Source organism: Elgaria multicarinata, chromosome 9 (genome assembly GCF_023053635.1).
Source record: "Elgaria multicarinata webbii isolate HBS135686 ecotype San Diego chromosome 9, rElgMul1.1.pri, whole genome shotgun sequence".
NCBI classification, from domain to species: domain Eukaryota; kingdom Metazoa; phylum Chordata; class Lepidosauria; order Squamata; family Anguidae; genus Elgaria; species Elgaria multicarinata.
Genome location: NC_086179.1, coordinates 70,186,711 through 70,330,889, shown reverse-complemented (window position 1 = coordinate 70,330,889; position 144,179 = coordinate 70,186,711). Strand labels below are relative to the sequence as shown.

The following is a 144,179-nucleotide window of genomic DNA, read 5'->3' as shown; positions in this document are numbered from 1 at the left end:
GAGCTGCGCCGTGCTGAAAAAGGAAAATGTCAGCGATGGTGGCACAAGTCAAAATGGCTGAAATAACATTTGCACAGCAGTAACAAGAGAAAAAGGATTTCATGTGACATTTGGGCTTCCTGACACATAATTGACACAGTAATGCCAAGCATGCTGGTTAATGCTCTGGCACTTGGGCAGAAGCAATTGTTTCCAAAATTGCAAGTCACATTTCCAGCCTTTACAGCACCACAAATCCTTCAAGAACAGTGTTGATTTTTATGGCTATCAAATGACCTTTCTCTATGGACCTGTTTAGGAGCTTGCAAGCTTACACTTCAGCTAATAACTGAATGAAAGTAGCTATGTGTGAAAAGGGCCTTTCTGTTTTTAGTGAGAAGTTAGCTAATTAGATCTGACTTTGAAAGCCCATAAAGATGACAAAAGTCAAACTGAAGTACTTCTACCTTCACATCAAAACAGAAGGTCTTTCCATACTTTTGGAAACTGTGGGTTGGATTCAGACCTAATCATGCTTTGAGTAGGCCCATTAAAATCAATGAGACCTAATTAAATCACAACAAACATAAGTCCCATTGATTTCAGTGGGTTAAGTCCTATTGACCTACTTGAAGTCTGGATGCAACCCTACATCAATGAATGTGTGGAAGGGGAGTACGATCAGGCCTGCTACCCCTGCCCCTAATTGCAACGTGAGGGACAAACAGCCACATACACTTAGTTCCTGAAGTTTTTGTCCTTTACAGTTCTGGAGACCACAAAGTAAAGCAGTAGACCAGCAACAGAGGGGTATCCTTCACTTTTTCCTTGTGGGTCAAAAATGCAGCTAGGGGTTGTATTTTTTATTTTTTTTTACCATATATAAAACACAAGGTTTTCAATATTGCTGATCACAAGCTACATGTGACCAGCACAACAGCAAGAACTATAGTTTTATGTCAGTGCTCACACAAGTCTCATTTGGCAGGGATGCAAGACAGGGCCTTCTCTATAGCCTCTCCCATACTCTGAAACCCCCTGATGAGGAAGGCTAAGTTGGCACCTGTCTGTTGTCCTTCTGCTAGCAGGAAAATATATTTTTATTCAGGCAAGGCTTTAACATGTAAATTGGTCAGTTGCTGAAGGGGTTTTCAATTGGCTGGGTGCTGTTTATTTCTGTTATTATTGTGTTTTTAACTTATAAGATGTTATGTTATCTTTTAATTAAGATTTTGTTTTTAATCTGTATTTTATTGTTAGCCACCATGAGTGCCTTTTTGGGCGGGGGGCAGAAAGGAGAAATAAGAAAGAAAGAAAGCTGTTCAGAACTTCCCTTGACTTTCTTGGAGATGGTTAACTAGCACAGAAACAGGCTTAGAAAATAAATCCCAGTGTCACAATGCAACCTTTCACAAAAATGGAAACCAGTACAGATCTTAAATTTCACACCACTCAGACCCAAATTTGGTTCTGTAAAACTCCATTGAAATTGAAACACGTTTTGTGGGGTTTCTAGAAAGATTGCACGAGGAAAAATTCACACTTTGATACACCAAACCTTGTTTTTCCATACATATCACTTTGTGGGATTTCAAGGTATTCACCGCCTTTCATTTTGAAGGAGGGAAAGTCACTGAACTTTGAAATTGTGTGATATTTTGTTTTAGCACTGTCATCAAATCTTCCGGTGTGGCATTTTTAAACATGGGAATGATTTGCAGGAGCACTCCTATGTCATAGAAAAACAATGCGGTAAGTGACCCCCATGTTCTTTCAGTGATCATGGCATCAGCTCAAACTGGCAATTTAGCTTCATTTTTAGCAGGAGTCAAGGCACCTTGGCCCCAAACTGTGACACCAGAAACCATCCTTTGAAATACCAGTTTTTTAACTTGTCAAGGAATGTCAAATCTGTTACAACAGCTCTTTAAACAGAAGGCTGTGAAATATATCTTTGTCTCCCTCCATAGTTAGTTCTCTTCATTCGGAAAAAAAAGCAGTGCATTTTTGGAGGAGAGAGGGGGAGCTGAGTGAATCTTCCCGGCATCTCCTGTAATGGATTAATGAGGCAGTCCTTAAAGCACAAAGCCGTGGGAGAACCCATTTATAAAGCTAATAGCAGCTACAGTAAGTTCCATAAAAGACTATGTCTTCCTTCTATTGAATTCTTTTTGCACAGAAGGACAGAACTTTAAAGACACAACATTAATCCCATTTCTGTGGATTGAGAACTCCTTTCACGTGTATCATGAAGGAGGTCCATCCAAACAATCTGGCAACAGGACCACACTGCTTGCCCTAACCCTGGCATCATGCAGCTTCCCCTACTCTCATCCATGAGTTAGTGTGTTTATCGGCAGGAGGGAAGCCTATCTGCTTAGATCTCTACACACACAGATTTCCCTGGGAGCTGAAGTCCTGATCCAACAGTTGCTGGGGAACATGGGTGGGAGGGTGCTGTTGCACTGTGTACTGCTTTGTTGGTCCCTGGCTGAAGGCTGGTTGGCTACTGTGAACAGTGCTGGACTAGATGGACCCTTGGTTTGATCCACCATGTTCTTAACAGTGTTTCAGAAACCCTGGAAGCCCATGTGCACAGGCTTCCCCCTGATGTCATGTTAGGGGCAAGGTTGAAGAAAGTCATGTCTTATGGGAATGGGACCAATGGTGCAGCCTTGCTGCCGCTTAATTACATGGCTACCCTTCACATGGAATAGGCACAAATGGCTGATGAAGCCAGAGAAATCTGTATTTTTTAAAAAATAAACAAATCACTCTCATAATAAATAATCTGAACAGAAAGTAACAATGATACATTGAAAATTAGGAGAAGGGTGATAAAAGTGATGAAAAAACAGTATAGCAAGAATCAAACTGAGCACATAGCGGGATGTCCACATATCGACATAGTGGAACATGTTTTAACGTGTTGTGTTTCTAAATTCTATTTTAATGGCTTTGTTTTACTATTGTTTTAACCAAGTTTTTATTTTTAAAAATTGGTTATTATTTTTAGTCATCTTGAGGGCCAATTTCTTGGTGGAAAGGAGGGGAATAGATCAAATCAAAGAAAGAAAGAAATGGCCAGATGGAGGGCTTCCATAAGCACACCAGTTCAACACCTAAATTATGGGGGGAACATGGGGACGTAATGATACCCACAACCCCTACTTTCTGACCGAACTCCCAATTTGAGCCAATCATGACTTCCCAGTGGCCTTCTAAAAGCAGTAGCGGACCCAAAGGTAAGGGGGGATGTCTTTCCTCTACCCTCTAAGACTGCAGCAGGGCCTTCCATTAAAAGAGACAGAATCTTCTGTGTGGTTGCTGATGGCCATTTGACCTGGACTCCCTTCAGTACTTGAACTGTTTCAGGCATGGTTCTTTGGTAGTTCCATTTGGCTGGAAAGTTCCCTCAGCCAGTGTCCTTGGACTCTAAGGAAAGAGTGGGCATAAAGTACATCTCAAGATGTTTTGGACTTCAACTCCCAACACTACTGACCATTGATCATGTTGGCAGGGGCATCTGGGAGTTGAGGACCAAAGCATCTGGAGATCTATCTTCTGCCCACCCCTGCTCAAGGCACTGGGATCCTTGGGGTGTGGTATTTATTTATTTATTTATTTATTACATTTTTATACCGCCCAATAGCCAAAGCTCTCTGGGCGGTTCACAAAAATTAAAACCATAATAAAACAATCAACGTGTTAAAAGCACTATTACAAAATACAGTATAAAAAGCACAACCAGGATAAAACCAAGCAGCAAAATTGATATAAGATTAAAATACAGAGTTAGAACAGTAAAATTTAAATTTATGTTAAAATTAAGTGTTAAAATACTGAGAGAATAAAAAGGTTTTCAGCTGGCGACAAAAGGAGTACAGTGTAGGTGTCAGGCAGACCTCTCTAGGGATCTCATTCCACAACTGGGGTGCCACAGCAGAGAAAGTCCTCCTTCTAGTAGCCACCTGCCTCACTTCCTTTGGCAGGGGCTCGCGGAGAAGGGCCCCTGTAGATGATCTTAAGGTCCGGGCAGGTACATATGGGAGGAGGCATTCCTTCAAATAACCTGGCCCCAAACCGTTTAGGGCTTTAAATGTTAATACCAGCTCTTTGAATCGGGCCCGGACCTGGACTGGCAGCCAATGAAGTTGTAAAAGGACTGGCGTAATGTGATCTCACCGGCCAGTCCCTGTTAGTAAACGGGCTGCCCTGTTTTGTACCAGCTGAAGCTTCCGGACCGTTTTCAAAGGCAGCCCCACGTATAACGCATTGCAGTAATCCAAACGAGAGGTTATCAGAGCATGGATAACTGTAGCTAGGCTATCTCTGTCCAGATAAGGGCGTAGTTGGTATATCAACCTAAGCTGATAAAAGGTGCTCTTTGCCACTGAGTTCACCTGTGCCTCAAGTGACAGTTCTGGATCCAAGAGCATCCCCCAAACTACAGACCCAATCCTTTAGGGAGAGTGCAACCCTGTCCAGGACAGGGCAAACATCACCTCACCGGACAGATGAACCACCCGCTAACAGTACCTCCGTCTTGTCTGGATTGAGTCTCAGTTTGTTAGCCTTCATGCAGTCCATTACTGTGCCCAGGCACTGGTTCAGAACAGTCACTGCCTCACCTGGTTTTGATGAAAAGGAAAGGCAGAGCTGGGTATCATCCGCATATTGATGACACCTCAGTCCACGTCTCCGGATAACCTCCCCCAGTGGCTTCATGTATATGTTAAACAACATAGGGGATAAGATAAGCCCTGTGGAACCCCATGGCTTAGAACCCATGGCACAGAGCAATAATCCCCCAGCACCACCTTCTGGAATCGGCCATCCAAGTAGGAGCAGAACCACTGCAACGCAGTACCTCCAACTCCCAGCTCAGACAACCTATCCAGAAGGATACCATGGTCGATGGTATCGAAGGCCACTGAGAGGTCCAGGAGAACCAACAGGGTCGCACTCCCCCTGTCTCTCTCCCGACAGAGGTCATCCCACAGGGCGACCAAGGCAGTTTCTGTTCCAAAACCAGGTCTGAAACCCGATTGAAATGGATAATCCGTTTCATTCAAGAGTGCCTGGAGTTGTCCTGCAACCACCCGCTCAAGCACCTTGCCCAGGAAAGGGATATTAGCCACCGGCCTTTAGTTGTTAACGTCCTCCGGGTCCAGATTAGGCTTCTTCAGGAGTGGTCTAATTACCGCCTCTTTTAAAGAGGCTGGCACCACTCCCTCTATCAAGGAGGCATTTACAACCTCCTGGAACCAGCCGGTGATCCCCTCCTTACTTGATGTAATGAGCCACGAAGGGCAAGGGTCAAGCACACAGGTGGTTGACCGGACTTGGCCAAGCACCTTGTCCACATCCTCAGGCCTCAATAACTGAAACTCATCCAATAAAACTGAACCGGACGGCTCTCTGAACGCCTCCACTAGTGGAGCTGCATTAAGTGTGGTGTCCAATTCATGACGAATCTGGAGACTCTGATTGTCTGGAGGGAGTATCTGACAAAACCAAGGGCATTTGGAGATTGGGATAGTCAGGCAGCCGGCTAGCTAAAGAGAGATCCTGCCTTAGAGTGGTCACATCACTAAAAAAAAAAGAGAGAGAGAGAGAGAGAGAGAGAGAGGAAATGTTTCAAAAAAAGAGGACAAAAGAGGGTACAATCTTTGAAATATTTGCACATGCTAATTTATATGTATAAGTGCAAATTTAGAAATAACTATAATTGGAATAGAAATGCAAGGCATCCAGCCATAATAGGGAAAACTGTCCAGGTGACCTGTGTGTGTGTTCATTCTATTGTCCAGGTACTAATTGTTGATGAATTGTTGCTTTCCTTCCTTATGGTTCTTTCTGGTTAAACGGACTTGGACTGGACAGACTTTAAAATAGAGGAGACCTTCAAATAAGGGACTGTCATCTGGCAGCTCTTCAAATAGAGGACTGTCCTCTGTAAATTGGAACACCTGCCTGGAGGAAAAAAATATGGATCTAGATAGGCAGCCTAGGTAAACAAAGCAACGCAATGCTGCAGGCCAGACTGCCCTCTTCAGGCAGGCACGTAGCCACAGAGAACCATAGTCAAGATATATAGGCCATGGGGCCATAGGAGACCATTGAATAGAGGGAGGGGACCAAAGCAGCTCAGCTACTAGTTTTCTAAAATAGTAGCTAAGGTTAAGCCATCACACACACGGGAACTTGCTCCCTTCTCCTGTAATTCAAACACTGTACCAGTTGTCACTATAGACAATATACTTCTCTGTGTCTTAAGAGGCTCCTGTTGGTTCCTCCTATCACTGTCTTACAGTGATCAGGTTTTATAGGCTAAAGCATGCATGTTCAATACTCAACTCAAATCAAGAGTAAGTTACCACACTTAAGAGAAACTGTTCCAAAGTACTTAACCAGGGTTTTTGTAACAAGTAAATTTATTTGTAATGCCATTTAATATAACGAAATCTCTATGCAGTTCACATTAAAAATGCATATAATGTTTTTACAATATAAAAACAATAATAATAAATAATAATTTAAAACGTTAGACAACAAAGACAACAAATAACACAGGGCAGTGTCATAGTCCCATACAGGTCAGGGAAAGCCTGCGTAAACAAAATGTGTTTTCAAGAGGCGTTTGAGCCTTGTCACAATTTCTGCGCCTTGAACCACATGTGGGAGAGTGCTCCAGAGGGTGGGTGGCAGTACTGAGAAGTTCACTCATCTGTCATTACCTGGCGACACTCTGTTGCTCATGAAACGATCAATAAACCTTCCAATTACCTGCCTGAAATTTATTTGTTGCCTTCAAAAATATTTCTATCATATTTTTGTTGTCATATAATATATATTATTATACTTTTCAATATATATACTTTTTAATTTTCTAAAGCTAAAAATAGCCAAAGCTATTGCTTTGATTCTGCGCTCTCCATAGGGCTAGCTTTGTGTCTAGTCCGGAAACTTCAACTAGTTCAAAATATGGCAGCCAGGCTGGTCACCGGTACACCTAGGGGTGACCACATTACACCAGTCTTAAAATCTCTTCATTGGCTGCCAATTAGTTTCTGGGTGAAGTATAAAGTATTGATTATCACCTTTAAAGCCCTACATGGTTTGGGTCCAGGTTACCTGCGGGATTGTCTTCTCCCGTACAATCCACCCCACACACTCAGGCCCTCTGGGAAGAATTTACTCCAGCCAACAAAAACAAGGCTGACAACTATTACCCAGAGGACCTTTTCTTCTGCCATTCCCAGTTTGTGGAATGGTTTTCCGGGAGAGATTCATCAACTTAATAGTCTTCTAGAATTTAAGAAAGCCATAAAGACTGATCTCTTCCGGCAGGCCTACCCACTTGAATTTTAAATTTGCCTTTTAATGATGTGCTGCTTTTAGTGATGTATTGGTTTTAAATATTTTAATTAGTTGTATGATGTTACATTTGTGTTGTGCCCCGCCTCGATCCAAAGGGAGAGCTGGGTAACAAATAAATGTATTATTATTATTATTATTATTATTATTATTATTATTATTATTAAAGATATTTTAACTGTCTGAAGTGGTTTTAACCACAATAGATAAATATTTGCATTCTATTAATTGGTGAAGTATTTGCTTTCAATCCTGACGGTTAATCAGGCAGATCTCCTGATGTTATAAAATTTGTCAAGCATATGAATATAGCCACTGCCAGAGACATAACACTGGGTGGAATGGCCCGTTGGTCTGACAGCAGTTGTGATCATTTTTGGAAACACAGCTTTTATTTGCCATCAGTATTCTGCCTCCTAAATAGCACATCAGGGCATGATTTAATATTGATTTACCGGTACCTTCTACTGATTTCTTCAATACTAATTCTCTGAAGCACTAATCTTTCCTTTAGGAACAAGGCGTGCCTAAAAGGACATCTTCATATACTATTTTCAAGCCCTCTAGTGGTTGTTGAATCTATGATCAGCAGATGGGCCTATTTGCTTCTTAAGGTTGGAGGCAGTTGCCCTGTATTTCTAAATCAGCTGTAAATGCTACCACCACCAGGGGTTTCCTTAGGGCCTTCCAAAGTGTAGCTGCTCCTGCGGAATGCCACTTATTTGATGGACTATGAACACACAGGAGAAACTGCCACATTTATCAAAGCCGAACTGGCACATAAAGTCAGAAGGTTTGACAAAAGAAGTCATGTGAAAGCCATTTCAGGGAAACATTTGACAAGCTGACAGAACTTTCTTTGTAGATGTACCAGGCAACGTTATTCAAGGATAAAATGGTGGCTGTGTTTTTAAGAACTCCCGTCAACTTTGTTCTCTAAATGCTGCTTCCAAAACTGCTGCTGGATGCAATTCTTCCTTTTCTGAAAATCCAGCAGATCTAAGGCAAAAATCACGCTTGCTGTAATGTTGGTTTTATATAGGGAGACCATATGGAAAGGAGGACAGGGCTCCTGTATCTTTAACAGTTGCATTGAAAAGGAAATTTCAGCATGTGTCATTTGTATGCATACAACACCTGGTAAATTCCCTCTTCATCACAACAGTTAAAGCTGCAGGAACCCTGCCCTCTTTTGTATCTTGCAGGGCAGGGCTCCTGCAGCTTTAACTGTTATGATAAAGACTGAATTTCACCAGGTGCTGCATGCATACAAATGACACCTGCTGAAATTCCCTTTTCTATACAATTCTTAAAGATACAGGAGCCCTGTCCTCCTTCCCATATGGTCCCACTATTTTATAAGCAATACTGCATGTTTGGTTTATCTATTCCATCAAAAGAGTTCAGAAATTCTGTCAGCCTGAGGGCCAAATTCCACTCTGGAGAAGCTTTCAGGGACCACGTTCAAGTGGCGGGTGGTGCAACAATGTGAAAGAACTGCTGGATTTAGCCTGAGGGGGTTGTCCTTCCTGGGAGGAACCAGGATGTGGTTGAGTGCAACATGCACAGCTTCTGGCCAGAGGAAGGATTGGCCACAGTCTGAGAGAGCTCTGTGGAAAAAGCTTTGCTTATATAAAACTTAGGTTTGTTTGGAAGGCAGAGTCTGTGGAGTGAAGTCCACCAACTTTGAAACAGGTGGGGCCAGGACAGGAGGCAAAAGAAGACTGGACCAAAGGCAGATGGGGAAGAGGAAAAACAACAACCCCGCAGCGTATTTTAACTTAAAGTTCTTACTGCTAGTCAAAAAGCCTCAGAAGAGGCATTTCAACCATTAGAATGGAAAGAAAACTGCACAAAAGCCTGGAAACCATTCAGCAATTGATGTCTGGCGGGGGGGAGGTGGGACCAGAGGAAAGGGCGTGGCTATCTGAAGAATGCTGAAGGGCCAGATTTGGACCGTAAGAGAGCCAAATTTGGTCCCTGGAGCTGAGGATTTTCACGCCTGCCTTGAGGTATATCATGGAAAAGGACAATAGCTTTAAGGATTTGACACTCATTTGACATAATACAGAATTGACCCAATTATGCAAACAAATAGCATTAACAGCTACTTATGGAAACCTTTGGAATGCTTCATCAGACTACTGGAAGTGATTTCAGGGATGCTGACCACCACTACGAAGATTTCAGTAACACGTTAACCATGAGCACAAAAACGGCACTCGTCCTCTTCAGATAGCACTGACAACTGAAGCAAAGATGAGATTTTCTCTCTCTTTCTCTGGCAGGATCTACACTACTGCTTATAATGGTTTATAATGGTTATGACAACTGTTCAGGCCCAGGACACATTACATATACAGTTTTCATACCGTTTTAAAAGTGCTTGGTGTAGATCGGCCCTACGTCACACTTATACACACACAGAGAGAAAATGTTTTTACAGCACCCTCGTCTGACAGGCAACACTGATCAGCTATAGCCACCAGAAATAACAGAGATATGTCACTCAGAAGTGCTGTAGGACATATTGAGTTATAGTCTTATATATCTCAGCAATACACTGCAGGTACACAGAAGGCCTGCCAGAGAGAAGCCAGTAGGCAGCTCTTATACTGGCCAAGGGACCAACTTCATAGATTTCTTAGTATGAGGATGGAGCTCTTTCTTACGAGTATTTTTGTTAGTTGAATCAACAGAGATGCCAAAATTTAAATTAATTATGGAGAAGACTACAGAAAATGGATGAAGTCATGGCTCCATTAAGCTCTAGAAGGCTATATAAACCTTTTATTTTATTCTTACTATAAAGGGCTACAGTTCTTTTAATATACTACATGTTTTTAGGATGTTTTAATAATGTATACTATGTTTTTAATTCAGTTTTATGTATTTTATACTTATTGTTGCCTCGATCCAAATGGAGAGGCGGGTAAGAAATAAAATAATAATTATTATTATTATTATTATTATTATTACTACTACTACTACTACTACTACTATTATATCTTTTCTTTTATGTATTCACTATTGTTCTGTGACAAGTTCATATTATAGCCATTTTACAGATGGGTACTGGAGAATTATTTCACATGTTACAAACTTCCTACATGGAAGTTTCTTCCATGTAGAAAATTACATGATTGCTGTATGTACTTTTTTCAGGAGTGTAAATTTCTGTAGATGTGGTTAAAAATTGGTGGTGACTTGTGTGTAGGAACTTGTTAATGGCCTTGCACTCATGACGTCTCCTGTGGTCTTGAACATAACTATACATGGATTTAAACCTAAATCTTGCTGGAATCCTAGCCCAACAACTAACTTCAGAAATTCAGTGCATCTTTATGCTCATTCCTAGAAGTATCTTGCAATTCTAGGGCATGGTAAAAGTTTAAATAACTATTACCAAATATACTTATGCAATAATAAACTTCTTATTCCTAGCATCTTACCAGAGGAAGACTGGACCATGTAATTAAGGTAGACCAGTGCGCTATCTTATCAGCTTGCTTGGAGCTGGGGCAGATGTGATCTTCCTTCTCTGAATCTTGGTGGTTTTTTAAATGTAGTTACGGAGAATATAATTACTTTTACATTGATTTAAAGGAAAGGTATTATCTCAGTCAGACTTTTAGTCCAGCTCTGATGTCTCACAAGGCCCACCAGCTGTTAACAACTTTTAGCTTTCATGCCAGCTTTATAAAATATTAAAGCTTACTATAGGGATTCTGCTTCTTAAATGATCAATACTCCTAACTCCTTATTGTTAATCTCTCTTTCCGTGAAGAATTTAATCAACCTAATTTATTCCTTTGTACAAGGGTGGTATGGTTTCCCTTCCCCTATTTTCAATAATGTCTGTCTGTCTATCTATCTATCTCAGTCTTCTCCAACCAGGAACCCTCCAAATGTTTTGGACTAAAAGTCCCAGCCTTCTGGCTGGAGTTGATGGGAGTTGATGTCCAGAACATCTGAACAGCACAAGGTCAGGGAAGGCTTAACTTTTCTAGGCACACACCCACACATAAGCAAAAAGAAAAAGATTTTTTTTAAAAAAAAAAAAAATCCACTTTAATCACATCCCACTCATGTCAACTAGAAGATAATTGGATTTTTTCAAAAGTCATTCACTACTTCCAGAAGATGCTCAGATGCAAGCTTTGGAAAGTCTCCAGTTAACAAGGGGCATGTCTACACCACGGAGGTGGAGGGGGAGGATCTCACGATATGGTGATAGCAAGATCCTCCCCCTCAGTCTACATGTGGCGTGCTGGGACAACAGAGGATGTTGTGGCCGCCATTTTTTTTAATTGAGGACAAGCGCAGGAGCTCTCCTTCGAAAAGGTATTTTTTTAAAAAACAAACCTTTGCGCTCCATCCCCCCACCCCCGATGGGCACGAAGCTCCTGAAGAGCTCTGTGACCCATGCACGGCTCCTTGCGTCTACTAGTGAAGAGCTGGGAACAAACCAGGATGGCTGCCCACACGTTCCGTGGTCTCGGGACGATTCCGAGACTGTGGGAAAAGCTGGGATTAAAGCTATCCCAGGGCAAGGGAGGGATCATCCCTCCTTGCCCCCGAGATCCCCTGTGTGTCATGTGGATGCACAGCGATGATCCCGGGGCGATCCCCGGGATCTCGCCCCATCTAGTCATGCCCAAGGAGACCCTGGACAGCCACTGCCAGTCATAGTAAACAATACTGGACTAAATGGATCAACGGTCTGATTCATTTTCATGTGCTGATTCAGGCCAGGTCTACCCCAAGCAAGATATAGCATTATGAAAGTGGTATATAAGAGGCAGGAGTCACACCAAGCAGAATAGAGCACTATGAAATAGGTATGGTATGTGTCATGGGCCCCAACAGTTGTCAGTGGACTTCAATACTGCTATAAACAGTAGTGTGGCTTCTGCCTCTTATATACTGCTTTCATAGCACATTCATAGTGCTGTATACTGCTTGGTGTAGATCTGCCCTCAGTTTCAATGTTCTGCTGTGACAAAATTTCATGTACTCCGACTGGGCTGCCACTGAAAAACACAGCCCCATGTTGAGTTGCATTCTCTCCCCCCCCCCCCCCCGTAAAGTGAAGTACACACGAGGTCATCATGCTGTGTTTTTGCTCATTTCACCAATGGCAGCCAATGATGTTGAACGGGCAGGGAACTGAAAGCATAAGGATATAAGTGATATTGTGCTAGATGTTATAGAGCAGAGCCATGGAGCAACTGGGCTACCATTTTGGTGACAACTCCACCTTTCTTGTAACTTTTAGTTCTGTCCTTGTATTTACTTGTATTATGATTGTTTTTGCAGGGAACTATATTGTTCGAAGACTAGAAACTATACTTTGTAAAATTCACAACAATGTTGTTTTTTAATAGACAGTCTCTGCCTTTAATAGTAGCAGGATCATCTCCCCTCATGGAGATATGATTATGATGACGAAGGTATCATCCAATGCTTTTTGCCTGTTATGTAGCTAGTAAAGTCAGAGATATCCTTGTCCTAGCAAAGGAGCCAGTCCTACTCATACCTAAGCAACACAGTGCACTCAGAAGCATGCAGAGTTCTCACAGATGAGGCCATCAAGTCACCAGGAATGGCCCCTTGACCCCTGCCCCAGCATACCTTTCAAGTGAATTCTGCTTTGAAGAACTCTACAACCTTTTGCAGCTTCATCAGATTCCCAGCTGGCTGCTTTCAAGGACGTTGCTAAAGCCAGAATTTTTAAAAAGCTAGCTGAGAAGCACAGCTTTTTAAGGTATTCTGTTTGCTGAAATAAATCTCACCCCAGTGAGCACCCCCTGAGTAAGAGGACTACATATGTTTGACACGTTGGGGACAGAAAATCCATAGACGCAGAACCTAAATATCCTTACGTGGCGTTAAGTTAGGTGACTAATTCTCCCTTATAAGAAGATAGTAAATTTCTTGAACGCTGCCACTCAAACATTTGTCCAAATTGAGCAAGACTGCAACATGTGAAAATATGCCCAATTTGGATTCCTTTGGAGTTTACTTCAAGTAAATAAACTTGTATGGAAGGCTGCTGAAAAACATGTAATCATGCTGGTTTCACTTTAAAAAAAATTATTTGCTGCTGAAAAGCTTCGCCATGATGGCTTTTGCAAATGGTTTTGCTAGCATCACCAAAGCATCTTCTCTGCTTTTGCTCTGAGAAAGACTGCATAAATGTGTGAATGAGGATACATATATCCTGTATACTACTCCATATACATGCAACATCTGCAGGATAGATGGAGGACTTTCACACTTTTGAACCAGGAGTCAGTAATTCAAATTTTGCACTTCTTTTAATCTTGCAAGAAGTTCACCAATTTTTTTTAAAAAGGCCAGAAACATGTGTATATTATTGAAATATGCACACAAATATGTGTATATTAGGTGAAATAACATTAAAATGCATTATATTAGTAAAATTCCTTACAAAAATGTGTATACTAAACAAAATTGCATACAAGAATGAATCTTTAGGATAAATGCGCATTAAAAAGGAGTACAAGTTTTCATAATTTTTTCTTTTCAATTCTCAAAGTTTTTGATGAACTAAACTAAAGAATGAGAAAATTCTCAAAGTTTGGAATGAACTATAGTTAAGATTTAAAAAAACAAGAAATGGAGGGAAACTGAAACTTACAGATTTATCCATCCCTAATCAGCAAAATAGTGGAGAAATTGCCTAGGATCTACAATGCTGTATGTGTTTGGGTTGGTGTAATGGTAAGAGAGCCTTTGAAATGGCACCAAGGGAAAATCACTTTTTGGAAGCTTGCAGGTTAGGGCTGTTGTATTTAAATGATATACTCGATAAGTAATAAATAACAATTTTTAAAAATCAGCTCAGTGTGTGGGCAGCATGGAGTTCAACAGTTAGCTGCAAACCCCAGGCTGCACCATCATGGCTCATCTTTGATAACACTGCATGCTGAATAAGTATATATGCTAACTGGCCTTTCTAGTCGGCTTGTTGATACTTCAGAATGTGCTGTACAGTTTGAAAACTGGACAACTGAAAGCTTTGAGGTGGATTCCTGCATTAAGCAGGGGGTTTGACTTGATGGCGTTATAGGCCCCTTCCAACTCTACTATTCTATGATTCTATGAAAATAATGGGTTGGATGCAGGTTTATGCCGAATCCAACTGCACTGACAGAAGTGGACTTCCTCACACACTCCATTCTGTAGCAGCCCCCCCGCCCCGCCCAGCTCCTTGAAAATGCTACACAGAGAGCAAGGAGATCCTGCTGAATGGGGTGAGTTGTGAAGGAGAAGGGGATCCTCAAAAATCAGGAGGAGGGGGCTTCCGTGAACAGAGACATTCCTCTCACAGAAGGCAAATGCTGGATTCAACCCAATTAAACAACTTCAGTTCAACATGAAGCAGTGTAAGTAGATAAGTGGACATAAAGTAGTAGCAAGGATGGTCTTAACAATCATGTATATAGGGAGTCGGTGTCATTTTTACAACATATTTTTGATGGTTAATCAAACATCTAAATGTCTTGAATATATATATAATGATCAGAAAGTATTTTGTTCAGCGTCAGCTTGGATTTAGTGATCACCAATTTTTAAACTGTGTAATACATTTAATTTTTAGATTGTGTGTAATGTTTTCAGTGTGGAACAAATTTGCGTGGTGTAAATCGCCAGAAAATGGCATGGTTCCTGTGCTGCAATGCCACATCAACATAGTAGTGAAATATAAAACATGATTCAATGTAACAACTCCCCTAGCCTCAATAAGAAAAGAAAAAACACTTACTACAGGAAACAATATCAAGTCATGCTTTGTGCTCTACATGTAGATAATATGCAACAAACTAGAAAATACAACTGAATCCCCCATTATTCATTATTCAAACCAAAATCAATTATTATATTTTCTTTCCTTCTAACCCACTCTAGGCATGCAAAAAGCAACTTCTCACTGATCTTAAGTTAACAGCAGAAGTCCCCCCACCCCAGAAGTCATCCACCCCTGCTTCAAATATATAGTAGCACCTTAGTAAATTTACTCATCATATTCTGGGGCTTTAATACTTCACTTTACAACCTGGACGTACTTGCTAAATATCTCATCCCATAAGTATCTCTCATAATAGTGAATCTACCACTGTCCTAAACAAGCATTTTAAATCTCAAATATATTCCATAATAACATTTTGATTTTAATTAACAGATATATAGTTGAGCAACATTTGTTCCTGAGTTTGCAAGGAAATAAAGAATCGATTGCTTCTAAACTATTTTCTGCATTCTGTTACTGTAATGCCAAGTTATGTGTCACACTGTAACATTTGCTCAATAGGAAATGATCCAAAATAGGTATGTATGGTTTTTTGGCAGTGGTTTCAGTACCCAATTTAAGAACACATCCTGCTTCATCAGTGAAGAAACCAGGAACTACTGTCACTATTGAGACACCTGATGTTTTAGTACAAAGAACTATGTAGAAATATGTTCGTAGCAAGAGAATTTTACAACAGAATGCAGAACAGTTATTATACCCAAAGATAGATGCAAACAAATACCAGGCTATTGTTCACTTTAGCAGAGGGCTATTGGGAGGACAAGATAAGATTAATTGAATCATTTGCAAGTTTGACAATAGGATGACACAGCTAAACTAATTAGGCAAGTACAGAACAGCAACTAGAGGATAATTAGCAAGTGTATTAATTTAGCAAAGGAGATATCTCATTTTAAACAAAGACATTGATATTGCCATAGTGTACAATGGGGAAAGCATTTTCAAATTTAAAATGACTGTTTCCTAATCCTTGTGAAGGACTTGATCCCAAATCTAATGAACTCAATAGAGAGAATGCCTTCTGACTTTGTATCCAAAAAATATTTCACATGATCCAACCCAAGTTAATCACTTTCAAACCCCACTGGTTTCAACAGAAGAGTTTTAAGCACATGCTTAACTCTCCCATTGAATTAAATGGAACTTGAAAGTACTTGACTTGGTTGGATGGTGGCTGTTTTGAGCTGGTTGGCTGGAGCTACTTTGTATCCCAACTCCAGAGATTCCTGGATGAGACGGATTATCTAGATCCATTTCAATCTGGCTTCAGGCCTGGTTATGGAACAGAAACAGCTTTGGTCGTCTTGGTGGATGATCTTCGCCGGGAACTGGACAGGGGGAGTGTGTCCCTGCTGGTTCTGCTGGACCTCTCAGCGGCGTTCGATACCATCAACCATGGTATCCTTCTGGGCCGCCTTGCTGGGATGGGTCTTGGAGGCACTGTTTTACAGTGGCTCCATTCCTTCCTGGATGGACAGACCCAGAAGGTGGTACTGGGGGACTCCTGTTCGACTCCTTGGCCATTGGCCTGTGGAGTCCCTCGGGGCTCTGTTTTGTCCCCCATGCTATTTAACATATACATGAAACCGTTGGGAGAGGTTATCCGGAGTTGTGGGATGCGGTGCCACCAGTACGCTGATGACACCCAACTCTACTACTCCTTTCCACCCAATTCCAAGGAAGCCGTTTCTGTGCTAAATCGGTGTTTGTTGGCAGTAATGGATTGGATGAGGGTGAACAGATTGAAGCTTAATCCAGATAAGACAGAGGTGCTCCTGGTCAGTCGAAAGGCAGATCAGGGAATAGGGATTCAGCTTGTGTTGGATGGGGTTACACTCCCCCTGAAGACACAGGTCCGCAGCTTGGGTGTACTTCTGGATTCAGCCCTGAGCCTGGATGCCCAGGTTTTGGCGGTGGCCAGGAGTTCATTTGCACAGTTAAAGCTAGTGCGCCAGCTACGCCCGTTCCTAGAGATGTCGGACCTGGCGATGGTGACACATGCCTTAGTTACATCCCGATTGGATTACTGTAACGCGCTCTACGTGGGGCTGCCTTTGAAGAGTGTTCGGAAACTCCAGCTGGTTCAAAGAGCTGCAGCCAGAGTGTTGACCGGGGCTGGTTACAGGGAGCATACAACTCCCCTGTTAAAACAGTTCCACTGGCTTCCAGTCTGTTTCCAGGCACAATTCAAAGTGCTGATTATGACCTATAAAGCTCTATATGGTTCGGGTCCAGGTTATTTGAAAGAACGTATTCTCCCTTATGAGCCTGCCCATGCTTTGAGATCTTCTGGAGAAGCCCTTCTTTCAGTCCCACCTTCTTCACAGGCACGCTTGGTGGGAACATGGGAGAGGGCCTTCTCGGTGGCTGCTCCGGTGCTCTGGAACTCTCTTCCCGGGGAAGCTAGGCTGGCTCCCTCCTTGATGGGCTTTCGGAAGCAGGCTAAAACTTTTTTGTTCAAGCAGGCCTTTGGAGAGTAATCCAGCCCTCCATCTATGTTAATGTCTTATAATTTTGTTGTGTATTTTTTAATTGTTTATGGTTTTGTTTCCCTCTCCCCCCCCCCCATGTATATTTTAAACTTTGTAAGGCTGCCTTGAGGCCCAGCATTGGGCAAAAAGAGGGATACAAATAAATATAATAATAATAATAATAATAATAATAATAATAAATGCTATGCATCTAGTTAGCATAATTTGAAAACTGTTTTGTAAACTGGGCAAATGCCAACCTATAGCAAATGGCTATGGGACACTTATCCTATGAAAAAAGGTATATTTATATTGGATGACTGAAATATTCCATGGTGATATTTTCACAGGATATTAACACTCTCATCAGATAACAATAGTTTTGGCTCTTGAATATATATGCTTTTATTTATTAGTTTTTTGAAATTTATACACCACCTTCTCTGCTAAAAAAGCCATCAAGGGGGAGGGCACAATTTAAACAACAAAACCTTACAACTATAACTGCAAGCACATTAAAACAGTAAAAATATTAGAACTACACATATGTGAGACTAGATGTCATCTCAGAAGCAAGCAGGGGAAATACAGAGAAGACTAGTTTTTTTTCCCCTAGACTCCTGGTTCTGTGTCTTTAAGGACACAGCAATAACCAACACATCCAACAGAAGTTTTGCAAAGATGTGAAAAGCCTTCCTTTCTCCTACTGCTATTTACAATGAATCGGATGCACAGTATTGAATGTGACGGTTTATAAGCACCGCATAATCACCTACGTTCTTATTTATTAATTATGCATGCAATATATTACAGGGACATTTTTCGTGGGAGTATGTTTGGGAAACATCTAGAAATGATTAAACGCTTGCCCTGCAATCATTTCCCTCATTCTTATAAATTTGCTTTTGGCTTTTGTGAAATGTACTGAATCAAATGGGCAACAGATCATAGCAAATTTAGGGGAATTGATCTTTGCCTTGCCATAATGGAAGAAAATTGGACTATGCACAGAAATTTGGAGAGCAAAATGCTGCCATTAATAATAGAAGCTGGGTAGATGAGTACTGGCTCTAACTGAGGTAAGTATTTGCAAAACCAAATCATTTTCTACTTTCACTTTCTTCTAGCAAGCCTTAACTAAATTAAATACACTGTGTTTAACATGCCGTGTTATTTAAGAGGGTATTATTCCCTGAAAGGCAAATGAGGGGAGACATGATATGCATGGTGTGGAGAAAGTAGACGGAGACACCAAAACATAATAGGGTCATCCCATGAAGCTGAATGTTGGAAGATTCAGGACAGATAAAAAGACTTTTTACACAGCATATAAACTACAGAATTCACTTCCACAAGATATGGGCCACAGCTAGACCTAAGGTTTATCCTGGGATTTTCCAGGGTTCACCCCTGCCTGAGCACTGGATGCCCTGTGTGTCACCTAGATGAACAGGTTTGACCCCTGGACGATCCAGGGATAAATCTTAGGTCTAGCTATGGCCATAGTGACGAAAACCAATGTGGGCAGCTGTAAAAAGGGATTGGACAAACTTCTGGGCCAGATCTACACCAAGCAGGATATGACATGTTGAAAATGGTTTGAAAACTGTATATGGAGTGTGTCCTGGGCCCCAACAGTTGTCACTATTGTAATAAACTGTTTTAAAGCAGTAGTGCAGATCCTGCCCTGGAGAAAATGACTATCAGTGGCTTCTAGACCCACAGGCAGCTGGTTGGCCAGTGTGTGAGTACAATGCCGGACAGGCTGGATCTTAGTTTGGTCCAGCACAGCTCTTCACATGTTCTTATGTAAAAGTTACATGTGTGGGTTAAAGAGATGGTCTACACCCAATAGGGGAGACCTATAATATTTACTGTGCTGACTTAGCAGGGCTAGATCACTGCTAAGTTAGGTTGGTCACAGCTCAAGGCCACACTACACAGTATGAACACACTATGCAGAATGAGTGAACTAGTTGCTACAAATGGGGAAGACATGACAAGGTGAGCTATTCATGTCCAAGACATGGCACCACTGGGAAAGTATAGGACTTAACATCAGGAGTTTAAAAAAGAAATGAGGCTGCCTAGTTCAACTGAAGGAGACTTTTGAATAAGGACTCAAGTTCCACCCCCTAAAGGCAGCATGGGAATATTAGTAGTATGGTTGCTGAGCATACTATGTGTTGGTATCAGCTCCTTGGGCCTCTCTCTTCATGAAAACAGCTCATTTATTTAGGATTGGGTCGGCTACAACTGCAACCGAGTAGGGCATGATAGTGGATTAAATAAATTAATAGATTAAAAAAAAAACAGCTGCGGAAAATCAACCAGCCCACAAAGGGCTTCCTATTTCATCTGTTTGTAGTTGCAGAGCAAGAAATACCTCTTCGGCATGGATTTTCGGGCATGGCATCATATACTGGCTATGATAAACACTTTAAGGAATGGATAGGTCTCGAACTGAGCTCCTGAGAGTCACGTTTGGAGGTGGCTAATGAGCCAAACAGTTGAGGTTGCCAGATGGAAAGTGAGTAAGAGCACACAGTACCTTGTGCAAGGCAAGAGTAGGCAAAAGGCATCAATATCTGGTTGTAAGACAGCCGACAGTGTAATGAATTGGCTGCAAACTAAATAGGTGTGGTGGCTAGGCAGGGTTGGTAAGGCACACAACCTCCCCCACCTCTTGTGGCATGATAGGCTTTGGGCTAGATCCAGCAGTGAGGGGAAGCGGGATTGGGCTTCCTGCTTTCCCATGGTGAGGATTCCCATACGGGATCTTGAGGAAGTGGCACCAAGACCAGACTAGCATGGCGACTGCGAGCTGACCATGTCCGGGGTGGTGGAAAGGGGTTCACATTAGAGGTCCATGCCATGATGTGCCCCTGGCCCTGCCATCCACCACCAGTGCCCTAGGCATGTGGGCCAAGAAGGGGAATTGGTCAGCAGGTGGGTGGGCCAATTGCAGGAACCACACCTTATGCTGCTGCCAAGACTATTCAAGGAGTCAATAAAGTTGTGGCCAATTTATTATCCAGCTATGCCTTTGTCTAATTTGTTCTCATCACTTTGCCAACCAGACACACATAAGCGCTGTCCACACAATCTGATTTGCTCAAAGAGACAAAGTACCACTGAATACCATTTGCTGAAGAGTGGGAAAACAGAGAGGGAGGAGAGATTAACTTGCGGCCCTGCTTATAGATTTCCTGGAGGCAGCTGGCTGGCCATTGAGAGAGACAGAATCCTAACTAGATGAACCTTTGGTCTGATCCAGCAGGGCTTTTATATTGACATTATTCCCTGAAATTCAGTCAATGTTATTTTGGATAGGACAGACAGAATGGTAGCCTTTCTCAGCTACTCCAGTTGTTAATCATTAAACTGTTCACACAGTGTATTTGCCTTCACAATAAATCCATGGCTATAGGGATTTTGTTACAGAGAAGCCAGATGATGTGGGGGTCATTCTGTAGAAATCTCACTTTTATAAACATTGAATTCTCATAAGCCCCACTTGTCAAAATCTTGTCCAGATTTAGACTCCTAAATCCATACTATGTTATGTATGGTGTGCCTCTGAAAATCTGATTTTGAGTGATGCTGATGAATGGGTAATGCATATTCAACTCAGCAAAGCAGAGTTTACTGTCCAGGTGTCTGCATAAGAATTTGTGCACCTGCCTTTCTGATATGTGTCACTCAAGATCATAGAACAAAACAACATCAGGATCAAAGCAGCACTGTAGCTTTCCTCTTCTGTTAAAACACACACACAAACAATCCCAGGAATGCTGTTACACTGTTTCCACTTGTTTTTCTAGAATATTTAAAATAGCATGGAAACATATTTCTGTGCACAAAAGAAAGAATACAGGCAAATGGCTTTGTGCCCACAGAAAACCAATGCAGAGGACTGAGGCAAAATAGTCTATAACTTTATGAAATGTCCAAACATCCAAGCGGCTTGGCATCAAGAAGGCAGACCGTGTTCTGAGCAATGTCCAACCCATCTGCTGGGTTGTTAAAGGGAAGAGTTCCTGATTGACTGTCCTGGGTTGTTGTGGAAATTAACAGTCATGACAGTGATACTAGCATATGAACATCATAAGCATATGAACATCATAAGATACGAAGTGCCCTGCTGGATCCAATCAAAGTTCTATCTAGTTCAACATCCTGTTTCCCAGAGTAGCCAGCCAGAAACTTGCAATCCCCCTTTTGCACTGTGGTTCCCCAACAATGGGTATTCAGAGCCACACTGTCTGTGATCCTGGAGGTAGCACCATAACTATTTATTTATTTATTCAATCATTTATAAGGCACCTAACAAGGGCCTCCAAGGTGTCTTATAATTTAAAACTTGAAAACATTATAACATAGCAAATGAAGAACAGGAAAAAACCAATCATTTAAAAGTAGAGGTCTTAGTGAATACATTTAAAATCGTTCAACACTTTAGCCTCTCTTGGTGGTAGAAAGGGCCTCTAAAGCATATCTTAAAAGTTTAAAATGATGGGCAGGTTCATACTGGAGGGGGCGGTCTATTAGTTATCCTGAAATGTCTTTCAGGTAGCCATTATCATCTTAACCTTCTTTCATTTGTCCAATCTCCTTTTAAAGACACCTAAGTTGGTATATCCACTGCTACGTCTTGTGTTAACAAATTCCATTGTAGAACCGAGTGCCTGGGATCTCTATGAGAAATGCAAAATGCCTTGAACTCCAGGGCCAATCAACCATGCCCACAAAAAATCCTCCCTGATCCTGTCACCTGGCAGCCAGCCTGGGTCCACAGCTGTTTCTATGCATTACAACCAATGAACCCTTGAAGCTGGTGAGCAGGAAGATGGTGTCTGCCTGTTGTGGATTTGGGGTTCTTTCCCTTCAGGCCCTCCCTCTTGCCCTGATGTGCTTCAGCCCTGCCAGAGGGATCTTTGCTCATATTTGGGGCATGCCTAGGTGTGACTTCCCAGGCTGACTATGCAGACCTAGCCGTTCTTTGCTTCTTTTCAATGCAGAACTTCACCTGTGCTTAATTGCACAACCGTATTCTCATCTGCCAGAATTAGGGTGAGTATTCTCTGAACAAGAGAATTACTAGCTAAGAATTACTAACATTGTCTGGCTGCTCAAGTCACCATTCTGCAATCCTCCTTGGTACAAAATGGTATCTGGAAAGGCTTTTGCAGACAAGTTAAGGTGCTCTCTCATGCCCATCTCTTTCACTCATGCTATTTTCCTATATCATTCCTCTCTGCCGCTATGTAATCTGGGGAAAGATCATGGATATGTTTTGGATGCTCTTAACATATCCTTGAATCAAATCTGTTAGCACACTTGACTTTCATCAATCAATTTAGAGTTCTTTTTATTTTGTTTCTGAACTATTGGGACAGCCTTCGCAGACCTGATATCCTCCAGATGTATTAGGTCATAACTCCCAGCATGCCCCAGCCAGACATGATTGGGGAAGGTTGTATTATTAGGGCAATATAGGATTGCTACCTTCCCAGAACAAACTATTTCAACTTTTATGTCTTAAGGCCTTCTGTGGAGGCACTTCTCCAAGTACTCTCTTTAGCAGGTGTGATGTATTTAGAAAAGAAAGGGCCTTTTCAGTATTGGCGCCTTTATTTTGGAATTTATTTATTTATTGCATTTTTATACTGCCCAGTAGCCGAAGCTCCCTGGGCACTTCAAAAAAATTAAAACCATTCAAAGTATAAAACAAACAATTCCATCCTCAGACGGTTTAACTTGGCACCAACACAACCATCTTCCAGTTCATTGAGGTATTTTAGACAAAAATTTGTTGTTTGTTTTTATACTTTTATTTATTTATTGCATTTTTATACCGCCCAATAGCCGAAGCTCCCTGGGCAGTTCACAAAAACTAAAACCATTCAAAATATAAAACAAACAGTATAAAAACATGATATAAAATACACGTTAAAAAGTGATTAAAAACATACCACACATGTTTAAACCATCTTTAAAGCATCCTTAAAACATTTAGTTTGCTTTTACTCTGGTTAATTGTTACATTGTATTCTGTTATGGTTATTGTAGTTTTTATTTTATTGTATTTTATTTATATGTTTGTTTGAATAGACTTATTGACACCTTTGTGCACTGTCCTTCTGGATAAATAAATGAAATGAAATAATGACTGTATTCAAATTATTGCATGGGGGGGAGCCATCATGGCTTCTCCCCCCTGCACTGTGTGTGTGGGGTGCACAACCGTCATTTACATAATTCCCTGTGATGCAGTATGGGGTGGCATGTCATCTGAGCCTGGTGTGCGGTGTGACGGGGTGGCTTCATACCCACCTTACATCCCCTACTGTTGGTTTTAGAGGGTACGAATGGGGGGCCATGCATGCAGCACACTTGGGGCCGGGGCGAGAAGCCACAATGACTTCTTCCTATGTGATCATCCAAACCCAGTCAGTGTGAGCACACTAAAACTTGCATGATTTAATTGAATTAATTTGGATAGCTGAAAAATACATCTGTCTCTCTGTGTGTTTTTAAATGGTTTTTGAATGGTCTATATTTGCAGCCACGAGTGACAGATTCCTTTTAAAAAAATAAAGATGAAATGTATCAATTTTCTTTCATTACAGGAAGGAAACTTTTGCAAGAATGAGATTTATTGTGAACCGCCCAGAGAGCTCCGACTATTGGGCAGTATAGAAATGTAATAAATAAAATAAATTTCTAATAGACTTCTGTGGAGTGGTTATCTATGCTACTGGGTCGGTGTTCCAAATATGAAACTTAAAAGGACATTTTCTCCACTGACTTTCCCTGTCAATCACGTGTTTCACAGTTGTTGATGATCTCCAAGACTTCTGGAACAATGTTCTCTGGACAGATGAGTCAAAAGTCAAACTTAACTAACACTAAGTTCGTACAGAAGAACCTCATCCCAACTGTCAAGCATGGTGGTGAGAATGTGATGGTTTGCGCCTCCTTTGCTGCCTCAGGACCAGGATGACTTGCCGTCATTGACACAACCATGAATTCTGCAGTGTATCAGAAGATTCTAGAGGAAAATGTCAGGCCATCTGTCTGTGAGCCGAACCTGAACCAAAAGTGGCTCATGCAACAAGACAAACATACAACCAGATCTACAAAAGAACGGCTGCGGAAGAAGAAATTCTGTGTTTTAGAATGCCTAGTCAAAATCTGGACCTAAACCCCATCAAAATGTTGTGGCAGGACCTGAAACAAGCTGTCCATGCAAGGAAGCCCTCAAATGTCACATGGATATTAAATGTTGAATCAGTTAAGGATTGTGGAATGATCTCCCCGATGAGGCTCGCCTGGCGCCAACATTGTTATCTTTTCGGCGCCAGGTCAAGACTTTTCTCTTCTCCCAGGCATTTTTAACAGCATTTTAACAGCATTTAACAACGTTAAGTTTGTTTTTAATGGACCCCACAATTGTTGTTTTTAAATGGATACTGTTGTTTTTATACTGTTTTTTTTTTGTGTGTGTGTGTGTGTGTGTGTGTTTAAATTGTATACTTTTAATGTTTACTATTTTTAAATGTTGTAAACCGCCCAGAGAGCTTCAGCTGTGGGGCGGTATATAAATGTAAATAAATAAATAAATAAATAAATAATAAATAAATAAATGTTGGAAAAGCATGATGTTTGTGTGTAATTTGTTTAATCAGGTTATCTATTGTACTTTATCTATGATTTTGTGGTTAGATTAAGATCTAATAACATTTTAGATTGGAAATATGTGATACTCCTAAGAGATTCACAAACTTTTTCTCACCACTGTATATAATAGTATTCCATTTAATCACAGCAGTCCTGTGAAATAGGTTTGACTCAGAGGTGGTTGTCCAAAGATTCTTAATATCCTTTATCATTCATGCTGTTGAAATATTCATCTGAAAACATGAATGTTTCATCTGAAAACATGAATTCTTCTTTGAAATTTCTGTCTTAAATGTTATGTGGCATTTGCTTTAACATTCCTGCACTATTTGAGTATCTTGATGCGACATTAAGCTATAGTTTAATAGTAATGGTATATGGTCAAAGATGGTAAATATTAATTCAAAGGCCATTTCCTCACTGACTAAAATTCACAACTAAAGATTTACCAGGTTCGTAGCCCACTGTGGCTTAGTACATAGTCTGTTTCAGGGTTATTTGAAGATTGTTTACCTCTCAAACAATTCCTGCCACCCAGGTTTGGAAGACACAATAAAACATGGTAACACCACTACCATTCCTGCTGGGGTTTGAATATTCAAAATGGCTGCTGACATGCACTAGCTGTGGTGATCGTGCAAGCCGGCCCTATGTAAAATGGATGCATTTATGCAGCAGCCTTTTTCCTCAATACAGATATATACCAACTCCCAAGTTTTTGGTAGTAGTAGGGGAATGGTTTCTCCTCTATTTCTCCATTTTAACAGCACTTTGCCAATACAATTCTGGAAAGCTGAAGCTAAAAGTTGAAGTGAGTAGTAGAAGCCAACGTTGGTTGTTTCCATATGTCTTGAGCATATTACCACTTTTTCTGAATGGTCAAAGAACACCTAATTTCCTTGAATGAGTTCAAATCTCCAGGGCCCGATGAACTGCATCCTAGAGTAATGAAGGAGCTAGCAGAAGAACTCTCAGAACCTTTGTCTATCATCTTAACAAAATCATGGAAGATGGGTGAGGTGCCGGACGACTGGAGGAGGGCTAACGAGCCTATCTTCAAAAAGGGCAAAAAGGAGGAACCTGGGAACTACAGACCAGTCAGTCTGACATCCATCCCTGGGAAAATCCTGGAGCAGAGTATAAAGAAGTCAATCTGTAAACACCTTGAAATCAATGCAGTGATCACCAGAAGACAACATGGATTTGTCAAGAACAAGTCCTGTCAGACAAATTTGATTTCATTTTTTGATAAGGTAACCTCCCTTGTGGACCATGGGAATGCTGTGGACGTCATATATCTTGACTTCAGCAAAGCTTTTGACAAAGTGCCCCATGATATTCTGATTAACAAACTAGCTAAAAGTGGGCTAGATGGAACAACTATTAGGTGGATTCACAGTTGGCTACAGAATCGGACTCAAAGAGTACTTATCAATGGAACCTTCTCAAACTGGGAAGAGGCAATGAGTGGGGTACCACAGGGCTCAGTCCTGGGCCCAGTGCTCTTCAACATTTTTATTAATGATTTGGACGAGGAGGTGCATGGAACGCTTATCAAATTTGCAGATGACACAAAATTGGGTGGGATAGCTAATACCCTGGAAGACAGAAACAAACTTCAAAGTGATCTTGATAGGCTGGAGTGCTGGGCATAGGCATAGAGTGCTCTCTATGAAGAGAGACTGAAAGAACTGGGCATGTTTAGCCTGGAGAAGAGAAGATTGAGGGGAGACATGATAGCACTCTTCAAATACTTAAAAGGTTGTCACACAGAGGAGGGCCAGGATCTCTTCTCGATCCTCCCAGAGTGCAGGACACAGAATAACGGGCTCAAGTTAAAAGAAGCCAGATTCCAGCTGGACATCAGGAAAAACTTCCTGTTAGAGCAGTACGACAATGGAATCAGTTACCTAGGGAGGTTGTGGACTCTCCCACACTAGAGGCCTTCAAGAGGCAGCTGGACAACCATCTGTCAGGGATGCTTTAGGGTGGATTCCTGCATTGAGCTGGGGGTTGGACTCGATGGCCTTGTAGGCCCCTTCCAACTCTGCTATTCTATGATTCTATGATTCTATGAGGTTAAAATTATCTACCTGTTTGAAACCTGGCCAGCCGATTGCTTTCAATAAGTCACGTAACCAAACATTTGTCTAGAATCTCACCCTGATTATAAACACATTGAGTTGGATCCAGACTTAAGTCCCATTGATTTCAATGGGTCTACTCTTTGCATGACTATCACACCAACGTTATACTGTGCAATTACTGCAAATTGTGTGCAAAGGACTCCGACGTTTTCCAGCTTATAATCTTCTTTTATTGTGAAGTACTCTGAAGTTTTCCCGTTTATAATCTGCTTTGACTGTGAAGTACTCCCAGACATCCTGCTTTAATTGTGCTATAAAGTCAAAAGTCCCAACCTTTTTTGCTACTAGTTTTGGAGCGAATCATTTGTTGTTTTCTGAGCGGCCACTGGGGGTGCAGGAGCAGGATTTGATACTTTTAAGCTTCAAATTAAACAAATGCTTATATCTGCGTAAGTTTTAAAGATAAAGACATCAAAATTGGCACAGTAATAGATATTAAGGAGAGCTTTAAGCATACCAAATTTGAATCGGATTGGGTCATCCATTGATTTTTTTATGATTTTTTTTTAACATTTCCCCCCTTATACCCTTTCCTGATATGCAAAGGATCTTAGGAGCCCTGCCACCTGGGGTGTGATTTAGCTAGCAACAACAACAACAACAACAGCTTAGCGCTGTAGGGGATAATTCAAGGGAAACAGGTACATGGGATGAAGCTATAAGTCTGGATCTAACTAATGAGCTTTAAGTGACTGCAGTAGAAATTAAAAACTTTAAAAAAAATTGCTGGTAGTACAGTTCTTTCCTGATCTTTTACAATCACACTGCAAGAATGAAAAACAAAAGTCAATATCTTACTCCAAACATTACTATTTTTTTAGTATTAGGGTACAAGTCTATTATATTGCCAGAACTAAAACTATATGGCTAGTTAGGAAACGATACAGTGATGTCATAGGAAGTGTTACAGTGATATCAACCCCCAAATCTAAATGGTAAATTCACTTAAACTAATCTTAGTACAGAATGAAATTTAATAAAGGGTGATCAAAATATGGTCTATTACTCAAAATACCAAGGATCTCAGTTCTCTGTAAAGGGGATGTTTCTCTGATTCTCCATCTGTCCTTCTCATAATCATTTTTAACAGGTCTCTTTCTTTATGAACAGCACCATCTACTGTTATTCCAGAGTTGCGCAAGGAACAGAATTGAATTGGTAACCTTTTTCCTTCCCCAGTTCTGAACAGCAACATCAAATTTGGCAGATGGTCCATTTCCATTGAAGTTTGGTTTGACAGGAACGAGGGAAGGGGCTTCCTGCTTGCAGTAGGAGTGCAAAACTTTCTAATTTTGAAAGGAAATTCTTTTGAATGATGCACTGGATTACTGGATGTGCTGCCTGTTCCTTGATCCTATACATGTTTACTTAGCTGTGTTTAATGAAGCTTACTCCCAGGTAAATGTACACAGTACTTCGTCCTTACAACACAATCCTATGTATATATTCAGACGTAAATTGGGTTTAATGAGATTTACTCCCAAGTAAGTTCATATATGCTTGCCGGCTTAGATATTCCAGTTCTAGCTTCAAATACCCACTGATCCAGGCCACACACTGTTATTATTATTATTATTTATTTATTTATATAGCACCATCAATGTACATGGTGCTGTACAGAGTAAAACAGTAAATAGCAAGACCCTGCCGCATAGGCTTACATTCTAATAAAATCATAATAAAACAATAAGGAGGGGAAGAGAATGCAAACAGGCACAGGGTAGGGTAAACAGGCACTGGGTAGGGTAAAACTAACAGTATAAAGTCAGAACAAAATCAAGCCTAACCTACTTTTCAGGGTTGTTGTGAGAAGTGAGTCTTGTTTTAATACATACACAATGAAATAAATATGCTATTTAGCAGTGTTTGCCAAAAAGAAAGGCTGATATGCATCACTTGTGGTAAATTAATTTTGAAGAAACATTTGTCCAACGTTGCTGGTAAATGGAAAAGAATAGATTTACATAACCTGTTTGCTAAGTCTGTCCATATTGGAAGAAAGTTGTCCCAAGCTGGTTGTACAAAGAGTCTTATGCCCTGGACAAAATAACTAAAGCAATATTACATAATGTCCAGATCTGTCTCAGACAAAGAACATCTTCAGACGAGTGTTTTATAGCACGCTCGTGACGGACCACTCACAGATCTTCACGGGTTATTTTGATGATGCAGCGATCCTTCTGCGTGTGTCCCACTCCTTCTGTTGTTTTTCCTGCTACAAAATCCAATCCAGAAAATCCGATTCTTCTTGGCTATAATGATAATTGGCGCTATTTCCTGCCAGGTGCAGGAGAGGTTGCACTATAAAAATGCCCACTGAATGGGCCACATGGTCACTGCTTACTTCCTCTTTCTTCCCCTGTGATTCTGCCCACCCCTATTATGGAAAAAAGCAGGAAGCAAAACGATGGTAAGGAAATGCGATTCCCCCCCCCATCCCATCTGAAAACGCTCAAAACGTGTGCATAGTATATCAATATACTGAGCATACCTGATCAAGAATGTCTCAACTGCCCCAATTTATTAGGCCTGGGTTGTTGAACCTGAAGCCCATGGATCAAATCTGGTCTACCTGGAGTCCCAGTCTGGCCCTCCAGGGCTCCCCAAATTACCATGTCCCCTCCCTTTCCACTTACCACCAGATGGTGATTTCCTGCCTTTAGCGCAATCTTTTCCCTTTCCTAAAAGGCTGAAATGGACATCGTTACTGGTAGTAACAGCTTGAAGCTAAAGTACGCTGGTATTTTGGTCCTGCCCCCTTTACCTTTTGTTCCACCTCCTTTTGCCTTTGCCCCGCCCACCACTGGAACTTCTTTGAAACTGAATTTGGTCCTCAGGCTGAAAGAGATTCAGCACCTCTGTACTTTGCAATTTCCCACCTAACAGAGATCTTATAAATGGTATTTTGTAGACACGGCTAAGAAGATGTTATCATTTGGATCATTAACTCCTGAAAGTACAGACTTTCACAATTAAAACACAATTAAAACCACAAGAATAAAAGAAATAGAAAGTTCTCAACCAATGTTTAAAAACAAAATAAAACAAAAACCTTAGACAGCAACAGATCAGCTTACATGTGAAAGGCTTAGCTGAATAAAAATGTTTTTGCCTACTGGCAGAAAAACAGCAGAGAAGGAGCCAACTTAGCCTCCTTCAGCAGGAACTTCCAGAGCCTTGAAGCCACCACTGAGAAAGCATTTTGTAGGTCCTCACCAAATGTGCCTCCGATGGTAATGGGACTGAGAGATATTAAAACCCAAGCAGGTTCAAATGAGAGAAAACAGTATTTCAGGTTACCTTGTCCAAAGTCAATATGCCAGAACATCAATATAGTTGACTCATATTTAGTAATAGATGAGTTAGCATTGAATACCCCTGGTAGACCAAGGGCTCATCTACACCAAGCATGATATTCCACTATGAAAGTGGTATGAAAACGGTATATAAAAGGCAGGAGCCACACTACTGCTTTATAGTGGTATTGTAGTGCACTGGCAACTGTTGGGGCCCATGACACATATCATATACTGCTTTTATACCACTATCATAGTGTTATATCCTGCTTGGTGTAGATGTGTAATGGGCCCCAACAGTTGTCAGTGCACTTCAGTACGACTATAAAGCAGTAGTATAGATCCTGCAGTGCACTTCAGTACCACTATAAAGCAGTAGTATGGCTCCTGCCTTTCAAATACAGCTTCCATACCACTTTCATAGTGGAATATCCTGCTTGGTGTAGATGAGCCCCAAGTTGTCTTTATTAGATCATTGTCACTCTGCCTCAACATCTTTACACCCAAATTGCTGGCTGATGGTGAATCCTGGCTCACATGCTTTAGCTAGGCAACTTAATATGGACGAGACCAGCAGCCTCATCCTAATTTGAACTGGTAACAGCAAATCTTAATTTCATTCAATAAAGTTAATATTCAGTTAATGTACATCTTTACTACAGCTCTGATGAAATGAAAATTCCTGATCAATCAGCACCTAGTATATTTTAGTATATTTAAAATGAAGTGGATTGGGGTGGTTCGGACCCTTCCAAACCGGATCCAAGGTGGTTCAGGCGAAGGCCGAGGCGGTCCGAAACCAAAGCCAATTGGCCCTGCTGCCGCCACCATCTTTCTCATGCGGCTTCCAGTGCCATCACCAGAAAAAAGATGACGGCAGCGATGGAAGCAGCTGGTAAGCCCACCTCCCCCCTTACCTGTGTCCACTGCCGCCGGGCGCAAGCCAGCGACAATGGCAGACCCAGGTAAGCCGCCCTCCCCTCTTCTCTACGTCCGCTGCCGCCGGCTTACATCTGGCGGCTTCAACTCAAGGACACTGAAGGCTGGAAGCAGGCCGCAGCCTGCTTCTGGCCTTCAGCATCCTTGAATTGAAGCTGCTGGACGCAAGCCAGCAGCAGCGGTGGACGCAGGTAAGGGGGGGAGGGGGGCTTACCTGGGTCCGCCTCCGAGGTGGATCGGGGGTGTGTGTCCCTGCACAGCCCTAATTTAGTTAATGCTTTGTGACTCTATTATTTATTTATTGCATTTATTTATTGCATTTCTATACCACACAAATAGCCGCTCTCTGGTCGGTTCACAAAAATTAAAACCATGGAGACAATTCAAAGTATATTGAACTCTAATTCAATAGATCTGGACAAAATTACTTTGACTAAGATGTGGTGAGCTGAGCATTTCAAGTAAGAACAAGGGTCAAACATTTCAACATAATTTTGAATTATTTTTGATCTACCAATTTCTGTTGTTCTTGTAAGACTACTAAGCTTTGCATTTGAAGAGCAAGCTCTTATGACTTGAATATATTTCCCTTTGTTGAAAACTTAAGATGATATGGCTATTGAACTTTGTTATTTCAGATGTGAGCCTCAAATCGTTCAAGGCTTTAAAGGTAAGGGCCAGTCATTTAAATTGAACTCAGAAGTGAATAAGCAGCCATGAAGACTGATGAGAGATTCCAGACTAATTGAAGCTTCAGAATAGTTTTCAGAGGAAAGTGCAGCCCTATGTATAACACTTTGCAGTAATGAACTTACTCTCAAGAAAAGGGTAGTGAAAAATCAGAAGGAAAAACTATCCATAGTTCTGCATCTTGCAGCTTTAGAGAAGCAGCAACATTTAGACACAGAGGCAAAGTCTATTTACCATCCCTTCCTCTCTGTAGCTTATTTTGTGAAGAGGGCAGGAGCAAAGGGCTTACTACTTCTTCTGAGCAGGAGGGAGATGTCTTTCTTTGTTAATATTGTTTTCCAAATATAGGAAAACCTTTTGTGCGAGTTCTAAGCCACTAAGGAAATCTAAAGGAACAAGAGTGCAATACTGTCAAACAGCAGCATAGTGACAGCACTCATTATTTACACTGTAATAATGGTTAATCACATGGTGCAGTAATGCTGACTTGAACAGCTAGTATGGATTTTTGCTAATAATGATATTCTGCTGAAAAGTTTGATGAAATAGACTGAGGAAAGATTAATATAGCTGATTTGTCTGAACAATATTACTAAGTATTTATCAATTGCCTACAATAGCTAGGAGCAGTAGTCAGTATGAGTTTTGCCCACAGACTAACGACCTTAAAATGTGAGCTTAAAATTCACTTTCTTGGGAATAGGCTCCATTGAACTCAGTGGTTCTTACTTCTGTGAAAACATGTATAAGATAAGTCTGTCAGGTAGACATGACATATGAGAACAGATGCAGGATAAAACATTGGGAACAGGAAATGTCAAACTGAAGGGGCAGGATGCATGTTAAGGGGGGGGGGAATTCAGCTAAATTAACATTTTCCAATGGCTTTTGCTGTGTAATGATATTTATTTTTATTATGAAAACTATATCTCCCTGCCTTAGTATTCAGGCCTTTTTTTCTTTTCTTTTCCCCTTGCATTTAGAGTGGTTGTAGAAAATAATAACTTAAAACAATACCGTTGACATCTCAATGAAGTTATGTGATGCAGCCACAGTTTTCCAGAGCTAGGCATATTTACTGGTCTCTGGGGTTAGAAAATTAACCTCAATTTATTTTATAAAAAGCTTAGGTACTAAGCTCATTTGTTCAGCTGTACTCATGTCAGATTTAGCAATAATGATCCACAGTAGCTTTGCTGTAATATTTCGTTTGAAAAGAAGTCATCTTAATTCTAAGTACCAATAGTGGATAATGTGAAAACATTGGGTATTTGCATGAGGAAGACACATTCATTTCCCCAATACTTTTGCAAGCGTGTTCACCTACATCTTTTCACATAGCAGTAGGTTATTCTGCTATTAACAATACTTAGTATTTATAGACACTTTTCCTGAGTGTCCAAAGAGATTCACATACATTATCTAAGAAATCCATGCAACAACTAGTTAAGGTAGGCCAATATTGTTGTCCCAATATTACAAGTGGAGATGAAGCACTGCATCCCCAAATAAAGCATGTTTGTATTTGCAAATTGTAATTCCTCATTACTCTTACGTTTCTCTATTTCCAGCTTAGCCCCCTGCTTTTGTTGTGTCATCTACCCACTATCAAAGAATGGATTATAATCATCCAAGGGCAGAAGCACTCTGTAAATGAATATTAATGATTATGGTAATGTGGTACTATGATCGAAATATAGTGCTTTGCCTATATTTAGTTTGTTGAATGAGTTATTGGTGAAAGCAAGATCTGAAGCAGGGACTACTCAGTTCACGCTTCACAACTACCCTGATCTTCTTAGGTCTTGCTATCATACAAACAAACATAGTCACAATTAGCCCATATTCCCATGAAGCGCATTATATGCTACCTTTCATTATAAACATTTCTGAGACAGCTTGAAAATTGGAAACACTTTACTACTGACCAGTTGAACCCCTCAGCATTGGAAGACGTTTTTGTCAGCTCTGTAGCAGTAAAGCTGCAGAAAATTGCACCCACACCCAAATTTTTTTTTCTGTAATAAAAAAATAATAGAGAACTACCACATAATTCAGAGGAAATAAACTTCTTCCAAAAGCAGAGCTGTAAAGGTACATGGCTTCATATTGCTGTGAACATGTACACATTTTTCTCAGAACAGATGCCACCTCACCCTTCTCGGTTCTATTGTAAAACTTCAATAGTAATGCATCTAATGACAGTTCCTTCAGGGGAAAAACTGAAATTAAGATCCAAGAAATAGAACTACTCTATAGTATTTATTTATAAACAGTATATTTCCACACAAATGTTCTCAAAGCACATTACACAGAAAACATTAAAACATCATAAAACCATAAAAGCTAAAAAAAAGAAAGAGGTATAACCAATAAAAAAGCAGCAATGGCACAGTGGAAGTTTTCTGCTCATTTAAATGAAAAGGGTCATTGAGGCATTGGGACTCTTCTTGTAATTCACTTTTTGACTTGGGACAGCGCAGCTATAAATTATTATATGTGTTTATAATGCTTATAATTATTATATGTGTGTTTATAATCTTAGAAGTGGCAATATTCAAGTAGCCTCATGCTTAATTAAACTCCCAGCCTTGGGAGATTAGTTTTGCAGCCTTGAACAGGAGACTGAAAATAAGGGCACAATCCTATGTATGTTTAGACAGAAGTCCTACAACTCCCAGCATGGCTGGCTGGGAAATGCTGGGATTTGAGGGACTTCTTTTTCTCTCTCTAAATATGAATAGGATTGCACCCTAAGTGAATTACAGCACAATCCTATGCATGTTTACTCAAATGTACCCTAAATACTATCTGAGGCTTACAATGCAATCCCATACATCTTAACTCAGAAGTCCCACTATTCTCAGTAGGAATTACTTCCAACTAAGTGTACAGGATTGTGGCAAACTTAGTCCCCTATATGAAGTATTTTAGGATTGAGCCTCAACCTGCAATTCTATGCACGGTTGCTTGGGAATAAGCCCCACTGAAGACAGCAGAGGAACTTGTTTTCCAGTAAACATGCATAGAGTGAAGACCCACGAGTCTTTTTCATCTCTCTGTGTGTGTCTCAAACGACTTTGAGAACAAACTACCGCAGAGCAAAGCAGGCCGAGGCAACCGCTATCAAACTTCAAAATCTGGCTCGTCTAACTAAGAGAAAAAGGAAGACGTCTAACCGTCGAATAACCGGTTGAACATTTTTCCCGCCAAAAAACATACAGCATCCCTACGCGAGGAGGAGCTCACCGAGCTTCAGTCAGCAAAAGGCGCATGCGCTTAGGTACGGCGCGGTAACTTCCGGGTTGCGGAGCCATAGAGAAGGGGGGAGGGAACGAGCTAGAGCGTCTGTGCGGGTGGAAGCCCAGCGAAGTTAACCGTCGTGCGTCCAATACGGCATTCTTTTGCAAGCTTCCGTAATTACTTAAGCGAGTAAACTTCTTCCAGTAAACTCTGAGCTGCTGTGGGTGCTGTTCATTTCTTAAAAGCCTGCTATTTGGGGCAGGAGCCATGCCCCTCCAAATGTTGAAAGGATCCGCCAGGGTGCAAAAGAATTCCCTGCCAAGCGACCTGCAAAAAGTTGATTTCGAGCATTTGCAACTGGGGAGCGACTACGCCAGCAAATACTTGCAGGTAAATTGAATCCTCTTTTTAAAAACTGATTCCCCAGAGAGATCGCCTTCGCTATTTTGTTTCTCTCTCGTCATTTGCCATTTGTGCCAGAGGGATGGGATTGTTACTTGGTTTAGGGATATGCATGTTTTGGAGTGGAGTAAATCTGCATCCCTATATATTGCCAGAGGGTAGCTGCGTTCATCTGTTGCAGCGAAAGCAACGAGGAGACTTGTGGCACGTTAAAAACTAAAACGTTTATTCTAGGGTAGGTTTTCAAGTTTATGCCAGAATAAATGTGTTAGTCCCTAAAGTGCCACAACATTTTTGTTGCTTTTAATCCCATATATATCTACTTTGAAGTCAGTCCCATTGAATCCAGTGGGATGTGTTCCCAGGTAAGTTTGTATAAGAAGTTAGTTCCATTGAACACAGGGGAGTAAACATATACAGGATTGTACTGTTAGAATGTTTCTATGGACTTACTGCATAGTTGTGAATTGATTTGCCATTCTATTCTTCCTTGTCAGGTTTCTGAAAGTTCACATAGTCTTATGTCAATAGGCAATTGGTTCAGTAAAATCACCCATTCCTAGGGATTCCTAAATACATGTCAACCCTCCCAGTCCTTCAGGGGAAGTTCCATTTGTAGGCTTTTAAGCACAAGCTATCTTAATGCTCAGTTAACATTTGTACAAGTTTTAAGTTACTTATAATTAAGAAATTGGTCATGTTTTGTTTGTTATTTCTTTTTTGGAAACACAAGCTGACTGTTTACAGCCTGATCCTAAACAAGTTTACTAGGAAGTCTTACTGAGTTTATCCATCATCATCCTGTTCACTTATGTGACTTAGGCTGTTTCTACACCAGCCTGAAAATCCAGATTGTTCATGGCCGAGTCCCTGTGAGTTCAAATGACACATAGGGATCCTGGGAGGAAGGAGGGATGAGAACGGGTTTTCCCAGGGATAAGAACTCCCTGGGAAAACCAGATTCTTCCCACGGTTTCAGAATCATCCCGAGACCGCGGGCCTGGAGGAATCAGGGTGGGGGAGAGCGGGGTTGGGGCATATGTTGGTGCGCATGTGTGCTTATCTCCTTTTTAAAAAAATGGCGGCGTGGCACCCTCTTTCTTCCCGGGATGTCGCGCCCGCATGTGGACTAAGGGGAGGATCTCGCAATCAGCGTATCGTGAGATCCTCCCTCCCTCCCTCTACACCAGTATGGTGTAGAAAGGGCCTTATAGAGAGAGAGAGAGTTATAGAGAGAAAGTTATAGTTGAACTTTTTAACATTGCGTTTTTATTATTTACACCCTCAGTAAACTAGAAAACTTATTGATGGCATAGGAGTTTTTCATTTAGGACATAAACTTAAATGGCATTGTAATAAAAAAAAACTCTAGTCTGGTGACTTAATGTTTTTTTCTTTTTCTTTTAATGAGACTTGTAGAAAACTGATTCTTTTTTAATTTCGGGGATTTCCTCAACATAAAATTGGCTCAATTTCTAACAGTAGTTTCCTGCAATCTAGTAGCGATACCAAACAAAAAATACACATTGAGTTGCCCTATCTATGATTAGGAGCATATTCTCAGCTTAAATGCTTAGTGCTAGTACCTGCAATATGTTAGGCCCAGTGTATGAACTTTTTAATATGCAGACTAGAATGTAGAGATCAGTCTTTCCCAATATGTTTGCTTTTATTTGATGTTGATGAACTTAATTTTAAAATCCTTTAGAGAGCAGCCCTATGCTCTCTAGCAGCATCTGAGGGACATAGAATATTTTGAGCTTGGAGCCAGGAAACCATGCTCCCCACACCCTCACAACCAGTGGGAGATAACCATGCTAGGTGCTGTTACAACCTTGCAAACACTTGGGGTGAAAGGTGGCATTCCCAGGGAAGAAGGCTGGGGACATGGGAATATGAGGTATCCCTAACTTCATTCCCTTCCCTGAAACCTCTACTAGGCAGGTGAAATTGCCCATGTAGCTAAAATGCAGAACGGGTTTGGCTTTATTGAACTTGCTGGGAAGAATACAGAGAAAATGCTATCGTGCCTCTGATAAAACAGGATGTCTTATTATGAAATGTGAATGTCAAATGTTAATGATGAATAATTAAGAATTTGAAAATGTAAATAAGTAAAACGTATTAAAGGAAAGATGCACAGTGACCCAAGCAAGTTCACAATGAATTCTGGGTAACTGGCATAAAAAATAATTGTCAAGATGAGCTGGATGGTTTCCAAAGAAAAAATGCTTAAAGCCCTATCACTTAGGTCAAAGAGTTATTTAAGTAATGAACAGGTGTAAGACTGTATTATTCCAAGCCAGAAGTGTACTTAAGCAAAAACTTTGATCAATTAATGAGCAAAAAATACTGCATAAGGTGTTCACATCAAAAAGCTTGATACATAGATGCTTAGGGGGGAAATTCAATTTTTAATTGGCAAATTTTAAGTAAGAAGTTGTCATCTTAAAGATATATTTCAAAATAGATTTTATCTATCCTAAAAGGCACAAGTGTAAGCCTTTTTTAAATGTTCTATTTTTTTAATAATGTTTACTAATAATAAGATAATTTAGACTGTTAGCCCTAACTTATAGATAATATTTATGAGGTAATTTCTACACAAAATAGTATAAATGTATGCTATTTTAGAATGTAGGAGTTTCTTATTAGATGTTTTTAAGATATTAAGACTTCAAGTCGAAGCACAAGAAACGTTCAGGAAATTCTATTTTCTATGAAGCTATTCAAATCTAAGAATCTTTAGTAAAGCTCTAAAATGTTTTTGTCATTTTGTGCAAGTTACACTTTGATGTGATGTTACAAGTATATTCCTAATAAAAAGATTTTGCGTATACTAATTCCTGTTAGTACAAAACCAAAACTGAATCCACCTAAAGCAAACTTTAGTGCAGTGGTTCTCAACCTTCCTAATGCCGCGACCCTTTAATACAGTTCCTCATGTTGTGGTGACCCTCAACCATAAAATTATTTTCATTGCTACTTCATAACTGTAATTTTGCTACTGTTATGAATCGTAATGTAAATATCTGATATGCAGGATGTATTTACATTGTTACAAATTGAACATAAAGCATAGTGATTAATCACAAAAACAATATGTAATTATATATTGTGAAATATTTATTTCTAATTACAAATAAAATTTTGTCTTGAAGCATGGTGTAGCATGGGTAACACTCTTTATATAACAACAGTAAACTACAGAGTAGCTGCTTGTACGGGGTGTATGTGATAGGGTTGGCGCGATGATGTCATCATGCCGGGCACTTGTATGTGGGCGTATCTGCATGTGGGCGGACCCTCCTGGAGACGGATAGAGGAGCAGTGTCTCGGTTCCTAAGACCATCGGAAATATGTGTTTTCCGATGGTCTTAGGCGACCCCTGTGAAAGGGTCGTTCGACCCCCAAAGGGGTCGCGACCCACAGGTTGAGAACCGCTGCTTTAGTGTATACTGATCAGCTATGGGTACTTAACTGACAACCAAAGGCTTCCTAAAGGTTGGAACTATAATTTGAAAATGAATGCTAAATTCATAACAATAGAAAGAATATTATATGGGAGATTTAAAAAAATCTACTTTGGCCTTGCAAAAGTTACAAATCATTTTTAAAAGGTCTTACAGCACATGTCCACTCAGCAGTAAGCCCCACTGAATTAAATAGGGCTTACTCCCAGGTAAGTGATTGCAGCTGAAATCATCATATACGCTGGTCCTTCTATAGCTAAACAACACCATCCTGGGATGGGAAGGGATTATCCTGAACAGGATTCAGACCCACTTGTTTAGTCTAATAGACACAATTAATTGTTTCCCCCCCAAATTGAACATGACATACTGACACCACTGAGTAAAGCTCAAGTATGCTGTGAAAGCATTCTGGAAACACATCACTACTTTTGAGTTTTTCCATGAAGTAAATTGAAGGTTGAAAATTGTTGTTAACCTCTAACAATATCAAGTGTTCTTGATTTATGCCCTCTCTTCCTGAGATACATTTTTATCTCCAGCCCATGAAGATTGTAGTGGTCGTCTGAGAATGACCCGGGATGTTTAGTGATGTTGTGGGGCCTGTTATATGTATGCAGGAGGTACTATTTCTATGACAAAATACCTTTATTTATTTTTATTTATTGCATTTCTATATTGTCCAATAGGTGAAGGTCTCTGATGTTTGAACTCTGGTTTTACTAAACAAACCCTGAAGTGCTCTCATGACTGTACATCTTCAGTTTTACCTGTGTATGCACCAGAAACAGCACCCTAGTCCCAAAATGTGAATGTCTCCTCTCTTGCTTTTTTCTACTGTGATAACTGTATCCGAAGCTCCCAATAACTTGCCATGCAATCGTTTATGTCTCCAATAAGTCACTTCTGTTGAGTTAAGTAGGGCTTACTCTCAAGTAAGTTGGCATAGGATTATATCCTTAATTAAGAGGGCTTTATAATGGTCTTTCTTTCCCCACCCCTCCAAATTTAAAGAAACAGACTCTGACCCATCCTCCCTTTAGTGCTTTCTCTCAGTATCTGTACTGTTAAGCCATTTGGGTACAGGAATTTAATCTGCCACATATTCCTCCAATAAAATAAATATGGAGGTGGAAAGGAGGGAAAATGCAATTTAAGCTGGTAAAAATCACTGCCATAATTTGTTCATATAAAAAAGAATGTTTCACATGTTATGGTGTCAGTGTAAAATATATGTTCAATATTCCATTTGATTGTGATGGATAATTTCCTTAGAGGAAACTTGCCTTGTGGTGAGGAGAGAATGTAATGCAGCTTAAACCTGCTGCCTGAAGAAATAAACAAACCAGGTAACTGTGAAAGACTGGCACAGAAACATTGTTAACAAGAAAACTAGTTCTTGTTAATTTGACAGAAGCATTTACTGGGGCATTTGCTAATGTGCCAGAGATTGCTCTGGAGAATCTAAATCTGTTTTCTTCCTAGAAGCAGATTTGAAATATATTATTATGATCACAGTGGTTGCACTGCATATTTATTGTTCAAGTGCTGTTGCTGTAATGCATAGGCTCAAAACAGGCAAATATGTACTTGGTGTATAAGCAGTAATACCAAAGAAGAACAGGCAAAGTGTAATTGAGGCAGTTTAACACACAAGGCTGTTACTATACCTGAAGCCTCCTGCTGTGCATAACATTTACATTATCCCATGTATAAGAAGCTGTGCTGTCTTAACTTGAGAGAAGTAAAAAAATATATGGTAATTACTAACCTAAGGAAGAAGAATTATCTTCATACTGGTCATCTAAGATATTTATTGATTTATTTTTTGATATTTATATGCTGCCTTTCAGGTCAAGGCCTCCCAAGGCGGCTTGTATAAGCAATTTAAAACCATAAAATCCAGTGAAAATAATCTCATTACAATAAAAAAAAACTAAAAACAGCAGTCTAAAGACATTATATAGCCCAGTGATTCAGTTCAAACAAATTAAAAACTAAACACAATAACAGTTTAAACAGTCAAAAACCCGGCCCAGGGCACTAATTAAAAACATTGAAATAGAAAGAGTCTCAAGGCCTGTAGAAAACTAATAAAAACTGAGTAGATATTTATCCCTTGGAAAGGAGTTCCATAAATATATATATTTTAAAAACCCTCCAGTCTAACAGATTCTGATGGTGGGCTTGCAAGCAGACACTGTGAGGCCAATCTTAAAGCCTAGGTAGGTTTGTCTGGGTGCTGACAGTCTATAAAATAAAATGGCCCCAAATTGTTTAGAGCTCTAAAGGTCAGTACCAGCACTGGAAACAAACAGGCAGCTAATGCAGCTGGTACAATATAGGGGTAACGTGTTCCAAATACCTGGCCCCAACAAGCAAACAGGGAGATGTGTTCTATGCCGATTGAAGTATCCAAACTGTATTTAAAAGCAGTTCTTCATAGAGTGCATTGTAATAGTTCAGCCTTGCTTGGAAGTTGCAGTCCTGACACATCTGCAGGGCACCAGGTTGGGGAAGGCTCTGTTGTAATTGGAGAACCTCAGGAGTGGAACATCAAGACCAACCACAGTGTCGGACTGGGAGTCGGGAGATCCGGGTTCTAGTCCCCACTTGGCCGTGGAAACCCACTGGGTGACTTTGGGCCTGTCACAGCATCTCAGCCCAACCCACCTCACAGGGTTGTTGTTGTGAGGATGAAGTGGAGAGGAGGAGGATTACGTACGCCGCCTTGGGTTCCTTGCAGGAAAAAGGCGGGATATAAATGCAATAATAAAAAATAAACTTTGATCTAGAGAAGTCATGCAGTTGTGTTGAACTTTGAAGATTCTCCAGGTGAAAATGAGTGCAGCAGTAGGGATGATCCCCATCTCCCCTCAGCTGCTCCAAGGTTGGCAAGAAAGTATGGACTTCTTGTGCTCACCAGAAGTGGCAAAAAATCGCTGTAATGTATTGCAGGTGGGGCTGCCCTTGAAGACAATCTAGAAGCTTCTGCTAGTGCAGCTTCCAAAACTAACTGGGGTAGCCAGGTGGAATCACATCACTCAGATTCCAAAAGAGCTGTTCTGACTACTTGTTTGCACCGAAGCCCAATTATCTGTATAACAATGAAGGGCAATGAATAATAACTGAATAAGAGCGATCCATAGGTAGGTCGCAGATTTATGTTGAGCACAAATAAATATAAGATCCAATCTGAGTAAGAGTGAACAACATGCATCTGGAGGCCTGGCTTCTGATGGTTGGCTCTAGACTGTAAAGATGAATGTTGCGATTAATTTGGTGGTTCTTGAATGCCATGACCTCTCGTTTTTGCTGCAATAGACTAATGTTCTAACGGAATTTGTTACTCATTGAGAAAATAGTGTTGAATGTGAAAGAAGGCTTGAGGGGAGTCACTCACCTTGTTTCCCCACCCATAAACTCATAATTGGGTACTCCTCTGGAGTGCTGATTGGTTGTCAGAAAAATATGAAGACAGCAATTATAGGTTTTCACCACTTGGTTGTATATGCTTTGTATAGGTCTAAAATACTTTCATAACTGTTCTACCACTGCAAACCCTGATGTGAACTGATGTTGCAGAGATATTGAAGGTCAACGCAAGCAGATAATGCTGGCACCATATATTGAAGCTCTTTACATAATTAATAATTTGTACTATAAAGGTTACTGACTCTTTAATTACATTTTTCTTTTCTGTTTTAGGGAACCGTTGTTATTTCCCACCCATTAACTAGACTTGGAAATGGGACATCTTTCTTCAAGGTTGTGCTTCAAGGTATTTAAGCATAATGTTTTCACTTGTGTTCACCAATCTAGATTTGTAGCGAAGGCCAATGGTGTGGATGAGAAATAAAGGAACAATAACAGAGAACTGTTGCATGGAGCTATTGGATAAAGAACAAGAGAGAAGAGAACCAGTGCAAGATATAAAGAATAGTGTTACATAATTCTGTTTAGTGAGAATTTATTTGAGAAGGCATTCGGTTATAGCCCACACTATGCTAGCAGAAAAATTACTAGTATTGGTGTTCTGCTAGTGGCTAAAGAACCACTAGCAGAACAGTAGCCCAACTAGCTCAAGCTGTACCTAGCCTAGTAGAATTGTAATGAGATCCAGAACACTTCGGCGAATGTCTTCTACAAGCAGAATCAAAGTATTGGATTTTATGTTTGTGAAAGGATAAAGTGGAGTTTCTGCAAGCGATAAAAGCTTTGTACTAACGGAATGGCACCATTGGATGCACCCCATCTTTGGCATTCCAAACTCAAATAAGTATGCATTATTTTGCAAAAGTTAATTTGACCTTATTAAAATAAAGTGGTCCCATTGGCAAGAATCTCTTCTATTGTTACCCACCCACCCCTCAACCAATTGGACTTGCAAAATGCATTGTGCTGCTATATGCATCACTTATACTCTGGCACGGGGCAGCTTATTCTTTTGTCATTTCTGTGGCCTGTTGGAAGGTAAATCATGTTTTGTGACTGGACCGTTTACTATGTAGAAAGAGGTAGTTTTTTCGTAGTTTCACCAGTCAGAAGTGTGAGTGGAATTTCTGCACATGTGTATGGGGACCAATCCAGTGTTCCTGGCCTGTCAGCCCTTGTGGTATTACAGGATGAATCTCATCTGAAACCCCTGCTGCATGACTTTCCTTTGCTGTTTTTAGATCAATGTCATAATAGCATTGTTCATATGTGTCTTTCCAGAGTCAGAAAACTCATATTCTAGGACTGGCACCATCAATATTTTAGTGTTTGGAAAGTTGGCGGAGGATTGTGACAGTGTTGTACATCAAGGGGTAAATGTTTTTATTTCTCTCATTCTTAAAAAGTTTTTCTTGAGTTTTCTTTTTCTTGAAGGGTTTTCTACTCATCTAGTTGACCTAGGTGACTTTACATGATCAAGGGATTGCCTTTTGATGTTTTAAGGCTGCAAACATACACACACACACACATATTGTGTGTGTATGTATAAATAAATATATATATTCCTATTGAACTCAATGGTGCTTACATCTAAGTAGACATGTATAGGATTGCATGGTAAGTGGGTTAGTGGTAGGCTTTTGGGGGCTGAAAACATGAATGAGTTCCACCTTTATATTTGTCATATGAGAACTAGGCTACTTTCACCAAAACATATTATAGCACTGTGTACTCAAATAGTACTGTGGAATCAGCTAATGGCAAAATATAAAGAACATAAGAAGTGCCATACTGGATCAGACCAAGGGTCCAAGTCCAGCACTCTGTTCACACAGTGGCCAGCCAACCATCAGCCAGGGACCAACAAGCAGGGCATGGTGCAACAGCACCCTCCCACCTATGCTCCCAAGCAACTGGTGCACACAGGCTTACTGCCTCGAATACTGGAGATAGCATACAACTATCAGGGCTAGTAGCAATTGATAACCTTCGCCTCCAGGAAGCACCTGTTGAAAATGGCACTTCATTCTTTTCTCTAATACGTATCTCTCCTGCTCCATGAAACTAGACTGCAGTTAATTTGTGCAAGCAAGTGACCAGAGATGGTACAGGAAAAAGACAGTTCAGCCATGTGAATGACCGAAACAAGCAGCTTCAGAGTGTGCTACGGAGTCCACAAAGATATAGCTGCCTGCCCTTCTGTTTGAGAGATGCTCTTCTGTACTTCACAGAAGCAGAAGGGGAAGGGCCTTATTTATTTATTTATTTATTTATTACATTTTTATACCGCCCAATAGCCGAAGCTCTCTGGGCGGTTCACAAAAATTAAAACCACAATAAAACACCCAACAGGTTAAAAACACAATTACGAAATACAGTATAAAAAGCGCAACCAGGATAAAACCACACAGCAAAATTGATATAAGATTAAAATACAAAGTTAAAACAGTTAAATTTAAATTTAAGTTAAAATTAAGTGTTAAAATACTGAGTGAATAAAAAGGTCTCCAGCCTTTTGCCTGGAGGTTTAAAATTAAAAGTCAAATGGCAGTCTCAATAGGCATGTTCACATTGGCATGGATCCAGAGTTGCAGGAAGCAGAAATCCATGGATTTGATGATCTTTCCAATGGGAGTAGATGTTTTGCCTATTCCTCTCCCTGTTGTATCCCACAGTGTCATCCAACCTCTGCTCTGGAGGGTTGAAGGACCTTCCAAGGCACTGTATAACGTTCTGGGGACAGCTTGGAGAAGGAGGAACCTGTAAAAAAATCACTGCCCTGCTCCCTTTGCTGTCTCCAACCTCAGAGCTGGAAAACTAAAGTATCCTATGCCCTTCCCCCCAGATGCTGTCTAGGGGCTCTAAGATTGCGCCCCATATTATTTCCCAACCTGGTGCCCTCCGGATGTTTTGGACTTCATCTCCAGGAATTCCTCATCATGGGCCAGGCTGCTGGATGGTGCTGATGGGAGTTGAAGTCCAAAACATTTGGGAGGTTGGGAAGTCTTCGGTACTGTATTGACACCAAAATGGCCTTGGCATTATTGTTCCATAAAGTTCTTTTACAGCTATTCTGCAACTGTAACTTTAAGTGGGCAGTTATATCTGTCTATCATCTATCAAGCCCAACATGAATCATGTTCCTTGATAACTGCAACCTTTAGATGCTATTTTCGTACTTGCCCAGTTATAACATATGGCAAATGGACGGCATGTTACATTACTGAAAAAGCATGGCAAGTATCCTTTTGATTGGGGAAAGATTAGCTTCATTTGCTGGCTTTCTTTTCTAACACAGTGGGGGATATGCCAGAAGCCATGTGGTGTTCTGCATGCCAATACGATAGCATACATTGAGCACTGAGAGCTGATTCCTGTTACTGAATCACCTCTTCCACCACATCAGTTAAAGTGTCTGAGACATAATTGGTGGCTTGTGCCCTTCTTGATAAAAAGAGAAGTGTTAAGGCCCAAAGCACTAATTAGGAGATCACAAAGATCAGTGCTAAGGAGCCTGAGCTGCAGACCACAGCCTTTGAGATGAAAACTTCAAACAACCTCAGTGTTCAAGCCTCCCTTGTGACCTGGGACTAGGTTATGCTTGGTGTGCTTCTAAAATGAGTGTATTATTATTATTATTATTATTATTATTATTATTATTATTATTATTATTATTATTAAGATTAATATGCATATGAAAGTGAGAGGACAATCTCAGTTATGTTTTTTAAAACACTAATTCTGTGTCTTAGCTATTTTAAAAAGCAAAAGAGCAAGGCTGTTACGATGTAAATTGTATATGGAAATGTAAGGAATCAACGATTTGCTAATGGAAGATGAAACTCTAACCTAGAAAGGGTATATGTATGCCATTGCTACAACTAATCACTACCATGTTTAAAGCTGGCACCAAGTGTACTTGATATCTTCACTTGTATAAGATACACCAGTGTTACCAGTTTTTGTAATGTATTTCTAAAAACATTGCCTTTCTGGTTAAATTGTAACTTCAAAATATGAGAATCATATTTGTGTCTTGGAAGAAGACACCTAGCATAGGTGCTGTTACATTATGGATCTTGCATTTTATATTTCTCAAGTTATATGTAAGAAATGTAAACAGTGGTACAAAGTTACATACAACAAAACTTAAATTTATTGGCCTATCCTCAACTCTGTGGGTCTGCACAAGGCTAACATTACTTTCCAGTATATTGGGGGGTTAAGATAGTCCAGTCAGTTGAATGGAAGTCCAAATTTGAGTCAGCAGCCAAGCTCCAGTATCACTTGTGCATTCAGTAATCTTGTAAAATGCTGCTGCAGGAATAAAATATCCTAGGGGATAGATCTTTGCTTTATCTCATTTCACCATTTTTTAAAAACAACAAACCATGAACTTACCTGCTGTGATAGGATTTCTCTTAAACAAAGATATTTTACAATGGCCTTTTCAAAACATCTCAATTGGGGAAACTGCAGCTGTGTTAGGTGCCATTTTAGGAAGTTCATGGAAGATGATCCAAAAGTGCTGGAAATCCCACCACCATACACACAACTTTACAGTCACTTTGTGTTTCAAATGTAAAAAAAACAACCCTTCCCTATCACATTTTTGTTATTTTGGGATATTTTTTGAGGAAGAAATATGATAGTACAATTGCATATTTAACATGTTTCAGAACATATATTTTGGTACAGAATACAGTGCTAATGCCTTGATAATTTCTTTGCACATTAAATTTTGTTTTCACACTTTTTTGTGTAACAGTTGAACCTGTCTGTATCGTTTAAGTTAGCAGTCTTTTGCTATATAAAACATTAAGGTTTGGGATTTAAAATCATTTAGAAGAGTATTGTCGGAGACTGCTGAAGTAGCAAAAAGAGCAACCACAGTGCAGTATTTTCCTAAAAACTGTCAGTTTTAATCAGAAAGCGCTTTTATTTATTGTAATCAAATAAACACATGAACAAAAGGCATTGCTGTAAAAGCTAATCGGAGCGCTGTTGGTACAAGACTGGAAAGGAAGCGGCTCTGGGGCTAAAATGCTTCTCAGTAAGAGCACATCCATCTGAAGGTACTTAGAAGGAACAAACCACATTGAGGGGGCACTTTAAAGCTCAGGCAATGCCAAAATTAACTAAAGTAAAGGAGCCTTTAATTTATATTGCAGTTCTCTATGCTCAGTTTAGTTTTCTCAGACAATCTTGCTTAGTTTCCCTGCCTGTCAGTAATGCAGTCTATAACCTGTTCTTCTTCTCCTTGTTTACCTGGGAGTTTGCAGCATAGTAAGATGGAGGGTGTAAAACAATATGGACAGGCGTCTTTTACTCTTTCTTTCTTTTTAACCTGCCGTCTAATGGTATAACTGCAGAGATCTGTGATCTTAGTTAGCAAATGCTGTGTGCTAGGCAATATGGTATGTCTCCATCTTCACTGCTGACTGATTCAATTGCTTTCTCTGAATGCACAGCAGCTGAATATCTCACAACACTGAAGATCATAAGAGATACTGGAGCGTCTAGTGCACAGCATTTGACTCTATCTGTGAGAGTGACGGGATGCGCTTTAATCCAGCAACTGACTGGCGTGGTTCTTTGTGTAGCCTGACTTGAGTTGGCTCTAAGCAAAACAATATGGGTGCAAAAGTTGGAAGTAAAAGCAGACAACTGATATAATTAAATGACTAGATTCTAATATGGATGCAGAAGTCATATGTGTCTTTTATTATGAAGTCTAATTGTGTGTATCTTCCATGGAATCCAAATGTACAGTGCTTAAAAGCTAATAGAAAATATAGCTTAGCAGACTTCGAACGATGTGTAATTTAGTTGTTGCATCTCCTGTTGGGGTATATAGTCTAAAGCAGCAGACTTCTCCAATCTGGTGCACTCCAGAGATTTTGGACTTCATCACCCATCAGCCCTAGCTAAACATGGCCAATTGTCAGGAATGTTGGGAATTAGTCCAAAACATCTGGATGGAGAAAGCTGGTTTAAAGTGAAGTTTCCATAAATTGTACTGAGATTAGTGAGATGTCTGTAATTCCATTAATTTCAGTACCTAACTTCCTTTGGATTGCATCCTCTTTTGACATCGACCTCAACAAATTGTGTAGATTGGAACAATCGCAGAAATACTTTAGTCACTTTCTTGCAGAAACAACAGCATATATGAATTTCTTCTTATTTTCCTGTTTGATTAATAACATTATACACTTCTTATTCTGACAAGCCAGTAAGTAGTAAATACATCTTTTTGTCCCTCTACTGGGACTATTTCATGCAAGTATTACTCCGTTATTGCTGCACTGTAGTTTCTCAAATCCCTGACATTTTAAAACCTATTTTAAAATCCTATAATGGAAAGTACCATTACAAAAGCCAGTCTCTATAAAATGACTTCCTTTGGCTTTACGCAAGTTTGGTTGTTGAGAAAATACCCTATTTGTTTAGAAACAAGTAGTGAGTCTGCCATATCTATTTTTCTTCCTGAGTTATACCCACACATTGGCTAAGGGAACCTTTTAGAATTGAATTTTGCAATCATAAGAATTTTATTTCTTAACATTATTGTGTTTAAATGACCTGTGTTGATGACTAACTCATCATATTGATTCTTGCACTTTTCAAGATCTTTGAATTTTTCCACTCACTAATCTTGATTTGTAGGGAACTTTCATTTTCCTAGCCTAATCTCCATAGTCCTAGAAATACTTCATTGCACTCTTTCAAAGTACCGTTTTTAAATGCATGTGATTTGTATTCTTGGTTGTGAACTGTTTATTAGCTAAAGATAAATCATTTAACTACTCATTCAGTTTGTGATGTTTGCTGCAGTCACTTGAAAGAGAGGTTGTTGGTTGTCCCATAGAGTGTCTAGGACAGACTCAGGATCTCTGATTTCAACTGTTTGAGAATATTTCGTTCACTCCAGGTATGATCCAGCCAAACATTCATTTCAGTTAAAGTGTTTAGCATGTACGTAAATCACATTGACATTGGTGGTATTTAAGTTAGACTGCACCGTGCCTCAATATTTTTTTTAGACTTGGCTAATAAGTGGAGATTTATTATATTTCCTGAACATCTCAAGAACGTTTTCCTCATAAAATGTTATTTTTCCTCCTCTCTAAGAGGGAATGAAATTAATTACTGTAGGGGGAATTGCATAACTAAAAAAAATAATTATGCATTTTTGCTTCATATAGGACATCATGATGGTAACTGGATTCAGCTTGGCTAAGTCCACAAGTGAAGATGATAGGCATTGCTGTCAGCTAGAAGTATCTGAAGAAGCTGGCTCAACTATTTATGTATGTTGTATTAGTTTTTCTTCCCTCCATGCCCTCAATAGTCTGATTGGATTATGTAATAAGAATGTTAAGTGTAACAGAGTTTAAAATACTTAATTATTAGAAAGCATATTATTTATTTATTACATTTCTATACCGCCCAATAGCCGGAGCTCTCTGGGCGGTTCACAAAAATTAAAACCATAATAAAACAACCAACAGGTTAAAAGCACAAATACAAAATACAGTATAAAAAGCACTCTTCTCTACAACAACTGGGTCCTCAATGAGAATCCGAAGCAAACATGGTTTGGATTGAGACTTAATCCATTGAAATCAATGGGACTTTAGTCATGACTGATTTCTTCCATAGATTTCAGTGGGTCTATTCTAGTCTGGATCGAACTCCAAGTAACTAGTATTGTATGCCCAAGGGGCATTTGGATTGGGAGATGTTGAGCAGTACCATGCCATGTGGGAAGCCATTTTTTATGCTGAGCAGGATTTCAAAGCAATTTAATGTGTTGTGCAACCTGATCTAAAGAGGAAAAGTCAATATCAGTTTGTGCCAGGGGTGCGGAAGACCAAGGGACCAAATCCAGCCCTCTGAGGGTCCCATTCTGAAGTTGCCCAGGAGGCCATGCCCTCTTCCCCTGGCCCCACCCCTCATTCCTCCAGCCACCAATCATTGGGTGGCTTCCCAGCTTTCATGTAGTTTTTACCAATTCTAAAAGGCTGAAATGCCTCTCCTAAGCATTAGTTACTTGTTCATTTATGGTTGCAAACCCCTTTGCCTGATTTCTAATAAAATTAACATTATATTGACATTGACCTGAGAAGATCTTGTTGAATTGGCAGAGTGAAGCAAATCTTTTTGACACTTATTGTCATTTTTCTTGGATGGAAAATATGCTGTAAATTTATTTACATAATGATGGGTTTATTTTGCTATGAGAGCAAATATTTCTATAGCCAAGAGATTTCAGCTTTGATCTCAAAGTTCTGTTCGTAAAAGCCTGCCTTTTTGCATTTATAGGACAGATTTTTGTCATTTTTATAGAATGTTGGTGATCAGAAAAGCAACCCAGATACGGCAACTATGGAAATAATTCTGCATGCCCACGGGGAGTTACTTTATTTTTATTTGAAGCCTGCACATTTCTCTTACCCATTTCACGTCCTTTCTGGAACTTACGTTACCAAGTGTTAATTTTTCAGATACAGTTCCTACTCTTTTATCCTAAAAGGGACAGGCTTCCATGCCTTTATAAGATATGTGACAATGAGAATTTTAATCGATGAAGCTCCTCCAGCACTCATCTTCATCTGATCAATTTCTATGAACTGTGCTATTAAATGCATGATAACCCTACTAGAGAAATAGGCAGAAATTCTATTTCTTTTTATTATTGTGGAACTGTTACAAGCCCTTTCTGCAAATTGTCTAGAAGCACAAGCGGTAAACAAGAGCCTGAAGAAAGCCTATAGGCTTTTCGCTCTCGCCGAGGAAAGTAAATGTTTGACAAGTAGATGGGAATTATATTAAATATCTAAGTATGCTGTATGTTAGCTGTATTAATAGACTCCTTGTTTTTAAAGTAGTTATTACAGTTGCAGTATAGTATCATTAATTACACTTGTCTAAATTTGGCATTTGGAAACTGGACATAGTATTTAACTTATTTATTTATTTTTATATACAACCTTACTAAAATCTTGGCATTAAAAGTCTGAAATAATTTTTGCCTGGTTCAGTTTTCGGTTCTTTTATCCCCAGATTTGTACTAGGTCATCACGTGCGACAACATCTTCAGAAACAGTAGCCGTGGTAAGTTTGTAGTCTGAAAATAAGCAAGGCCTTGCAGGATCAAAGCCTAATATAAGTTTTGCAGCACCTTTAAGTTGGAGAGAAGAAATAGCTGTAGATCTCAGCTTCTACAGGGAATCTCTTGTTATACAAGAAATAAGACTGAAAATCAGCATCCAGAATTTTGAGCAACATCAAACACAAATAATAAATATTTGTTCCTTTGGATATCTCTTTCCGCAGAGAGGCCCATGACTGTTTTATAATGTGCTCTGAAGAGCTCCTTTAGCGTTTCTTCTATATAAAGAAAACCCTTCATCAAGCAGCAGCACCAAATTAAACCAAACCAAACTGTGCAGGGCCAGAAATTTTGGCAAGTGTGCTAATTTCCTGAACGTGTTAAATTGTTGGAGGTGGTCTGAAAGTATTACAGCTGTTATTAGGCCAGCCAGCAGAACAAGATGATGACAGGAATAATTAGAACGCCCATGGCGCCTTCTGCTCATTGCTGGAAAAATTACAAATGTTCATGTCCCAGCAGCCTTCCCAGAATTTTATTAAAACAAATTTGCCGTATCAGGCGAGAGCAAAAATTCAGATATCACTGATGTAAATTCAAGTAATTGGCAAGATATTACATTGACTAGGGCCAGATTAAAATTCTAGTTTGTCAAAAAAACAGTTGGCATAGGTTTCTTTGCTATTTGTATATAGTAAAATCATGTGTTCTCTGTCCATGCAAGTACACTTATTCCAACTTTAAAATGTCCTGCAAATAGTGGGGTTTTTTTTTAAGTATGTTGTGAGATTGTTGGTGTTCCTAGAGTAATCAAATACTGGCTGTCCGTGACAGTTTCAGTTTATGGGCAAAATACAGTCACACATTACTTGTCAGGAAGTAAGAATAATGAATGACAGAATAACTAGAATCATTTTCTAATAAGAATAATGATTTAGATGTAAAAGAGGAAGAAGTCTTTCAATGGTGGATGAGAGCCATTGTATCCAAATCAGTGTCCAGAGAAAGAAAAAGAAAAATGTGGGGTTTTTTTGGTAATGGTTAAAATATCCAGCTCCTGTTTCTAAAGTCTGACAAGAAAGAGCAGTTTTAACAAAGAACTTTCTCTAGAGTTTTTCTCAGGTGATCACTTTTTTTTTTTGTCTTGCTAGCCTGTGGCCCCCAAGTACACCTACACTCCTCTCAATCATCTTAAAGCTGGGACTGTTGTCAACCTGTATGGTGCTGTGAAATTCTTCAAGCCTCCATATGTATGCAAAGGAACTGGTAGGTATTATTGAATACAGAAAATTCAAAATTATTAATCTTTTTTTCATTTTAATAAATACATGCAGCAAGTATGTTGTGGGCCAGTGGCTAATGTCTGTGATGAACCATCCAGTTCCTGCTGGTTGTTGGGATTCTTACGAAGAATGCTGGCCAAGGTAGACCTTGGTCTAATCCAGGAAGATGTTCTTAAAGTTCTCAAGCAGGCAGGCATATTTAGGGTCGATTAACATAGATTAAGCAGAGAAGGGCCGTAGTTCATCATCATCATCATCATCAGTTTATTGTGCTAGCCGAAGGCCATGACAAATACATCCATAGAAAATCATACAACTATAAAAGTATACAACAGTTTAAAATAACCAAGAGAACTATACAGACAAGCTTAAATTTACTGTGACTAAAGCTCTCATTTCGCTCAGCACTTTGAGTCTCTGTGGCAGTTTATAGCAATTTTATCTAGTTCTCTCTTCCTAATCTTTTTCGCTGCCAGTGCAAACAGGGCCACTTTATGAGTGACATAACTGTTGGTATCGCTAAGGAGGAAGAGAACTGTTTCTGCTTGGGCATTCATGCCTCCATATGTCAGCAGCGGTTTCAAGAGTCTCTCTCTTGGGTCCCTATACAGAGGGCAAGTTAACATATAGTGTGTTATGTCTTCCACTTGTTGTTGACCACAGATACATAATCTCGATTCAAATGGTACCTTGTGGTAGCGTCCATCCAGCACTGCAGTTGGCATCACTTGAAACCCCAATTCAATGAAAGCATTTCTCAGGGGCAGTGGCCTCAATTTGGACAGATAACATGCTCTATAGTGTTCTGTTTTTAGAAGAGGGAACCACCGAGAGAATTTAGAATTTTTAATAAGTTGCAGGTCCCTCCTGGAATCTACCCAAAAACACCAATCCCTTAGTTGCTTCTTATCCATGCCTAGAGCAAACTTCAATTCAGGGAGATGATAACTATGCTTTTGGAGTATTACTGTCCAATGACAATTGTTATCCATTTCTAGAAAACACTTGGTAGGAAGACGCTCATTTTGCAAGATGGCGATTCGTTTAAAATATTTTAGCTGCGCACTCTCAATTCTTGCCCTAACTGAAGGAGTACGAGCTTCTTTGCGCAAAAAAGCTGCAGGGGTACCAGATGGAAGAGAGAAAAGTTTTCGAAGGAAGTTGTTCTGCACAATCTCCAAGGCTTCGGTCGTGGTGTTGTCAGACCCCCAGATTTCAGACCCATAAAGCAGCTGCGTTATTACTTTGGTGTTAAAGATTTTTAGGGCAGGTTCGATCAACTGTCCCCCTTTATTATAATAAAACTTCATTAGAGCCCCTATAGTTTTTTGTGCTTTCAATTTCGCTGCCTCCCTATGCCCTTTCCATGAGAGGGACTCACTAAAGAGAATATCCAGATATCTAAATGAGCGAACCTGGTCAATGATCTGTTGGTCCAAAGTCCATTTGTGTGTAGGTCTGCGGCTGCCGAAGACCATTAAGGGCCGTAGTTCAGTAGCTGAGCAGATTCCTTGCATGGAAAAGGTTCAAACACTGGTGTGTCCAGATAGGGCCAGAAATGTCTGACGCCCTGGAAAGCTGCTTCCTGTCAGGGTAGAGCAGCCTCCCCCAACCTGGTGCTCTCCAGATGTTTCGAATTACAATTCCTGGTGTTTCCACATAGACCTATTGTCCGATTGGAGTCCACGAGGGGAAGAGTCTTCAGTGTGGTTGACCCCCCTCCTATGGAATTCCCTGCCTCTAGAAGTCAGGGAGGTGCCAACTTTGTATTCTTTCTGGCGTCCCCTGAAAACATCATTGTTCCAGGAAGCCTTCCCTTAATGATCAACCACAATTTATCTTAATAATAATAATAATAATAATAATAATAATAATAATAATAATAATAATAAATTTATTTCTTGCCCGCCTCTCCATTTTGATCGAGGCGGGGAACAACAATAAACGATAAAATACTTTATTAATACTTAATTAAAACATAATATACATTGCATTTTGTTTCTTTTAAAATGTACTTTTAATATGTTTTTATTCTATTTTATTCTGTCCATCACTCTGATATTCTGAATGAGGAGTGTTATATAAATATTGAAAATAAATTTTAAAAAACTCCCAGGATTACAACTCTCGTACTGGCTGGGGCTGATGGGAGTTGAAGTCTGAAACACCTGGAGGGCATCAGATTGGGGAAAGCTGGTGCAAGCGATGCTGAACTAGATTGAGAAATGGTCTGATGGTATAAGGCAGCTTCCTATGCCTTAACTATTAAGATATCCAGAGTATGTATTCGTTCATGTAAATTAAAAGCACATCAGTTGAATGTAGGGATTCTTGTGGTGGGGGAGTAGAGTATGCAATACTGAAGTCAGCCCAGTCTTTATTTAAGAGTATTGCAGAACTTACAGCCCAATCCTAAATATATTTCCTTGAAAAAATGCCACCGATCAATCCCATTTGAACTTAATTCCACGTCTGTGTGCTGAAGTTCGTGGCCTTGAATTTTCAGCATTCTGTGTACTGGTTGTGCCACTACAGTCTTCTGTGCAGTGCCTAGTATGATCTTGGTGCAAAATGCATGTTAAATGGCAAATCAAACCCAAACAGATACAAGCAGAACTAATATTAAAACACAAAAGTAAAGGTCCATGAACGGGAGAAAAAGTCCAGTTTGTCAGTACCTTTATTAAGACTAACCAAAATGCCACAAACGATTGTGCAAGCTTTTGAGTTCTCCAGAACTGTTTTCTGGACCCTTTCAACCTTACTGCATCCTCTGTTTTTGTACCACCCAGTCTGATGAAGAGTTCTAGAGAACTGAAAAGTGCAGTCTTTTTTGGCCTTTTGCTTGGTCCTAATAAATGTATTACCCAACCGTGGATTTTAGTATTAAGACACCCCACTATCCTCATGTCTACCTACAAAAAAACTCTAGAATATGATGATCACAAAAAACATCCGAAAGGCTTAGTACATATAATGGCAATATCTGATCTTCTAACCATGGTTAGAAAATGAGGAATGCACTATGGGTTGGCCTGCTCCTTCCCCTTTTCTTCTACTCCACCATGTCAATCCCCCACTTCTTTTTTCTTTTCTAACCACAATTAGGGTTACATATTGAGTGACATTATTGCTAACATTGGAAACTTCAAGCCAGTTTATGATCCTGCTTGAATCATGGTTGCAAACAGTATTTCATGCTAAACTTGGTTAATGATAACACCACTGCAGATACAACTCTAACTAGGGTAGGTCCAAATAGAAAGCAGGGGAAATTAATGTGCTAGGTTAGGAAGGCTGGAGATGGAGCAAGCGAGCCCATAGTGTGTGGCATTATCGTTAACTGTGATGATCTCCAAACCAAAATTAGCAAACATGATTAAGGTGGACCTGCAAACTGTGGTTCGGTTAGTGAAAACACTCCTGCAAATTTTACCCTAACCATGTTTAGCTTTGAAAATGAAAGGGATTAATGTATGAGAGATGCAAAAGAAGGAAATGCTGAAATCTATAGGCTAGCATGGTTAGGAGAAGGGGCAGCATAATGTTTTCATCAGCCATGTTCAAAGGATTTTCTACAGTTGGAGAGCAACCATAGAAGCAAATTTCTTCTCTGTGGTCTCTGTGCATTACTCTGAGCTGGACCTGATTTGGGAAACTTCTGTAGCTGAGGATCATTTTTGGCAGGGACCCTCCCCCACCGTCCTACTGCGCATGTTCCCGGGATTCCCGCCTTTGCCCTCAATTCTCTTTCAACTGCTGCTTCAGAGCTTCGCTCCAGGAGAACATGTTTTTCTCTCCCATGCTGAAGATTTTTTCTCTCGTTGGAATTTTTCCCTTGCTTTCTCCTTCTTTCCTATCCTTCTACCATTTTTTTTTAAAAAAATCATGTTAGACTGTCCTCGTTCTTCACTATGCCCCTTTTTCTCCATTCTTCGGGTCTTTTTCTCCTCGGAGAAGACAACCAGACTCCTCGCTTCTGGCTTCTGTGGCACTTAGAGCATAATTTTAAAAGTGCTGTCGTTGCAGGAGCAAACTTTCAATGCAACAATAAGAAGCTCAAGAACGGTTTTTTCTACCTTTTGTGATACACTAACAGAGGATAGTCATCCTTCATTGTAAATAGTGGGTTGAATCCAGATTTAGTCATGCATAATTAGTTGAAATCTTGGGGACTTAAGTTAGTCATGACTAACATCCCACTGATTTCAATGCATATGTACTCTAAACATGACTGATCTGGATCCAACCCATTGATTTAAAAAGGATCTGCATCCTTCAATTCTTTTGTTTAAAATTACAAATGATTTTAAAATATGAATACTAAAGCCCAAGGTAGTCTGTGATAATTGCTCCCAAACATAAAACTGTTGAAGTATTGAAAGATAAAAATGTTTCCACATTCCGGTTATGAAAAATTAGGAACAAAGTGCCATGAGGTACCATAATTTATATGTCAGACCTTTAAAAACGGATATGGTAATTAAATTTGGTATCAAGAGCTAGTAATGGTCCATCTGTTATTACAGATATTATACCATATGCTTTGTCTATTTTTCTGCAAAATGAAATTAAAATGAATATCATTAGTTTAATCTTACATTTGCTTATAAACTAAAATTAAATTGCAGGCATGAACCTGGAAAATAGCATTGGCTACTCTATAAATCTGTTTGTATCTTCAGTTCGGTTATCAGTTTTTGCAGAATTTATTTTGGGCTGATAGAACATTTATGGAAGGCTCACTCTCATAGGGACATCCTAAAATTGTCAATCTTTCTCGTAATACTATAAAATGGTTATCTCATATCCTGACAAGCAGACTGTAGCAGTCATGAAAATTATTTGAATATACCATTTCCAGAAAGCATAAGCATAGTTTTATTTGGCTTGTGAACCCTTCTGGGACAAAGATGTGTGTGTGTGTGTGTGTGTGTGTGTGTGTGTGTGTGTGTGTGTGAGAGAGAGAGAGAGAGAGAGAGAGAGAGAGAGAACAAAGGTAGGGAAATCTTCTTTGAGTCCTTGAAATAAATTGTGCCATAAATATATTAGCAAATAAAACACTAACTCTAACCTGTGCACAGGGCCGGGCAAAGCTGGTAATAGGCCCAGGCTAGATGGGAAATGTAGGCCCCATTTCAAACTGCTCATTAAGTATTTTTAATCAGTTCTAAACACATATGAACAAGAACAATTTATAAAAAAAGGTAATGGCAAGCACTTTTATTCCAGATGTATATAAGACATCACTTATTCACATTCAGAATGCTTTATGTGCTTCTCTTTGGGCAAATACATCAACAACAACAGAAAAATTAAGCAACTTTGCCTTGTCAATGTAGTACTGCTCACCCACTGGAGAGCTACGTTGTAACAAATCTTTACCAAAGGGTCATCCTTTGCCTCTACCAGGGGGACTCGGAGTAGGACCCCTCAAAATTGTATGCCCATGCCAACTGCCCCGCCCTCTCTGCCCAGCCCTGCCTGTGCACTGTCAATATCTGAATTTTCACTTTTTTAAAAAATAAAACAGATGGTTAGCTAGTTTAAGCTAGAGCAGATATGTAGCCCCAAAACTTTCTCCCAAAGAGTGCTATTCTAGATGGAAGTGAACCCCACAAGCTATGTCTCTGGTAATGGCTATAAGGTCAGGAAATACAGAAATGAGATGTTCATGACCTGCTAGAAAGAGAAAAATGTCAAAAGAGAAAAGAGGGCATTACTGGTCAAGCAAGCCTTATGAAGTATAGGAGGAGTTAATCAGTTACTGGGTGGTAAGAATGAAATTAGACAAGTGATCATGGAAACATGGGTTGAGAAGAAATACAGGTTGTGCAGATACAGAAGCCATCTTCCGGCAATCTAACCCTCACTCACTCCCCAGCATTCCTGTGTTCTGTGCAACATCTGAACAGTCAAGGTTCCCAATCATGTCAAAGCCAATCTGCGCAGCTACGCTTTGCTGATGCTGCACAGACTTCAGGGCGGGGTATGCAACACTAGGGGCAGAGCTAGCATGGATGAGGTGTGTTGCCACTCCCTCCTCTTTGCATGGAGCTGAGTATCTGAATAGGGCTTAGAGCAGCCTTCCCCAACCTTGGGCCTTCAAGATGTGTTGCACTGTAACTCCCAAAATTCCCAGCCAGCGTGGCCAATAGCCACGCTGACTGGAAATTATGGGAGTGGCGGTCCAACACGTCTAGAAGGCCCCAGGTTGAAGAACGCTGGGCCAGAGGATGCTGAAAATGGGCCGTAAACCTCACAAGCCTATACATGCCTACACAGAAGTAGGTCCCAATGTGTTCAGGGTAGCTTACTTCCAGGTCAGGGTGTATTGGATTGCAATCTAATCAGCTAAGGAGGGACATGAACCGCTGAAACTTGGAAGAATTTGCGTGTGAGTTTGGAATGGCGCAGAGTGGTAAGCGGTGGTTAATGCAGCCGAAACTCTCCCCACGGCCTGAGTTCGATCCCAGCGGAAGCTGGTTCTCAGGCAGCCGGCTCAGGTCGACTCAGCCTTCCATCCTTCCGAGGTCGGTAAAATGAGTACCAAAGCTTGTATCAAAGCTTCTATGGTTGTGAAAAAACCATATAATGGATACATAACTATTTTTCTTTCGGTTATATGGAAATTAATCAAATGGGCTTGTGTTTCAAGCTACTGTTTACTGTCTTACTCCTTTTGTCAAGATCCTATGGAACAGAAATGCTATTAAATGTGACACACATCTGTAGATCATAAGATGTTCTGCAAACATTTGACCATTTCAGAAATGGCCATATGGTTAAAAACTGAGGGGCAGAGGGAGCCTTGTACTCATTAAATTTTGTGGTGGGGCCCTTAACATTTTTTTAAAAGGGTAAAGGGGCAATGATTTGGCTAAAATTTTATTTGGGGCTTGAAGATGTCATAAAATGCCCCCACACCTTATGTCATGTGTCCATGTAGTTTCCCTTCTACATGCACTATACTCCAGAGTTTGTAGAACACCTAGCAGATGAAAAAAGTAAAATGACTATTAATGAGTTCCTGCAGATGAAATCAAATGCAACTTTGATACAAGTTATTTTATCACTGGTTAATAATCTCTGGGTCTTTTCTATATCGCAGTATAACAATATGTGAAATTGTCATCCTACAGCTAAGATGAAACTTTTAGATTCTTATGCTTCCGTATCTTTTAATGCTATGTTATACTGGGTCTGTACAGTTGAGAGAAGTGCATTCACTGTGAGACTCTCAGCCCTTAATTTTAATAGGGATCTTTCCCTTCTGTGGAGAGCTGCAGAGAGTTGAAACGATTGTGATTTTCTATACTTCCAAGATTGCAGGAGGCGTATTGCTGATTTTTGATATATTATTTCTGGACAGGCAGATCCTGTGGTTTCTCTTTCCTTAGTGTTTGTAGTTTTTCGTTTGGTTTTTTTAAAAAACAACTCTGAAAACCGAAAAGGTCATGTACCTAATGAATTACTGGAAGAAAGGGTATATCTCATCTGAATATATAAAATGGAAATTTTAAAAGCAACCTACGAAGACTTCACAGTTGATGATAGAAAATGGAACCCATGCAATGGCATTTGGTTCTAGGCTAGAGTTTCTATTGACACAGAAACAGTTTGCAGTTTCAGCTGCTCCTGTGTGGGTGTAATATTTCCATTTTACCTACTTTTGCTGTTAAACCAAGCAGACTTACAATAGCTGTTCAGTAGATATGTTGTCCAGGTGAATACAGACAGTTCAGACTTTCAGATAATTTATGTGGTGTGTTATAACGTGCTGCTCATGCCATGTCAATGGTTTATGCTATTCTGAAACAATAGCAAGGCAATCGGATTATTTCATGGAATTGTAAATTTGCACATTTAATACAAGATCGCCTATCGTAGTGTCCAGTTACCTAAACCACCAGCATACAGTGTCGATCTCGGCAAAATGCTTGTCTGATTTATACCCTGCCTTTCTACCAAAAAATGGCACTTAAGGCAGTTTGCTATCCGGTTGCTTCATTGAAATGCATATGAATAAAAACTAGCTGTCCACTGACATGTCATTGGGATGCAGGTAACAGGATGTAGCTACTACATTGTAGGGGAAAGTTGAGAATAGACCACACAATGAAAACTGTATAGCAGAACAAAAACAGTTTCTCTGTGATTAGTGTGTTTATCCCTTCTGTGTAGATGGAAAACCAGCAGGGAAAAAACCTCACTTGGTTTAATGAATAGTGTAATACTTACATGAGGTTCATGCTACAGTATTTATTAACATTAAATTAGGATGATAAAATGAAAGTTTCCCTGCCTAAAGAACATAATCATAGGAGAGACAATTATAGTGAACAGCTATTTCTGGGGGGGAAATTGTCATTTTCTTCCTCCTTCGCTGCATGGATATTGCTTGCTGTATTGGCTATCGCATAGTCTTCAGTCTTCTTAGGAAAATAAAATGGAAGCATTTTAAATAAGAAAAGTAAATAGCTATTATAAACCAGCCTCCATTCTGTTGTTTGATGCACAGTTTACAAACATAGCTGGTTAGCATTTATCTAACCAAATGCTTCTGCTGGTAGTTTAAACAGTTCAGTCCTATATGTGTCTACTTGGGAGTAACACACTTGGATTCAGTGAGCCTTACACCCATGTAAACATGTATAGGATTGCAGCCTGAAATCTCTGAAATGGCTTTCCCGGTTTAAAAATAATAATAAACTGTGTTAAACATTCCCATGTAAGTGTTAAGAATTAGGCAAATTTCGTTTTCATGAGGTGAGCCAATTGTTGGAATAATATAAGCACTTCAACACACACGTGGGATGGGCTGTGCCAAGCAACTTTGCCCCTCCCCCCAGATATTATGTGTGCTGCTTAATTTTTTCTCCCAAGAGTCCGTGCATACAGCGCAAATGTTTACATGTACAGCTGCAGATACAGACGCTTCCATGCAAGCCAGAATTCCAATAGTCCAGGGTGGTCACCCATGTGGAAGTCTCTGTATGTGCAGCTGTACCCTACCCGGTTCCATTTTCTGTAAACCTCTGATTGTTGTGAGGTGGGAACCTAGTCTAATGAGCTATTTAGGGGTTACCAAAACAACTGGTTTATTGTTGGGTTAACTGCTAGCTTGTTTTGGTAACGCTTAAATAGCCCACCTTACTGGGTCAGTCTGTGCTTTGGTTTAAAAAAACTGGGGAGAGGACATTTTTAAAAAAATAAATAAATCCCTTTTTATTATGAATATCAACAGAACAGAAAATACATCGTGAAAAAGAAAAGAGAGAGGGGAGGAAAGGGAGAGAGTTATACATAGGTTTCAAGAAAAGGGGACCAAATATCCATGTATGTATCCACTTGCAAGTTGTGCCTACTGTATATAACATCTGTTCAAAAGTTGTAAGTGTTATTAGGTCCTCAATCCATTGCATTATGGGAGGTGGGCATTTGTCCTTCCAACGTGATAATATAAGTCTTACCTGGCAGGGGAGGCACCATGATCACGAGGGGGAGGGCATTTGACACGCCTACAGCATAACAAGTGATACCAAAATATTTTGACTGGCCTTCGTAGTATGCATGTTGACTTGGGCCAGATCTACACCAAGCGGGATATGACACTTTGAAACCCGTATATGGAGTGTGTCCTGCACCCCAAAAGTTGTCACTACTGTCCAAAACTGTTTTAAAGCAGTAGTGTAGATCCTGCCTTGGTATGGTGGTAGGGCTGTGTCGTTTGGTGCTCTGTCTCAGGCAGTAAATGTCTTTGGAGCATGATGTTGAGAATATGATGAATTTGTGGAGCTTTTTATTTGACTGCAGTTCTGTGAGCCAAAGGGGAGCTTGTTTTTGGAGTTTGTATCTGCAATCCCATGTGCTACATGTTTTAAAGCAAAAATTAAAACAGGTTATTAGAGTGCTAGGAAGAGCCTTCAGCTGTAGAAAGTCCCTTCAGAGATGCATGCTGCCCAACATGTTAAAACAACAACGGTGCAATAGATTTTTTATAAGCATTCATTGTACTTTAATACCAGATTCTAGTAATCCTTGAGGATATATTAGCATTAACTTTGCACTGTTGAACTGACACAGGTTTTTTTTCCTCAAGCAATGTGCGGTCCCTTGTTTAGTGGAAGTATTTTATACTCTGCATTCTGTTTTACTTCTCCGAACTGAGTTAACCCCATAGTGATGCAGAGCTGTAAATTTAAGCAGCCGGACTGTTTGTCTAGGTTTAAAAAGATTAAATTTCATTTCGAGTTACCTTAAAACTTGTATATCTTGCTAATGTGCAGTTTCTTGACACTGTTCATTAAAATGTGGTATATATTGCGTAGGCATAGAACTAGCAATTAAAACATATACATTTCAAAAACCTATGAAAAGAAATAAAGGGGTTTTTTTTAAAAAAAACCTCAGGCATGCCTGAGTTCTTCTTAATTAATCTCACTTATCACTTACAGTTGAACTTATTCTGTGTCATGGTCACATTAAGGTCTTCTGAAGCCCCTAGGTAGATTTATGGTAAGCACCTGGCATTATGTTGAATGTTTACTGAAACAGCTTGATGCCTTGGTAAACTAAATGGTTTTCTGTAATCCTTAGCACGCCATTAGGAAAATTGTACACCTATTTGTTGAACATGTCGTTTTGGGGGTTGTTCAGAAGTTAACTACTTTTCACCTTTATCCAGGCAGTGCATTCAGCAACAGTTGCAGAGAATTGTATTTATTTATAATGGATAATATAGATGATTATTTTCATGGGGTTTTTGATAAAAGACGGCTTGGAAATACCATCAGGCTTTAGAATGAAACTCCAAGGCAATTTGCACTTAATCATACAGAGGAAATTAGGTGAATTGCTCAAGATTGTTTTTAGTACATAACAGGAAGTTTAATCTTCCTTCTATTATGTTTTAAGATTTATATGAAGTTTGCACTATTTAAAATATAAATGACTTCCATAGTAGTGGGCAACTCTAGCAAACTATATTGAAAAATGGTCACGTTTTAAATCAAATTTTACTTTATTTCTACTAATCACATAATTACCTATTTACGTTCTTTCCCCCCTCTTCCTAATAGTGCATATAGGTAGAATAAGCATACCCTTTACCATTGGTAATTTACATTTTTAAAGAAGAACTGTCCCATTTATAATTAAAGAAATATTTTAATCCACACTGGCAGAGGTTTAAGCTTCCCTGCATTATTTGATTCTTTCTTGTATTCAGGTGGTTGCATCTTCCCGAGAGGAAAGGGTGTGAACTCTCAGTAGCCCTTGATGTTTTGGCTAGTGATCTTTCCTTGCTATAGCTATGGCAGGACATTGGAACATTTTTGGAAGATAAGATGTTGAGCTGACGGAAGTTAGATTTCTCTGCTGCTAATTGCCTAGGTTCTATTACTTGTTTTATGAGCATTATAAAAATTAGTTTGTCCATCATCACATCCTACAGTTCCACTGTGGCTCTTCAGGCCAAACAAGGTTGCCTGCCTATGTTTTATGATCTTCTGAATCAGGGGCACTAAGGGGATGGCAAGGGAAAAGTGATGAAGTAATAAATTGGCCTTCCCAAGCTTGGTGTCCTCCTGATGTGTTGGACTACAGCTCTCACTACTCCCAGCCAACATTGGCCATGCTGGAGATGATGAGGGCTGTAATACAAAGCAGCTGTATCAGATTTAGCTCCTGAATGTCTGTAGCATTTGTGCATCCTCTGTAGGAAGTGGTGTATACCAGAATAGAATGTTGATCTGCAGCATGAAGTGAGAAGTACAAAGGCTTCACATAGTGAGCTCCTGTTGAGAGCTGACACAACCCAGGAGTGTTGATATATGTGAACGAATTTGCTAAATTTGCCAAAATCCATGGTGGGTTCTGCTCATGCAGTCCTCCAGATCTGCCACCGATTTTGACCAGGAATTATTTTTTGGCAGCAGAGTTAAGGCTAATATGGTTATTTCCCAGAATATACTTGTGCCTTCTGATTAATTGCTCCTGCTCCATCCTCAGTTTGTTTGTTGTGATGTCTAAAGCAGGGATTCTGGATTGCATTTCACTGAACAAGCTAAAGTCATAAGCCAGCAACAATCCACGGTTTATGACTCTGGATTGTTCAGGCAGAGACAATCCAGAATCCCCAATTCGGATGTCATGATAAACCATGGACAGAGGGTCTGTTTCTGCTTGTAGGAGGAGCCAAACAGGAACAATTGGGGAATGACCACCAGCACACTGTTCATTAACCTAGGGTTCTTGAGTGTTATTCTGATGCCTTATTCTGATGTCCAAACATGGCCACTGAACATTAGACTGAATTTCTGCATGCCACACTATCCTCATTCTTATCTCATGTCACAAAGCACCATGATCATGTCACAGTTGGCAACTAATAGGATCGGCTCACCATTGAACTTGCTACCTTATCTGTTTTTAGCTTCTGTGCTTTTAAAATATTTGCTCTTCAGTGTTAAGGTTTATGTAAGTAATTTTATAGCAGTTCCAGCCCAGTTCACATCTGTCTACATGTCACAGAGAGGTCATGAATTTTGTAACAGAAGTAGGTGTAAAACTGCAGAATATCTGACTCATAGATCTTCTCAGGATATTGTACTGCTTTGTTCAAGGCATCTGGAAATCTATAATCTAGTCTGTGTATTTGTTTTAATACAAGTCATTTTATTTCATGGAAAGGAAGATAAAAGAATATGATCCTTTGGCATGATAACTCATGCCCATAGAAATATGTTGCCTTGTTTTTCACTTCTGTGTTGTTGTTGTTGTTTACAGATTATTGTTCAGTGATAACCATTGTGGACCAATCCAATGCCAAGTTGATATGCTCACTGTTTAACTCAAACAGAAATGCCCTTCCAGAAATCTACAAAAATGGCGACATAGTTCGATTTCACAGAATAAAGGTAATCTTAGTGCTTTTACTGTTTGTTGTGGAGAGAAAGCTGTGTTGTAGCAGGCTCGTAGTGAAAAGAGCAGTCCATTCTTCATATCCATTTTAGTAAGACACAATTCTGTATGTATATAGAGCTGCCATTCTTGGTGAGGGGAGTGGAAGATACATGAATGCATGTCTCTCTTTTCCATCTCTTAGTTGGTAATAGATGAATATCCCCATAGCCCTTGTGAATCAGATAAGCTGGCGCCTCCTTAAAATAGTCTGTGCATACAATGTGGGTGTGTATTTTTGTGTGACCTGAAGTTACTGATGATATGCTCAAAGAGAAGGTAGGTCAATTGTTCCTTTTAAGTATTCTGTTTCTATATTTTTTTATATGAAAGCTTTCTCTTCATTAAGGAAGGACAGACGTTCATAAAATTAATCTAGAGGAATCTTGTGTTGCCCTTTTTCTTGGTCATTGTTCTGTCCTCCCTCTTTCATTTGTAGAGCCTTTGGGTTGTATTCAAGGCTAGGCCCCATTAGAGCAGACCCATTGAAATGAATAGAATTTAAATTAGATTAACATTGGATACCATTCATTAGCTTTAACTCTTGTTCTGCTATTTTAGCAGAACATTCACAATCCCAGAACCTGGCAAGCCTTCCACTTCCTCCACTTTTCAGCATATTTGCTTTTTAACGTGGTGTTTATGAGCATGGTTTTGCAAATTTAGCAAGTGGAAGGCTGCAGAGAATAATTTACATACATGCACGTTTACTTGGAAGTCAGTTTCACGTGGTTCAGTGGAGATAAATGTGCATATGATTGCATCCTTAGAGTCTCTTTGGGGCTCTTGCATTAAGAGAAATCTGTCTCCTTATGAAGTTCTTCAGACAGAAGAAGAACCTCTGTCCTTCTAAGGTCCAGCCTATTCTTCACTGTTAAAGAAATCATCTCCCAGGATGTGCAAGCTTTAATTTCCTGGGCATTAATTGGAGTTGAATGGATACAGAGCTGCAGTCAGTAACTTTTCCTCTTTCATGGCTCTATTGAGTATCTGTAGAATGCCAACTAAAGGTAACTGTCCGTTTGTTAATAATGTGGGCAACCAACCAAAAGGAGTAAGACTGAGATCCACAAATTCCTTAAGAGTTTAACAATGTACAACAAAGCTTTTTGTGTGTGCCAAATGCATAATTCTTCCACTCCACTAATTGTTGATTAGTAGTGGATTTTTTTCCCAGTCTCAAACATCACAGATATATATTTTTTCTATTCAAATGGAAGGAAGTGCACGGAACTTGGACTCAAACTACAAATATTGGGCATCATTATAGAGGTCTCCTGTTTTAGAAACTGATTATGCTTTAAGGCACAATGTAATAGTTAAGTCTCTGTAGCTGCTGTACCAATTAGTTTTGTTACATTTAAACATTTTAAGAACGTCTAATTTAGGCAAGGCAACGCTATTTAACAAGGAGTAATACTTCGTTTTTCTGTTCCATTTAGTCTTTACATATGTGTATTGTTTGCGAGAAATATGATAGATGCAAAATATTTGCAAAGTTAATAGAATCCCTATATTACCACAGGATGTGTGTTTGCTCCTTAAGAGCATGTGGGGAGGGGGGAGGAATTACCAGCTCTCAGCTGCGTGAGGGTTTGGCCACTTCTGGGCACTTACAGTGATGTAATTCACAGCTGTTTATCTGAGAATCCAATTTAACAGTGGTCAGGGTTCAACTGGCAGGCAAATTTAGAATAGTAAAAGTTTAATTAAGCTACTTAAACATTATAGTTTTAAGCTGCCTGAGTAAATTACAATTTTCCTGCTTATTGGTGCCTAAAAGTTACATGTGAAATAGGCACCCATTGTTTCAATTAATCCATGTACAAGCAGTGCAAAACTCTTTCTGCAGTAGAGTGCCATCTTATCCTATTATCACACATTGCAAAAAATTAAATTATGGACAAACAAGAGTATCTTAAAATATATAAAGTTATAGAATTTTCAGTACTTCAGCCTGATCATAATATAATTTATGATCATAATCAAATATTATGTTTTAAAAGGTGCATAAATTGGGAGTTTTATATATCAGAGTTTCAATAATCTAATAAGGTTTTGTTGAATTTGATTCAGAACACTCTTCTTTGTGTGAAACAAAATAAGATCACCTTGGACAGAGTCCATAATTGTCTGCATGCGCAATGAGACGTTTCAGCCCTTCCACCATCCCAAAATATGCTCCAGTGAGTGGGTGTCCCCCCCCCCACAAAACAGATTTTGAGGGCATGTGGAGGAGAATCATCCCCCTCCCCATTCCATTGACAGAACTATTTGCATCAGTGGGATGAGGCAATTGGAGGCACCCCAAACATGTTGAATAAGGGAACATCTTTATCAATTCCATAAGTTGAAAATCAAGAGTTTTCAAATGCAGGAATGTTCTAAAACTTTAAGTTCGAACAATAATTGACTGTTACTTGAGTAAAGCTTTCTAAACCACTGTCTATTTCATTTTGTAATTTATTATAATTTGTTATTCACTTCAGATGTGTATAATAGTCCTGATATTTGCTTTTTTTAGAAGAATGAAGGCGCAGTAATAACTTATTTTTTCCATATTGCATTGTGTTTTTATTATTGTTGTCTAGGTCAGAGAGTTTAATGGCCAGCTGCAAGGGATTACCAGTTGTGGATTTGCAGCACTTACATTTGATGGTACCATAGGAGCACCAATGGTTCCTCGAACATCCAGCAAATTATTCACATTTACAGATGAAGACAAAAGAACCGTAGAAGACTTGCGTCTTTGGGTGGCAAGTAATCTTCTAAACACTGCACCAGCAGCAAAATTGTCCGACATCCAGCCACCAGTGTTTTTTGAACTCACTTGCCAACTAGTAGGGAAAGCAAAAGTGGATGGATCTTCCTATCTTCTTAAGGTTTGCTGCTTCTTCCCCTGCCCCCCCTAGAGTTTTAATTCAAGAGCTATTACATAATCTATGATAGGTTTTCTCCCTAGGTATTTCACTGCCAATAACAAACAAGTCCAGCTACATCTTGTGATGTTGTATTCTTCTCATAAAATTCAAATCTCTGTGGTTAGGAAAATGTATAAGTATGTACTGGTTTTGCATATTTACTTCCGCATTTCATCTCTTCAATTAATGTTTGGATTTGGAAGGTCAAGGAGTAAGAACCAGTGTGGTATAATGGTTAACATTTAGGACTTATACTGGAGAAACCCAAGTTCAAGTCCCCTTTAGCCTTGGAGCTTACTTGGTGACCTTGGACCAGTCTCTCAGTTTAACCTACTCTGGGCCTGTTCGGAAGACACCTTAGACTGTGGCTTTAACCACGGTGGTTAAGCCAGAAAGCCAGGCCGTGTTCAGAAGACACCTTAAACCACGGCTTTAACCACAGTGAATAAGGCTTTTAGCTTTATTCACCATGGTTAAAGCCGTGGTTTAAGGTGTCTTCTGAATGGGGCCAGTGTGGCATAGTGGTTAGAGTTTTGGACTGGGACTTGAGAGACCTGGGCATTAGTCCCCATTCGACATGAAGCTGACTGGCTATCTTTGTGCCAGTCAGTGACTCTCAGCCTAAGCTACCTCACAGAGTTGTTAGGATAAAATGGAGAGGAGAATTTTGTATGCTGTGATGAGCTTGTAGGAAATGCAGGTTATAAATGGAATAAATACATAAAAAATTGTGAACCTCCCAGGGAGCTTCAGCTGTTGGGCGATATGAATATGATATTAATAATAATAATAATAATAATAATAATAATAATAATAATACTGAGAGAGTGACAAAGTAGGGGAAAGATCATGGAGATGCATCTTACCACAAGCAGGACCTGCAAGAAAACATTGAAGTGTGTCATTTCGACCTAACGTGTCTTCTACTGTTCAAGGTATCAGCTTCTAGGCCAATTTCCCCTCCCCCCTCATTTTCAGTTTTTCTTTCACAACTGACACTCAATATTCAGTTGGGAGCTGTAGTCCATGACATCTGGAGGGCTCCAAATTTCTTACCCCTCACCTAGAGAGATCTGTTTACTCCAGTGAAGGAACAAAATGCAATCCCTCTTCAAGGGAGCACCATCTGAGAACTTGCGCATAGGATCAGCTAAATAAAAACGGACCTGCATTTTTATTTTTTGTCTCAGAGGTTTCTTTTAACAGCCATAGGTTCACTGTTTTAAAACAGTGGGAAGCACTTAGATGATTTCTTCCTTCATGTTTATGCATCTGCATTTTAGCATCATAAGCAGTTATCAGCCATATTTTCATATTCTTAGATAGGTAGCAAAATGGTATTTTATTCCTTCACTGAAGCAGCAGTGAAGTTTCTCATGTGGATCGTTAGTTATGCTACATAAAAAAGATTTCTATTTAAACCATCTCCTGCATCATAGCTGTTGGATATATTAAGATGCAAATCCAAATCATGTAAATGGATATAAAACAAAATCCCATACTATCTGCTGTGGAACAGTGCATTCTACTGACTCAGAACTCTACTATCTCCTTCTGCTCTGTGTGTGTATGTATTTACTTAGCAAGACTGCGTGCCATGTTTCAGGTGTCTAGTTTTCACAGTCTTGGTACTATGCCACAGACAGACAGATACACATCTTATTTTATTTTATAGATTAGCCAAGTTATTCTTTCAAGCAATCTTAGTACGTTCAGGTTTTTTTAAAAAATAATCAGATTTAATAATTAGAAATCAGATTATATTTCTTTACTTATTTTAAAAGAAATGATTTATCCTGCCATCAGGTGACTGGCCATGTTCAGTGGTCTGTTTCTATAGTGTGGGGCATTTGCCAGATATATGCAGAATTTTCAGTCTTCCCTTGTGATCATTGACAGATTCACCATTTTTGGCAGCCACTCATACATATGAAAAAATATTTATGAAAACACAAATAGAAAAAGAATACCTCAGTCTGCCCTTAAAACCAAAAGATGTGTGTAAGGCAGCGAGACCAACTAAACGCTGGTTACAGAGAGACTCTTTAAATTACTCTTAGGCTTTTATGCCATTTGTGTTAACAGATGTTTTCTATTCTGCAATACACAAATGACCGTTCACAGGGATGTACAAAAACAGGCGGGAGAGCAAACAAACAGCTGGCAGGTGTTTACCAACTGCTGGGATTTTCTTTTCTTTTTCTTTTTAAAGAATTAAATCCACCGGAACAAGCAGCAGTAAATAAATAAATACTAATGTTATCTCAAAAGAGGTAATAAACAGGAGGAGGGTGAAATACTTGCAACCTAATTAGTTAACTTTGACTTTGCAAAAACAAACTAAAGGTAATGTGATTAAAAGCTTGTTTGTCCTTGGTTCAACGGAGTCATGTCACAGTCCTGGATAGTCCTATCATACTTTGTTTGAACTGGTAAATTGAAATATTGTACCGCTCAGATAGACGGTAACCTTTTCTTTTCCTTTGAAATGTAACATAGGGAAAATTAAGCTTATCATAACAAGCCAAGATAAAGGCTTTTTAAAAAGTTTTAAAAAACGTTTTTAAAAAGATTCTGTACATTCTACTTACGGCTTCAGCTTCATTTTCTGGGTTTGCTTCCATGTGTGTATTGGGTGTTCTCATCACCGCCAACTCATTCCTATAGGAGCATCTTACAGCTTGCCCAAGGGCAAAAATATGGAATGTTGCCCGCATGTGCATGGAGCAAAAAAGAGAGGAACCCTCACTGTGAGACTGCAAAGAAAGGGGAAAGATCCACCAACACTCCTGGAGTTGAGCGCACAAAATATAGGGAACCCAATGTGCTGAACATATACAAAAGCCTTAACACGATTTATCCTAGCCAGCAATCATATAATGAATGCCAATGGATGTTTAGAAAACATTTAATAAACAGCAAAGTTACTGTAGATTAACAAAGACAAAAACATATCACAAACATGAAAGAATACAAACAAAGGAAAACGTATAAATAAACGATGACTCTGGATTGTATGCACCATTTCCACATTCGTCAGTAATACACGTTTTCTATTTTCAGAACCTGTAGCCAACATGCCAAGCATATATGTTTATATCATGATGAATGCTTAACTTCTAAAAATAGAAAACGTGTATTACTGACGAAGGTGGAAATGGTGCATACAATCCAGAGTCATTGTTTATTTATATGTTTGCCTTTGTTTGTATTCTTTCATGTTTATGACATGTGTTTGTCTTTGTTAATCTACAGTAATTTTGCTGTTTATTAAATGTTTGCTAAACATCCACTGACGTTCATATGATTGCTGGCTAGGATAAATTATGTTAAGGCTTTTGTATATGTTCAGCACATTGGGTTCCCTATATTTTGTGCGCTCAACTCCAGGAGTGTTGGTGGATCTTTTCGCTTTCTTCACATGTGCATGGAAGCAGTTTGAGGAAAGGGGTGTGTTCACACACAGATTTCTTTGGAGTATGGCCATAGTATTCAAACGGCACTTGAGAGAGATTATTCCCTTTATTTGTGATTCTTCACCTGTTTTTATGATGCTGAAGGTCTGGCCGTAGATTACAGTAATGGAAATGCAATAATGCCATCCCTTTCATTGTCTCTTCAAAATACTTATTCTTATTAGCCTCTTCTGAAGACATTAGTCTAGAATATTAATATCTTAAAGCTTGACCTATTCTGAGAATAGTGAAATTTGAATAAGTAAAATAATTTGTTTAATTACCTAACCCGTTTGTATATTGACTTTCCATTTCAAATTGAAAAGCAATTCTGAGATATTCAGCCAAAAATGTGTATAATCCCGATCTTGAGCAGTCAGGTCAGTGCTAGATGCATATTTTTGTCCTGCCTTAACCACCCGCATTCTGGGATCTCTTCCCGAGATAAACAAACATCAACAGGCCTCCTAGATTTCTACTGCTGTGCCAACGCTGATTCATTGACCAGCACAGATTATAGACAGTTTGGGAGAGGTCTGGAGCTCTTCATGACCTTTATGTGATCAGGAGAATGAATAAAACCTACATCTTCTTACTGCCAGTAAACTAACCCTAACATATCGGAACGAATTTGCTGATTGTAATGTGACCTGTGGATTACCACCTTGTAGCCTTCTCTGCGGTGGTTTCCACCATATGGAATGCCCTCTTGACTAGTATTTGGAAGGTGCCAATGCTTGCATACTTCAGGCACCAATTAAAGGCCCATCTCTTTATCCAGGCATTCCCTGATTGTGCAGCTCCAATTTCCTTGCTAATTATACCACCGGGAGTACTTGATTCTAATTTTTTTTTTTTTATAAATGTTCCATTTTAATCTATTGTAATGTATTTTAATGTGTTTTTGGTAAACTTCTTAGAAATAGTTTTAAACGTGGTGAGTGGTATAGAAGTCTATTAAACAATAAATATAATAATAAAAAATTGTGTTCGTCTTCATGCCTTAGATTTGTAAATTGTGTATATGTAATTTATTCCTTTATCTGAAGTACATTTACTTATGCTTTGGTTAAATATTTATGCACATGTGCTTAGAATTGCAATTTTCATCTGGAATATTAAATTTTTATGATATTTATATTCCTGGTTTTAAATGAGACTTAAATTTGTTTCCTGGTAGGTTTGGGATGGCACAAAATGCCCTTTCCCATCTTGGAAGTTGCTTGTTAAAGAAGATGACCTTGAAGGAGACAGCATTCTCATCCGTCATCTGAAAAATCTGACTGTGGACATAGTAGTTTACGATAATCATGTGCAGTTAGCAAGATCACTGAAGGTAATGGAACTCCTCCACAATTCTAATGTGGCTTTTTGCTAGTTTTGCTTCACTTTACTTTATTTTGTGATCTCACCAAAAGCCAGCAGCCTCGGGTCTACATTTATTAAATTGTGTACTTCCCTGTGATTTCTCTCCATAAACCTCCCAGCAGGCCAGCCCTTCTGGAGGAAAAAATTGAAAAAGACCTCGTTACTTTAATTCACTGTGAAAATGTGGCTTCCTAAGTAAGCAGATGTGTTCCAGATATTGTGTCGTCATGGAGTGTGAACATATATGCAAAATAGACTGTACCTTTCTGTGTGTTCAGGTTCTTTCCTATAAGTGAAATAAACTATAGTCTGATTTGTAGTCCCTATTCTAAGCAATATTTTTTCTCTATAAAAAGCTGTTTCCTGTGAAAGCCACTATTAGTGACTTCTTAGTTGTGTGATCCAGTAGCTCTGCAGTGATCATTCTTCATGAAAGAGAGAATCAACAAGTGGTTGATTAAAGAGTGCCAATTTGCTTCCACATAAGGAACTTTGTAATACAAAAAACAGGTAAATAACTTAAAGGAGAGCATGTTCAGCTGTGTTAAGTCTGAATGCTCCTCCTATCTAGCGGGTCGCTCTTTCAGCGTGTCGGCTAACGGCAGCTCGTCTTCCTCTTTTCCCCTTTCAGTAGGGGTTCCGCAAGGCTCGGTGCTTGGCCCGTTGTTGTTTTCTTTATACATGTTGCCCTTGGGTAATCTTATTCAATCTCATGGCCTCCAATATTATCTGTATGCTGATGATACACAATTATATCTTTCATCTCCGGATCTCTCTCCTGATGTTCACGATCGTATCTCAGCATGTCTTTCAGATATCTCAGCTTGGTTGCTTCATCGTCGTTTGAAACTTAATATGGCAAAGACTGAATTGCTTGTTTTTCCTCCTAAACCTTCTCCTCATCTCTCATTCTCTCTTACTGTCAATAATGTTACACTTACTCCAGTCAAGGAAGCTCGTAGTCTTGGCTTTATATTTGATTCCTCACTCTCCTTTATTCCTCATATTGAGGCAGTAGCTAAATCCTGTCGTTTTTTCCTGTATAATATTGCCAGGATTCAATCATTTTTGTCTGTCTCTTCTGCCAGGACTCTTGTTCATGCATTGGTTATTTCTCGGTTGGACTACTGCAACCTTCTTCTCACTGGCCTTCCTTCTTCTCACATCAGTCCGTTGGTTTCTGTTCACCACTCTGCTGCTAAGATCATCTTCTTGGCTCACCGCTCTGACCATGTTACTCCACTTCTGAAATCTCTTCATTGGCTTCCAATTCACTTCAGAATCCAATATAAACTTCTCCTGTTGACCTACAAAGCTTTTCACGGTCTAGCTCCTTCCTATCTCTCCTCTCTCATCTCACACTATTGCCCCGCTCGTGCTCTTCGCTCCTCTGATGTCTTGTTTCTCACCTGCCCAAAGGTCTCCACTTCCCTTGCTCGGCTTCGTCCATTTTCTTCGGCTGCCCCTTACGCCTGGAACGCTCTTCCAGAACATTTGAGAACTACAAGTTCAATCGCAGCTTTTAAAGCTCAGCTAAAAACTTTTCTATTTCCTAAAGCTTTTAAAACTTGATTTTGTTCTGACTTTTATACTGCCTGTTTGGTGCATTCTCTTCCCCTCCTTATTGCTTTATTATGATTTTATTAGAATGTAAGCCTATGCGGCAGGGTCTTGCTATTTATTGTTTTACTCTGTACAGCACCATGTACATTAATGGTGCTATATAAATAAATAAATAAATAAATAAATAATAATAAAATCACATCTTACTGATAAATGCATTGGGAGTTGGTAGTAAGTAGAGATTCATAGATCTTATTAATAAGCAATGAACAGAAAACCAGCCATTGTCTCTGCCTAATGGATTAAATTAATGGTGTATCAAGTGGATGAAATTGTATTCATTGTGAGTTTAGCTGGTTTTATCCTGAAGCCTCATACATTAATGTTAATACAACGTTATGCTGTTTACAAAGAACCTCACTAATTCTTGAAACCTAAAATCACATTGGCACTTTGTTACATTGTCAACACTGACCACTACAGCTAAATTTAAACAATGTAAAAATTGTTCCAAACTGTGGTCTATTGACTAGAATCCCTTGTTTCTGTCTGTTGCTAACTACTGTACATTATCCCATGTAAAGGCTTGCCTTCTTATTATGTAAGATGTGTTTCCCTGTCCAAAGATTATTTTAAGAACATAAGAAGAGCCGTACTAGATGAGATCAAGGGTCCATCTAGTCTATCATTCTGTTCACACAGTGGCCAACCAGCTGCACACAGGAAACCCACAAGCAGGACATGAGTTCAACAGCACCTTCCATCCATGTTCCCTAGCAAGTGATGTTCCTAGGCATAATCCCTCTGATTCTGAAGGTAGCAGATAACCATCAGGACTAGGAGCCATTGATAGCCTTATTCTCCAATAATTTGTCCAATCCCTCTTTAAAACCAAATAGCTGGCCATTACTACAATTCATGGAAACAAATTCCACAGTTTATATGCTACATGAAGAAGTATTTCCTTTTATCTGTCCTGAATCTCCTACCGATCAGCTTCATAGGATGAAGTTGGACTCAATGGCCTTATAAGCCCCTTCCAACTCTACTATTCTATGATGACCCTGGCTTCTAATATTATGAAATATTATTTTGAGCTTGGGTATACATTACTCTTGCCACATAACCTTTCTCTGCTAAGAATTCTGAAGGATCGCCAACCTGCAGGCAGAGAAAATTTGAAAGGATGAAAATCTGCTGTAATCCACTATCCACTGTATCTCTGTACACAGACATTTAATTTCTCCCTAGGAGTTGGAAGTTTTCATCCCCTCCAGTTTCCTCTGTCTGTTGGGGTAATTTGGGGGTGTGTGTGTGGGGGGGAATGCTCCTATTTTTCTCTGAGGAGATGGGACACGGTTCTCACATGATGGGATTGCCTTGTGGCCAGGTTCTGACATACTTTTGCAATCCACCTCCTTCCAGAGGGAAGTCAGCATATGTCGTCGTGAATTCCCAAACTGAAATAAACCCATTAAAATCTGCTCCTGTGGATGATGGCCAAAATTACAGGGTTGAATTTAGCCATGATTATTTGAATGCAGTAAAGTGCTACATTTCCCACAGAAACCTCTCTTCTGCATTTGAAATTTCTTCAGGATTGTATTGCCATGTAAATTCCTAATCAAATGGCAGGTGACTCTTTTCAATAGCAACATGTTCCCTCTTACAGTAACAGCTGGAGTTTGGAGGTGGAGATTTCATGTACAAATCCCTTTTACCCTATCTTTATATCACACAGCCAATAACAAAGTCTGTGTGAAAATGAAATGTTTAATTTTATTTTTAAAATGATATATAATTAAACACATGGTTGTGAGCATGAAGACATACAATAAAAAGTATGGAAAAACTAGGAGGGGTGGTAGTACATTATGTTTCATTTTAAAAAATAAGAGCACAGTGTGAAATTATATTGCAGTACTTCTGCCAACAGCAGTTTGTCTAAAACACTATTTTCCCTTGAATGTAATACAAAACTTTAATTTCACTGAATTACATACTACTTGAATGGTAAATTATGGCTCTGCTTTTTATTTGCTACTGATAAAAATAGGCTTTGCAGCCTATTATGTGGTGTTGATTATATTTACACTTCAGAGCATATTGTATGTTTTCCAAACCATGTGTTGCATTCCCAAGCTGTGTAGTCATAATCGTGCTCACCGTAATAATTATTTTATTTTATAATACTTCTAGGCCACACTTCATCATATATTTACTGGCTATCTACATGTATTGGTATTTATGATTCCCTGGTATAGGCAGACGTGAAGACGTACACAAAGGGTAAAATCTAACGTACATCCAACTTAGAATAGACCAATTGAAAAGAATGGGACTTCAGTTATTCATGAATAACTTCAATCCCATGCATTTCCAAAGACATCTACTTTTGAATTTCAACCTTAATAACTTCTTTCCACATGATACTTGTACGACACAGACCTGCTTCTGCATTGCTGCCCAGTCCAAAATTCTCTTGACCCATAACATGGGAAGATGTAAAATACCCATTGCCTGAAGGCTGCTACACAGATTTTTGCCAAAGATTTACCAAAGTCAGGGAGGCTTGACTATGTTTGAGCCGTCCTCCAAGGTCAACCTATCTTAATATTAAGAACTTAGGAAGTTGCCTTATACTGAGTCAGACTATTGGTTTCAGGCAGGATTTTTTTTTCTAGCCCTATTGAAGATGCGGGCAAGTGAACTTGGGACCTTCTTCGTGCAAACCATGTCCTCTTATCACTCAGTCACAGTCCTCTCTGCGATAGTGTTAAGAGGACATTAGACATGGAAGTGAGGTGAGAAGCACTTTTTGTTTCAGGTGTAGTATCTTCCACATCAGAAAGGTGTCATCTACTCCCTTGTTTCACACCATGGATTAGTGTGTTACATTAAAAACATGAAACCAAATCTAAGACCATTTCTACACCTGCCTTTTCCCCCGGGATCATCCCTGTGCATCCAAATGACACACAGGGGATCCCGGGAGCAGGCAGGGATGATCCCTCCATTTCCCTGGGATAATCCTTAGGTGTAGAAAGGGCCTAAACCTCTTCTTCCACTTGCACAAATGTGAGAACTATTACAGAAACATTCTATTCAGCCATGAGTTGCCACACACAAGAGGGATTTATCAACAGACTTGAGGGAGTTTGAAGCTTTGTAGAAATACACCACCACCACCACCCCAAAAAAAGAGTCCCATGAGCATGCCTAATAATCATGGAATACAGGTGGCTGGGCGCTGGTGGGGGGTGGGGAGGATGGAAGACTTGGATACAAAAGAGAAATGGAATGGAATCGCTTAGGTGAGGGCATAATATCTGGCTGCAACAATGAACAGAAGCAGTCCACACTGCCATTTTGTTGCAGGTCCCACTGGTTTACCAGTAATAGCATTCTGGGCAAACTTCTCTCTAGTGCTTGCACAAACGTTTATAGAATAGTGCTAGTGGACTTTTTTGTTCTTTGGATCCAACCCCATTTTTATGGATTTTTGAACATTGACATTTCTTGATTATTTTTCCATGCAGAATCATGATTAGTTTGCTGTTCACCAAGGTAACAGTGTACAATGCTGCCCTCCACAGGAAAAATGTTGATAATGCACATTTTTTTAATTACTAGAATCACTGCTGACTTTGGGGGGTTTGTTTGCATTAGGTGAAGATAAGATTGCAATAGTAATTATAGAAGATCTCACTATGAAGAATCATGACTATTTTCCTAAATTTATTTTGGTGATTAGAATACATCGCAATACATTTACTTTCTGCAATGTTGTGCTTATTTAAATTAATTCTGTCCCACTGAAGTGTGAACAAGGTGGTATGAATTCCTACATTTTGGTCCTTCCGTTTCTTGGTTTGGTTCATCCAGCCTCCCTCAAATAGTTGCTTCAAAGAGTGTTCAAGAGAGCCAGTGGGCTTTTAGCCAGATAGAATCGCATGGAGGCACTACGTGTGCTTCCCGGAGCCCTGGTAATGAAATTCTCTGACCTTGGAGGCCCAGCTGATGCTGTTGGCCTTATTTCGGCATCATATTTAGCCCAGCCTTTGTGTCCATTGACTGTAGCTTAATTTGATTAGTTTTCTTGGGTTAGTGTTGCTTTTAGAATGATTATGAATGTAGTACACTGTGTGTTATTGTTTTGTAGTCCTATGATGATGACTTGTTTTATTGCTTGATTGTTTTATTGCTAGGTTTTAACCCATCCTGAGATCTGGTGATACAATTGTGCGCCTTTTTAGATCTAGGGCATACATCATACATGTCTCTAGTGGAAGCAGACCTCGCCATTTGTGTCATACTGCTGTCAAACTCTGCATGTAGTACCTGCCTTAGGGCACAATTGTATGCTTGTTTAGACAGGGAAATGTGGTACAACTCCAAATATTCCTGAGCCAGCTGGGGAATTATGGGAATTGTATGACCGTTTGTTTGTTTGTTTAAACATGGATAGGATTATTCCTTCAGTAACATTACTGTAAACATGCCTTTCAAGGCATGCCCAGTTTTATAAAGATGATTTTTTAAAAGAGCGTTTCTTTTGTTTAACTGCATAGATTTCCAACAAGTAGTATCTTGAAATAATAGATGAGTTATTGAAAAGACAGGTCTAATTTTTATAAGGGTATATCTTTTTGAGGTAGGGGTTTATACTCTCACTACAATGAAGAGTCTGTGATACGTTAACACCATCTAATGGAGATTAAAGGAAGCAGCAATAGGATTCAGAGAGAGATCCAAAACAATTTCTTGGCCAGTTGCTGATAGAAAGTAAGGCTGCCTTCACCTTCACATCAGAAGTATAATACAATGTCAGAACTTGTTTAGAACAATGATTTGCTACCAGAAGTTTCCAAAAGATACAGGACACCATGAAGCAGTTTTGTTATTGCCTTCAGTGACAAGAAGAAAGGATAAGAAAATACTTCTCAAGGAGTGTTTTTATTTAAAATGAAATTATAAGGAAGTTGCAAATAGTACACTATTTTCATGTGATCCCAAGTGATTAGGTTTATTCTGGTAACTCTTTACTGTCCTTAATAGGAAAGTAGATGATGTATAATGATATTGATACAAATAGATTATACACAGAGACTTAAAGCCAAACCTACATATTTATTTTATTATAACTTTCATATATCACACATACACACACATAGTGAGTCATGCATAAATATCAATTCAGGTATCATATATAAAGTGGATATTCATTCCATATTCATAGAATGAAATCATACACTATGTGTAACACCTAAATTCCTAACAAATTAATTTGGGACTCTAAATAGGTAACGAGCTTCTCCTGTATTAAAAAAAAACCTGTTAGATACACATGTACACAAAAATAATTTATCCATAATGCATTCCTAACTTTCATCTATAATTGTAAACAATGATATTGATGCTCCAACCATTAATTTTATTCAACATATTCCAAGGTGTATTTGAGCATTAGCTATCATTGGTACTTTATCCATTTCCTAATGGATACAATAAATACAATAAAGTGAAATGATGAATGTTGTTAGTATACTATTATTATTATTATTTATTTATTAATTTATTTATTTAGCACCATCAATGTACATGGTGCTGTACAGAGTAAAACAATAAAATAGCAAAACTCTGCCACATAGGCTTACATTCTAATAAAATCATAATAAAACAATAAGAAGGGGAAGAGAATGCACTAAACAGGCACAGGGTAGAGTAAAGTAACAGCATAAAAGTCAGAACAAAATCAAGTTTTAAAAGCTTTAGAAACATCTTCATCTTTATAGAATATGACTATCATTCTAAGTATGTAGGATGTAACCTGCTTTGTAATGTTCATTCTGCTCTAAACCAGAGAGAATTGCAATAAACTAGTAGGGCAGTCTAGAAGTTATCATTGAGACTTGGGAACTACCAGAACTGGTTTGATGACAGAAGGAGGTTTTATCCATGAATTGAATGGAAAATTAAGAAACTGCTCGTTGCTTGAAACATAAATCTTGTGTATGGGCCACAATATGGCCTGGATGCACTGCACCATCCTACTCTCCTCTCTCTCTCTCTCTCTCTCTCTCTCTCTTAGATGAAAACAATGAACCTGTTTAGTTTTGCATCCTGAAATAATGTTTTATATATTTTAAGGTTGGAAGCTTTATTAGAATGTACAATTTGCACGCAAAACCCCAAAGTCCCGAAGGCAGATCTGATATTTCGTATATGCAGTTTCATCTTCATAGTGGCACCGGATATGGCCGCGGAATCACAGTCCTGCCAGAAAGCCACACAGATGTCAAGGAACTAAAGGCGTGAGTCAAATTTAAGACTGCTGTCATTTGCGAAAAAAGAAAATGAAATGTGGTGTTCGTGGTACTGCATCCAGCATTTTTGACACCGGTTTTTGGAGTTTGCCCCAGTCCACTGAAGAATCTTTGCCTTGTAACTTTAACCCCATCCCCAAATTCCCAAATTAACATTCCTCCAACTTTAATGATAGTGAGCTGTGTAGTGGCTAGCCTACGAATTCTGGTTTGGATCTTCCTTACCATGCCTTATGCAATCCTCTCCTTCAACTTTAACACCCACCCACCGCGCCTGCAGTATGAGGATAAAACTGCTCTTACAGGGTGGTTGTAAAGCAGTGGTGCTGAACCTCTTTCAGCCCCAAGGGCCAGATTCAGCATAATTCTCAGGGGCCACACTCCAGTGGTAGGCAGAGCTAAAAGAAAAAGAGATGGGGTCACAACCCCAAAATAGCATATTTTAGGTTAAAGCTCTTGCTTCCAACAGCTAAGCCTTTGAAACCATTTAGCATGGGTGGAAATCTGCACAGAAGCTGTGAAACTAAACAATAGGTGGCCAGGGAAGAGGCGGGTGGGGGAAGGGGCTTTATGGGCAACCCTGGAGGGCTGGATTTGGTCCATCAGCCCAAGGTTCGAAATCTGTGTTGTAAAGATGATAAAGCAACGTGTTTACACCATTTTGAATTCCTTAAATTGCTGTATACATGCTAAGTTTTCTTCTAATGAACTGATATATCTAAGTGCCACCGTGATGGGTGGTCGTGCATCGAATATTATTGTTGTTTATCGTTGATTGCATTTAAATACCGCCCCATAGCTGAAGCTCTCTGGACAGTTTACAAAGATTAAAACATTTAATAGGAATTAAGAAACATTCAGGACTGTGCTTCCCCACTGAACTATAACAGCATTCAGAGGTAGTGTCGCTTTGAGAGAGTTTTGAGGGAGTACACGGACAAAAGAAAGACCAGTTACATGAGCTGCCTTCCACTGGATACAACTCTAGCATGCTTACAAAGAAGTAAAGTCGATCTGAAGCATTACATTCCTTGTACTGTTGTAGTAGAGTATAGATCAACATTGACTTGGAGAGAGCTATTAACATCAAGACTGGGTTCAGACAACATGGTAACCAATGGTAGTTTAAAAAGTCGACGGTTGGTTACTTAACCCACCGTGGGTTATCATGTGTGGAGGGAGCTTTTTACCCAACAGTTGGTTATTTGGCCAAAATAACCAATGCTGTGCAGAGTTGGCTGTTTGAACCACCATTGGATATTGTGTTGTGTGGAAGGTACTGTTATTTCCTCAGCCACTATTGGTTATTTCCTCAGTCGCAAGGCAAGAGTGGTCAAAGTGGTGGCTGCCGCTCTAGTCCAGCCAGCAGGGTAGATTTTTGGCAGCAATGGCTGATGGGATACTAGCGGGAGGACTGGGAGAGAGGACGGGGAATGAGTGAGTCAACTCAGCATGGATTAATAGTCAACTCAGTGGTGATCCTAATCCATACCATAGTTGATTATTATTATCTTGTATGGGAAGTACCCCCTAGATAAATGACAGTTGAGTTGATTATTACCTCACCGTTGACTACCTTGTTGTCCGAATGCAGCCCAATTGTAGTCATTCAGATGCAATAATAGTTGTCAGATATCACTTATGTTAAGACATAGCTTTTTCCCAAACTAAACTTCCTTGTTTTATCACACCTTAGCTCTTTCATACTCTTGTACATGAGGCATCACAGTTCAAAAATACCTTGTATTTTTAAAACGTAGATCTGGAAATCCTAACATTATGGGCGGTATTGGCATGTGAGTTCAGGGGCGAGATAGATAGGCCTTGCAGCATGACCAAAGACTGCCATTATTGAACATTGTCACATCACCAGGATGCACAAAGTGGTCTGACATGCACAAGCCATGGCTGCCTTTCTAATAGCCTGCAAAGCCATATATTTCTTTATTTACTTCAAGGGTTTTGTTTTTTTCCTCCCATTCATTTTCAGTTTCCTGGATTCTGTAGACATGACAGATAGTGAGTGCTCAGAAAGAACATCTTCTCCAGAACTTGAGCACACTTACATTCCATGTAAGAATTTTTTTTAAAAAAAATCTCTGTCCTTTTCACTCTGTGGGAATAACATACCTGCCAATTCTCCTCTTGATGCAGGCTAAAGAGATCCTCGAATTGTCAAGATATAAACTGTAAGCCGTTGTTGGCTATTCTTATTTGGCTTCCCAGCAGATAATATGTTGTTAAGAGTAGCTGAATTAGGCAAGCAAGTTTTGCTTTCTGAATTTATATGCTATGTTGCCTGTCATCTTAAATAAGAAAGTAACCTAAGAATGTATGCAGTTCAGGTGAAATTTCAAGCCAAATAGGTAAATTTTCAAACTTAATATCAGGTTATTTGAAATCTCATTACATTTTCTATCAACCGGAATAGGGTAATTCCACATAGGAAGTATGGCAAACCAATTTAGAAAGAGATCAGCAGAAATGCAATAAGCAGTCAATGCTCATGGGTGTTACTTCGCAAACGTACAATTTCTTGTCATCGTAAAACAATATATTTCTGCCTTATTTTGAAATCCATGCTGACGTTGATTTGTATTTGTATTTTTACTGTCTATATGAAAATGTGATTAGTAAAGCAAAATCAATTTCCATGTTCTTTTCTTTTTTTGAAGTAGGGTCCTGTTTGGAAAGATGCCAACAGTTATCGGTTACAGGTAGGAATCTCCCAATTCTGTGTATCTCAGATCCAAAGAAACTCTGTTCGCACAGTCGGGCTTTTTACCCACTCGTCTTCACTGCAGCCCTCTATCCCCCTCCCAAAAAGCCAGTCTTAAAGTTGGTGACCCTGTAGAATGGTATGAGCTGTGGCATTTTTTAAATTTACTTAAAGTATTTTCACCCTGCTCTCCAGTCATTGGAAGAAATGCAGGATGGGGGGAGACATATTGTGGGAGCAGAATTGCTGTTTCTTAAGGGCTGATAATGAATGAAAGACTAGCTCTGGTGCTGCTGAAAATGGTTGAAATCTTTAATTCTTATTCATATGCAAAATGCTCATTATGAATTTTGCATATGAATAAGAATTATTAAAGATTTTAACCATTTTCAGCAGCACCAGAGCTAGTCTCTCATTCATTATCTGTTCAGTGGTGCTTCTTTTCCCTGCCAACTACATGTTTCTTAATGGCACCTTTGTATAAAAGATAGGGATGCTTTAGAAATGCAGTCTTTGCAAAATCAGATATAGACTGACTTGATTTGCACTTCCCAGACTAACGTGTGGATCAGAGCCTAAGTATCCTCTGGGCTTTTGCACTTCCCAAATGTTCCAACACAGTTCTGAGCTCAAACATATTAAGATAGATTTTAAAGTCTGTATTTTGAGAGAAAATATGTTAACATTTAAATGATTATTTTGTGCCGATTAAAGGAAAATGAAAGATTTCAGGGCACATAGCAGTGCACCCTTAAGTTAAGGCTTGGAAGGAAGAAAAACAGATTCCACCATTGAATTCATGCATAAATGAAAGAGATGTATGAGTGACATGGACTGGCCCATCCCCAGTTCAAGTCATGCGATTTTCTGTATGTCAGGCCACCAACTAAAAAAGGGCAAGTGATATTAAGTAGTACTCCTACTGTAGTCTTATCTTACTGACAAAAAGCAAGATGCTAGGTGTCTAGATCTTAAATATATTATTTATTTGTCTATTACATTTCTTTCACACCTTTTTTCTCTTGCAAGGAACCCAAGGCGGCTTGCATGATCCTCCTCTTCTCCATTTTATCCTCACAGCAACCCTGTGAAGTAGGCTAGGCTCTGGCCTCATCTACACCAAGCAAGATATTCAACTACGAAAGCAGTATGAAAGCTGTATATAAAAGGCAGGAGCCACACTACTGCTTTATAGCAGTATTGAATTGCACTGACAACTGTTGGGGCCCATGATAAATACCATATACTGCTTTCATAATGCTTTCATAGTGTTATGTCTTGCTTGGTGTAGATGTGTCATGGACCCCAACAGTTATTTATTTATTTTATTTTATTTATTACATTTTTATACTGCCCAATAGCCGAAGCTCTTGGGCGGTTCACAAAAATTAAAACCATAATAAAACAACCAACAGGTTAAAAGCAATACAGTATAAAAAGCACAACCAGGATAAAACCACGCAGCAAAATTGATATAAGATTAAAATACAGAGTTAGAACAGTAAAATTTAAATTTAAGTTAAAATTAAGTGTTAAAATACTGAGAGAATAAAAAGGTCTTCAGCTGGCGACGAAAGGAGTACAGTGTAGGCGCCAGGCAGACCTCTCTGGGGAGCTAATTCCACAACCGGGGTGCCACAGCGGAGAAAGCCCTCCTCCTAGTAGCCACCTGCCTCACTTCCTTTGGCAGGGGCTCACGGAGAAGGGCCCCTGTAGATGATCTTAAGGTCCGGGCAGGTACATATGGGAGGAGGCGTTGTCAGTACGCTTCAGTACCACTATAAAGCAATAGTGTGGCTCCTGCCTTTTATATACCACTTTCATAGTGGAATATCCTGCTTGGTGTAGATGAGCCCTCTGAGTCAGTGCCTGGCCCAAAATCCCCCAGGGGACTTCATGGCCGGGTGCAAACTAGAACCTGGATCTCCTGAGTCCCAATATTTTTTTTAAAAGTCCCAAAGACTATTTCGTTCCGGCAGGCCTTTGGTGAATGATCTGGACCTCCGTCTGTGCCTAGAACTTTTAAAATTGTCTGTTTAAATGTTTTAATATTGGAATATGTTTAATATACTTTTAACTTTTGTATATCTCTCTAGGTTTTTAATGTATATGTTTTAAATTTTGTAATGCTGCCTTGAGGCCCAGCATTGGGCAAAAGGCAGGATATAAATACATTATATGTTCGGATTTCTATGAATCCAGCCCATGGATTCCACAATGGACTGGCGTTTTTCAAGTTGCACAGATTCCGCAGACTTGTGGACTGTTGTGGGTGTTCATTTGTTTTTAACTTTCTGGAGATTTATGCAAATTTAGTCATAGAATAATACATAAAATAAAAAACACTAGCTGAAAAATGCCCATTTCCTCCATAGGCTAAAGTATGAAAAGGCACATGAGGGGATTTGCAAATTTGGGGGGTGGGGGCAGATATTCAAGTAATGTGGGAAGTTGGAAAAAATCTGATTCTGTCAATGAGTGGATGTTGGAATGAAAACTCCTGACAAACTGCCAAACCCAGATGGAACAGCTTTTACAAAATCCTTACACGTACACTTCAAAAACATTAGTCACGATATCACTTAAGAACCATAGAAAAATTGGACAAGTTAGCCAAGCTTTGCTTAAATGCATAAAACTTGTGATGAGCTGCCTGCTCACCTGATGTTTGTTCATGCTGATCCAAACGTTTGTTGATATTTTAATGTTTTGCAGTGCTAACAGATCACCAGCATTTTGATGAGACAGCACTGGGTACTATTATGAACAGCAGGATTCCTCAGCCATATCGCATCAGAGCTAAGCTGACAAGATTTGAACCTAAGAAGCTCCATCAGTCTGTTAAACTTCATTGTCCTCAGTGCAATTTGATGTAAGCGCCCTGATTTATCTTCATTATAAACTGCTTGTCCTGTTTTTAAGATGTTACTTACAGATATAGTTAAGGTCAACTAGAGTTTTGGAGCATTTGCAATTTAAGTTGTCAAGTGCCTTATAATATCCATTTGCCATCATAGTTTGCAGCCTAAATACAGCATGTGCTGAAGTGCCTTTGTAGATAAAGAACAGCATATCACCACCTTGAAAATACACCATCTTTAAAATATACTTGATTACTAACCCCTACTTGCTTGTGGCTTTGCAGAAGTAATTATGTTACAATCTGCTTCTACCCTGCGATTTTTTTAATTCATTCTGTGGTGGCTACATCGACAAAGTTAGGCAGACTAAAAGGTGAAGCTCCTTTCTCCCATTCTCACGGAAAGATATTTATTTATTTATTTATTTATTTATTTATTACATTTTTATACCGCCCAATAGCCGAAGCTCTCTGGGCGGTTCACAAAAATTAAAACCATAATAAAACAACCAACAGTTTGAAAACACAAATACAAAATACAGTATAAAAAGCACAACCAGGATAAAAAATATACAGACGTTTGGGCTGGGGATGCCTGGGGAATTCAATATTGGCAAATTCCAATATGACCTGAATGGTTTTTCACCTTCTACAGAACAAAATGTAGTTATGTACCCAGCGGACATTGTATTTTGATAAATACAAGATGGTGGCTGCCTTGTGTGTAGCAGAGCCAAGTATCTGCTCTCGTCCATGAATGCCAGCAGTGAGGACATCCAGGGGCAGTGAGGGGCTACGGCAATGCTGCTGGGGGCTCCAAAACCACCAATGGTGGCAATTCCAGGTGGAGATGGAAGAGACTGTGGGTCAGCCCTACTTAGGCCATGGGCCTCAGCAGCTGCCCAAGCATATCACGTGAGACCAGGCCTGATGGAAATAGACTGATTCATCCATCCTTAATATGCGCTTATTAATTACGCTCCCTGTATTATATAACCTTCAGTGATAACAAAGAGGATTGATAATCTACATTTTATTCTTTTCTATCTCTTTTAACCAACTACAAATGAAGCTGCAATGATCACCTTGTGCACTTTAAGAAAATGTAGCCTTTCTAGTCCTTTTCTATTATTATGCCCCATATGCTCCATAATTGGGTCACATCAAGCCCTTAAATCGCCGAATCCTGCTTTCCATGTGTCAAACATGCATGTGGAAATGTCTGTCTATCTTCGTCACCGTATGTTTGTGTTTCATTGATTAGAGCAGCTCGCCTCAGTCCGCCATATTGTTTTGAGCAGTCTGCTAGTGTTCACTGCAAGTTGTAATTCTTTTCAGGCAAGAAGTTCCAGATGGGGCTGAGCTAGATTCAATTATGCGAGAGGCTTCGGCTACACGTTCAGATTCAGATTTACTAAGTACATCCTTCTGCGAATCCGTTGTGTGGGGCACTGAAAACCAGGAACAGCGACGCATAGCTGTTCATTTTGTGAAACATGACGAACTACTTCAAGAACCGGAAGTCAGTTTAATTCTGATTGAAGGTTAGCCAATTAAACCATACCTAGTATAACTGAGAGCACAGTATACTTAATTCATCCAGATCTTACCCTCATGTGATTCCTAAGTAAGCCAACAAAACTTCACAAGAGAAGTTTTAATCAAGTCATGGATTTTCATATTGATTGGTTCAAAATTGTTTAGATACATGTGTATACATTTGTGTATATATATATATATATATATATATATATATATATATATATAATGTATTTTAATGGTTTTTAGTTTTGTAAACTGACCCAAGAGCTTCTGCTATTGGGTGTTGTAGAAATGTAAGAAATGAAATGAAGTTGTTTACAATACATTCATGTTTTATTTTCAAATCCATGTGTATATAAGGGCCCCTTTTTCTTCTTCTGTTTATGGGGAAATGCATCTTATGCACTGGCAAGCTTCTGTATACATGGAGATTCTTGTGCACAAAGCTGCAGCACTTTGAATTGTACCCATGAGGTCTAACTTTTTAACAGAATTGTTTAGCTTGAATTGTGTCCCCAAATTAATAGGCATTTATGGCAGTATCCTACATACATTTTCCATCCTCCTGCAAAATGCTTAGTGTTGTAAAGATGGGTAAAATATACAACCCTAAAAGAAGGGTAGGGAGAAATTTAAATAGCACTCAGACATAGGTCTCCTTGATTTGAAACTTTGAAATAAATTTGTTTTAAACATGAGACGAGGAACAGCTAAGGATGGGAGGGCAGGGAGGATCCGAGGAGAGACTTGATATATGTGAATAAAATGCATAATAGCGAATCAGAAGCTTTATTTTCTACAAATCTATTTATATAATCTAACTTTGTTTCTATTGTTATTTGGGTTTCATATTCTGTCCTCTAAAAAGTCTGCTTTTCTTCTAGCTGAGTAAGATACAGGCTGGAATGTCTCTTCTTCGCAGATGTACTTTTAGCCATCCTCTGGATGTCAGTATTTTCACATAGATGAAACTATTAGTGTGAAAAAGCCGTAGACTAGCCATGGGGTTTTTTTCTTTATAGAGCCACATACATTCCACTGAAATGAATGGCAATTACCCAAGCAGAACGTGTTAATAAGCTCCCATTCATGTTGTGCACTTGTGCAAGAGAACTTCTTGTTGGACTGTGCCCATCTATTTCTATTAGAGCGTCTTTTCTTTATTTTAAGCACAAAAATTGTTTCTGAAGTTGCTTATATTTATGGAAAATACAAGTATGTTATGGTTGAAATAGATCTGATAGTGATATGTTGATTTATGCTGGAAGATAGGCAGGGGAAGTGTGTCCCTATTGGTTCTGATGGACCTCAAAGTGGCTTTCAGTCTCATCAGCTACAGAATCCCTTTAGGGTGTCAGAAGGGGATGGGTATTGGAAGCACAATTTTGTAGTTGTTCTGATGATTCCTGGAGAGCAGGTCTCAGAAGATGGGATTGGGGAACTTTTTGATCCCGTGGCCACTAAGAAAACTGCACCACTGTGAGACTCTCGCACAGGCAAAATGCATTATGCATTTATTATTATTTGTCAGAGTTCTTGTCCTGAGAAAAAAATAGAAATAAAAGTGCTAGTATTGGAGTTGGGCTGCTGTGCCCATATGTCATTTTAGCAATGAACTACTTCTGAAGTTTTTGTATACCTAGAATTATTTTCTAAGTGGTCAGTGATAAATTCAATAGTCCAATAAATAATAGTTTTAAAATAACTTGAACGTATTTACTTTTTTTTCCAATAGGAGGGACTCTAAAGGAAATATTGAAGCTATCAAAAAAATTTAAAGGAATTATACCTGTGAGGTCTGCAGAAGACGAACTTACATTACTGGATCTTTCTGCTCCATTTTTTTGGCAAGGAAATCTGCAATACTATGGGTACATTTTCCTTATTTTTTACAGTCAAATTTGGCTTCTTTTGGTTGCTTGGATTCTGATGGTGAAGCCTTTGATCAATAGTTAGAACTTTGGAAAATTATATTATCTGTCCCTCTAGCCAATATTAAATTCACATTTGACAGAAAGATAAGACTGTGGTCTGATTATGGATCGAACGCAAGCCATATGTTAGTGTATATCTTCAATTTTTGGCTTTTGTTGTTGTTGTTCTTTATATTGTCTGTTCCACTGAGTCAATGAAGTCATCATCTAAAGAAAAGATCAAATAATGAATTTGTCATTGAAGTAATCATCTAAAGAAAAGATCAAATAATGCAACAAAAAACATATATTATGCATTATTATGAGAACATTTATATTCTGTGCTTCTTCCAAGAAGTTCAGTGTGGCATACATAGTAGTCAGTTCCATTTTATCCTGGGTGGGAAGCATGTTTTGAGAGAAAGCAATAGGTCCAGTGCCGCTCATTGAGTTCCATGCCAACCAGTCTCCCTAGTCTAAATCTAAGTCTAACCCTCTAACTGCTACACAACACTTGCTCTTTAGTGGACTGGATCCAATTGTCATGCACAACGGGACTTCTGCTCATGCAACAGGACTTCCCTGTGCTCTCTTCCCCACTAAGCCCAATGCATGTTCTGCAAATCTATACCATAGGAAACATCGCCATTAGATATAACCCTATGTTTACCCTAAAAGGAGTTTGCAGTATATGAAATACTTTCTCCTAGTCCAGGGCTGTGCTGATGTTGCTTATATGTAGGATCAGGATACCTGTTTAATGAACTAGGGCAATTTTAAGCATGCAAAGTGCAGAAATGCAGAGCTGCCTCGCTCCAGTTAAATGGGGAAAACCCTAGCATGCATTGGGGTTAGGGTTAGGGCTGTATGTGCAAAGTGCCACTGGACCTGATCCATGTCAATGTGACTGCGAAAAGGCCAATGTGATTTTAGACTGCAATAATCGAACCCTAGTTCCACTTTGTTCTCCACCAGTCAGACTTCATTGGAGTACTGTGTACAGTTCTGGGATGTAGACAAATTGGAACTGTTTCAGAGAAGGAAAATGAAACAGATTAGGAATTTGGAAGACAAGTACTATGGGGAAAAGCGGAAACAAAGTTTACCCTGGAGAAGGCATAGCACTCCCCCAAAAGCTGAAGACTGACATGTAGAAGAGGACAATGACTTGTTCTCTGGTGCTGCAGAGGCCAGGACTATCTTCGGCTATAGGAGAGTGGCTTTTGGTTGAACATTAGGAGAAACATATTAGCAAAGAGACCAGGTTTACAATGGATCCATTTACTATGTGGGAGGGACTCTTCCTTGTTGCAGGTCTTCAAGCCAAGGCTGAACAACCGTCTGTTGGGGATGCTCCAGCTTTGGTTGGACTAGACTCCCTCCAACTCCGATTCAACAATGTTTTCATTCTGCCTTTTTCTTTTTTGATCTTTCCCTCTAATTACGTATGTTGCATAGCTCATGTTCAAGAACTGTCTTTTGCTGTCTCCTGGTATAGAAGCAAGTGATAATTTAATCTAGTATGTAGTTAGGTGCAAAATCCCATGTATAACTGCATATTGTGTAAGTCAGTGGAACTAATGAAAACGTGTTTGAAATCACAATCTTAATTTGACTTGGTTTATGACCAGTTATATTGGACAACACTAGTTGCTTCCTCTACACTATGAGAATACTTGGTTGACTTTATGCAGTCACAAAACTCAGTGTATACCTGTTTTATGTTTTAAGCATGATATACAAGCATTTAAATCTTTTTTAAACAGGAAACATAATTTTCTTATTAAGACCTACAAGCACAACAAAAATATTGTTTCCCGTTATGTTGATGCATAACTACTAAAATAAAAAATAAGCTGTTGAAATTACTTACAGTGCATTTGGGCGTAGGTAAAATTGCATACCTTTATTCTCATTCTCTCTCTCTCAATGAAGAAACCTTGCTACCACTTAAGGGGTGGGGTGGCTACTCCAGCAGTATTTATTACTTCTATTGTGGAGCATATTTAGACAACAAAAAGTAGAGTGTAGCCAACACATACTTAGTAACGTATTGATAAACCATTGTCTGTTGTTCTTCTTCAGTTAGACTGGCCAATTGATTTACTTTTGTTGACAATGAAAGGCATTAAAGAAAGGTTCATGACTTTCTATGCTATATAAAGCATCTGTCTTTAAAGAAGCTGAATATATAAGAGTTCACACCCATGTTTTGTTCTGAATGCTAGGTGTAAGCACTGTTCGTATCCAAAGGCAGTGTCGAGTCTGAGCTCCCTTGCTGCACGGGAAGATCCGTCATGGGAGCCCACTGCAATATCACAAGGTTCGATGATGCTCTTCTGCAATGCTGTGGTATTGTGTGTGTTTTTCAAAACAAAACAAAACCCAACAACCTAAAAACAAAACAAAACTGAGAAGTCACATAGAAACATAGCAACCTCTCTTATACTGAGTCAAACATTGAGTCCATCTAGCGTACTATTGTCAACACTGACCGGCAGCAGCTCTCGAGGGTTTCAGGCAGGATTCTTTCCTGACCCTACCTAGAGATACCGGAGATTGAACCTGCTGCCTTCTGCATGCAAAGCCAGATGATCTACCACTGAGTAGCGCAGGGGGTGGCTTTCAGCAGATGGGCACATTTCAGAATTTTTTGTCCTAACGTAGGAGCTGGCTGAGGGATTCTTTCTTTCTCTCTCAGCAAAGAAACCTTGCTACCACTTAAGGGCTGCTTCTGCTGCTTCTCCAGCAGCATTCCTGTACAAGAATGCCCCTGAGAATGACAGTACATCACGTAGCATCACTCTCAGGGCCTTCTGTCCAGATACACCGCTGGAGCAGCTGAGCAATTGCTTGGTGCTGTGGCAAAGCTTCACAGTTGTGCATGTGTGAGAGAGGGAGAGAGAAAAAATAAAATACCTTGTATGTGAAGGGAAGAATGTTCCTGAAATTCACCTGCCTGCTGAATATTAGTGCAGTCTTCCAGGAGCGTTTTCACCCCACGCCCCCAAACCTAGGAAATTCTGCTGAAATTTTTGAAGCTGGCCAAATTAATTTGCGCCTGAGCAAGTAAGAGCAAGTGTCTGGCAGTATGCAGAGCTTCTTTGGGCTCTGCGTTAAGAATTTAAGCTATGCAGATGAAATTGTTTTCTCAATAGGGTGTATGCTACCAGGGTTCTCTGCAGGGAACCATTCTTTTACCAAAGAACCAGTAGCTGTTTCCCCACTGACTTCATTAGGAGTAGAACCGGGCACAGTATGGAAGGCAAGATTTCGACTGCATAATAAATAGCTTATTGAGAAATATCTCTTAAATCCTACGCTTAATTTGGAATCATTGTGTTGGATTAAATTATTTAATGAAACTTCAGTACCGCCCAATAGCAGCCCCCAACATAGGATTGCCATCCCTTGTATAAATGTTTCTCAGCGTCTTCCACAGACTGTTGTTTGCTAAAGGTGTTAGAAAGGAATGGTTTAGTTCTACTCAGCGCTTAAACAGAAATTTAATGGGTGCAAGTTATTCTTTTAACTTTACAGGACTCTACCTATGGTGCAACCTAGACATCCTGTGGGGATGCATGTGGGCTTGTGCACCTGCAGGACGCCCCTTTCACCTCAGTTGAGAGAGAGCACTGTAGTTGGTATCCCCTACAACAGAAGTAGGCGACCTGTGGCCCTCAGCCTAATGTCCTTGGTGCCTTGCCCTAATTTCAAAGCCATCCACAATTGATCAGTTCAGACCTCTAGCAAGTGCAGTCTGTGCCTTCCCCAGCAGCCCGCTGAGCAGGGATGGGCAGAGCAAGAGAGAGAAAAGGAAGTAGACAAAAGAGAGGAGTTGATTGGCCACACCCACCACTAGCATGTAGCCCCCAAGAGATTACTGCGACGTCACCAGCCTTTTCATTAGACCCATTGCATAAACTCTTCTCAGGCCAAGCGCCACCACTTGAAAACCTGAGGGAGGGTTAAATAAAACCTTTCCCCTAGCTATGAGGGAAACAGGTTTAATATAGGATCTCTCTACATATACTGTGGGAATACTCTGGTGTGGGTGTTTAATAACTGTAAGGCAGGTAAATAATGCCAAGCTGACATGTGGTATTTGGTAGCTAACAAAATAAAAATAAGTTTATTGTTGTTTAAAAGCTTTAAATCAAAATATAATACTTTCAGTCCTGCCTGATCTAAACTCTCCACACACCAACCACCTCCCTCTCTTCACACCAAGCCTAAATCACTAGAATCCAAACTCTTCTTACTCAACAACTCTCCTCACACACACTCAAACTCACATACCTCACAAACTCCCAACACTCTCCTTATATACTCCTTCCCCCAACACCTGTTACATCATAAACCACACCCACTCAGTTCAAACATTCCATACTCACGAGACATACTAAACTAGATATATACAGTATACTCAATTGTGGGGTAATGCAGCAATTACCTCTGAACGAATACCTCTCAACGGGGGGAAGGGGGGGAGGTCAATCCTCCCCTACAGCAAACATCACTGGACCAGAGTGTTTATCATGTCCGCATCTCAAGTTGTAATTTTAAGTTTTTTATTTTTCCCATTTGTTGAGTAATCTTAAAATATAATGGCTATTTTCCTTCTGTTCAGCTTTAGGAGTAGTACCCCTCCAACATGTCTTTGTGATGAAGTTTACACTAGATGACGGAACAGGAACACTGGATGTGTATCTCATGGACTGTGTAAGAGATAGGATTCTAGTACTATTAAAATATTTAACTTGAATATCTGTGTGTGCTTGTATGAGGCTATTCTCTCAAGCAAAGTGGAGGAGACAGAACTGTGCACTAGTTTGGTTAACCTCATTTAAATTGGGTGAAAAACTGCCATATCCCAACGTTGACTCTTTAATAGAAATTACAGGAAGGATAGTACACTGATGCTTCCCACCTAGCATTAGGGGGTGGCAATGCAGTTGCCAACGGCCTAAGCCTTCAGGAGGGGCCACTGGCAGCCCCAAATGCTGGCTACAGGTCCAGTGGTCCTCTTGTAACTGAGAGGCCACTGGTTTACCTTTGCCCAACGCTGGAACTCAGGCTGCTGTGGCTGGTGGCTGGCATTTCCTCCACAATGCTTCTGAAGTAGCATCACCCGGAGTGATGCAGTGCCAGAGGCATTCTGGGAGAAACAAAATGGTGGACGCTAGCAGTAGCAATTAACTGTTAGACTGGCATTTTTGCCTGCTGCTCTCATCACTGCTGCAGTGGCAAAACCCTGTAAGCCACACAGCCCAGCCATCACCAAGGGAAGGGAGAACGGCCCACCTTGCCAGAGGACAGAGGCCTAACATGAGGCAGGGAGGTCCATCCAGGCTTGCTACAGGGTCCTGCCATGCACTGACACAAAATCCCTAGTTTTGATGAATTGCTTTCAACGGATTTATATGGAACATCTAGGAGGTGCTTGCATGAAAACTCACCAATTTCTCCCCATTTAAATCTGCCCTTTAAAAATGGAAGTGTTGTACAAGACATAATAAATAATTTCATAAACAGTCAATATTTAAAATTAGAGGTTATCATTTGCGCAGAATTCATAAAACAGATGATGATTACCACTTCTCATACTGAGATGCACTAATAGGCACCTGTAATTTCTGTTTTAACTCCAAGGTAATTATTTGAAGACTACTTTACTGCTCACAGTACAGTAAACACAGTGCAGTACAGTAAGCTCCACTAGAGAGAATTTTGTGAGCCAGTTGCATATTGGTGGTACAAATTGTTCCATGTACATCTAAGATATTAATATTTTGTTACGATCTTGTCTCTACAAAAGTGGCATCTTTGTATTTAAATTTTAATAAAGATAAAAACTTGTGTGTTTTGCTTTTTTACCCTCTGAGAGCCTTAATTTACTTTAGGATCACTTACAAATCTGATTAAAGTGAAGATAGCTTTTAAAAAGTTCCCTTTTGGTTTTATGCCAGAATGTTTTTTAAAAAAGTTAAAATTTTAAATATTTATTTAACACAAGGTTTCTTCTGTGAATTAACAATGCTGACCCCTTTTATTTGCCTTTATTTTCTTTTTACTGAAAACATTAAACTTGTACATGGTTCTGTTACCTTAAATTCTTTGCCTTAGAATGAAAACTTTTTTAAAAAATGTCTGTTGGCTGATTTAATTATACCTACTTTATGTTTCCTGTGTCCTCCAGAAAAAATTCTTCCAAATTCCAGCTTCTGAAGTCCTGATCAATAATTTGTTTCAAGAGAAAATGGAGAGGATCATGAATAAACTTTGTCCTCCGGGCAAAAATTTCGGTAAGACATGTATTTAGGGCAGAGGTTGGATAAAGAGATGAAAATGTTACCTATATTACATTATTCATGTAACTTTTATATTTGGAATTTTGATTATCTTTTTTAATATTGCAACCTGTCCTAAATGTAAGGGGCAAGAAAGGGAATTAATTTACATATTTTCTGACCATTCCACAAAGCCCTATACCTGGGGGGTCTCCACCAGGATGCCTGTGGACACCAGTGTGCCCACAGACACTTCTCTTGGCACTCGCGAGGCCGCCTGGCCCCTCCTGATTTTTATTTTTACATTTAGACTTTTAATTTTATTTACTTAAATCACTTATAGGCCACTTAATGTCCTAAGATCTCTAAGCGGTTTACATAAAAATAAATACATAAAATGCAATATAAAAACCAATGTAAAAACAGTATAAAGGACTAAATACATGAAAAGGCTACATGAAGAATACAGCAGAGCATTGCAATTACAAGTCAAGAAATACTTGTAATTTTAATTTCTTAAAAAAAAAAAAACCTGAGAGGGGCTGGCATGCTACAAAATGAAGTCTCCACCCCTGAGGCATTCTTAGAAAATAAAAATGTGAGTGGCTGCAGCCCAGCATGGACGGCCTGTATAAAAACATTCTGCACAGTTCAAGTAAAGAATATATACAAGCAAAAGCCTTTTGGGGAATAAAGAGGTTTTATATGCTGCTTTCATAGATGGAATAGATCTCCCTAGCCAGCTCTACAGTATTTATATAACTTACACAGTGAGTTAGGGATGTACGGATTTTGTAAAATCCATTTTGCCTGCATTTTGTGGATTGTCAGGTGCCTTTCATTCTGTTGTCCACTCATTGGTAGAATTGGATTTTTTCCAATTTCCCAAATTTGTACAAATTCGCACTTGCACAAATTCGCAAATCTCCCCCAACATGCCCATTTTTATGCTTTAGTCTATGGAGAAGTGCACATTTTCAGCCTGTTTTTTTTTTTCCCCCACATATTTTTTACAACTAAATTTGTGTAAGATTCCTGGAAGTAAATAAATAAATAAATGCAAGCCTGCAGAATTCATGCAACTCGCACAAAGGTGGTCCCTGCAGAATGCGTGGGTCGAATTCATAGAAATCTGAATTCATTTGCTTCCGTTGCAAAATCCTCTAACATCCCTATTGTGAATCTTACATTGCTCTAAAAAGAGAAATATACAGCTGAGCTTGTTTGTTTACTTGTTAATTTAAATCACAACTTTCCATTTCTACCCCAAAAGGTGCTGAAGATGGAACTCAGCATAATCAAAGTGCATAGACAACCATAAAACAAATGCAAACCAATTTAATTAATTAATTAATTAAAGTATTTTGGAGGGAGGAAGCATAGAGGAAGTTTGGTCCTTTTCTTTCCCTCTGCCCACCCCCTCTCAAAAAGATCAGTTTTTTACTGTCTCTGAAAAGAAAATTGCAAGCGGGTCTGCGGAATCTCCCTTGGTCACCTATGAAAAGGCCCAGTGCTGTAGCTCTTGTTTATTTACATGGCACGTCTGTACTTTGTTGTTCAACTAAGAGCTCCATTGTATCTTTGGAGAGATGTTAGATACGAACCCAGGACTTTAAATGAAGTCACAGATGCTATAACTTGCAGCCACTTTTATTTGTTTGTTTGTTTGTTGCATTTATGTACCGCCCAATAGCCAACATTCTCTGGGCGCTTTACAAAATTAAGACACTTGCAATCCTATAAATACTAACCATCCCATAATGTTACAGAAAGATCTCTAAAGCTGGACTATTTCTGTGCAATCACAGTTGGTCCAGTTTGCTGCCAAAATAGTTTAAAAATAATCTTTAACTACATGAGAATGTCATGGTCTGTGTATATCTTTTCCGAATTAAATATTTGTGGGTTTTGCTGAGAAAGGTTTCTGTTTGCCTCTTACTGAGCCAGATTAGCTGTGTGAAATAAGGGGAATGTTTGAGATCATGTAAAGAAATAGGCTTTGCCCTTCAGACGTATAAATGTCTGATAGAATCAATAACAACCACTAAGACCTATGGATTTTATGCTGAGATTTCAAAATTGGGAGAAAAGTTATATCTTCTATGCTGGTAAACATAGAAACATTGATTCTACTTGGCAGTGGTTCCTGTATGAGTGGCGTTTTTAGATAGGCAGTGTTTCAGACAAAAGCTAAGCTGGATTATTTAAAGACTTTGAAGACAGGTTTGTGCTTCAAGTAGGATGGATGATTTCGTTGACGTATTAAAGATGGATGTATTTAATGCTAGCTTTTCCTTCTACAAACATGAGCTAATACGTCTTGCATCTTGTGTAAGGATTCATTTGTTCTCCAGTGAGGGTTAGATGGGGCGATACCCCTGGGATCGCCCTGGGATCATCCCTGTGTGTCCAGCGGTGGCGGCGGACGCAGGTAAGGGGGGTTTACCTGCTGCCTCTGTCGCCATCTTTCTTCTGGTGGCTTCCAGTGCCACCGGAAATGAAAGGCAGTAGGCCGTGTGCTAACTTAAAATTGTGTGGCCTACTGGAAGCCGCCAGAAGAAAGATGGCAGCGGTGACAGAGGCAGCAGGTAAGGAGAGGGCGGGGGCTGACTCCGAAGCAGCGAGGTGGCCCGAAGCCAATTGGACCTGGTTCGGAAGGGTCCGAACCACCCCGATCCGAGGCAGTGCACAGCCCTACTAAATATGCATAGGATTGTGCCATATATGCTTATAGTTAACTAAGAAATACATAAAATTGATCCTTTGCTTTCGATTTGTAGGTGAGTTGCCATGGCTGGAATGCTTCATCAAATCATACTATGTCAGGGATGGATCAGAAGAACAACTTTGCTACCAGATTTTTGACACTATGATTGCTGAAGATATCTAGCTACTTAGAATATTCCAGGGTCACAGTGCTTCTTTAAACTTCATTTACATCTATAAACAGAGCAGATGCTTTTATAAAGATTGTTGTTTTCTATTAGATGTGCAAATAGATACTATGTCCTGAATCAAAATGAGACTTAAAAGGAGATTGATATGTCCTGTTGGTCTGTGGAAAATCGATGCATAATCATTTAAAGTTCTTTGCATTTCATCAGGATTTGGTAGCATACAAGCAGTTCCTGGTTCACTATCCCAAAACTCACAACTCCCAATCCCACCAAACATTATGAGTAAACTGAGTATACCCCAGTGTGACTTTCAGAATCAAACAGTAAGCTTTAAAGATGCTGTCATAAAACCCTTTTTCTTACTAACATAGCAAGGGCCACTCAGCTGCTTGGTTGAGAACCTGAAAGAATGATGGACCTCTGCTCTGCTATACAGCAATCTTTTGATCCAGGAGGGGTGGGGTCCCTAAAGGGCACAACGTAGCCAATCGTAAGAGCTGCAGAAAGAGGCCCATTCTTTAAGCTGCAACCTTTTAAAGTCTGATAAGAGTTAGATCATTTGGTCTTGCCTCTGTATTAGTGACCTGAATATGGTTTCCCCTTGTATAGTTGTACGGAACCCTGCTTTTTCCATTGCAGTGCGATAGACCTATGTGTGGATAGGCTTGGGCTACACAAATATTTTTCTACGGTGATAATGTCTTGTTCATACAGAATATAAAAGTATAGATGAAGAACTAAATATGTGACCTCCTGTTCATCAGAATACTCCTGATCATGCCTTATAAACAGATGCACTAGAGCAATAGTGTTTGAACCTGCTTCTGGACATATAAAATGAGGGGATGATTAAATTACAAAAGAATTACTACCAAATATCTTGCAGTTAAGGGCTGCGTCTTATAGTACTTTTAAGTGTGTCTGCTTAGCAGATCACATTGCACATGATCTAGGAAGCTAAATTTGGTCTTGGATTTGGTTTCCTGATCTGCTTTTCTCTCTTGTATAATCTGATTTGTGTGCTAGTTTTAGAGATGGAGCCTTTCAGGCTAGTAAGTCACTATACTAATTGGCTCCTAGAGTGAAACTAATTACTCAGCGTTGTTTCTGTATACCTGCAGTCCAGTGGTATTTTAAAAAAATAAAAATAAAAAGCATACGCCGCATGAGTTTTCAACCAATGGCCAAGGATCCTGTCATATTAAAATTCATTCCATGCTTGCATCAGCAAGAATGTATTATAAGGCATATCAGAATATAAGGTCTTAGCAAAAAATTTCTGGATATGGTTTCTGGGAGATAGTAAGAATAAATTATTCTAGCTGTAGTCTCTTCCAATTGTCCTTGGATTTTTTTTTTCCTGTAATTGACATTATTCTGATCTACAGAAACTTTTAATTGTAAACCTACTGGTTATGGGTGCTTTGTCAATTATTGTGAGGATAGGATCTCATCAGAATCTGCAACGTGAAGAGAACGGCTTTCTCAAATTTTGTGGACCATATGACTCTAGCCATAGTTTTAAAAGCAGCTGCTTATCAGCATTGTGAAAACATTGTGAGATCAGTGAAATATTAAAATGTTTAATCAGTGGGATCAAGTGTTTGCAACAGGATTAAATGTTGCAAACACTTAATCCCATTGATTTCAAATGGGATTTAATGTTGTAACCATGGTATGGATTAGTCAAGGACCACAACCCCAAGTTCCATGCAAGGACACATGGCCTAATTATTCATGTTATAGCTCACATACAAGATGACTGAAGGTGGGAGGAAATGTAGCAGACCCTTTTTTCATGGAGCTGCATGAACTTGTCAGAGCTGTTGTGTGCACAACAGCATCACTGGAGTAAGGTTGCAATGCCTGAAATATGTTGGTGGAATCTACTCCGAAAAGCTTCTCTCTGTTCCCCCCCCCCAAAGTATTTGGTGTTTTTTTTTGTAGTAGTAGTTTAAGATTAAACACAACAACATAATCCAATGTGTACATTATGTTGTGGACATTTATACACATGCACCCTTAAATTATCTCAGAATTCATGAGGAACTGTGCTAATAAAATAGTTTTAAAAGCAGTATTTATTGTACAGAGTGAGCTCAGTTCTTTGTATAGGGTGATTTATGTTAGACAAATTGTGCAATGTAAGACTTGGATATGTCAGGATATTTAATATTGTAAATACTTGTTTTCAATAAACACTTTTTATATTATTATTATTATTATTATTATTATTATTATTATTATTATTAATCCCCACCTTTCCATGTTCTTCTAGTGGCCCATAATCTATTTGCTCATGGGAACTAAAAACTTGCTACAAAGAAGTCTTCGTAAATTGTTTTTCTTCCAGGCCATTGACATGTCAGATCTACACCAAGCAGGATATAACACCTTGAAAGCAGTTTGAAAATGGTATAGGGAATGTGTTATGGGCCCTAACACTTGACAATACCATTATAAACCATTATAAAGCAGTAGTGTAGATCCTGCCACTGGTTGCTGATATTGCTGCATATAGGCAGGTGGCTATATAGCCTCGTGTGGCGCAGAGCGGTAAAGCAGCAGTTTCTGCAGCTGAAACTCTCCCCACAGCCTGAGTTCGACCCCAGCGGAAGCTGGTTTCAGGCAGCCAGCTCGGGTCGACTCAGCCTTCCATCCTCCCGAGTTCAGTAAAATAAGTACCCAGTTAGCTGGGGGAAAGGTAATAATAGCCAGGGAAGGAAACGGCAAACCACCCCGCTATAAGGCCTGCCAAGAAAACGTCAGCAAAAGCTGACGTCCCTCCAAGAGTCAGTAATGACTCAGTGCTTGCACGAGAGGTTCCTTTCCTTTCCTTCCAGGTAGGTGGCTAGAAATAGTTTGAACCTATTTTCAAGATTTACTTTGCTAATTAATCCTTTTATTACTGTGTACAAAGTTTTTATTTTGTTCTGGACATCTGCCCATATTAGTCAGAGCTTGTGCCCAGATCAAAATTGCCCTTTTTGGAGGTGGAGGGAAAACAGCTTGAAATTCATGATTAAAAATGGTCTACAGATTTGTGTATTGACATGGGTTTGTTAAGCCCTGATGACCCAAAGATCCTTCTGCTGCTACTACTACTTTCTTAGATACTTCAGCTTTGACCTGCAAAGTTCCCTTCTAATTGACAAGTTCATACAGAGGGCATCACTGACTATATTGGTCCTTCTGGGACCAGCTGCTCCAGGCTCTCTAAGAAAACTTATTCAACCTGTTCCAAGAACCTTTTCAAAAAGACCTTAGATAACCTGGTTTGCCATCGGCTCTATGAGCCTCCTTCAATATTTCATTTCAATCATGGCAGTTTTTCACTGTTTTTCATTTTTGGTAGAAAAAGCTTTCCTCATCTTTTTTTTTTAAAAAATGTTACTCATTCTCAGAAATACCAAATGAACTTAAATTTGGAAGTAAAAGTGGAGATGTGAAAAGCTGATATGTTACAATATATTTAAGGAAAGATGTTATAAGATATTTAAATAAACCAGGCAAGTTCATTTAAAGGTAGAGGTTTTTATTATTGGAACTCGATACTGTATTTCTTCGATTGTAAGACGCCATCAATTGTAAGACACACACTAATTTCAGTACCACCAACAGAAAAAAAAACCCTAGGACACACCCGCGATTCTAAGTCGCACCCCATTTTTAGAGAAGTTTATATGGGGAAAAAAGTGTGTCTTAGAATCGAAGAAATAGGGTATATGCACACACACAGCTTTCATTGACACAAGTAGGGGTTATATAAATTGCGGGGACTTTCATTTACAGGGTTGGATCCAGATTTAAGCTACCCCACCCCTCCACCCCACATTGGTCCTTTCTGGCACACCCCAACTACTATGCAGAGGGCTGGAGGACCTTGCTGTGTGGGGTAGGTAACAGTGCAGGGGGAAGGGGAGCAAATGGATTACTTAGTAACTTGATGATTGAGGCCAAAAAAAAAAAACCATTATAGGAAAGTGTGGAGGGGAAAGAATGATTTCTTTGTTGAAATCGGTCAGCAACCCCTGTGCATTCTTGACTGCAAAATTGGTGAGGGTTTGCCATGTTCTGAGTTCAGGAAAGACTGTTGCTGCTCCTGGAGGGAGCATCTAATCCTGCGCTATAAAACCTAGGAGTGACCAATACTGCACCTTCATGACAGCCAGTGTGGTTTAGTGGCTAAAGTGTTGGACTGGGAGTCGGGAAATCCGGGTTCTAGTCCCCACTCGGCTATGGAAACCCACTGGGTGACTTCGGGCCAGTCATAGACTCTCAGCCCAACCCACCTCTCAGGGTGGTTGTTGTGAGGATAAAAATGGAGAGGAGGAAGATTATGTATGCCACCTGGGTTTCCTTAGAGGGAAAAGGGCAGGATATAAATGAAATAAATAATGATAGCAAGAGTGTAGTTACCAAAGCGCATCACTCTTTGGGAGAAGCATGCAAAGGCTGAGGAAAATATGGAGAAGAATGTATAGAGGATGGAGGAATAGATTTTATTTGGAGAACTGGTGGGGGAGGGATCACTGCTGCAATTCTGTATTGAACATAGTTGAGTTTACTTATGAAAAAATAGCATAGTTGTAATATACTGTGCTGTGGGAAGTGTGCTTTTAGAGATGGACTTCCACTATGGCAACGCCATCAGCCATAAATAGACTAATTATTTGAAAATGATTAATAAAATACCATTCAATGGACTTTGTGACTAACAATTGCATTCATACTAAAATTCAAATAATCCTGAGAATGTTGTACAAGACTTTATTCTCAAAGTTCCCCCAAATTTCAGTTGGAAAAAAATGAGAGGGAGTAACCCCCCCCCTTGACTTTTATTTCCTGCTGAATAATTCCATTTTTCTGGGCTCTTTCATCTCTACTACCACCCTGTACTGCCAGCCATGTCCCTGTATCATATTCAGGATAATAGGTATATTTTTGTCTTAAGAACTGGCAACCATTTGACATCATGAGGTCCCATTGCCCTTCCCCATGAATCTCAGGACCTGGCAACCCTAGGCTGAGATGCAAAGTACCCCTTCAATTTGAGGCCCCTGGTGATGAGAACAGTGTAAGTAACCTGACCATACACCTACAGAAATGTTCAACAATATGGCAGATATTGGGTGGTGGGCTGGTGTTTCCACCTGAGTGTGTGCAGAAGCTCTAGTTTAGAACACATGGGAAACCTGATGCTGTCCAGATATTTGGGACTACATAGAATCATAGAATAGTACAGTTGGAAGGGGCCTACAAGACCATCGAGTCCAACCCCCTGCTCAATGCAGGAATCCACCCTAAAGCATCCCCGACAGATGGTTGTCCAGCTACCTCTTGAATGCCTCTAATGTGGGAGAGCCCACAACCTCCCTAGGTAACTGGTTCCATTGTCATAATGCTCTAACAGTCAACGTTTTTTCCTGATGGCCAGCCAGAATCTGGCTTCCTGTAACGTGAGCCCATTGTTCCGTGTCCTGCACTCTGGGATGATCGAGAAGAGATCCTGGCCCTCCACTTAGTGAAAACTTTCCAAGTATTTGAAGAGTGCTATCATGTCTCCCCTCAATCTTCTCTTCTCCAGGCTAAACATGCCCAGTTCTTTCAGTCTCTCCTCATTGGGCTTTTTTTGCAGACCTCATTGCCCTCCTCTGAACACGCTCCAGCTTGTCTGCATCCTTCTTGAAGTGTGGTGCCCAAAACCGGACGCAATACTCTAGATGAGGCCTAACCAGGGCCGAATAGAGAGGAACCAGTACCTTGCATGATTTGGAAGCTATACTTCTATTAATGCAGCCCAAAATAGCATTTGCTTTTTTTGCAGCTACATCACACTGTTGGCGCTCATATTCAGCTTGTGATCTACAACAATTCACATCAGACTCCCAGCACAGCCAATGGTCAGGAAATATGGGAGTTATCCAAAGCACCTGAAGGGCATCAGGTCTAGAGGTGAATAGTGGTTGGATAGTGAACACTCTGATGCTTTGACACAAAGTCAAAAGTAGAAATATTACCAGAAAGACCACCAAATGTCAAGATGTTAAAATAGCTAAAGTTGGTGTAATTGCATTAGGTAATTCAAATTATGCCCCTGAACGTTGGGAGACTGGGGAGAACCCGCAAAGTAAAAAACAGAACAATTACTGTAATTCAGAACTGTTTTGCTCCCTTTTACTATATCAGCATATTTAACAAAGCTTATGTTGTAGGATAGATTTGATTGTGACTACAAATATTGTGAATGAAGCCAAAGCATTTTACTTCTGATGGGCTTTCAGGCACCATAAAATGCATTACCACAAGCTTAAAGGGCATATTCTTCTTTCTAATAGCAATGCATAATTTCACCCAGTGGGCAGTTGATTTTAATGGGATTTAGACATTATCCTCAGTAAGAGAATTTAACATTTACGCCTAAATAATAGCCTGTATTACACAATGCAGCATAAGGAAAGGATCTGAATACTAAATCAAGGCTCCAGAAATTAGAAAAAAACAACTGTCATTATTGCCAAGTGATGTTTGATGAGATGTACTGTAAACAGACGCCCTCTGGCATTAGCATTGTTTCATTAGAAATTGTCTTGTTTTCATCTCTCTGTAAAATGTCAGCAGGAAACAGTAAAATCTCACTGCAGCTCCCTGAGGGAGGGGGCTGACTGCTCCCATGAGGAGAGAGCTGCCCCACAGCAACAGGGAGGAGGAAGGCATATAATTACATCCCATGGACTACCAATCTTCCCTGACCTCAAACAATACGGGCTGCAAAACTATGTGTTGGTTAGGTAGGTCTGCCCCTAGTGGTTGAAAATGGACTGCAGGCTTCAACCAAGTCGATGCAATGGGCAGATTTTAATTAATTCTTATAAAATAAATAAATAACCTGGGATGTTCACCCCTAGGGTCATTAGTATAAATGCCAACTTTCAGATGACTAGATTTCATGAGCTTGTAGCTATAGTGGTGACAGAAGGACGGACAGACACACATTCTGTCTTACAGTCTTCCAGGGTTGGTTCCTCAGAAGCAGGAAGTTTTGTATCCAAGGGTATGCAGTAAGTTTTGTGTCCAAGGGGAAATCATCTAATATAATAGCAATAGCAAGCTCAAGTAGTAAGATAATGGGGGCGGGCGGGGGGGATAAACAAATATGGAAGTTTGCCTGTAAGACATTTTTCTATTTTCTTCACACACTTATTTGTGATTCCTGTCGGCTGCTTTCAGACCAGAAGTGCTCAGAGGCAAACAAGAGGAAGAAGGATGTAGTTGCATTTTTAATGCGAACATATTTTAAATGAAACGTTTGTGGTGCAAAGTGCTCAAAACAGCAGGATTGTCATGGAATTGATTTTTTTTTAAGTGATACGATCTGAAAAGTGAAACTCCCAAATATGTGTTTTTCTAAGATCATGAGAGCAAATACATTATTTGCACTTCACAGAATTGAATTTTTGAACCATTATACTGTGTTGTATACATCTTCATCTTCAGATAATCTACATTTATGAAATTATTCTCTCACTGAAAAGTTTATTTATTAGCAAGTCACAGATGTCCCATCATGGCAAGCAGGGAGAATAGCTGTGGGTTGTCAAGCTTTAATTTAGTGATTAAAAATTGATGGAATGAGCTTTCAAACAAATATCTGAAATTGCTCACTGTTCTCCACAGTTTATAATGCCTTGATGCTTAGCAGGATATGGATTATTAAGCTGAAAATAAGTAAAACATAATGAGGCTAATCTAACCAGACATCCCACGCAGAGACTTGTCTATACTCAAATGCATGCATGTTGTGTGTTAAAGCTCTTTTTCAAAACTGAGCAAGATTCTTACAAGACGAAAATGGGAAAATGCTGCCTTTGAATACAAAGCTAAAAATTCAAAGGCAGTTCTCTACTGAAGGGCTGCCAGAGAACTGGGCAAGTTTAGTCTGGAGAGGAGAAGACTGAGGGGAGGCATGATAGCACTCTTCAAATACTTGAAAGGTTGTCACACAGGAGGGCCAGGATGTCTTCTTGATCATCTCACACAGAATAGTGGACTCAAATTACAGGAAGCCAGGTTTTGGCTGGCCATCAGGAAAAAGTTCCTGACTGTTAGAGCAATACGACAATAGAACCAATTCCCTAGGGAGGTTGTGGGCTCTCCCACACTAGAGGCATTCAAGAGACAGCTGGACAACCATCTGTCAGGTCTTCTTTAAGGTGGATTCCTGCATTGAATAGGGGGTTGGACTTAATGGCCTTACAGACCCCTTGCAACTCTACTATTCTATGATTCTATGAAACCACTCTTGATTTGAAGGCTTCCTCTATCTGAAAAGCTGTCCTGCCCAATTTTGGTTTGAGGTTAAATAACCATAAGAACTATCACCTATCAATAGTTAGCAGCAAACAAAATAAGCAGGCACAGAGATCACCTGGTCACAGTCATCACCGCTATGGTGAAATGTATTTCAATTTAAATTATAATATTCTTCTAAATTTGCATCTGGACATATAAATGTGCATGTACAGATTTTATGCAAATCACAGTCTTTTCTTGTCTACCTTTTTGGTGAAGCACTTCTCTTTCTTTTTTGCAAGTCTCAAGTAGCCACCCTAGAGCTCCTGCACACATACAGACACACTGCAAACAAGTATGATAGTTCTCAAGATGGGAAAAACGGATAAGAAACAGTGCTGTGGTGGATAACTTACTGCTTGTTGTTTACAGAAGCCTTGCTCAAAAGCAGACACTAGGCTTTGATTCTCAGACTCTTTTCCCACCTATCAGAAGATAGTTGGGTTATGACTCTGGGTTGCTTCGCTCTCAACAGCCCAGAGTTTCAGATTTGGACATCAGAGAACAACCCAGGGACAGAGCATCCCTGGGTTGTTTAGTGCACTGAAAGCAGCCAAGCGATTGGGAGCCAAGCATGCTCACTCACTTCTGCTCATTCCCAAACAATAGGGTGACCATACCACCCAGGGAAGTCCAGACTCCTCCAGGGAAATAAGGCTGACCAGAGCAACCAGAGCTGAGGGCCCACTTACCGGGAAAACAGGGGCGCCCAGCCCAGCAGTTGCAGTAGGCCTTGTTTCCCCAGGAAGTAGGAAGTCATGAGACTTCCAGCAAAACTTTGCAAATCTTGTGAGACTTCTGTGAGATTTGCTGGGAAAGTGCACCAAAAGACCCCCTGTCTGCGCAGAAGCAGCAGGGTCACTGGGAAGATCGGCAGCGGTGGACCCAGCCCAGCAGACAAGGCAGCAGCAGCAGCAGACCAGGCTCAGTGGAGGACCAGGCAGTGGCAGTGGACCAGGCAGCGGCGGCAGAATGGCCTCGGCGGACCAGCCCCGGCGGTGGCAGCAGACAGAGGAATGAGGCGAGGACAGAGGATGGAGGAGGCGGACCGGGACCAGCAGCTGAACCAGCACCCCCCACCCCGGCCGGCAGTGTGAATTCCTGAAAATGACCCAATTTTCTCATCCCATGTAAATGAATGGAAGGTGGCTCCATTCAGTTGCATCGGGATGGGAAGAGAGGGAGAGAGAAAGAAAGACAGAAAGAGTAGCTAGAGGGAAAGAAAGACCAAAGAGAGAGAAAGGGATGGGGGAGACAAATACAGAAAGAGAAACCAGAGAGAGAAAGCTCCTGTTCACACACAATTTTGGCAAATTTTGGGTTAATTGTTTCCCTGTCACTGATCTAAACCTTCTGTAATCTTATCCCTGTCTGCTTCACACAGGCACAGCACCTGGTTTATATAGCACACACACACACTACACCCCCTCCTCATTCTCTCAGCCAATCAGGTCACACATGCAAATTCAACATTCACATCCTAGGGATACTAACCAAACCACAGTTCTATAACAAGAATGCACAGTTATAAACATAAACTCAGTATGTACAGATGTGTAATATCACAGCATCACATTGAGGAAGGCTGATGTACAGCTATATTATACTACAGGGGCACATACAGTGCCTTATTTTCAACATTGACCAAGATCTGAAGAGTTACTTAGACCCACACAAGGCCTTGTGGAATGATTTTATTTTAACAGCTGACCACCACTGTGCCATATTGTGAAACTCTCCTCAATTTCGAAAGCAGTTTGCTATGTGGCATGAGACCCTGCCATCCAAGAAAAAATAAATTACATAAAGGTCCCTTGGGCACATAGAACTATAGTTCCATGGTTTTGGGATCTAGCAACTGACTCCAGTAGGTCTGGAGTGAAAATCCTAGTCAGTTGTCCAAATCCTCTGAGAACTGCAAAAAGCATTCAGTCAAAGGCTGCCAATACTTCATAAGATTTAATCAATTAGGCAGCCTTGAAATTGAAGAGTCACTTAAGCTTGTATATTGATGCACACAAGACTGAATGAAAATTCAAGGATAACATAATATTTCCATAAGCAATCCACTGAAATGCAAATTAAAACTAAGCAGTTGCTGTTCAAAATAACCACTCAAAAATGTGATTTTAAAAAATAAATTAAAAGTCATCCATATTCTATGATCATATAGTTCTTTTTGGTTTTGCGAATACTGTGTTTTCATTGTGTGTTTGGGTTTTTTGGCAAATGATCCCATTTCCAGCAGATATCAGTGGCACAGCCTGACACACATGAACAATTTGCAAGTAATAAACCAGCAGGAGCCAGGAGAAAGGGAGGAAAGTCATAGGTAATGTTCATGTTGTCTAGTGGTTGTTAGGGGCAACAGAAATATAGATGATAACAATCACTTTGATAGGTGATGGCTTAATATATATGATACTTGCCATCTACTAGCCCTTTGTCCAAACTGAGGTAAATAGATTTTTTATTATTATTATTTCAGGGCAATTTCTTTTTCTGTTATGATGTTTGAACTCCAGTCCAAATTGTCTTCAAAATCCTCTTTAAAGCTCAATTTGCTTCTCTATTGAGCATAGTGAACATTGTGGGAAAACATCAGAAATGTGTTAGCACTAAAAGGTTTTTAAGCTAAAAATATGCCTCTTTCTGTCTCTCTTTCTCTCTGCTTTTCCCAGGGTACCAAATGCTATAAGCAAGCAAATACTATTTATTATCTACATACAAATAATTTTGATATCGTTTAAAATCTAAAGCTTTTCCTAACTGAAAAAAAGAAGACTGTTATGGCCTTGTGGAACAGATTCATGCTTAGTGTTTCCCATTGTAACAATGTATTTATAAAGTGAACTATTTCCCCTGCAAATGTTGCAGTAATTCATTGAGCTTTATGAGGAATGTACTATAACAATGTTTTGATGTTTTTCTCTGTTGCAATGTGGCTTCCACAAGATTTTTTTTAAGTTTGTATGCAAAATAATATATTTGGCCCTGTTGTGGTTAAATCAGTGTGGATGGTGCACTGGGGGGGGGGACCCTCACCTACACACACACACACACACACACACACCAGCGGAAACCTTTCTTGCTAATAGCATTGCCTTTTGCAGTCTGACAGCCCAGTCATGATAATAAATATGTTTTTCTGAGACAGTTCTGTTGGGGAACAGGGAGGACAAAATAGCCTTTCTTTCCTTGTCATTTTACCACATTAAATTGTCTGTCAGTCCTATCATCGTAAAATGATGCATGGGGCTACAATATAAAATGATTGTCTGGTTTTGGAACATAAAACCCCATTGCACAGAAATAGGTGGTAGATTGACAGCCCGATCCTATGCAAGTCATAAATAAGTCCCACTGTGGTCAATGAGGCTTACTTCCTAGTAAGCGTACAGAGGATTGTTACCCCCGGTAATGCCATTGTGGACCTTATAACTTCAGCCTGCAGATGCGTGGGTCATCATTTTTCATCCTTCCCCACGTAATAAATCTCTACACATATAGCAAAATCTCACATCAGGGAGAAGGATATATCATAGCCCTTTTCCTGATGTGCTCATTTACCGTAGTTTTTTACATGGGGGGGAATAATAATAATAATAATAAATAATAAAAATTATTTCTTACCCGCCTCTCCCTTTGGAACGAGGTGGTGATCAACATTATTATTATTATTATTATTATTATTTATTTATTTATTTATTTATTTATTTATTTATATAGCACCATCAATGTACATGGTGCTGTACAGAGTAAAACAGTAAATAGCAAGACCCTGCCGCATGGGCTTACAATCTAATAAAATCATAGTAAAACAATAAGGAGGGGAAGAGAATGCAAACAGGTACAGGGTAGGGTAAGCAGGCACAGGGTAGGGAAAAACTAACAGTAGAAAGTAACAGTAGAAGTCTGCACAACATCAAGTTTTAAAAGCTTTAGGAAAAAGAAAAGTTTTTAGTTGAGCTTTAAAAGCTGTGGTTGAACTTGTAGTTCTCAAATGTTCTGGAAGAGCGTTCCAGGCGTAAGGGGCAGCAGACGAAAATGGACGAAGCCGAGCAAGGGAAGTAGAGGCCCTTGGGCAGGCGAGAAACATGGCATCAGAGGAGCGAAGAGCACGAGCGGGGCAATAGTGTGAGATGAGAGAGGAGAGATAGGAAGGAGCTAGACCATGAAAAGCTTTGAAGGTTAACAGGAGAAGTTTATATTGGATTCTGAAGTGAATTGGAAGCCAATGAAGAGATTTCAGAAGCGGAGTAACATGGTCGGAGCGGCGAGCTAAGAAGATGATCTTTGCGGCAGAGTGGTGAACAGAAACCAACGGACTGATGTGAGAAGAAGGAAGGCCAGAGAGAAGAAGGTTGCAGTAGTCCAACCGTGAAATAACCAGTGCATGAACAAGAGTCTTGGCAGAAGAGACAGACAAAAATGATCGAATCCTGGCAATATTATACAGGAAAAATCGACAAGATTTAGCTACTGCCTCAATATGAGGAATAAAGGAATAAACATACAACATAACAGTACATACAGAATAAAGTACAACATAACAATATAAATCAAATACATAAAATTAATTAAAAGCATATAAAACCAATACAATATCAAAATAACAATCAAGTCATCTTAAAATTCTTGGTTTAAAATTCATCTGGGTAGGCCTGCCAGAAGAGGCTAGTCTTTATAGCTGTCTTAAACTCAGAGAGAGAGTTAAGTTGATGAATCTCCTCTGGCAGGCCATTCCACAGTCTGGGGGCGGCAGTAGAAAAGGTCCTCTGGGTAACAGTTGTCAGCCTAATTTTGGCTGACTGAAGTAAGTTCTCCCCAGAGGACATTTCATTGAGATATCCATCAGCAACCTGAAGTGGTAAGGACCAGAATTATACTCCCTCAATCGAGCACTCATTGTTGCCAGACATAGGGGTGTATCCAATGTTTGATTCTTTCTAATCTGCAAACTCTGTCTGCCAGGTACTAAGGGGCCGGGGGGGGGGGGGAATTCCATTGGGCAATCTGTCAAGCACAGCATGCCAGCAGTAGGCAGGGCCAAATCCAGCAGTGGGCAGAGCCACAGCCAAATGTGTCTGGGGGTGCCCCCCTCTTTCTGCTACCCTTCCCCCCATTTCTCCCCTTCCTTGACACCTGCATGGACTAGGCAGAGGGTGTCAAGGCGTCAGAGGCCGTGTTTGAATGTGCTACTGCACATACACCTAGGAAAAAGAAACCAAATGCACAGTAACAAGATGGGTGGATACTTGGCTCAGCAATTCTACAAGCAAGAAGGATCTTGGAATTGTTGTAGATGACAAGCTGAATATGAGCCAACAGCGTGATATGGCTGCAAAAAAAGCAAATGCTATTTTGGGATGCATTAATAGAAGTATAGCTTAGCTTCCAAATTGTGCAAAGTCCTGGTTCCCCTACATTTGGCACTAGTTAGGCCTCATCTGAGTATTGTGTTCAGTTCTGGGCACCACAGTTCAAGAAAGCAGTGCTGGAGTGTGTTCAGAGGATGGCAATGAAGATGATCAGGGGTCTGGAAACAAAGCCCTGTGAGGAGAGACTGAAAGAACTGGTCATGTTTAGCCTTGAGAAGAGAAAACTGAGAGGAGACGTAATAGCACTCTTCAAATACTGGAAAGGTTGTCACACAGAGGAGGGCCAGGATCTCTTCTTAATCATCCCACAATGCAAGACACAGAATAACGGGCTTAAGTTACAGGAAGCCAGATTCTGGCTGGACATCAGGAAAAAAATTCTGACTGTTTGAGCAGTATGATAATGGAACCAATTACCTAGAAAGATAGGGCTCTCCCACATTAGCGGCATTGAAGAGACAGCTGGACAACCATCTGTCAGGTATGCTTTAAAGTGGATTACTGCACTGAGCAGGGGGCTGGACTCTGTGGCCTCTGTGGCCCTTCCAACTCTACTATTCTATGAAACAATCATACTTCTGTGCTTCAGAATTTATTCCAATTTATTGTATTGCTAGGTCAACCCCTCTTTCTTTTTCTCATACCTGTTATAGCAAGGAGAGCAACTATAAGCAGAAGGAAGAGATGTAAAATCCCATCTCCTAAATCAGGAATCCTGTGACCAGGATTCCTGATTTAGGAGATGGGATTTCTGATTCCAGAAATCAGAAAAGGGCAGGTCATTCTTTTGTGACACTTACTTCCTGGTAATTAGTCTGGTAGAAATATTATGGCTTTCATGCCCTCCTGAGGCACTGGTCTGAGAGCTTCCATGTCTGAAATAAAATGAGACTTGTTGATACAGACAACAAGAAGATCTATATGCATTATAGCCTGAGAAAATTTATAGCATTATAGCAGTGCATGATATGAGAAATCATTCTCTCTTTTGCTCATGGTACTATATGTTGTGATGCTTCAACTGAGAGCCAAATTGGGCATGATGTTAATTGTATGTAAGCAATTAACATGCACATTAATAAAATGAAGACAACCATGCAGGATCAGGACCATGCTATGTGGGAAGATGGGTTAATCCTTTCCCCCATCAGGGTCCTGACAAAAATGAGAAGCAAACACAAAACAACTATTAGCCCTGGTAGCGGAGCTTCAATTGATGCAAATGACTGTATTCTTTGCAAGTAGCAACAGGGAAAGCTGAGGTGGCAGCACAACCAACTTTGATTGCAATACTTAGAACAGTATGATAAGCCTGTTTGCCCTAGCTGGTTGTTCATACAGCTCTTCTCTGAGAAGGAGGTGTGTGTGTGTGTGTGTGTGTGTGTGTGTGTGTGTGTGTGTGTCTTTTCCCATTATGTTTTTTTCTCCTTGCTTCCCTTAGGGTTCAACTATTTATATACCTGTTGTATCTTATATGAAAATGCTACACATTGAGGCAGGGTGCCTTTATTAAACATAATAAATACAACCATGCAAGCTCTGCCCTCAAATGTCCCTGTTCCCTGCCTGCCTTAAAGATTTACTTGTGTTTAGCATGAAGATCTGAAGAGGGCTTTGTAAACCCATTTGGGCTGACCCTGCCCCCACATCCCACTCCCCATTTTAGCCCTACATGGGTGTAGGTGAACATCTGCATAGTGCACATGACAGGGATAAAGATACAGATAATCATACAGAGAACAAATGTTTCACCTGTGTAATATTACAATACAGTGCAGTTGCTGACATCATAGTATATATTCCTTGTAGCTTTGTAATCATGGAAGCTGTGGTACTTGGGATTTAAGAATCCAGCTTTTCGAGCAGATAGAAAATCCTACCCTTCTGTGTACTGCAGACAATGGGCCTCTGCCTATTCTACTGAACATATTTTAACATATACCTAACATATAGTACCGGCAATAAAATAATATCTTGCACGTCATTCAGAAAGCTAACTGTTCTGTTGTTTTGCCTGCGGTCTGTTGTTCTCCAGTATTTGTTACCTTGATCAAGTCTGTGGCTAGGGTGGCCACTTGTGCATCACCAAAAAGAGGAAACACATCACCAAAAATGAGGACAAGACAAGAGGACATTGATTTTCATAAAAGTTGCATACACTAATGTATGACTCAATGATCAAAGACCTACCGATTTAAGAGCAGAGTTCAGACTATTTCAGTAATGATGTTGTACAATGTCACAAATTGTGCTTGCTTTCCCTGGTCTTTCTGGCTCAAATCCAGATGGGGAGGATGGAATCCCTGGGACCAGCAACAATGCCCCATGTTGTACTGGTCAATGGGCACACTTAACTTACGATTTTCTGGCTTTGTGGTGCTTGAGCCGATAGCATACCTCTGAGTAAGCCTGCACAGGATTCTTGAATAGTGTTTTGCTTTTTCTCCTTCTTTTCATCAGTGATCTATCAATATGTGAGCAATTCCTCATTCTTATTTCATTGATAGGTTTCTACTACTACTCCCCCAATGTCAGAATGCTGATAGGAACAGTGGAATTCAAAATACTGGCATAATGGCAGCACTCTAGCTTCAGACTGAAACTGAGCATGCCTGACATAACTTTGCCAGCAGTTGGTGCCGTCAGCGTTCATGAGGCAGAAAACCTCATGACAATGTTTAAACTGATGCTCAGAATTTCACCAAATCAATGAAAGGTGCACCTCCTCAACAAATCCGAATAAAGTACATTGGTAGTTCCCCACAGAATTTGAAAGAAAGATATGATATTCCAAGATGTAACATAGAATAAATAAAGCAAATTTATCCATTTTCAGCACTTTTTAACTTGCTGTATTTGCGGTGAATTGTATCATATCAGTTTGAGATCTTGCACAATTGTAGACGGCATGAACTAGATAATGCATCGCATGTTTCAAGTTTTTAGCTCTACAGGTGTCATTTTTATAAACAGACTTTTGAGGCTTATGGTGATTTTCCCCCCAACTCACCTTAGCTAAAGTAGACACATAGTTGACCTCATTAAATAGAAATACCGTACATCTCACCATAGTAGGAAAGGCTCAGTCTGCTCTCTAGCTGCCCCATGTTGATGGGCAACTTCAAGACCTCTGTTCTCCCTTCTTGTGGTTGTTTAGCTTTAAATGAGAATTGAACCAGACAGCCCTTCAAATAGAGGACTGTCCTCTGTAAAGCAGGACCCATGGCCACCCTAGCTGTGGTTCTTTGCTGCTATTGTCAATTTTTTCTTTTTTCTTTTTTTTTCTTTTTGCCATATCTACAAATCCCTAATATTTAACCTGTTTTAAAAACCAAGGCTCGGATTCCACTGCCTGACATCTTTGGTGCGGCTTACCATTTCATTTGTTAAGCTGCTACAGAGCAGGAAGGCAGCTTTTTCACTTGAAACAGCAACACTGTTTTTGAGGTTAATAAGAGACAGTTACAGATAATGATACTAAAAGCTGTCAGTCCTTCGTGGGAAAGATATCTATATACATTTTAAAGAATGCTGTTAATATGTATACTTTGTGAATCATCATTTCTAAAAGCTTAAATCATCAGAGAGCTTTGGCTATTGGGCGGTATAAAAATGTAATAAATAAAATAAATAAAATAAAATCAGAAAAGCCTGACATAGCTTCTGTGCAGTTTTTAAAAACTCCCTATGAAAGAACTGTGAGTTATGTCATTAGAAACTATGCGTTCCTTTTTCATTCATGGCTTACTAGTGATGTGATGCATATTTCATTTCTTTGAACCCTTGTATCATGTAGGTAATAAAATATTTAAATCTAACAGCACAACACTATCCCAAACTCTTGTGGATGAATGACATCAAGTCCTGGATGGCTAATTTTCTTTGTTCAAAAGGCTGTTTAACTGTTATTATATTGCAGAATCATAGATCTGCAATACAGCCTATGTGGAACTTAAAGTTCTCAGCATTTTTCATTTTAGACTTGACCTTGCAGCGACTGAAAATGTTTTCAAAGCTTTCATTATTTTTGCAGATCAATTCCCCTGCTGACTGGAGAGGAGCCAGGACTTTGTAACTCAACACATACACACTCAACAATTGGCCTTAATGATGTTGTGTGGTTACTGACACTGTTTGTAAGTTATGGACAAAACTCTTCTGTTGTTCAATTACATTGCCAACATTTTGTTCCTAAGGCTATGAGGCTTAGAGAATTAAAGAAATTTCTCAGCGAGCAAATCAATATTTACTATAAGGGTGTTCATTTGAAAGAATGGGGAGTACAGGAGGGGGCTGGTTTGCACACATCCCACAAGAGAATGAAACTAGACACTAGAAAGAAACTCAATTTAACATTAAAAAGGTAAAAGAGCAGCTTTTAAATTCAAACCTGGGGGAAAGCCAACATTATCAAGATTTTGTACCTAAGGCTATGAGACTTAGAGAATTAAAGAAATTCCTCAGAAAGCAGGTAGAAAGCTTCGATGATGATGATGATGATTTATTCCACTCAATTATCTAACACAGATTCCAGAGCAGTGATCATAGGTATAAACAGGCTTAGGTTGAATCATTCCTAGGGGATAAAGGTGAAAATGTTTCCGACTATTCAAATGGGGAGGAAATATACTGTGAACATACAGTAAAACATGACAGCCAGTCAAAGAGGCCTAAAGGCTGTCATGGAAAATGCACCTGCCAGAGACATCAGGCAAGGGACATCCTGTATAGGTGTTTCTACGCTAATGGTAGAAGCCTCAGAGCCAAGCTGGGAGTGCTTAGTTTTAAGAGAGAAAGTAGCCATGATGGGCATAAAGGAAATCTCGTGGTTTGGAGCGAACCAGTGGGATTCAACTTCTGTAGGAAGGATATTGAAGATGGTGTCACTCTACATCAAAGAGGACATAGTATCAAACAAACTAGAAACCTTAAAAGGGCAAAACTTCTCCACAGAATCAATATGAGGCCTCAAAAGTGATTTGGTACTGGGGACATGCTATCGTCCCCCTGACCAAAACACTCAGGGTGATCTTGAGATAGAAAATAAAATCAGGGAGGCATCAAAATGAGGAAGCTTTGCAGTAATGGGTGACTTCAATCCCTCTCACATTGACTAGATAAATGAATGTTACAGTACATTTTACAATACATTCCCCATGGATGACCCAGGACAACTCCCCCACTTCAGTTTTGCCTTCATGGTGACTTCTTCTTAACCCCAAAGGAACTAATTAGCTCATAAGCACCATTAGTTGCTATGAGGCAGGAAAAAGCAGCTTAGGGGCAAAACTGGGGGTGAGGGCTGAAAGTCTTCCATAGGTAATCTAATGAATAGCCTTCTTGGTGGGCCAACATAAACAGAATTGTCCCTTTCAAGCAGCAGATTGAACATCAACCCCTCCCTCTCTTATAGGGTTTAATCTTTGAAACAACTGCTCAAAGGGACCTGATTATTCTTCGTGTTTAACAACTTGCTGCTCCTGCATCCCTAATATCAATAGGCTGACACTTAACAGTTTGGATGGAAGATACAAAAAGACCCCTTTCTCAGGATGCAGCAAAGAAAGAGATTGTCAAACTGTTCCTTGAAAAGTTACATGAGTTTGTACCCTGTACAAACTAGACTGGACAAAAGGCAATTAGCTTGAAGGGAAAGATTGTCCCATTGGCCAAGGAACATGCCATGCCTCTCTGCATTATGATCTCAAAATATATCCTAGGAGGTGAAATACAGCATAATAATTGTCCCTCATACTGTTATTTTCTCTGAACACGTAGACTAGCTCTGGGTCCTGACTTCATTCTGTACTCAGCCTAGCACTTTGCTGATGCCACATAACATGAGAAAAATCCTAGGATAAATAGTGCCTTGGGCAAGGAGTGCTTTGAGTGCCCCCCATCAATTTATAGTTTTCCTTCTCAATTTTTTTTTATAGTACTTATAGTGTTTATTGTATTTATAGTACTTGGTAATGTTGCATCAAAGTAAAGCTACGTTCTGCTGATTTTTTTTTAAAAAAAATCCAGAATGAATGACTTCCAACTGGATATTGGAAAAGAAACAATAGCTAATTGATAGCAGTTTATTTTTGTAATTAGTATCCAAACAACATGTAGAACTTGAAGGAGGAGGAGGAAAGGTTAACGATACTTACTGGGGTTTTTTCCAGTCTACTTCACTGCAGGTAGTACATTCATTCAACCAACACAGAGTCACTGAGATCAGCTTGGTGCCCCCTTGTGTTCCACTCCAAAGGCCAGCCCTGCTAAAAAAAAATAGTCCTAAGGGTGTAGTAAGGATGAGGGAACATCAAGTGGCAGCAGAGTCATAGAATCTAGATTGCAGCAGAAAAGGATTTGCTTGAGGGAGAGTGGTGTTTTTTTTAAAAAAAAAATGAAATAGCCAAGCTTACAAATAACTGACCTATTCAGCTATTTACTTAAAAATAGCAGGGTGTGCCCAGTCTCCATGGAAACAGATGGCTCCTGCAAAGTTGCTGGCCAGGTACCACAACAAAAAAGACCTTGAGTGGCTGCATATGGAGTCCTAGAAATGTAATAAACAGAATGACTGAATTTGTGGGTAAGAATCTTGTAAAACAGACTCAACAACAAAGCTCACATCTAGCACTGACGAGACTCCTACTATTAGGCAACATGATGAATTAGCTGACAGTGGGAAATGAAGATCCATTAAGATCACTGAGAGCTTTGACAGAGACTGCCTTGGGGTGTGATTTGCCCAGTGTGAATGAAGTAAGATAGTCAAAGGGAGGGTAAGAAATAAAACATGTGCCAAAATTGATCGAAACACCATGAAGTCCTTCTGATTATCTGGGAAGTGGTAGAGATAGCAGCAGACAAATATTTCTTCTTTGCCACCATTTCATCCACATAGTATTGTATTTTAGATTTTTCCAGGTAGAGAGTAAGCTGTTAGCTATTAATTTCATAAAGAAAACTGCTTGTAGCTTTCTATGACATGTTTGCAAGGCACTTTGTGGATAAATATATTCTCATCTGTTCCTTTATGGACATCACAGCTGAAGCAGAGGGAACACCGAATGTATTATAAAAATGACTTAGAGAGCAATCCTATGGCCCCTAAACAATGTCTAGAGGGTCATAGGATTGTTCGATTCAGAGACAGGGCTATGACCTTGGAGCTAATACACTGCACTCCCCTCCCCAACCCTCTCATAGCCAGAACAGAGAGAACTAAGTCGGCTACCTCTCTGTGCTCGGAAACCTAAGCATGGAGATGGGGGAAAGGGGTGGTCCCGGGAGCGAGGAAGGCGGGGAGACAAGGGAAGCTGCCATACGCAGCTTCCTATACTCGGCCCAATCCTCCTTCCCTTCTGCTCTGAAGTGCTGCAGCTAGCAAAATGGCAGGGCACAGAGGTGAGGACTGCTTCCATACTCCGGCTACCCTGCATTAAGATACTCGGCAGTGTCTGACTTCGAAGGCTGCCAGGACTGCACCCTTCGTTTATGTGAAATGCTTTAAGTAGAGTAGGCATTTAGATGTACACAAGAGACATGTAACAAAACGTTGCAGTGAGGAGTGTTCCTGTTCAGAGTTCCAGCTAACTGGTCACGTCCTTTTTGAGGATATTCCATTCCATCCTCTTCCTCCTGGTCTTACCCCCAATGTTTCAGTGGGAATTCTGTGGACAATGAACATGTTCAGTCAAAATTGGTTTCTTTTTGCTCTTCCTCCCATTAGGGATTTCCCCCCTAAACGTTTTTGTAGTTCTGCAAAACTTGGAATTTCCCTAGCTTGCTGATACCTACTTCTTGTGGGTGGGTGGTGCCATTTTGACTGCATAAGGAGTCATGAAAGAATGAGTTCATTATTAGTGATGGATAGTAGAGCTTTTAGCCCCTATGTGAGGTTCTAAATATGATAGCTCTTAGTCCTTCATCTACTGATTTGACTCCCCACTTCTGTAGCCCTCTCCCTAAAATGTTAATTATGCAACTAGACTAAAGCAGGCACATTAAACAAATATCTTCAAAGATGCATGATTTCCATAATACAGTACATTACTATTATTATCTGAGTATTCCTAATGAAGGTTGGATCTTTTAGTGCCAATCCACTGATCTTTTCTCCAGGGTATAGCAATGAGCCAAATAATTCTAAATCTCCCCATAATCTGAGTGGGTTTCCCCCCCGCTAGCTCCAGTATATATTAGAACTCAGCAGGGACAGCATTATGATTTATCTTTCCCACACAAGCAGATACCTCTGCAGCCACCAAGCCCTGCTGTGATCACAAAACATACTTACTGTACTTCAAAGCACATTTAAAATGCAAAACCACCCACAATCCATGGTATGCCTGGTTAATGTCCCTGATTAATAGATAACATTTAACTGCTGAGGAGCACATACAGCAGCACGTACAGTTTCGATCACACACAGCCTAGTTACAAATTCTCACTGGGATTGCCACATACTTAGCTGCAACTATGGAACACATCTGAACTAAAGAAGCACGTCCATTTACAGGAATCCATTTAGACGGAAGTGGTCAAATCTATGGGAGGGAGATGTGCAATAAGAACATAAGAAGTGCCCTGATGCTGGATCAGACTGAGGGTCCATCTGGTCCAGCACTCTGTTCACACAGTGGCCAACCAGCCCTCGGACAGGGATGAACAAGCAGGACATGGTGCAACAGCACCCTCCCACCCATGATTTGATTTGATTTATTACACTTATATACCACCCCATAGCCGAAGCTCTCTGGGCGGTTTACAAAAGTTACACCCATGTTCCCCAGCAACTGATGCACCCAGGCTTACTGCCTTGGATACTGGAGGTAGCACATCTCTTCAATCTCTGTTGGTTGAATAGTTTCTAAAGACATGGATGTAGGGCAGATTCCTGTAGTCCCAATTCAGCTCCAAGTGCTCGGATGGAGAGCACAGAGAATGTCACCATTCTTGCTAGAATAAATATAGCAACCCAGGGATCCAAAATGAAGTAGGAATCCCTTTGTGCTCTCATATGCAAAAATAAAAGAATCCAGGCTTGCTCAATGCAGGAATGACTTTGGTGCAAAGTGTCAGAGGGAGACTGGCAACTTAACAGCTCCTGACATGACTTGTGAGTTTTATGAAAAAGGATTTTCCCCCCTACCCTTTTATTGTGTATATCAACAAAACAGAACAGAAAATACATTGTGTAAAGAAAATAAAACACATTACATATATAGGAATATCATCATTTTTCACCATGTGTACAATTCATTCACAAGAAAAGGGGGGAGAGTTATATACAGATTTCAAGAAAAGCAGACCAGATATTTGTGTATTTATCCATTCGCAAGTTGTGCCTATATAACACCCGTTCAAAAGTTGATAGTGTTATTAGGTCTTCAGTCCATTGCATTATGGGAGGTGAGCATTTGTCCTTCTAATGTGATAATATATATATATTGGCTGTGATGAGAGCCCTGAAGATCCATCTACGCTGACCATGTGTTAATTTCCAAGAATCTACCAAGTAATTTAGGTGGAAATGCACATTGTTCCATATTATAGATCGTTTCAATACAAAGTTTATCCTTATTATAACCTCCTCCCAAAAGGGGGTGACTACGGGACATTGCCAAAGCATATGAGTTAAGGAAGCAAAGGGAGAAGATGCTAGATGGCTGGACAATGAGAGGCCTGCAGTGTGTCCCCTGGCACCACTTACACAAACAGCAGCAGAGTTTGCCCTCTCAATTTGTTTTAGCTATATTGTGGGCTATTCCCTATAGTAACATGTCTGGGGAAGTAGAGTAAAAAGAGAGAGAGAGGAGGCAGCTGTTTTGTTTTGGCAAGAATCCTACATTCCTTTAAACCAGGTGAGCGTTGAGGGATTATAGAGATGAGTGAGTAATTTGCTGGGTTCGCCTTCTGATGTGAAAATACCCATTTCACACCTCCCAAGACTGCTAAGGCACACATCTTTTCTCAGAAATCCATTTGGTGGGATGGAATATGCTAAAAACAACAACACATGCATATATTTGTAAAATGCACACAACTAAAATGTGTACTGTGCTGTTTCCTACACGAAGAAGCAAGATTTCTGATTCTTTAAGGAAACAACATTTATTAAATTGTAATGAGTTCATATGCTGTGCTGCATGGAGCTTCCTTTCTCCCTGAACCTGGCTCCAGCTTCTCTTCTAGTTAGTGAGTATAGCCAGTCTCAACCAGTTCCTTGTGCCCCACGTATACTTTTCCCAAATGCATACAAATACACTTTGATCAGTGGGGGAAAGTGTACAAGAGAAATGTGTACAGAAAAGGCATACATTTTCAAAAATGTGTATGAAAATGTGCCCAAAAAAATCATGCAGAGAAAAAAGTCTCACAATTCAATGTGAGATGAATGTGCAATGAGAATACCAGTAGAAAAATGAGAAACTTGACAATAACAATACTGACAGATTCACAAATCCCTAAATAGGGATATGTCTAAGAATCACTGCTGTCTGCAGTAAGGAGAGGACATGGCTGAGGAAAATGACAGCTGCGTTCCTCTAAGGCACTTTCTTGAAACGACTTACGATGTCGCTGTGAAAGAGACAGAGACAGAGAGAAGATGTGGAGAAAGCATGGAGTCCCACGTCCATCTTTTTCCAGATGCAAAAATCTCATTAAAAACTGTCAAATGGTGAGGCTCTGAGATGACCAATGCTGATGTCAGAAAAACCAGCCTTGCACATGGCACAATTGTTGCTGGGCCCGTAATCAGTCCTGTTAGCCCTGCAGACAGATGGGAGGATAGCACAAGCTGAAACACCCTGTCCACATATACTTTGAGAACATTGAGATAGCACATTTATCCTCCTAAATGAGAAAACAATTTAAAAACTGTTGGCATGTTTAAAGATTGGGTGGGGGGGTGTGCCTTGAAAAGGAACAATGGAAGAAAATTGTTATAGCAACAGCAAAGATCCCTTGTAGCTATTATTATTATTATTATTATTATTATTATTATTATTATTATTATTATTATTATTATAAGACAATGTGCCAGACACTGGGACTTGGATGTCAGGATTTCAACTGCACTATTCATGTTAGTGTAATTTTCTCTCTCATTGAAATTTTATACACTAGAGAATACTGACACAGTTTGGGATTCAACAGTCCTTGAAAATCCATCAGATACTAATACCTTAGTATTTATGTAACACTTTTATATAGAAGTGTTGAAAGCATTGAATAACACTTTCTTAGTACTCCTTGTAACAATCCTATAGCTGAAAGGTGTCATTATCCCAGATAATATAGATAGAGGAAGGAGATGAAGCTCAGATATAGAAGCATCCCCTGGACCAAACATAGGGACATCTTTAGGCATTACATATTTGCATTTTATTCCATGTACGTTACATGGGATTCTAATAAAGCATATGACTTGTGCATAAACATTATAGTCTCGTGGTTTAACTATATCAGTTCTGTGCCCTAGCACTATCTGGTTGTCTTTACTTGCAATTGTGCCTTCATTTTGTTTTGGTCTTTATCAGATATGCTTTTTCCAGAAAAGATGTTTCAAAGATGGGGTGCAACCATTTAAAACACCCTATGTCAGGTCACCAGCTCCTTAACCTTAGAGGATGGGGGGGGAGGGGTGAAAAATGAAAATGGAGTTCTGAAGATGAACTCAGAGTCTGAGTATTTCCCATCCTGTCCCATTCAGTGTGCCTCCTCTGAATGAATTCTTAGAGGCGGTAATGGGCTGGATGAGGAAAAACAAACTGAAGCTGAATCTAGACAAGACGGAGGTGCTCACTGTCAAAGGCTGCAGCCTGGGTTTGGAGGTGTGTCAACAGGTTCTGGATGGGGTTACATAGGGTGACCATATTTGGGAAACCAAAAAAGAGGACACCTAGTGTGTGTGGGGTGGAAGCAGCTTTCTGAGTCCTGCAGAAAGTACGTTATTCCCCCGCCACCTTAAAGAACCCGATTGGAGTGGAGGAGGGGAAAGGTTTTCATTCTGCACCACCACCATCCACTCCAATTGGGGCCTTTTCTATAATGTCCAGGAATGACCCACTTTCCCCTTTAAGACCTCAATTGGAGCTCGGGGTGGGGGAATGACGTGCCTCAAGAAAGCATGTCACTCCCTCCTGCCATGCTATGGCAGCCTTAAAGAGGAAGGTGTGTCATTCCAGGACTTTATTGAACATTATAGAAAATCCCCCCTGACACCATGGAAAGAACAAAAACCAGGACAAATCCGGGGAAATCCTGACAGTTGGTCACCCTAGGTTACACTCCCCTGAAAGACAGTGTTCACAGCTTGGGGGTGCTATTGGATCCGTCGCTCCAAATGACAGCCCGGAGTGCCTACTATCAGCTTCAGCTGATATGCCAGCTGCGCCCCTTCCTAGAGTCGGAAGACCTAAAGACGGTAGTGCATGCGCTGGTAATTTCGAGGCTCGACTTCTACAATGCACTCTACATAGGGCTGTCTTTGTGCCTAGTCCGGAAACTTCAAATAGTTCAAAATATGGCAGCCAGGCTGGTCACCGGTACACCTAGGGGTGACCACATTGCACCAGTTTTAAAATCTCTTCAATGGCTGCCAATTAGTTTCCGGGAGAAGTATAAAGTGTTGGTTATCACCTTTAAAGCCCTACATGGTTTGGGCCCAGGCTACCTGTGGGATAACCTTCTCCCATACAATCTGCCCCGCACACTCAGGTCCTCTGGGAAGAATTTACTGCAGCCAACAAAAACAAGGCTGACAAATATTACCCAGAGAACCTTTTCTTCTGCCACTCCCAGTTTGTGGAATGGCTTGCCTGGAGAGATTTGTCAATTTAACAGTCTTCTGGAATTTAAGAAAACCATAAAGACTGATCTCTTTCGGCAGGCCTACCCAGTTGAATTTTAAGATGCCTTTTTAATAATGTGCTCCTTTTAATAATTTATTAGTTTAAAATGTTTTAATTAGTTATATGTATTTTATGGTGTTTGCATTTGTGTTGTACCCCACTTCGAGGGAGAGGCGGGTAACAAATAAATTTATTATTATTATTATTATTATTATTATTATTATTATTATTATTATTATTATTCTGAGCTGTTTATAGAATTTTTTGACAAAGTTATCAGTGTCCTCAAAGCCCTCACAAACTTTCAGTGCAATGTTATGAATGTTTACTTGAACGTAAATCCACTGTGTTCAGTGAAGCTTACTCCAGATAAATAAGTATAGCACAGTAGCCTAAGTAATTCTTTTCTTTGGTGAAACAAAAGAAAATATATCAGCACAGAACTACACACAATGTTTTCTCTTTAATTCTGCACCTTAGTCAATCATTCTTTGTGTACTATGTAATCAACCAAGGCACATTTTTGTTGAGTGGTAGTGGGGGGAGAATGCACATATACAATTTCTGACGGCATTTCATAATTTACTAACATCTGATGGAGAAAGATGTTTATAATTTTAATATCAAGGTTGAAGGATATCTGGTATGCAGGGGATAATCTTGATGGATTTGCTCTGACAGATTAGGCAGTGTATAAAATGTTCTATCCCCAAGAAATCAGCTCTCCTGCAGTGATTGCTCATGGGATAGTGACATCATCGCCATTAGCAAACCTGCAGTGCTAACATTTGTGAGTGTAGACATTTAATTTAGAAATGATTTTTTAAAATTTGTTTTAAATATCTTGTAGGATATGATGCAGAGACCCAAACTGGAAATGTTAACATGGATTTTCACCTCTCACCATACACCCATCCCCCCTCTCCAGCTACTGCCATTCTGTTTTTCGAAGAAGAAAAGCTGCTCATTGCAATAGCGCTCCAGATAAGGAATGCCTTCCCCAACACACACTCTGGGTACTTAGCATCTGCCTGTCGGACGTCATTAATCAAAATACCTTTAGCAAAGTCAGGAGATTCATTTCTACCAATAAATTAAATGCATGCATCTAATTTTTGTTTGCCTGCCCTCTTTAAATCCCTCTGATGCCCCATAGGAGATAATGGTCTTCTGCTTAATTTCATTTTCTATTGCAGAAGAGTACATTGTTCAAGCAATGTATGTCACCCCTCTTTACAAAAACATGCTGATAAAAGTCAGACAGGAGGGGCTTTGCGGACTCTTACACAGCTGCCTTGTTACTAGTATATTAATAATTAGAAAGTCTTGTTCCTTCTTTCTGCCTTTCCCATGTGATGGGGTAGAGGGAAAGAAGGTGATGATCCTTCCCTTCCTCTGCTCCACAACTTTGTTTCTTGGTCCTTTACTGATGCCTTCCTTACTAGCCAGATTCCGGCTGGACATCAGGAAAAACTTCCTGACTGTTAGAGCAATACGACAATGGAACCAGTTACCTAGGGAGGTTGTGGGCTCTCCCACACTAGAGGCATTCAAGAGGCTGCTGGACAGGTATGCTTTAGGGTGGATTCCTGCACTGAGCAGGGGGGTTGGACTCGATGGCCTTATAGGCCCCTTCCAAATTTACTATTCTATGATTCTACTATCATATACCCTACTTGGTTTAAGTCTGTAGCGAGGAGAATTTTATTTACTGGAACTGGAACTTGGCCAAGGGCCTGAAGGGATAAAACAAAACAAAGCATCCAGGGGTGAAAGGCAGGCAGGCACCAATTGATAGCACATTCATAGTTGATACAAACGTCTTTGTAAGATTTGTCTTCAGCAGCAGAAAAAGAAGATTCTGGTACTTAGAAACACTTCTTAAGAAAACGCTAAGAAAAGCTCCTTATAAGACAAATCCCAGAGTGTCCTCTCAAAATACTGAACCATATGACAATTAGTTTTTCAAAAGCTGATGAGCAATAAATAGTGTGACGAAATCAGTGTGGCTTCCAAGAAGGAATAGAAGTGTTCCTTCCTTCTCTAATGTCAGTGCCTACTTTCAGTCTCTCTGGAATAAATGGTGAAAGTCTGGGAGAGAGTGAAACTGCCTTTATCCATCCAGAGGACAATGGAAGTATGAGCACAGTAGGCAGCAGGGATTTCTAAAGTACATATCATGGCAGACAAGCATGATTGCTTCTTTTAAATTTTAAATAGAGCCCCAGAAACAACAAATGAGAGGTGCACAGTGTGATTTTAACCAAGGATTTGATGCAGCGTTTCGCAAATGAATTCAAATTGCACAGGAGAGCCAGCATGTAGCCAGGTACAAATATCATAAGCAAAAGGTGTGAATGAGAATGCTGTGTGTGAAGTTTAGGGAAGATTTTATAGTACATTACTGTGTGATTGCAGGGTGGGTCTGTAAGAAAGAAAAAGAAGGATGAAAAGAAGCGGCGGTAGGAAAATCACAGAGTACTGAGAAGTAAAAACACAACTGGTTCTTAAAAGAAATCAGTTAATCAATGCTAAAATGTCAACTTGTAAGAGATTAGTTACATAGGCAGGAAACAAGAACAAAATATTTCATGTAGGTTTAAAAAACAGAAGACAGCTGGAGATGAATAATCTACACCTGAGAACTAAGCTACCCAAAGAGATTTGTCTTTTAATGACATGAGATGAATTGACATGTGTGTAAGCATTGCATAATGCCTGATAGAAAGGCCACAAAGGTAGTTCAGAACTCTTGTGTAAAGGCATGGAGAGGAACATTTTCTATACCTAAGGTTGCTATACTGCCTATATAGCTGGGGTTTGCCTGGATCCCAAGCTTGCCACACCACACCCATTGAGAGCATTAAGTAGCCCGAATGTCTTAGCCCTTTCTCTTCTTCTAGCTTTTCTAGTTCCAGACCTTTGGGGGAAGATATGCAAGCAGTATTCTGAGCAACTGTTCTGTATATAAGAAACTAGCCAGGTCCTGCCATCAAGTGTTCTAGCCAATATGTAAAGGGCACAAGGGAAGTGCAAACGACATCCCATCACTCAGAATTCACAAATGTGTGATGGTGGAGTGGAATTGTGCCTCTTGGCCATGCTCATGATGAGAGTGCCAGCCATGTTGTTAATACCAATAAATTCCCCTCACCTCCAAAGTGACTGTGTGAAGGGGTTATATGTGCATACAGAAGTATGTATTTAGGGCAGGGGTCCCCAACCTTTTTGGACCTCTGAGCACATTTAGGAATTTGAGAAACTGCTGTGGGAGCCACCACAAGCTGTCACAGAGGATGTGGCTAGTCACATAACAGCTGCCATGGGGGCCTGACTAGTCGAATGACAAGAATTCACCCAAGTAACTGGGTAGAAGCAGAGGAACACCAAAGCCAATCCACATATTTGACCCCACAACAAAAGCATAACAAAATACCTATTTAAGGTTGTAGTTCTATGCAACCTTAAACCAGTTTGGAACTCTATACTTTGAATAGAACTACAAAGGATTGTTCGTCTCATCCGATTAACATGTTTATCTTTCTCCAACTCCAAAAGAAATGCAAATTTCAGTAAATAGCAGGTGTGGGTTGGGGGGCTCTGATGTAGATCTTCTCCAAGTGAGAGTGAGCCCTGATAGGCCCAGGTTCCCCACACATGTACATCTGTACATGCATTTGGCTCACAAAGTACATACTGATGCCAATGGTGTGGACACTGGGGACATGGATGACTCATACATCAGCATTAGGGGGGTGTCTAAGAGCTCCATCACACCTACACGTTTGCCCTCGAGTTATCCGCCTTCGTTTCCTTAGCGTATGAAAGCCTGAGCACTTACACCTTTGCGCTTTTACATTTCATTCATCTTTACACCTGCCCTCTCCTGTGCACCAGATGCACACTTAGATCTCCTTTGTACCTCCTACTATAGTTCATTGGTTGGTGGTAGTTGGACACCTCGCCCTCCCTAGTAATCGACATGGGGCACTCCTGATCTTGCACTGATTTTTCCTAGGAAGTAGCTTCTCTTGTTACTGAACTCACTTTGGGGGAATTCTGTCTCTATCCTACCTACTTTCGTGGTTATTCCCTGTTGCCTATGCTATACCCGTTCCCCTCACCCTGCCTGGAGGCTTTGGAGGGTTGCAGGGTTGTGTAAATCCCATTATTTCAACTGCATTTACATCCAATTCATACTAGAAACCCATGCATGCTTACCTTTGAGTAAACCCCACTAAACAGAGACAGAAATACTAATATGGGGTTTACTCAAAGGTAAGCATGCATGGGATTTTAGTATGAATTGGATGTAAATGCAGTTGAAATCAATGGGATTTACTCTTGAGTAAGGGAACCAGCAGGTCACTATTGTATAAACTTGGAAATGCGCAGCTTAGCATGATCAAAGGATCGATCTTCACACTTGTGGACTACCAAAAAAAGAGTTTAAGGGGAAGGGGGAATATAAAAAATCCTTTAAAAAATCAAGGGATGGACCGATCTCATTCAAACGTGGCACACTGAAAACTCTACTTAAGAGCTAATTTTGTGTCAATTTTGATCTCTTTATCTTTAAAAATGAGGGAGCTGTGGGCAAGGAGGGTGCATTTTCCACATTTCTTTTAAGGTGAAAATGTACCCCTGGTCATACCTACTCAGGAGTAAGAACATAGAGTTAAATGGGGCCTCTCTCCCTTTCCCTTCATGGTTGAGTGGAAAATCACACTGCCCTCCTCTTTTGTTAGCAAGACTGCCCTTGGACACACAACCCCAATAAAGAACAGGGTTAGGGTTAGGGTTAGGGTTAGAACCACAGAAATACACAGGAGGGAGGAGAGCATTTATTTCGCAGAGAGGGAAAACAATCCAGACTTTCTGTGCTCCAAAAAGAAATGAAACATGGAGGATAATAGCCGAAATGAGTGCAGGATGTGGACGATGTCATGTGGGTATCGGGCTGCAAAACTGCATACCAGGCATGGCAAATGTGCGATAAATCACTGGTGTGATGGAGCCCTAGTTTGCATGATCCCAACACATTCAGGGAATGAGGAAGTCTGTCCTACTGTTATAATTTGTGTGTAATTGACCAATGAAAAAGAAATGTGCAATAGTTTGTTGGCTAGCCAGAATCTGGTGGAAGGAAACTGAATTTTGGTAACCCTAAAAAAAATTATGTAGTTATTCTACGCACACTTTCATGAGATTGCAGTGCAAGTTAACCTGTTTTGTTGCTGCTGCTGCAAATTCCATCTGGATCTGATTCTAATTGGCATGAGAAAAAGGGATGCTGGCTTATTGAAAAATCTAAAGCAAGATGAGTGACTTGTAATTATTTTGAAACCACATTGAAATCAATGTGATTTATTCCAAAAGCAGGTGTGCATAAGACTGCAGCTTAAATCTTCTGCTGGTTATGAGGTTATTTCATTTTCTTATTTTCTTCCTGTCTTTCATGACATCACCAGATAAGCACATGACAAGCTAAAGGAAGGTGCTCTGTTTCTAATATACCGTGGAGTTCAAGAATCTGGAGAAAAACTCTTGGAATGTCTATTTTCACTAGGGCAGCTGCCCAATTAAATAAATATTAGTTGAAGAATTGTATTACTTTTAATTAATTGTTTAAATCTGCATAAATGTCCATATGATGAAAACATGCATGCTAAAGAACTTTCTCCAATTGTGCATCTACATATATTACAAAATACAAAGCAGTGGAGAAAATGACCAAATTATGACTTTTATTTGCATAATATGCAAACTAGATTGACTGGATTTGGGGAGCAGGAATATGGGGACTCTATCTGTAACTTGAACCCCCAGAAGAGGCTACTATGAACGTGAAACCACCTCCATTTGCTGGTAGTTCTTAAAAGGGCTATTAAAAACTACCGAGTTACCATCAGCAAGAATTTGAGCTATAGGAGAAGAAACAGACCCAGTTCACCTGACCATGGCAAGTCACAGTGGCTTATTTCCTCCATCGTGCGTACTGCTGGGATTTGCATAATTATCCTCACTGGGAGTTGTAGAACCTTTTTTGTCTAAACATGCATAGGATTGTGCCCTTAGCTTGAATCAGTTCTCACAAAAATCAGTGATATTACTCTGAGGTCTGCATGCTTTATAGTTCCATTATGGAAAGAGATGAGAAAATGTCTATGATAAATTGGTTTATATAATTCAGGTGCCCATCTACAATTAGATGCTTTCTGAATTGTTTCCATTTAAATCTGGTTTTTCATGAAATTGGGTTTGCTCCTCCCAGGGCACATGTAGCCAGCAAAGCGGTGCATACATTAAAAAAAAATCACTTTCACAGAGCAAACAGCTCCTGAAACCACATTAGTTGGGGTTGGGTGGGCAGAATCCCATACATAGAGCTGAATATGGGTGTGGAGCAGCAAATTAGCTGAGGCTTCTTCCCCAGCCCTCTCCTCACTCCCATGCTCACCAAAGTTCAATGGGGAAGAATGAGTTACTTCCAAGTTGGCATGTTTAACCAACACCTCTGCTTGTGTCCACCCTTTCTTGTCAGGACTGAGGTGCACTTGTGGGCGAACAACTTTTAAACTAATTGCACTTATGCACACTGGTCTGGAGATTTAAAAAAGAGCAGGCAAAGGAATTCTCCTGAACCCTCTCTCCACTTGTGCGTGGCTAAGTGCAATTGAAGGCAATGTGTTAGTTCTGAGTAGACATGTTTAGCTTACTTCTCTCCTCATGTCCCCCCTTCCTGGTGCAACTTTCCCTTCCACCAATCATTACTGCTCAGTGGTGCTCCCTCCAACCCACATCGAAGGCAGTTGAGTTCATACACACTCCCAAACTGTGTTGAAGCCACCATGACAGGAAAATCTATCAGAAAATTAGGCCTTTGCTAGACCTAGGGGAAAATCCGGGGGAGAGGAGGGGAGACCTCACGTTATGAATAACGTGAGATCTCGCCCTCATTTACACGCGAGGTGTAACGAGCTCAAGAAGACAGCCGTTGTGCCCACCATTTTTAAAAAATATTTTTAAAGGAGCCAGCAGCGCACGAGCACCTCAGGTAGGTTTTTTTTTTTTTTAAAAAAAATAAAGATTCCCCACTCCCCCCACCCTAGCCCTGATGGCTACGCGTGAGTAACTGCACGGAGCCGGGGTGAAGCTGGAGAAATGGCCCACACCTTCCACAGTCCCGGGCTGAGCCCGGGACCACAGAAAAACTGGGCCCAAAAGGGTAGCCTATATCCCAGGGCCAGGCAGGGTTGATCCCAGCCTAAGCTTGTGCGTCATCTGGATGCACAGGGGCGATCCAGTGTATCGGCCCAGGATACAGGCTGGACTAGCAAAGGCCACAGTTTTCAAAAGATCAGGTTTTACAGCATGAAAATTCATGCTTGCTGTGGAGAGAGGCATGTGTCATATGCCATGATCTCGAAGGTGCAGTAGAACTGGAGTAAATGTCTTGTGTAGATGGGCCCCAGGAAAATCTACACCAGATGATAGATGTTAATAAGAAGTAAACAAACTAGTGAGGTGAGCTTGTCTGAACTTGTAACCAAAAGAGAACAGGAATTATGCCAGATGACACTCTAAGCCAGGGTGCTTAAACATTTTGAGATAACCATAAAGACTTAATGTGTTTTGTGCAGGGTGTTTTCCCTAACCATGGTTGCTAACCACCTCCACTAACCACATGCTGCAACAGGGTTAGCAGCCCTAACCTTGGCTTAGCATGTCATCTCTAAGACCCCCATGGTCAAATCAACACTAGGACACTGTCCTGTCAGCAGGATCTCCACTTTTGAGATCTGCTTAGCAGCTCTGAATGCTCCAGCCACCATTTCGCATTTCCCCCAAAATCCCCCCATGGCACACCTTTACGCCTGTACTGGGGCCACCAGGATGGACATATAAGGTGGGAACAGAGCAGACAGCTCTCATAAGGGCCACTGGAAGCCATGGCAGATCTTGTAGTGAGCACCTGTGGGAGCCATAGCCTCAACATGGCCACTAGCAACAGCCAGGAAATGGCTGCCCAGGGCCATGAGTGGAATGCAGAATGGACCAGTCAGAGGACTACTAGGATCAGCAGAGAGGTATATGTTTAGGCAAACTATGCAGTGGGGTGTGGTTCCGTGGTCATGTGGCAGCACCACTAGATGTGATTAATGATAACCACATTAACCGTGGTTAGCAGAACCATGTTGCCTGAAGTGTCAACTGAACAGGGTCAATATGTACATCTGTTCTATTAGTTTCTTGCTAGTTAGTTCTTAGACAGGAATGCTGAACACTGAGAAATGTACATGGTTTGTTGCCCCGTGGTACATTTTTTATGTGCAAGTCTATTGCTTATGAAAAGGAAAAGCAACTGATATGTCAAAAACAAACAAATCCTCTACTGTTCAAAACTAGAGAGATCAAATTGATATCTGTCTTTACAGTGGCTGAAATTGAATAGGATACTGGGATAAGGGAGTGCTGATAGAAATCTTTTAAAATTTTCTTGACTTTGATTTTCATTGACGCTTGTTAAGGTAGGCTTTTTTTACTCCATATTTGTTGGTAAGAGCACTTTCACATTACAACGCATAGCATAAAATATACAAGAAACTACAGTGCCTTGTCGGACTACCTTTAAGTTCACAGGAGGTCTGGATGAGAGGCTGTCACAATGTGTGGAACTCCTTGAAAAGAACGGAACTATGTTCTTCTGCTACTCATCATGAAAGGTGACTCCTGTTATCAGCAATGGTGAAACTTTATTCCTTCTAGAACTAGAAAGACAGAGATAAACAACCCAGCAGCTAGAATAAATACTGCAAATACTCAGTCTTAAAGATGTAAAAACAGCCTGAACTAGGAATAGAGGGAATACAGTTCTGATCACCCACAATGCTCCTGATGAAGATTCTCCCCCTAAATTTGGAATTTGCTAGCCAGCCCTTCTGAAGCATGGTCCCTCTGTTCAAATCCAGTTTAACATTTAAGTTAATCATTTCTTCTCTCCCCAAATAAACTGAAAACTCTGTATCAGCAGTTGTGACCCCATTATTCAGGGCTTGGGCCTCCCTCTGAATCCAGGCTCTTGGGATTTTAGATTATTTAAAATAGGATGGCATATGAGCATGGACTAATAGCTACTGCTAATTTAATGGGAACATGGAGACTGCAGCTTCCATTCTCTTGATTTGGCACTTGTGCAATAAATTAGTATGGAAAAGCATGATATTTCACCCTGCCCTCAGATCATCATGTGATTCCTGCCATGCTGACATTGGTTCTGACATTGGTTCTGCAGCAGGTGTTGCAAGAACAGGTGGGGAACAGCACAGGAATGTGTAGGGTGCAGCTGTTGAATGGAAAATAAATGCACATCTGCCTTCCTTCAAAACGACTCTGCAGATGCACACTGTAATCATTAATCACAACCCCACTGGCTGAATATCAGTGACTCTGATCCAATTAGTAGTGAGGAACTAATTGTGCATAACAACTGATGGCCTAGAAGTGCATCTGGGGCTGGCTCTACCATTAGGCAGAATGAGTTGGTAAACGTAAGCAGCAGATTCTGGGTGTCAGGAAACAGCAGCAACTTGTTCATTTTTAACATTGTTTTATATATATATATTACTGCCGAGGGATATGGGAGAGGTGGTTGTGGGCTTTTCTGCCTCCTGTGCTAAAATAACTTGGCTGGCTTTAGGTACTATGCACATTGACCCCACTGGATGACATTTGCTACTCAGGCAGCAAAAGGTTTTGGGCCAGCCAAGAGCCAGCATTTCTTTTCACACCAGCATCTCTTTTCACATCCAGCTCCAACACAGATTGGAGGAACATCACAGTGGAGGTGCTGGATGTGCATTCACTTTGGCAATACATGCACAATGGTGGGTGTGCCTGAAAATTTCTCTTGTTGGATTGGAAGAACATCATTTAGGAAGGAGCCATACATTTATCATATCTATTTGTAAAACCCCTCTGGGAGCCTGGAGGAAGAGCAGCATCATAAGTGTAAGCTCATTATGATCATTACCTCTTTTCATACCAGCTGAGCACAGAGAAATCAAGACACAACACACATCATGCCATGTATATTTCTGTCTCCCTTTCCCCGTTGCCAGCCTTTTTTTTTAATGCAAATGGGTTTTGTTTGTTTTTTGAAGTAGAATAGAAAGAATCTGTGTGGCACCTACAGATGAATACATCTATTGTGGCTTGAGCTTTCATGGGCAAAATCCTACTTTATAAAATATATTGTATACCCCAAATCAGTCCCATAGTTTTCAGTGCAAGTTACTTCCAAGTAACTTATGCTAAAGATTGCATAGAGTGCTGGTATAACGTTGACTATACCAATAGAAGCTTTGGCAAAATGTAACCAATTTTCATCACTGATACCCAGCCATCCAATTGCAATCTGCCTCTGCCAGAAAGATGAGTAAAACTGTTCTATGTTTATCACGCACACACGGAGAGACAGATATAAATTCTCTGTTGTAGCTTAGCCACAGGCCTGTTGTACAGACGAAACATGGTCATGATGACAGGAACTGGAAATGGCACTTCTAGGTCATGTGGCACCAGGAGTGATGCTTTCGACTATGAGTCATACAGTGCTAGTGCAGCATTTGGCACTACATAGCTCAGGAAACTGGATTGATGGATGCAGTTCTGGGGGCATTTCGTGTCCAGTGTTGCGGGAGGAGGGAGGATAGTATGATATGGCCCTGGCAAAAGGAAAGAAAAATAGCTATAGGATGATTTATGGAGCAAGCCATTCTGTTGCATTTTCAAAAAGTGAAAGCTCTTAATAGAAGAGTTTGAAATTCCTCTGAAGTGGAAGAGCGTCATCACATGGGGAAAATTGCATTTCCTTACCATCACATCTCCACCTGCACATTTGTCCCTCTTTACTTCCTCTTTTGAAAGAGAAGTAAACAATGTGCACGTGGCCCATTCAGTGGGCTGTTTGATCGCGCTGCTTCTCCTGCACACAACAGGGTCTAGTGGCAAGTTCTGTCTCAAAAAATAAGTTGGATACTGGGGTGTTTTTTTGTGGCACAAAGAAGGCTAGGAGTTTGAGGCGTGTGGGACGCGTATGATGTCATGAGAGGGACCTGCAAAAATCCGTGAGTGCCCAGTAACGAGCATGCCATAAAACGCTCATCTGATGGAGCTCCAAATCTTACTGTATCTCTCCAATCCTCTATATGTGTACTAAGAAGTAAGTCCAATTCAGTTCCCCTTCACACTTACATAAGAGTAAGTCCCATTCAACTCAGTAGGATTTCTGAAGAAACAGAGAGGTCTAGGCTGCATGAATATTAATCTCAGGTCAATGGGAAAGCAACAGAAGAAATTCAGTAAGAATCAATGTCAACGTTACGAGGACCTTGGGAGAATTTTCTTTTTAAAAAGAACAGGATACGAAACAGTAAGAAAAAAGAGGCAATGCTAATGCAAACAGGGTAAACACCTGGCTGGGGCGGGGAAAGTGAGACAATTTATTCATTTGCTTCCAGATAAAGCTTGTATCATGCTGCCGCCCTGCCTCAAGCACAGAATTTTAGGGAGGTCCAGACAACTTCGCCTTCAACACATAAACCTCCTGTGTGTTTTCCCACCTTCATCTGGGACCACACTTCATGGTTTGTGGGATTCTATTATTATTATTATTATTATTATTATTATTTATTTATTTATTTATTTATTACATTTTTATACCGCCCAATAGCCGAAGCTCTCTGGGCAGTTCACAAAAATTAAAACCACAATAAAACACCCATAATTATTATAATTATTATAATAATAATTATATTATTATTATTATTATTATTATTATTATAAGTATTATTATAATTATAAATAATTATTATAATTATTATTATTATTTCTATACGGGCCCCATAGCTGAAACTCTCTGGGCGGTTTACAAAAGATTATTTTTATATTAAAATAGACCCACCTTCTAAAAGAAAAGATAAACAAGAAAGAAAAAAAGTAGTAGCAAATGGAGGGGAAGTGACCTAGCTGGAGACAGCTGTAAAGCGAATCACGGGAGAAAGGGAAAGGTGTTGTTAAGAGAGTACGAGGCGGCAGTGAAATGTATTTTTTTACTGAAACGTTACGATTTGGGTCAATTTCTCAAGGGGATTCAGACATCTATCAATCAGTTAAGACGGTGGTGGGGTTTTTTGCTTTTTTTATCTGGTTCCATAGGTCTGACCCACAGCCTTTTTGACTAGGTGGGGCATAAATTAGAATATACGGATAGCTCCATTTTACACGCTCGTGACGAGAAGGAGCAGCCCGGTCCCGGGGTTCCGCCCGGCTGCGTCTTGGCTCACATAATTCCGCCCCGGGGCCAGTTGGCTCTGCTCGTCCTCGACTCCACCCCGTTATTCCCAAGAGGTGCCGCCCCCTTCGGTGAGCGTCAAAGCAGAAAGGGCGCCTCAGTTTTCGCTTGCGAGAAACGCCGGCAAGACACCGCGCAGCTGCTGCCTCGTCCCGGCCCTACAACTCGTCCGCCTGCCGCCTCCCCGCATCTGTGGGGCGAGAAGAGGAGGAAGAGGAGGCGGAGGAGGCAGAAGCAGCGCCGCTGTGGCTGAGCCCCTGGAGAGCGGCGCGTGCGCACTACGGGCCTCCAGTCCCTCTCACGCTCTTTTCCCCCGCCCTCTACCTTTCCCTTTCTTACTAGAAGCCACCACAAAAGCGCGAGTGGCTATTGCGTGAAGGCTTAGCCGCCGGGGGTGGGGAGCCGCTCGCCTACGTCTGGAGCCCGCGGGAGCGAGCGAGCGAGGGAGGGAAGGGAGCAGACCAGGTTCTTCCTTACTCGCCTCCCGAGAGCCGCGCACCGGCAGCCGCCGCCTCCCTCTTCAGGCGTCCCCACCCACCCCGTGCAACGCCTCGCTGGCTGTGGCTGCCGCTCTACAGAGGCTGCCGCTCTTTCGAGCCCTCCCGGCTGGCAAAGAAAAGAACCCAGCAACACGTTGTTGGCGGGGCGTCTCTCTCTCTCTCCCCGACGGCGCTGCTGCTGCTCCCCCACCCAACTTGCAACGGGAAGCAACTTTGACGCTACTGCTGGGGGGACTGGTTTAGGAGAAGGAGTTCCCTTTTACCAAATAAATAGAGCATTTATTTACTTTTTTATTTCCAAGCTGGCCTTGCTTGCGAGCCCCTGATCCACGAGCGGCGATCCTCAACCTCAATTCGGCTTGAGGGTTGGTTGGTTGGTTTTCGCCGAGCCAGCCCGAAACGCCTGGATTGCATGCAGCAACCTGCCTCTTTTAGCGCCAAGCGCTGGGAGAGGAGCGGCGCCGTTTCGCCTGGGGCGAATCCGGAGAGTCCGCGCAGCGCCCGGCCGCCCTTTGCCAAGGGATGATTCCTCGCCAGCGGGCGAGCGGCTAATGGGAATCTCGAGAGGATGCCAAGCGGGCAACCCCAAGGCAACAGTCGCTGCAAAAGGCGGAGCGCTGCCGGGGGGGTGGGGGGTGGGGTGGTGGGGATGTTCCAGCAGGAGCTCTTCCACTTGCAACATTCGTGATCGGAGCCGGGGTTGATGCAACTTTTCAAGGTCTGTCCCAAGAGGGTGAATTGGCTGCGGGAGAAGGAGCTCTGGCTAAGGTGGTTTCTGCTTTTACTGGAGGGTTCTGCGAGAGGTTTGGTGTTGCCTTCTCCTCCTCTCTCTCTCCCTCTCCGAGTCGTGGATACATTTGCTGAGGACATGAGTCGAACTTGAAGCCTGTCGAGGAAATAAACACTATTATTTATTGATAGCGACACTCCGGCTCACCTCTCACCTTACTGCAACTCCGGGAAGGTCAGCTTTTTGGTGTCATGTGTGGAACCAATAACCCCACCAGCCTGGGCAACAGTTGTTCGTAAGGGAGCCTCGGAGGGGCCGGGCCATTTTCCTCGCCATGCATCTTGTCCAGACCCCCTTTGGCTTGGCTTGGCTTCTGGGCACCCTGTCTGCCTTTGCCCAAGACACCTTGCCCCAGGCGCTGTTAAAAGGAGATGGCCTTGGTGTGGGCAGAAAAGGCAGTGAGTGTGACTTGTGGTGCCAGCTGGCTCCTCTGCTCCTCCGGCAAAGTGCAGCCAGGCAAGAAGTTGCCTGGAGTGCGAGTCCTTTGGGAAGTGTGGCTCGGACTTCCTTGCAGGAAGAGCATGTAGTCGGATCCAAGGCTACAACTAGAGTTCTGGAGGATTGGGCTCCAGTAGAAGGTTATGACCACGCCAGGGACCGGACTAGAGTTCAAATGGCCCATCCTGGAGAAGCCACGCATCAGTCCAGTGGCATTTCGGAAAGAAGAGGTGAGAGCCATTTGAATGAATTCCCTTCTGTAGCTTTGGGAACTGGGAAGTACTCTGATCTCCTGAAGACTGAAGTGCAGGAGAAGGGAAGCAAGAGGTGCACCAGGAGGATTAGCCCCAAGAGGCATCCAAGAAGCAAGCGGGGGGCTGATGAGCTCCAGGAGAAAGGAAGAGCGGGAAAAATCAAGGCTTTCAAGAATAGCCACCTTGTCAGAAATTTCAATGACTCAACAGACAGCCAAATAACTCCTGCTCAGGTGGTAGAAAAGGATATCCCCCAGGCATTGCCCTTGAACAGCTCCACCATTCGTGCGGGAGAAAGGGATGCTGGCGCCCTTAGGAATGGGACATTTCGGCCAGCTCGAGTAAAGAACCCTTTTTACCCCCTGACCGAAGAGTCATATGGTGCCTATGCAGTCATGTGCCTGTCAGTAGTGATCTTTGGCATTGGGATAATGGGTAATATGGCAGTGATGTGTATTGTGTGCCACAACTACTACATGAGGAGCATCTCCAACTCCCTACTGGCCAACCTGGCCTTTTGGGATTTCCTCATCATTTTTTTCTGCTTGCCGCTGGTGATCTTTCAAGAGCTCACCAAAAAGTGGTTGTTGGACGATTTCTCCTGCAAAATTGTACCATATATTGAGGTAAGCATAATGAGTGTAACAACCTGTAATTTCATAGTGCCTTTACAGACTGGGATAATGGATTTCTTAATGAGAATCCTTGCATATTTTCTGATAATTAATAATATTGATAATTATTTAAAAAATAATTGTCATTGTCCTTTTCTCATCCTCAGAAGAATTTGGGAATATTGCATATGGTATGCTACATTTTCACTTTTTCATCTTGTTAGTAACAACTGCAACATTGTCACTGCATACATGTACACAGGATCTCTTGCACCTCATTAGTCAGTTTCTGTTGTTCTTTAAATCCTGTGTGACTCCAGTTCTCCTTTTCTGTCTTTGCAAACCGTTCAGTCGAGCCTTTTTGGAATGTTGCTGCTGCTGCTGTGATGAATGCATTCAGAAGTCTTCAACAGTAACGAGTGATGATAATGACAATGAGTATACTACAGAGCTTGAACTCCCCCCATTCAGTACTATACGTTGTGAAATGTCCACATTTGCCTCTATTGGGACTCATTGTTAAATGTTATTTTATCATATTCATTTCAACCCAAGAAATATTTCAGCTTATCTGTTTATTTGAATCTGGTGGAGCTTAAGGTATACATAATTCTCTCTTGCAGCTCTGACTAATTCAGCTAGAATAGTTGAGTATTAAACAGATTTTGTCTCCTTGACTAGCATCCATGTAAGTCAATTGAAATAAGTGGGTTTTACTTGTACCTATTGGCTTGGATTCACAGGTTCTCATGCACAGGTGCTGTCTGTCCTTTTTTTGCATGTAAGGATTGCTGTACAGTATAGTAAAATGATCTCTATATGAATGATTGCTTCAGAATACAGACAACTTCTGGATTGGAGCAGTAGGGTTGGTTAAAAATTCTCTTCCTGTGCATACCTTTGCATTTTGATTTAAAAGCAGATCAGAAATTCTTTCAATAAATTTCACTTGGAAATAAGTTTTAATGAAAACAGTTAACACTTAACTTCCAAGTGAATGTGTTTAGGAACAGGGTTAAATTGGCTTAAATCCAAGAATTTCAGTTTAATTGATAGACCAGGCCATCAAAGATGGAAAACTATAGTTAGTGCCTGTACTTAACACTTCTTGTGAAATCACACGGGGGTGGGGGGGATAGTTACACATTACTTTTGTTCTTACCAGATTTCCTGCAGAAAATATTTCCATCTAGAGTTGGAAGATGATGGAGTGAAAGATAGTCTAGAAACCTTAAAAGTAATAGATGCATTATTAATGTAGCCGGTGAGTTCCAAATCCCACACTTACTTGTTATTTTTCTTTAAATGCCTCAGGTTCCATTTAAATCCCTGCTTCTTGGCAAGTGTACAGATATTCTGCCAGCCAATCTTTTAGCCAGCTGGCCAGAATCCTGCCACCATTCAGGTTGTCTGTTTTATTTATTCACTGGGAAAAAGAAACCATTAAAGCTGGTGGAGTCATTCTGGCAGGCAGTACTTCTCCCTGCGTGTTACAATATGCTTTTTATTCATTTAGCTAACAGCAGAGGAGTAAGTGAAGGGAGAGAGGAGTTTCCCATTAAGAAGGACTTTCTGTTAGTTAGGCAGGAAACTATTCATTGGATTGTATTTAAATTACATTTACGTTACCCTGGCATGAGGATGGAAGAGAGTAGGTATGAACTTGTCCTCTTTCCTCCCAATCTTCTTGTAGTAGGAGGTGCACTGGCATGAAAATACATTGGCCAGCATGTAAATAATTCATTTTGATTTGTGACATTTCAATGCTCTCCTTTAGGGAATGACCCTTTACACAGCTATACTGAATGAATTTATCCATTTTCACCACAGAACCAGAGGCAATTGTAAGTTTAGATGACACTGCAGCAACTACCAGTGTACTTTTAGTATAGTTTTGATACCTGACTTGATAGTGGGGTTAAATTATAAACTCTGCAAAATTCTTGGTGCCTATCTCTGAACGTGAAGACTCTGTTTAGCTGTTGTAGATAATAGCTCTTGATAGACCTGTCCTCCATCAATTTGTCTAATCCCTTTATAGCCATTTAAGCTAATGACCATTACTACATCTTAGGGCAGCAAATTCCATAAATTAATTATGTGTTGTGTGAACAAGTACTTTGTTTACCTGTCCTGAATCTATTACCATTTAATTTCCCTGAACGACCTAAAGCTGTAATTTCATGAGAAAGGACAAAATGTTTCTCTCTCTCTCCACCATTCATATCATATGTCCTCTAACAATGTAATCCTAGGCACATCTCAGAAGTAAGTTCAATGGGAATGACTCCCTGGTATGTGAGCATAGAATTTTAATCTTCTGTTTTCCTAAACCAGTTGGAAAATTTAACACCTCCACCCCACACCGCCATGTTTAAGCAATACTGGGCATGTTTTAAACATTACTTAGTGTTTAGACATTACAATATTGTTAAATCTGATACA

At 40.2% G+C, this 144,179-nt stretch overlaps 2 protein-coding genes across 4 annotated transcripts in view; both read left to right on the top strand.

Annotated features, from left to right (window-relative positions):
• The first annotated feature begins 35,794 nt into the window (after positions 1–35,794).
• On the top strand, positions 35,795–102,354 carry POT1 (protection of telomeres 1). 3 transcript variants are annotated; one of them, XM_063134075.1, is made up of 19 exons: positions 35,795–36,058; positions 43,252–43,324; positions 44,260–44,351; positions 50,187–50,291; positions 52,048–52,098; positions 53,248–53,362; positions 66,169–66,299; positions 68,934–69,224; positions 73,899–74,054; positions 81,800–81,963; positions 83,966–84,048; positions 84,654–84,692; positions 87,410–87,566; positions 88,893–89,098; positions 90,832–90,967; positions 93,238–93,332; positions 95,640–95,731; positions 97,209–97,314; positions 100,080–102,354. In XM_063134075.1, the coding sequence occupies exons 1-19, from the start codon at positions 35,936–35,938 to the stop codon at positions 100,187–100,189; spliced, it is 2,325 nt and encodes a 774-aa protein (XP_062990145.1). In that variant the 5' UTR covers positions 35,795–35,935; the 3' UTR covers positions 100,190–102,354. The 3 variants fall into 3 exon arrangements, with proteins under 3 accessions (XP_062990145.1, XP_062990144.1, XP_062990146.1); XM_063134074.1 differs by having other exon boundaries at positions 84,651–84,692; XM_063134076.1 differs by lacking the exons at positions 95,640–95,731; positions 100,080–102,354 and having other exon boundaries at positions 84,651–84,692; positions 97,209–97,306.
• Positions 102,355–140,693: 38,339 nt separating this feature from the next.
• Positions 140,694–144,179, top strand: part of GPR37 (G protein-coupled receptor 37) — a 13,788-nt gene continuing 10,302 nt past the window's right edge. The window contains exon 1 of the mRNA XM_063134884.1: positions 140,694–141,746. Coding sequence (XP_062990954.1) covers positions 140,703–141,746 — 1,044 coding nt within the window. The 5' untranslated portion in view covers positions 140,694–140,702. The remainder of the gene's footprint in view (positions 141,747–144,179) is intronic.

Coding starts and splice junctions, on each gene's coding strand:
- POT1 (XM_063134074.1), top strand. CDS start 35,936: ATGCCCCTCCAAATGTTGAAAGGATCCGCCAGGGTGCAAAAGAATTCC. Junction 44,352..50,186: donor ACAGTGTTGTACATCAAGGG/GTAAATGTTTTT, acceptor TGCTTCATATAG/GACATCATGATGGTAACTGG. Junction 53,363..66,168: donor ATATGTATGCAAAGGAACTG/GTAGGTATTATT, acceptor TGTTGTTTACAG/ATTATTGTTCAGTGATAACC.